General features: G+C 45.6%; 2 protein-coding genes and 1 pseudogene across 14 annotated transcripts; 1 reads left to right on the top strand and 2 right to left on the bottom strand.

The window, feature by feature from the left end:
• Positions 1-3,352: 3,352 nt before the first annotated feature.
• Positions 3,353-39,102, bottom strand: GALNT6 (polypeptide N-acetylgalactosaminyltransferase 6). 5 transcript variants are annotated; one of them, XM_053894706.1, is made up of 12 exons: positions 38,871-39,102; positions 30,978-31,100; positions 25,634-26,227; positions 23,893-24,065; positions 12,798-12,947; positions 11,496-11,730; positions 9,190-9,307; positions 7,588-7,788; positions 6,950-7,081; positions 5,783-5,884; positions 4,619-4,771; positions 3,353-3,595 (listed from the first exon to the last, which is right to left on the bottom strand). In XM_053894706.1, the coding sequence occupies exons 3-12, from the start codon at positions 26,122-26,124 to the stop codon at positions 3,482-3,484; spliced, it is 1,869 nt and encodes a 622-aa protein (XP_053750681.1). In that variant the 5' UTR covers positions 26,125-26,227; positions 30,978-31,100; positions 38,871-39,102; the 3' UTR covers positions 3,353-3,481. The 5 variants fall into 5 exon arrangements, with proteins under 5 accessions (XP_053750681.1, XP_053750685.1, XP_053750682.1 ...); XM_053894710.1 differs by lacking the exon at positions 38,871-39,102 and adding an exon at positions 34,947-35,042; XM_053894707.1 differs by lacking the exon at positions 38,871-39,102 and adding an exon at positions 34,345-34,883.
• Positions 38,650-56,745, bottom strand: LOC109249289 (actin-related protein 2/3 complex subunit 3-like; annotated as a pseudogene).
• A 9,793-nt stretch (positions 56,746-66,538) lies between these two features.
• Positions 66,539-142,363, top strand: SLC4A8 (solute carrier family 4 member 8). 9 transcript variants are annotated; one of them, XM_019419395.2, is made up of 25 exons: positions 66,539-66,756; positions 81,314-81,395; positions 92,098-92,265; positions 92,764-92,899; positions 94,638-94,798; positions 98,124-98,312; positions 99,191-99,282; positions 100,243-100,400; positions 101,333-101,420; positions 102,588-102,734; positions 103,573-103,673; positions 109,803-109,977; positions 110,576-110,709; positions 111,740-111,985; positions 115,740-115,845; positions 116,454-116,615; positions 119,505-119,618; positions 121,996-122,157; positions 123,049-123,300; positions 126,880-126,948; positions 128,235-128,408; positions 131,429-131,566; positions 137,560-137,651; positions 139,788-139,895; positions 141,063-142,363. In XM_019419395.2, the coding sequence occupies exons 1-25, from the start codon at positions 66,712-66,714 to the stop codon at positions 141,073-141,075; spliced, it is 3,312 nt and encodes a 1,103-aa protein (XP_019274940.1). In that variant the 5' UTR covers positions 66,539-66,711; the 3' UTR covers positions 141,076-142,363. The 9 variants fall into 9 exon arrangements, with proteins under 9 accessions (XP_019274940.1, XP_053750836.1, XP_053750835.1 ...); XM_053894861.1 differs by having other exon boundaries at positions 92,079-92,244; positions 139,800-139,895; XM_053894860.1 differs by having other exon boundaries at positions 92,079-92,265.
• Positions 142,364-142,773: the final 410 nt, after the last annotated feature.

The raw sequence follows: 142,773 nt of genomic DNA, 5'->3' as shown, positions 1-142,773 counted from the left end.
CTTTAGAGGTTCAGGGGCTGCTGGGCATTGCCCTCACCTGCCCTCAACTTCACCCATTGCCACTTGGCTTTTCATCTACAGTATAGATGGGGCACTGGAACAAGGCTTCTAGGACTTAGACCTGAGAATCCCAGGCTCCATGAGCTGGCTTTCAACATGAACATCCCAGGATCCCCAAATATGGCCTCCTTCATGGCTACCTGGCTCCACCGTTCTAGGCTTTACAGAGACCCGCCAGTCAGAAGTGATCGGCATGGAGGGAAGAGAGAATGGGAAGGCTGATGGCTAGGTGTCTAGCGTTCCTGTGGTGTGGCGGAAGGAGCGCTGGCTCAGCCGGCATTCCAAATCAAGTCTCAGTCTCAGCTCCCGCCATCCACTAGCTGTGGGACTACAGACAAGCCCCTTTATCTCTCCCTGCCTCTACTTTCTTATCTGTAAAATGGGCAAGGTGGCTCCCCTCCTGTCTTTCTCACAGGGTTACTATGCAGATGAAGTAAGCTAAAGGATTCTTGTTAGGGTGCTTTCTGTAAATTACTCAGCTCCAATATTAGCAGGGAGACTGCTGTAGACCTCTGTACTATTTCACTAGTTCTGTGGCTGCTCTACATGACCAGGGACCCAGGACGTGGACTCAGAGGTACTTTTCTTGAACTCAGCATTGCTGCCCTGGGCCCTACCCAGCCCGCCTTCCCTGCTTGGAAGTATGTTTCTAGGACAGAAGGCAAGCTCTAAGCCAAGTATCACAGGTTCTGACTGTTTCTTCCATCAATGTGGAGCAAAGAGAAGGGGCTCTGTGATGTTGCAAGGAATAGGAAGGTCCTGCCTTGATATCCACTGGGTTTACAAATCCATCTTTATACTCGACATGGAAAACCCGAAAGACTCCACCAAAAAACTGCTAGAACTGATACATGAATTCAGCAAAGTCGCAGGGTATAAAATGAACATACAGAAATCGGTTGCATTTTTATACACCGATAATGAAGCAACAGAAATCAAGCAATCGATCCCATTTACAATTGCACCGAAAACCATAACATACCTAGGAATAAACCTAACCAAAGAGGTAAAAGATGTATACACTGAAAACTATCTAAAGCTTATGAAAGAAATTGAAGAAGACACAAAGCAATGGAAAAACATTTCATGCTCATGGACTAGAAGAACAAATATTGTTAAAATGTCGATACTACCCAAAGCAATCTACACATTCAATGCAATCTCTATCAAAAGAACACCAGGATTCTTCACAGAGCTAGGACATACAATCCTAAAATTTGTATGGAACCAGAAAAGACCCCAAATACCCAAAGTAATGTTGAAAACAAAACCAAAGCTGGAGGCATCACAATTCTGGACTTCAAGCTGTATCACAAGGCTGTAATCATCGAGATAGTATGGTCCTGGCACAAAGACAGACACATAGATCAATGGAACAGAATAGAGAACCCAGAAATGGACCCACACATGTATGGCCAACTAATCTTCAACAAAGAAGAACAGCCAATGGAAAAAAGACAGTCTCTTTAGCAAATGGTGTTGGGAAAACTGGACAGTGACATGCAGAAGAATGAATCCGGACCACTGTCTTACACCATACACAAAAATAAATTCAAAAAGGATGCAAGATCTAAATGTAAGACAGGAAACCATCAAAATCCTAGAGGAGAGAACAGGCAACAACCTCTTTGGCCTCGGCCACAGCAACTCCTTACTAGACACGTCTCCTGAGGCAAGGGAAACAAAAGCAAAAATGAACTATGGGACCTCATCAAGATAAAAACGTTCTGTAAAGCGAAGGAAGCAATCAACAAAACTAAAAGGCTACCGATGGAATGGGAGAAGATATTTGCAAATGACATATCGGTTAAAGGGTTAGTATCCAAAATCTACAAAGAACTTACCAAACTCAACACCCAAAAATCAAACAATCCAGTGAAAAAATGGGCAAAAGACATGAACAGACACTTTTCCAAAGAAGACATCCAGATGGCTAACACACACATGAAAAGATGCTCAACATCACTCATCATCAGGGAAATACAAATCAAAACCACAATGAGGTACCACCTCACACCTGTCTGAATGGCTAAAATTAACAACTCAGGAAAAAACAGATGTTGACGAGGGTGCAGAGAAAGGGGATCTCTTGCATTGCTGGTGGGAATGCAAGCTGGTGCAGCCACTCTGGAAAACAGTATGAAAGTTCCTCAAAAAACTAAAAATAGAACTACCCTACGGCCCAGCAATTGCACTACTAGGCATTTATCCATGGGATAAATGTCCATCAACTGACGAATGGATAAAGAAGATGTGGTGTGTATATATATATATATATATATATACACAATGGACTATTACTCGGCGGTCAAAAAGAATAAAATCTTGCCATTTGCAACAATGTGGATGAAACTAGAAACGTATTATGTTAAGTAAAATAGTAAGTCAGTCAGAGAAAGATAAATATCATATGATTTCACTCATATGTGGAATTTAAGAAACAAAACAGATGAAAATAGGGGAAGGGAAGGAAAAATTAGATAAAAACAGAAAGGGAGACAAACCATAAGAGACTCTTAAATACATAGAACCTGAGGGTTGCTGGAGGGGAGGTGGATGGGGGGGGGGATGGGCTAAATGGGTGATGGGCATTAAGGAAGAAACTTGTTGGGGTGCACCTGGCTCAGGTGGTTGGGCATCCAACTTTGGCTCAGGTCGTGATCTCACAGCCGGTGAGTTCGAGCCCTGCATCGGGCTCTGTGCTGACAGCTCAGAGCCGAGAGCCTGCTTTGGATTTTGTGTCTCCCCCTCTTTGCTCCTCCCCTGCTCGCACTCTGTCTCTCTCCTCTCTGTTTCTCAAAAATAAACATTAAAAAAGAGAAAAGGATGGCATTTGTTGGGGTGAGTACTAGGTATTATAGTTTAAGTGATGAAATCATTAAATTCTCCTGAAACCATTATTACACTATATGTTAACTAACTGGGATTTATTTATTTTATCTTATTTTATTTTATTTTATTTTATATTTATTTTATTTTATTTTAATGTTTACTTGTTTTTGAGAGAGAGAGACACACACAGAGCACAAGCAGAGAGGGGCAGAGAGAGGAGACAGAATCTGAAGCAGGCTCCAAGCTCTGAGCTGTCAACACAGAGACCGATGCAGGGATCGAACTCATGAACTGTGAGATCATGACCTGAGCTGCAGTTGGATGTGGCTAAGCCAACCAGGCACCCATTAACTTGGATTTAAATAAAAATTTTAAAAAATTATACAAAACTTGTGGAAAAAGTGTTTAATCACCAAGAAATGCACATTAAAACAATAATAAAATACCTTATTTTACTTAAAAAAAAAAAAAAAAAAGAAACCCATCTTTAAGGCCTACTGAGCTGATAATCAGGTTCTCAAACATCAGGTTCCCCAAAGTCCTGTTTCCTGAGAGGCTTGTGGGAACTCCTGTGGGGGTGATGAGGAGCTTAGACGAAGAGCCAGTGCTGGTGGGGGTCACTGGGATTGCAGGAGGCCATGGCTGGCTTTTTGTTCTCAGATGTCAAGCAGGTACCAGATCCTGAGTTCCTGATTAACTGGTCCTAAAAGATGACACAGTAAAGGGTCAGCCTGGGCCTCAGATCTCTAACGGTGCTACTAGGCGGGGAATTTGACAGGGGGCAATAAATAAAAAGCAAGGGAAATGCAGCAAGGCCCAAAGAGGACATTTCCACATTTCTTTCTTTGGATGCCAGATACCCTGACGGGATGCATTCCTGAGTTTCCACCTGTAGCCAGTGTCAATTCCCCACTGCTGGCTTCAGCCTGAGCGGCTGGACTAGAGGAAGGCAGGACCGTGGGGCTAATGCTTTCGAGAACCCCTCCTCTGGACGGCCAGGCTCAGAGCCCTGAGCCGCTGCTGCATACCCCCACTTTCTGCCTTTGATCATATTTTGACTCTTCCCTTCCAGGCAGGCCCAAAATTAGGTTCCTTTTCCCCTAAGCCAAGGCCTAAAGATTGGGGTAGGGTGGGGTATGGAGGCTCACTGGCGGTGCTAGTCTGGGACCAGTATTGTAGAGATGACATTCGGTACCCTGAGGCAGTGTGGTGTACTAGAAAGAACCTGTGCTTTTAAGCCAGAAGGATCTTGGTCCGAATCCCAGGCCAGCTATTTACTAGTGATGGGGCTCGGGCCAGTCACAAACTTGCTGAGCTCCAGCTGGCTCATCTAGACACGTGGGGGCACCACCCACTTGGGAAGAGGGTCTGCAAGATTACCCACACCCAGTGTATGTACCGGCACACGGAGGCCAGGCGGGAACCATAAGTGACTTCACCTTCATCTAGTTGGGTTCGGCCTAAAAATACTGGAGCCACGACAGAGATGGCCATGGACCACAACTCCTAACCCCAGCTCTCTATCAGCCGGAACTAAGACTTCACCGGACGCTACCGGGGCCCTGAGGACCCTGCCTGTGACCGAGCCCGCTTTCTCCACACTCCCTCCGTCGTTTTGATCCACCACACGGCATCTCAGGCACAAGGTGCAGAAAACGAGGAGGGGGTGGGGGGCAGTCGCGGCCTCAGATTCTAGATTCTGAGCCTCCCGGGGCTGCTGACTCACCTGGGTCAATTCCCACTCCTCATCCTTGGGGACTTGGCTGTTTTGGCCAGTGAAGTGACAGCTCCGCAGGCCCAGAGTGCCGGCACTGGCGTGCAGACACAGCTGCTTCGCGATGTTATGGCGCAGGTCCCTCTGGGTTGTGTACTCAAAGTACTAGGAGTCAAGACAAGGGGAGGCGGAGAGTTTGCCCACTACCTTCCGGGGCCAACCGCCCTAAGATTCCAGCCAGAGATGGCCTTTGAGGGAAGAGAGTGACTGAGTGCCAAGACTGCCGCGATCCCCGCACCACCTTCGGGTCTCTTACCGTATCGAGGCTTTACCGGAATAATCATGGCTTAAGATTTTTTCTTTAAAATCATTAAAAACTGAACTCCATTTTACATGCGATCTGTGAGATCGTGGGCTTGATATGCTAGTTCCTTGGTTTAAAATTAAAAAAAAAAAATGCTCGCCAACGTACCACCTCAAATCATCACGCAGGCCAGCGGTACAGGAAATGGCTTATAATGATTTTGTTTGGATTGCGTATGTTGGCAGCCTGTTCCGTGTCCCTTGCCTTGCTTTGGCTCCGTGTCAGGTGCCTCTTGCTTACCAAACACTGAGGGACTGGGGGTGGGGGAGGACTGAGGACTAGTTATTGCTCAGGGAAGCTCTGGGCACTGGAAAGCACGGGGTACATTCCCAGGATGCCAGGTTATTGTGACATGTCGGTAGATGGTTGTTTTGGGGTCACTGCTGGGTGACAGAATCAGAGCGGTAGCTTCTGGGCAGGGGAGGCTTTGAAGCAGAGTGCGGGGGAGAGCAAGTGCTCAGAAAGTTTCCACAGTTCCTCTCAAACTTCGCTCGGTAGCTGACACCCTCCAGAAAGCCTTCCTGATTGACAATTGTCCCCTCCCACTCCCTCTCTAGCACCTACCACTGATGCCCAGTGCTCCTCAGATGTCCCTGCTTCATCCTTCAGACCTTGTCTGCCTGTATCATATATTCCCCCTCGGACTGGGAGCTTTCTGAGGGCAGGGGTGGTATCTCCTCCTTTCCCTGGATCTCCCCGACCCCACTCCTCCGGAAAGGATGATTCTGAGTGGAGAAAGGGGTCTGTGAAAAGAGGAGTTGTTCAAGAAGCAGGCTTCTCTGGGGCCTGCCCGGTAAGGTGCGGCTGCGTACCTGGTTGCCACCAAGGCCGTGGCAGGTGTACATGATGAGGGGTTTCCCCCCATGGTTGTTCTCACCCACATCCAGGCACTGATCGACGCCAAGATTCCTGATCTGCAGAATGGTGAGGACAGAGGGGAACAAGGATAACACAGTTAGGAATTTTCTGGTGTGCGGTGTGGGGCTCAACTAGAATAAATTTGCAGGGCTGGATTTCCCCTCTGTGATTTTCCTCCTCTGCTCATCAACCCAGATGCCAGGAGTTCATAGCGAAGTGAGGTGCTTCGCCTAAAGGCTGGGCACAGTCAGGCTGGGCAAGCTCCCAGGCTGCCAGGTCCCTGGAAGAAGCCCCTCAGCACGTGCGAATTTCCTTATGAGCAATGGTTCTCAAAGTGGGATCCCCAGACTGTCAGTGCCACCTGAGGACTTGTTAGAAACAGAAACTCGGGGCGCCTGGGTGGCTCAGTCGGTTAAGCATCCGACTTGGGCTCAGGTCGTGATCTCGCGATTCGTGAGTTCAAGCCCCGCGTCGGGCTCTGTGCTGACAGCTCAGAGCCTGGAGCCTGTTTCAGATTCTGTGTCTCCCTCTCTCTCTCTGACCCTCCCCCATTCATGCTCTGTCTCTCTGTCTCAAAAATAAATAAACGTTAAAAAAAAAAAAAAAAGAAAAGAAACGGAAACTCTCAGGCCCCATACCAGTCCTACTGAATCAGCATTCTGTGTGTGTGTGTGTGTGTTTGGGGGGGGGGGGGGGTGGACAGAGGGAGAGAGAGAGAGAGACTGAGGGAGAGAATCCCAAACAGGCTTCGTGCTCAGCGTGGAGCCCGATGTGGGGCTTGATCCCGCAACCCTGGGATCACAGCATGAGCCAAAATCAAGAGTTGGATGCTCAACTGACTAAGCCACACAGATGTCCCAGCAATCTGTGTTGTAACATGCCTTCCAGGTGATTCTGATGCAGGTGAATGTTTGAGAACCACTGCTTATGGGCTGTTTTCCCCTTGCAAGGTTTGAGCTATCTCTAGAAGCCCCAAAGTGGCCTTCCAGTACTCCTTTGGATAAAGGAGTGTAGAGAATAAAATCAATTCTTGTTTGCCATCCGTCTGTGGGGTAAGTGGTCTTGGACCACTCCCGGGGCTTCTGTGATGATGGGTGGGCAAGCTGGTTTTTAAGACTTACAGCTCCGTAGAAGGTGGGCTTAAGGTCGGGAACAAACATCTCTGGGTAGATGTTGTGCAGGAACCAGGAAAAGTTGCGACAATGTAGTCGTTCCTTCAGCTGCAGTCGTTCCGAAATGTCACCGAAGGATTTCTGTCAACCGAGCCAGCCCCCAAAGGGTGAGTACCACCAGCCTTGGCCTTCTTGTATGGTTGAAGTAGGCAAGAGTTTCTGGGGCCACTTTCTCCCAGAATGGGTCTCCTGCTCATCCCTGCTCAGATCCTGTTGGGGCTACTGGCTTAGCCCCACATCTAAACCCAAGCTCCCTGTCTTGGCTTTCGGATGCCCACCCATAGCTCCCTTCCTCCTGCATCTCCTGACTTTCCTATCAGTTTTCTCCCAGACCTCAGTACCAAGCCTCTCAGAGCAAAGCCCTTCTTAAAATGCCAAGACTCTCTAGGCGGGACCAACAAAAGCTCCTCCCATTCACTAGCCTTCAAAATCTGGCCTCTCTGGGCTCTAGCTCACAGGGTCTGAGGGGTAAAGGGATGCACCAGATGGTAGCGATGGGTGGGCCTCCACCACTCAGCCCTTGACTATGGTCTGGGATTCTGCACTTCTCTTCACCCAAACACATCCCGAGCACCATTTCCTCTCACCTCTTGGGCCATCTTTGCTGCCTGCAGATTTCTCCGATAGAAGATCTCCTTGTAGCTATCCATCCAGACCTCAGCCAGGCGCACTTGGTTGCGAGCAATGACACTGATGCCCTTGGGGAAGGTGTGAGGGCTCTTGGTGCGGAACACGTGGCCTACCACAGAGCAGGGGATGATCTCCATTTGGCCCCCACACTGCCACACCTGCCACAAGAGGACACAAGATCGGGCCTTCAGGGGAGTAGTGGGTCACTGTCCCCTCCCCCAAGTAGCTCTGTTCTATTCCCAGGGTACTAGGGTCCCAGGTCTAAGAACTCAGGGCAATGTTGCTCTCTCTCCTAAGGGGGGGGGGGGGGGCGGAAAGGACATTGACCAGGATTCTTCCTAGGCCGTGACTATGCAATTCCTAGCTCTAGTGTTAGTTCAACTCCGATTTAAGCAAATGGAGATTTGTGGGGTCCTGAGGGTTGTCAGGGCCCACTTTAGAGAAAGGACAGTCGCCTGACTTTGTGTCTGAATACCTCCTCTAAGCTCTAGGCACTTGGCGTGTTGACCTGGGAATGCTGAGTTTATCCGCTCACCCAGGCGTTACTGAAAACTCAAGCTCCCTCAAACCAAGAGGCTTGTGACCCCATCAGAGCCCTGGCGCATCAATCATAGCAAGGGTAGTCAACTCCCGGGTGCACTGTGGTAGTCGCCCGGACTTCTAGCACATTAGCTGCCTAGGGAAGAGACTGAACAGAGATCTGAGGCTCATGGATGAACCTGCAATCAGAATCTTCTGATGCTGGTGACTGACCTGGCGACCCTTCTCTATGCCAGTGGGCTGGTTTAAGACATCCCTCCCACCCGTGTCCTCTCTTTTTTAGGTTTTAGATTAGTAAGCATGTTGTTATTCGTTTTAGTATAGCAGCGACAGAGCTCCATGCCCACAGTCACAGTCACACAGGCATCAATGATGTGATTAATCTGTGCAGGCACGGCGAGAGGTGACTTCATGAACGAGCTCATCTACTTGCTAATTACCTCTCCCCCAGTGCGGGGATCTGTGTGGATTTCACGGAGAGGAAATTCTTTCTTCCTAACCTAGTCCTGAGTTGCCTTATTCCTGGAATCCCTCAGAGTTCTGGGGTCCACGAGAGTTTGGGCCATCACCTTCAGTAACACAGAGCTTGCTGAGCAGAGGGTAGGAAACTTCCAAGGCTACCAGGGCCTGTGCCCTCTAACCTGGAAAGGGAAACCCGACTTTTCCTGAGAAAGGACAGCGACTGCTGACTGCCCTGTTCCACCTTCATGCTCACACTTTTCCCACAGACCTCACAAAAGATGTCTCCAGTCCCCAGGTGTCCAGGTTCTTTACCACTAGTATCCCTTCTCTCTGAGGAGGTCTGCCCAGTAATTTGGCCCACGTTGTCCAATCTGATTGCCACGGACGGGGGTGGGGGAACCGAGGAAAGGGGACGGACACCAGGACAGGAAACAGCCACCCTTCTAAGTCCACCTCCAGATGTGATATCCCCGTGGCTGCCGCTGCCTGAGAGACAGGGCCTCAGGCTGTTCCCCCGGGACACCGTGGCTCCCCCATGAAGCCCTCTTCACTCTCACCCGGAAGGACATTTCCACGTTCTCCCCTCCCCAGATCTCCATCTGATTATCATAGGTACCGATGTGCTCAAAGTAGGACTTGGAGATGGAGAAGAGGCCGCCAGCAAACGTCGGGGATCTGGGGAGACAGAGGGAGAAGCATCTTTTGGCGGGGACGACGCGTAGAAGCCTGGTGCGGAAAGCTGAGGACCCGGTGTTAGCTAAAGCCCGGCCACTCCCCGCCTCCTTTCTTCCTTCCTGGGATATGCAGCCCCTCTTCCATGGACTCATTCCTTCAGCAAATATTTACAGAGCTCTGTTGTGTTCTCTCCACCTTCTGGGACCAGGTCAAGGAGAGATGTGATTATCATCACTCCTTCTGAAAGGCACTGATGCGTTCGTTCAAGGTAGGATCTATTAAGCACCGGCCACCAGGGCCCAAGTGCACGTTAGTCACGCAGCCTAGAAAGCTCTGTCTGAGAGCTCAGTCTAGAAGCAGATGGCAGAAGCACCATTGTCTGCTTTGGGGCAGCAAAGTTCCTAGAGCACAGTAGTAACTCCGTTATCAGAAGCTGGGTGAAATGGTCTTTGGAAATAGGATTCAAACCACGAATGAACGAATATGACCTGGATGGACCCTCTTCTGTTTCAGAATCCCCGGTCCTTTCTAGGGATTAGAAAGGCGTGCTAGTAGGGCCTAGTCCTTCCGCACCAGAAATTTTAGCTTTCGGGAAAGCTGCCAGCTGCTTTGAACAAAGGAAACCGGTAACAGGTGCTCCTGGAAGCAGAGTAGGAAGTGAGGTGAAATTAAGCTCAATTTGGACTAACGGGAGCATTTGGAGGTTCCAAGGAGCTTCTGGCTTTCAGACAAAGGCAGGGAGGTACAGATCCACTGTAGGGGAAATTGGTAGAAACGTCCCATTTCTAGAATTCAGATACCACGTTGCTCATAAGACAGGCGGGGCCAAGAGTTGAAGGCAGGGTCGGAGCCTGAGGAAGACAAGGGCAGGAGTCTATATATAATCACTAGCTGTTGGCATCTGCACCGTGGCCAGCCTGGCTTGGATAGGGCTTTGCTGTCCTCAGTGGGTGGCTCCATGTGCTACAATCAAGCAGAAAGATCCTAAAACCTTCTCTATCCACCTAGAACCTATCAACATGCTTTATATGCAGCAGGGGCTCAGTCAGTGCTCACTGGACTGATTGGTCAAGGAGCCTGACCTTAGTGTTACCCTATGGATGCTCTTGCCACCCTGAAGTAGGAGTTGGCTCCCAGAGCCACTTTCTGGAAGGACTTGCAATCAGGAGTCATGCTCAGGCAGGCCTTCTGTCACTGCTTCTGACCTCTCCCAGGCATCCTAAGCCATCCCAAGTAAGGCCCAGAAAGCCTCAGAAAGCCCTGGGATTCAGGTGAGCACTTCAGAGCTAACCTACTTCTTCTTGAGGGTCTCCCTCAATTTATTTATTAAAATAAAATAAACTTGTGGTCTCTAGCAACACAACCAGCAATCCGGAGAGGGAAGGACAGGAGGTGAATGAGGGGCAGACCCAGCTGGGCATTAAACAGAGGGTAAACTTTTAAGCATCCACCCTATAGCTCAGGGGTGGGCAAACTATGGCCTATGGGCCAGAGCTGGCCTGGCTTCACAAAGCTCTGGGCAAAGAAAGGTTTCTACATTTTTAAATGGCTGTTAAACGAAAGCAAACGAACAACAACAAAAAAACCCCAAACCAACAGAGAGTAACGTGCAACAGACTGCATGTAGCTGGAAGGTCCTAAACTATACGCTATCTGGCCCTTTACCAAGAAAGCTCAGGGCAACTGTACCCAACTGCAGAACACTTGTCCATTTTCTTTTAATACGTTTTCAGTCTTTTCAAAGGTAGTGACCTACAAGGGCTATTCAACAGTGACCTCTACCCACCATCTCTCAGCACCTCTGCAGGCGCCAGTCACAGCCTTCCATGTGTGAGGAGGAATAAACAGAGGACCTACAGAAAGCCTTCGGTCAGCGCCTGGCACACACTAAGTGGTGAGGAAGAGCAAGCAGCTACGGCGTGAGGCAGCGCGCGGTGTTGCAGTTAGCAGCATGGGCTTTGGGTCAGGCCGGCCCCGATGGCTTTCCTATTCCACCAACTGCTAGCTGCCTAATCTGAGGCTGATTGCTCACCACTAGGAGCCTGTACAACAGCCCGTACCCACCTCAGAGGGGGTGAGGATTAAGGAAAATATGTCAAGTGCTTCCTAGAGTGCCTGATAAATGTGGACGTAAGACGGTCCAGGTCCCCCGGGGCCGGCGTGGGGCTCAGCAGGCCGTGGTCCTTACTTGATGGGGTAGGTCTCATCTTTGCGCCTCTGCTTCTCATGTGCGGGCAGAGCCTCCCAGCCAAAGGTCAGACTCCAGTCAAAGTTGCCACGGCTGTGGACCCTGCCCCTCGGGACGGGCTTGGAGAACTCGAAAGTGTTCAGGTCGATGGTGACGATGTCTGGGCTCACCACCACCGTCTCGTCCTCAGCAATGCGAGCCAGGAGGGGCTCCAGCCAGCCATGGAAGCACTCGCCTGCAAGCCGGGGACCGGAAGACAGCAGTCAGGGTCACACCCAGCCACGCCCAGGCCCCACGCCCGCAGGGAGACTCGGGAGGACGAGAGAACCTTCCACACACTCCCTAGTGTTAGAGAAACGTAGGCAAGCTCCACAGCTATAGGAAGCAGAGAGAGGTCTTCCGAGACCCTCCTCTCCGGCCCCCGCCCCCAACCAAAAGGCGAAGGTAACTCTGAAGAGAAGGATGGAGGGCTGGCGGGGAGTAACATGGTCAACTCAAACGATCCAAAGCACAGGGAAGGCCCCAGATGGGTGACTTCAGGGTTTCTAACTATCCACTGTGTGGATTTCAGAAGGGGGTGTCTCCTGTCCCAGAGGGACCACACCCCAAGCTCCAGATCCACTTGTGGAATAATAATCCCTTTCACTTGTCTGGCCCTTTGAGATCTTCAGGGAACTGCATAGATTACTTTATTTGGACTTTGGAGTAGTAAATCTGTTGGTGAGTAAGGTCGACATCCTCGTTCCCACTTTACAGATGAGGAAACTGAGGCGGTTAGTGACAGAGTCAGAAGGCAAGCCCAGGTGTCCTGACTCCCAGTCTAGAGCTTTCCCTAATACATATCACCACTTCTAGGGAACAATTTCTTTCCAGACAACGGCAGGGAGGTGTTTGGGTTTGGGGCAATGGGGGGGGGGGACCTTTTTGTCCCCATGTGGCCCTGCGGGAAAGCTCCACACAAACCGCTTCCCAGGGGTGACGGGAGGCCTGAGGGGCTGAGCTCAGAATGAGGTACAGAGCAAGCAAGGGAGGGAGAGAGGAGTCTGGGGCTCCAGAGCACAATGCCAGCAATTGTGGGGTCACCGTTGTTTTAAGGCCATGGGTGCCTGCTGATTAAACATCCTTGGGATTGGGACGAGAAGAGGGCACGAGAAGCCGAAGTGAATCCCAAGCCACCTCCAGTCCCAGAACGGCAGGGGCCTCGGGGATGCCCCGGCCCTGGCTCCTCGGTCCACCAGGGGGCGGGGGAGGGGAGCAGACACTCCCCCACCCCCACCCCCTACCAGGTCCCCCCATACTCACAGTGGGCGTCCAGGAAGGTGAGCACCTCCGCCTGCGCCACGCTGGCGCCCAGCAGTCGGGCAGTGATCAAGCCCTTCCGCTCCTCCTGCCGCACCACCCTCACGATCTGCAGCTTCTTTACGTACTGCTCCAGTTGTTCCTTCAAGTAGTCTGGAAGGGACGGGGGCATCGGTGCCAGCTCACTGCCGTGTGGCAAACCTAACCCCCCTGTGAGCGCCAAGCCGGGCGCTTTCGGGCCCCCAGCAGGCCTGAACCCCTATCGACCTAAGCAATTCCACGGGCGCCGAGGATGGGAGGGGGTGGAAGGAGGAAGTCCCGCGTGTGGCCAAGCAAACCCTGCTACCCCGAGCCCACCGTGCCAGGAGACTGGCCATGCCTGTGCTTGTTGACCTAGGAACCTTCCCTAACCTCCGAGCCGGGGCCTCCGAGCTGTGTTTCTTTGGTCTCAAATCAAGTTTAAACTTCCGACAGAGGCTCCCAGCTGCCCCTTGGTCTCTGCATCCTCTGGGTCAGCCTCTCTGGGAACCGTGATTCCGGTCTCCTTTCCACACCTGGAGGTTGTGGCAGTCATGTCTCAGTATCTAGGACTCCCCGTCTCCCAGGCTCCTCTGAGCGAGCCGACAGGTAGAGCACACACCAATGTTGATTTCTGGCTTGCTGGATCAGCAGCCAGAATCGTACTCGAATCCTCCCTATTACCTCCTCTGCATGGAGGAATCTTTAAGAAGATGAAAAGACACTGAGCCGCTTTTCAATCAAATTTAAAAACCAGGTACCAAGGGCCGGCCCTGTGCTGGGCACAACGGTGAGCCTGTTACCCAGGGAAGTGGCGATTACAGGGCAGGTAATCAGTGACCTGCCGGAGGTAGTGCAGGGCTGGGGGGAGCCTGCAGCAGACGCAATCATCCTGGATTTGGGGAGAGGTGGGGAAGGCTCTCTGAAGGGAGGGAGGGACGGCTCTGCTGAGATCTCCAGTTCCTTCTGAGTGCGGGCTTACTTCACGACCCTGTTATCCATTCTGAAATCCTCAGGGCTTTAAAAATAGCTCTATTCTGAAACCTATTCCAGGTCCTCCTTATGTCTTATTAACTGCTATACTGCAGTGGCCTACAGTTTCAGAAGAGGAGGTTGAAGGCAGATGTGACAGATGAGTGTGTCCTTTCTGTTTTGGGCTGTGGGATCAGCCCAGGGCTTAGGCCTTGCTTTACATGCAGTGTTATACAAATTGTGGGGCCCCAAATCAATTTTGGGGGTGTGTGATTGATATCTCTCTCTCTCTCTCACACACACACGCGCGCTATGCCCAAATACCTGAGCGCCTACTATGTGCCAGTCATTGAACTAGGTGCTTGCACGCTGACTTTCTTACTTAATCTTTTCTACGAAGATTAAAATGTTCTGAAATATGGAGTACTGTCCCTGATGTTTATAAGTCAAAATTAGCCTCATTCGGCAGCTTGGGTCTAGCACTCACTCAGCAAACACATGCTAACACACTGCCCAGGTGTCAGACATTATCCAGGGCAAAGTCGGGCCTGGTGCGGCTCTTGCCCTCAAGGGGCTCCTAGACTCATCATCTAACCATAGCCCCAAGGGTCGGCTCTAACAGGAAGGAGGAGGGAGGAACCCCAACCAGGAGCCTCACCTTCTCAGCATGGCTGATGTTTCCCCTTAGAGCTTAACTGCGCTCAGAGGAAGTTCATGGTGGTGGAGATAACCCAAGGACAAAACATCACAGGAAGTGGGTTTTGTGGTAAGAGACTGCAAAGTGCTGAGCTGTGAACCCCACGGGGTGCTGAGCTCTACAAAACCCTGCGCCCACGCCTTCCTTCCAGTCTCAGGTGGCTAGGCTGGACCTGGGGAGTCTGAGCATCACCCTCAGACCCTTCTAGGGGTGGGAGACAACTCCCCTCCTTCCTGTCATACCCTTGGACCCACTGGACACATGCCCCAGAGATGAGTATAGCAGAGCTGAAGGTGGAGACGCAGCTGAGCCCATCCATACTCTCTTACGTCCCCTAGACGTTATCCTCCTAATTCAGGTTCAAAACCCCAGCACCCCAACCCAGCTCCGTTCCTCATGGCTGGAGTCTATGAGACCCCTGTGACCTCTAACACACCTGCCTGACCCAGTCCCATGGTTTGAAATACCATCTCTCTGCAGATGGCTCCTAGGTCTTTTTCTCCTGGCCCTGCCATCTTCACTTGGGTGTCTAACAGAACCACAAACCTAACACGCCCAAAATGAAACTCCAGATTTCCTCCCCTCTCTAGTCTCCCCATGTCAGCATGTGGTAGCGGCATCTCTCCAGCTGCTTTAACCTAGGAGTCATGCTGGACTCTTCCCTCCTCTCACCCACCACAATCAGTGCATCAGCCAGTGCTGCCAGTTCTTTCTCTCCACCCCCACGGTCACCCCAGCAATGATGTCTTAGCTGGTCTCCTGGCCTCTGCTCTACACCACTCTTTCCAGTCATTCTTGACATAACAGCCGCAGTGAGCAGCAGAGTTATCTCTTCAAACTATAAATCAGATCATCGCACTGCCGGGGCTTAAAATTGCACTTAAAGGGGTGCCTGGCTGGCTCAGTTGGTGAAGTGTGCAACTCCTGATCTTGGGGTTGTGAGTTTGAGCCCCATGTTGGGTGTAGTGCTTACTTAAGAAAAAAAAATGCACTTAAAAACAAATCTGAACAGTATGGGGGCTCCTCAAAAAATTAAACACAGAATTACACAAGATCTAGCAAACGGTGGATGAATCAATAAACAAATGTGGTATATACAAGCAATGAAACATTCAGCCTTTAAAAGGAAGGAAATTCTACCATAATCAATTGAGATTTACCCCAGGGATGCAAGGATGGTTCAATATATGCAAGTCAATCAACAAGATACACCACATTAACAAAAAGATGGTTAAAAATCATACAGTCATCTCAATAGATTCAGAAAAAACACTTGACAACATTTAATGTCTACTCATGATAAAAATTCTCAACATTAAGTCAGTAGAGAGGGAATATACCCCAACACGATAAAGACAATACATGACAAACAGACAGCTGACATTACACTCAATGATGAAAAGCTAAAAGCTTTTCCCCTAAGATCAGGAATAAGACAAGGGCACTCTCACCACTTTTACTGCACACAGTACTGGGAATCCTAGCTGCAGCAATTAGACAAGAAAGAGAAATACAAGACATCTAGATTGGTAAGGAAGAAATAAATCTGTCACTGTTTGCAGGCACGATATTGCATATAGAAAACCCTAAAGACTTCACCGAAAATCTATCAGAACTGATAAGGGAATTCAGTAAAATTGTGGCACACCGAATCAATAAACAGAAATCTGTTCTGTTTCTATACACTAATAATGAAATAGCAGAAAGGAAAATCGAGAAGACAACCCCAGTTAACACTGCAACAAAAAGAACAAAATGCCCAGGAATAAATTTAACAAAAGAGGTGAAAGACGTGTATTCTGGAAACTATCAGACATTGTTGAAAGAAATCAAAGATGACACAAATAAATGGAAAGATCTACCATGCTTATGGGTTGGAAGAACTAATACTGTTAAAAATGTCCCTACTACCCAATGCAATCTTCATTAAAATACCAAAAGCATTTTTTTCACAGAACTAGGACATATAATTCTAAAATCTGCATGGAACCGCAAAAGATCTCAAATAGCCAAACCAATATTGAAAAGAATAACAAAGATAGAGGTACCACAATTCTAGATTTCAAACTATACTGCAAGCGATCGTGTGCAAAGCACAAAAACAGACACATAGATCAATGAAACTGAACACAGAGCCCAGAAATAAACCCATGCTTATATGGTAAATCTGTGACAAAGGAGGCAAAAATATACAGTGCAAATCAAATAGTCTCTTCAATAAATGGTGTTGGGAAAGCTGGACAGCTACATGCAAGAGAATGAAACTGGATCGCTTTCTTACACGTTACACAAAAATAAAATCAAAATGGATTAAAGACCTAAATGTGAGACCTGAAACTATAAAACTCCTAAAAAAAAAGACACAGACAGTAATCTTTTGGACATCAACTTTAGCAATATTTTTCTGGATATGTCTCCCCAAGCAAGGGGAACAAAAGCAAAAATAAACAAGTGGGGCTACATGAAACTACAAAGCTTTTGCACAGAGAAGGAAACCATCAACAAAATGAAAAGGCAACCCACCGAAAGGGAGGAGATATTTGCAAATGATATATCCAATAAGGAGCTAATATCCAAAATATATAAAGAATTCCTATACCTCAACACCAAAAAACCAAATAATCTGATTGATTAAAAAGTGGGCAGAGGACCTGAATAGACATTTTTTCCAAAGACAGACGGCCAACAGACATATGAAAAGATACTTAACATCGCTACTCATCAGGGAAATGCAAATCAAAACCACAATGAGATATCAACTCACACCAGTCAAAATGGCTAGTATTAAGAAGACAAGAAGTAAGTGTTGGTGAGGATGTGGAGAAAAGGGAGCCCTTAAACACTGTTGGTGGGAATGTGCACTGGTGTAGCCACAATGGAAAACAGTCTGGAGATTCTTCAAAGAACTAAAAATACAAGTACCAAATAATCCATTAATTCTACTTCTGGGTATTTACTTGAGGAAAACAAAAACACGAATGCACCATTATTTGCGGCATTATTTACAATAGCCAACATATATATGGAAGAAACCTAAATGTCCACTGAATGATGAATGGATAAAGATGTGGTATATATACACAATGGAATGTTGCTCAGCCATAAACAATCATGAAATCTTGCCATTCGTGATAACCCAGATGGACCTAGAGGGTATCATGCTAAGTGAAATAAGTCAGTAATAGAATGCTAAGTGAAACACTGATTTCACTCATGGAGAATCTCAAAATCAAAACAAACAAACAAACAAACAAAACAACAGTAACAAAAAAGAGAAAGACTCATAGACACAGAGAACAAACTAGCGATTGCCAAGGGGAGAGGGGTGGAGGAACAGGTGAATAGGTCAAGAGGATTAAGAGGTATAAACTTTCAGTTATAAAACAAGTCACAGAGATGAAATATAGCATAAGGAATATAGTCAATAATATTGTAATAAATTTGTGTGGTGATAGATCGTAACTATGCTTATTGTGGTGAGCATTTCATAATGTGTATAATTGTCAAATCACTATGTTATAAACCTGAAACTAACAAAATATTCTATGTCAACTATACTACAATTAAAAACTTAACAAGGAAGGAAATACTGACACATGCTTAAACACGGATGAATCCTGAAGACACTATGCTAAGTGGAATAAGCCAGAAACAAAAGAAGAGATAGTGAATAATTTCACTTACGTGAGGTACTTAGAGTAGTCAAATTCATAAAGAAACAAATGTAGAATACTGGTTGACAGCGGTTGGGGGAGGAGGGAATAGGGAGTCACTGTCTCATGGGTACAGAGTTTCAGTTTGGGAAGACGAGGGAGTTCTGGTGATGGACGGTGGTGATGGTTTCACAATAATATGAAGGTATTAAATGCCACTGAATGGAGGGGCTCCTGGGTGGCTCATTCAGTTAAGTGTCTGACTTCGGCTCAGGTCACGATCTCATGGTTCGTGAGTTCGAGCCCCGTGTCGAGCTCTGTGCTGACAGCTCAGAGCCTGGAACCTGCTTTGGATTCTGTGTCTCCCTCTCTCTCTGCCCCTTCCCCACTTGCACTCTGTTTCTCTCTGTCAAAAGCAAATAAACATTAAAAAATATTTTTTAAATGCCATTGAATGGCACACTTAAAAATGGTTAAGATGACAAATTTTATGTTATGCATATTTTACCACACATACACGCATGAAAAATCCAAACACTGACCACTGTTTACAAAGGTCTTGGGATTCAGTTTTGCTCATCTTTTGAGCTCACTTCGTACCGCTGTTCTTTTTGTCTCCTTGCTCACTTCTCTTCAGCCATGCTTGTCGTATTTCTGCCCTATTAACACACCTAGGCTGAAGGCCTTTCGACTGGCTGTTCCCTTTGCACGGGACCAGAGTAGCCTTTCCTGGCTACCTTGACTAAAAGAGCTCTGTGATTATTCACGAGCTCATTATCCTGCATCTTTTCTTTTTTTTCCCCTCTAATTTCCTCATAGCCCTTATTACCCGAAATTATTTACTTTCTGTCTTTCCCATTAAAAAAGCAAGCTCTAGGGGCGCCTGGGTGGCTCAGTCGGTTGAGCAGCCGACTTCGGCTCAGGTCATGATCTCGCGGTCTATTAGTTCGAGTCCCGCGTCGGGCTCTGTGCTGGCAGCTCAGAAGCCTGGAGCCTGTTTCAGATTCTGTGTCTCCCTCTCTCTGACCCTCCCCCGTTCATGCTCTGTCTCTCTCTGTCTCAAAAATAAATAAACGTTAAAAAAAAAAATTAAAAAAAAAAAAAAAAAAAAGCAAGCTCAAGGGGCACCAGGGTGGCTCAGTCGGTTAAGTGTCTGACTTCAGCTCAAGTCGATCTCATGGTTCGTGGGTTCGAGCCCCACATCAAGCTCTGCACTGACAGCACAGAGCCCACTTTAGATCTTCTGTCTTCCTCTCTCTCTGCACCTCCCTCACTCATGCACACACACGCGCTCTCTCTCTCAAAAAAATAAAATAAAATAAAATAAAATAAAATAAAATAAAATAAAGGGTGCCTGGGTAGCTAAGTCAGTTAAGCTGTGGACTCTTGGTTTCAACTGGGGTCGTGATCTTGCGGTTCCTGAGTTCAAGCCCCACGTTGGGCTCTGTGCACATAACACAGAGCTTGCTTCAGATCCTGTCTCCCTCTCTCTGCCCCTCCCCCACTTGTGCTCTCTCCCTCAAAAATAAAATGTTAAAAAAATTAAAAAAAAAGAAAAAGTGAGCTCCAAGAAGATAGAGACCTTGCCAACCTGTTCACTGCTGTACCCCCATGGCCTGGTACAGGGTCTGGTGCCTGGTAGATAACTAAAAAAAATACTTATTAAGCAAATCAGTGAATGCCGCCTTTATTTACTGTTTTCTTGTGGGCTGTCCCCCTCTTCCTTGGCTTCTGAAAAATCTAGAAAAGAACAAGAGAAAGCCTTTCTTGTAGGGAGGACTTCCTCACTAATTTTTCCTGTTTTGTTTTTATTCTGTGTTCATGCCTATCTGTGTTTTATTCAGCCTTGAATCTAACTGCAACTGGGAGGTTTTTCTTGATGAATCCATTTGGAAGGATAAAAGGAGAAGTAAACGAGTATGACACCCCATGGGAATATCCTACAATTCACGGGTCCAGATAGAACATGTGGACACAGGGTCGTACCTTCAAACCTAAATCAAGATTCGCTGTCGGCCGCTTTCCGTTTCCAGGTGTAAGGAGTAGACTGGCAGATGAAATTAACATGTGGAAACAGAATTTCTTTATGGGCAGAAATGGAAGAAAATATGGAAATGGAAACCTTCCCAGAAAATCCAGGACATAGAGTTACTACGAAGTCTTCTTATATTATAAAACAAGGACAGAGGTAGGAGATAAAGGTGATAAAGCAACTTTACCTGTTGAAATACACACCTGAAGTTGTAATTCAACTAAAATCAGAGGCTTTGAATAGTTTCTGACTTGCATTGCTTAGGAGTTTAGGAGGCCACGAGACGACCTGCTACTTCAGTTCTGAGAGGCAAGTGGAAGTGAGGGAACTCTTGGGCTAAACCAAAGTGCTCCCCAAATGTCTCCTTCCCTGGGCTTCGCAGTGTATTTCCTGACTTCAGGGCTGCCCTTCACCTGCTTCCCTTCCTACAGCACCCCCTGCTGCCCAATGGCACCTCCTAACTCCTCTCTCCGTGAGCAACTTGCTGAGAGTCCTGTTCACTTCCTGACTCTCTGGGTCCTAAGTGTGTCTGATTTCCTCCCATCCATCTAGCAAATTCCCACAGGATGGAGGTGGGGGTTCTCTCCCCCTCCCCCTCCCCGAGGGGCAGGGCAGGACTTTCAATATAGGGATGCCCGGTTGGGGGCACAGTAGACCCATGGGCCTCGAGGGCCAGTTTCGAGAAGCTTGTAGAGCGTGCCAGACTGGGAGTGGACCTGGCCGCTGACCTGGCCATGCAGGAATGAAATATGTGCCTGGGCTTCAGACTCCAAAGTGGGAAAGAAAAAGTTCCCCAGCCTGGCACCAGGCCTCATCTCCCGCACCCTAGTATCAAATGCCTGTATAGTCATGGCCATAAATCTGCTGCCAGGTGCCTGGGTAGAAGGGCAGGAGAGCATGGACATTGTGTTTCAGCAGAGACACAGCCCTTGTTTGTGCGTGTGTAATGAGAGCCAGTTAATCTGATCAAACGGTCAAACACGGGAAATTGTATCCCACGGTGGACTGTGGAGATTTCTGACCACGGATCTGAGTTTCTTCCTCTTCCCCGCTGATCTGAACGTTGAAAGTATGTCTAAGAGTCCGAAAGCCCTCAGGGTGGAGTTGTTTATCGTAGGGTCCACAAATTCCCTGGAATCCCCTGCAAAAATGTGGGTGTGTGCACACTGATGTAGCAATTGTACACTATTCTAGGGAGGGGGCATAGTTTTAACAGATTCTCAAAGAGGCCAGGACGTAGAAAAATAAGAATGACTGCCTTAGTTTTTCAGGCAGGTGATTCTGAGATACTGGACCAGGCTCTGAGACAACCAGAGAGAATGGGAGCACGCGTCTGGTGGCCGGCGAGGGGCAGGCCCTTTGGAGGAGCCAAGGGGGTTACTGCAAAGTCCATCCTACCAGGCATAGGCTGCTGTGCCATTCATGCATTCATTCATTCATTCATTCATTCATTCTTCATCAGAGAGATTCATCAGAGAGAGCACAGGCAGTAGAGGGACAGAGAATCTTAAGCAGGCTCCGAACTCCACACCCAGTGCAGAGCCTGGCAAAGGGCTCAATCTCACAACCAGGAGATCATGACCTGAGCCGAAATCAACGGTCAGATGCTCAACCAACTGAGCCACCCGGGCACCCCTGCTGTGCCCTTTAGACACCACCGATGCCAGGCTGGCCTGATGTTACTTGTCTTGCCTGGTCGGAAGGGTTGTCCTTTACGGATGCCCAACATTCTGGGTGGCAAGGTGAAACAGTTTGGAACTGCCACCACATGTGAGTCAAGCTCAGCAGCTTCTGCGGGAGGGGCAGCACAGGGTTGGGGGGAGAAGGGTTTCCTGTTCGAGAGGAAGGGCAGCTGGTCCACCTGCTCTCGCTCCAACCATTCCATTGCTACCGAGTTTCCCTGCAGGAATCTATTGAGATGCCCCTTCCATCTCTGCTAAACTCTTTGTTCCTCCCTTCTGGAAGACCGATCTCTAGCTCCTTGTCCACTAGACCCTCCCGTTGCATCCCTGAAACGGGCTCGGTCCTTGCTTTGTAAGTGCTGCTGCCAGGTGTCTGTTCTCCCCGGGGAAATGTGAACACCCTGACTCAGTGGGGCTCACACTCAGTTCCTTCTGCTGCCTTCCCTGGCCCTATTCCATTTTTTGGCATCAGTCCTACTCGAAGGCAGGAAGGAGACTGGGGAAGGTAAGGGGACAGCGGCTCTACTGGAATGGCCCCCGGGCACACACCGGGAAGTGTGGAATCAGTTCCTGCCCTTGAGAAGGGAGTGCGGGCCCTGGAGGCCAAGCTGGGAGAGCCACAGATGGCTGTGTGCCGCAGAAGGAGGAGGAGAAGATGCCCAGTGCCACAGTCCCTGTCCTCTTCTGGCCCATCATCCCACTCTCGGGTGACTCTAAGAACTTCCTCCCCGGAGTTGGGGTCCTCTGCCTCCCTTCCTGACACTTTCCCTCCCCCCAGAACGGCCACCCTTCTAAGACAAGGTCATTCTCCAGCTTAAACACCTTCACTGAGTCCTCTTTTTTTCCTAAATACTTTTAGCATGGTACCAACTTCAATGCAGCATCGTTTATAGTCATTTCCTACAACAAACCTAAGCTTCGGCCAAGGCAGACCTCTCAATTTTTCACAAACACACCTATGCCTCTAGAACATTCTGCTACGCTATTCTGTCTTCTAGAAATACCCTTCAGTGCCTCTTCTCTGCCTAGACACTCCTGCCTAAGGGCCCAGCTTCAATCTGGTCTCCGTTGTGGACGGTCCTCGGCATGCCATGCAGAGATAACATCTGGCTAGGTGCTCCCACAGCGCAGCGTTCCCATACAAAGGGTGAACCAAAACTAATGCTTACGGAGCCCTTCCTCGACACTAAGCACTCTTTGGCACACGGATTGTCTCATTTCTTTCCCATCTCTGATTCCTCGCCCAACATGTGAGGGAGTCAGCTGTCTTCATTTTCAGAAGAGGAAACGGAGGTTCGGAGAGGGTAAGTAAGTATCTTGCCCAAGGTCACAGAGCTAGGAAGAGTCAGGGCTAGGATCTGATTTCCTGGGTGTCAGACCCTCAAGTCCATGCTCTTTCATGTGTGTTAAGGCCGTGTTATGGGCCGTATGCCGCCGTGACTGCTGTTATAAGAGGCCATCTGACCTGTGGGGGTTGTTGGCCTTCTCACGGCAAGATATGTCCCATGTCATTCGCCACTGCAGCCCCTCTGCCTAGGTCAGTGCCGGGCAGCGTATTCAGTGGCTGTCTGCGGAACTGCTTTGAAGGGTGCAAGTTTGGAGAGCAACCTCACCTACCTCTTACCAACTACCGCAAAGAGAGCTTCAGAGGTAGATTCTCCCAAGAGTAGAAGAGGAGTTTAGCAGGTAGGAGACAGCGGGGAAGGCCCATCCCCACCGTCTGCCCCGACTTCTCCCCGCATTTCTGACTGGGGGTTGGGCCTGGCAGCTCCAAGGGAGTCTTAGAAGCCAGAACTGCAAAGCTCTTGGAGCTCTTTGGCTGAAGTGGGAATAAAGTCCAGGCTCTAGGAATGTGGTCTACCTGCTCCCTGTCCCCTACCTTCCTGTCCCTCACCTGCCTTCTCCCTGCTCCTGGACTTCATGGTGAGCAGTGACGCCAGGCAACAGGTGGTGAGGGTGTCTGCTCCCTGGAGAGAACCTGCCCTCCTTCCCCGAGGACCAGGGGAGGCACTGGCCCCCTCCCCAGGGCCCCCTCCGGCCTTACCATCGGTGCTGGCATCATCCACCAGTATGATCTCCTTCAGCAGGATGGCGGGGCTGGTGTGCAGGACGCTGTACACGGTTCGCAGCAGCGTGGACCAGGCCTCGTTATGGAACACAATGATGACGCTGGTGGTGGGCAGTGGAGGGCAGCGGCGGAACTTCTGGTCGACACACCTGGACAGACGGAAGCATACAGATAGAGCTCTCCAGGTCCCCGGGAGTTCCAGGGGCGGGAGGGCTCTGTCCGTAGGTTTCCGTGAGCATCCTCTGCTCTCTGCTGCGCTTGGGCATGGCTGTTCCCTGTTCCTGGCTTACTCTGGTTTTCTACCTGCTCTGAGCCTCTGCACAGGTCCTAGCTGACCCACTCCAAAACCTGTCTGCACCACAGCTGGCTCCGTGCACCAGCCGCGATGCGGAGGGGCTCCCCTGCCCGCCCCCCCCCCCCCCAACACCCGGGTTCTCTCATCTGCTCTAGGACATCCCAGGGCTGACTCTCTCTTCCTCGGTAATGAGCGTACTGCATAGAGTGTAATCCAATCCAGAGGTCCCAGAGGGGAAGTAACAGAGCGCGAGTTTAACATCCGAGAAAGGCGACTACAATTTCCACACTCAAGGAGAGAATAAGGCTCTTCTCTTTGCAATGTACGGTTCTTCTCTAACCCATTTCCTCGTTAATTACCTGTCATCTGATGCTACTATCACACATGATTTCCTGTGGCCTCTTCTCCGCCTTCATCTACTCCAGCTACGCTGGGCACGTGGCCACACCGCTGCCCTCCTGACATTCCGCCTTGGGTGGGAGTGGGAATGGGTGAATCCTGGATTATCAAGGAATCACGTGGCCTGACGGCCTCTCTTATCCCCCTCTGCGGGTCACAGAGATTTCTCATGGACCCTCCAGAAGAGCCTCCCCAACTTCCTCCACTGGCTGCCCTCATGCCCGACGCCCCTCCCTGCTGAGGAGCTCCCGATAACTCTGAGTGGCTTCACCTTCTAGGACTAGAATAGCTGGTCCAAGTCCGAGGAACCCTAGGTTCACAGCCCGGAGGAACCCTGAACCTGAGGATGGGAGCTGCCACATGAGAAAAGTCCAAAAGGGTGTATAACTCTTGCGTTGGGAAAAAAACAACATCTTTGACTTAAGGGCGGTGTGAACACGGCCACGGCAGCCTCAGTGTGAGGTGGCCGAGCAGGGATCCAAGTGCTGGTTCACTGCCCAGGACTGGAAGTATAAATGGCTTCCTATAAAGGTTGGAATGAATTCATGGCCCCGTGGGCCTTCATGGCAGGAAACCAGGAGGTGCTGGGACAGTCCTGACCATCTGGGCTGCCGTCAGGAAATGTCCTTTTCTCAGCAGCTCAGCGGCAGAGTGCTCCAGGCTCAGGCAGGCCTCAGCAGAGGGCAAGGCCACCGACTCCGCAGCCTGGAACCAGCCCTCCCAGATACCCTTGTGTCAGGCCCTGAGTCCCTCCTTCTGTAACCTGTCACTTTCATAACTGTAACTTCATAATTCATCATTTTACTCGCACAGTATCCCTGGGCTTCCGGCCTGACCACAATACCAACCACCAGCATAAGGGCACTGGCCAGGAAAAGAAGGGAGGGCTTAGAGGAAATCCTTGCCCACATGATAAGATCACCATCAGCTCTTTAACCTGGCATTTGGCCCGTGGCCATGACCATACCAGCCACGCTTTTGGCAGAGCCCTGGCCTCACCCCAGGACTTTGGGTGCTACTTACTCAGGGGGTCGGGTGTCCGGCCCCAGGGCCCTCTGCAGGGAGATCCGGTCACTGGCAAACGCATTGAAACAGTGTTTCTTATAGCCTTCTTCCTTCTCCTGGGTCTCCAGACTGGTCCACTTGTCCTTCTGAAATGCTTTTCCGTCTGCCCCAGGGCTATTGGGATCCTGTGGTGGCCGTTCCCAGAAGGGCCTCAGCTCTGCTGGGGTATAGAGCCCAGGTAGGCAGGACCGGTTTATGGAGACCGGTGTCTCCTGGGGCTCTGGGGCCCGGATCTGGAGCTTAGGCATCGAATCTCGAAGGTTGTTCACGGCCCCCAGCATGAGGTCCAGAACATGGTCCTTCTGGCTCACCAAAGACTTCAGCCACGGTTTCTCTGTGGCCTGTTCCGTGCTGCTGACATCCCTGTGCAGGATGAAGAGAAAGAGCACGAAGGCACTGCCCACCATGGCCAGGCGCATGGGCATGTGGCGTCTACGGAGGAGACGCATCCTCGGGGACCGATGCGGACCCCGGCTGGGTCAGCTCTGAGTGCCGGGCCCGACCCTGGAAATAGCTTGATCTGTTGCGGTGGCCACACCTTGGGGCCTCAGCCTGAGAAGGGAAGGGATAAGAGAGAGAAATGAGCCAAGGCACAGGTGTGGAAGGGGCTCGAGGTTTGAGGCCAGGCTCTGTTGCTCAATGCTGACAACAACCTGGCCCAGTCACTTCACTTTTCTGTGCCTGACTTTACTCTCTCCATAGAATGAGGAGGCCAGACTCAGTGTCTCTTTCCTGCTCTAAGACTGTGCCATTCATGGGTCTAGGACACCGAGACTTTGCATGAAGAGGTTTAATCGACGTAACCACCTTGGGAAACAATGTGACATTATCAAGCAAAATCGGAAGTACACATCTATGACCCCGCAATTCTACTCCTGGTTTTACATCCCAGATAACCTCCTGCACACGAGCCAGGAGGCACGCGCAGGAAAGCGTCTAGCAGCGTTGCCTCAGATGGCAAAAAGGAGAAACAATCCAAGTGTCCATCCACAGAACGAATAAGTGTGAAATACCCATAGAACAGAGGATTCTACGGCAGTGACACAGGACGAGCTGCTTCCACAAGCAGCTACATGGTGTAATTGGTGAGTCTAGACAGCAGGTTGCAGAAAGATACATACGGTATGAATCCACTTACAGAAAATTCAAACACCTAAAACTAAACAATATACTGTTTATGAATACAAAAATGAACATGTAGCGGGGCGCCTGGGTGGCTCAGTCGGTTAAGCGTCCGACTTTGGCTCAGGTCATGATCTCGTAGTTTGTGAGTTTGAGCCCCACATCGGGCTCTGTGCTGACAGCTCGGAGCCTGGAACCTACTTCCAATTCTGTCTTCCTCTCTTTCACCTTGCCTACTCACACTGTCTCTCTCTCTCTCTCGAAAATAAACATTAAAAAAAAAATTTTTTTTAAATGAACATGTGGTAAAGCTATAAAGAAAAATGAGGGGGGAGAAAAACCCTGAAGGAATAACAAAACCAAAATTTCTGGAGACGGAGGAAAATGTATGGGTACAGAGGCGCACAGTGGACTTTTTTTAATTTTTTTTTTTTTAATTTTTAAAAAAATCTTTATTTATTTTTGAGAGAGAGAGACAGAGTGTGAGCAGGGGAGGAGCAGAAAGGGAGACACAGAATCTGAAACAAGCTCCAGGCTCCGAGCTGTCAGCACAGAGCCAGACGCGGGGCTCAAACTCACCGTGAGATCATGACCTGAGCCAAAGTCGGATGCTCAACCAACTGAGCCACCCAGGCACCCCACAAAGCATTTTTTCTTAAGTGGATGGTGGCTGCTGGCTGCTGGTAGAACTGTTATTCTTTATACCCTTACATATGTTTTATAAATATTCTTTTCTATCTACTCATTTAATTTTTTAATGTTAAGTTTTGAGAGAGAGAGAGAGAGAGAGAGAGAGAGAAAGTGGGTAGGAGGGTAGGGGAGTAGGGGAGGAGCAGAGAGAGGGGGACAAAGGATCTGAAGAGGGCTCCACGCTGAGAGCAGAGAGCCTGATGTGGGACTTGAACTCACGAACCACGAGATCAAGTCCTGAGCCGAAGTAGGATGCGTAACCGACTGAGCCACCCAGGCACACCTATCTACTTATATTTAGTTAAAAACAAACAAACAAACAAACCCAGGGGCGCCTGGGTGGCTCAGCTGGCTAAGCGTCTGACTTTGGCTCAGGTCATGATCTCACGGTTCATGGGTTCGAGCCCCGCGTTGGGCTCTGTGCTGACAGCTCACAGCCTGGAGCCTGCTTCGGATTCTGTGTCTCCCTCTCTCTGCCCCTCCCCCGCTCACGCTCTGTCTCTCTGTCTCTCTGAAAAATAAATAAACATTAAAAAAAAACAAACAAACCACAAAAAAAGCCCCGAAGGTTCTATAACATCTTCCAGACAGAGTTGGGCTTATGGGTTTACCAGCTTCTGTCCTCAGGCACGTGGTCCCATGGCTCAGGGGATGAGTGTTTGCCAAACTTTCTGTGGAGAACTCTAGATATTGGTGACAGTAGACCTGGGTACAAATTCTGTTCTGCCTCTTCTAGTAATAATAACACCTACCTTCTACGGTCGTTGTAAGGATTAAAGTACCATGTGATAATTCATGGAAAAAGTTTAGCAGTCTCTGCACATAGCAAGTTCTCAAAAAGTGTTAGTTTCTGTTATTAGCATCTTGTGTGACCCTTGGACAAATTCATCTCTCTAAGGCTCAATTTCCTCATCTGTAAAGTGGGAGGTAACTAATACCTAATGCACAGGGTCACCATGAAGATTAAATCAGCGATAATGTAGGTACAGTGCTCGGCAGAGTGCCTGGCACGTACTAAGCCCTCACTAAATGCTATCAATTATTTCTATTATTATAATTAATAAATCCCTGCTCAGCTTCCCAGCAATTATCCTTGAGTACCTGGTCCTTGGCCAAAGCCACACTCATTACCCGTAGCATGTCTTGTTGAAAAGTAATTCCAGTTGAGCTACTTAATGCTGTTATTTAAACACACAAGCTCCTTCCTGCCTGTGGAGAAAAGCCTCGTGTCTGGAGTCACTGGGATCTGTGGAATATGCATCCATCATGATCTCCAGAGGGAGCGGGGCTACACAGGTGGTTTTCTTTTACAACGTCAGATTCGACACCATCAGCAAAAGTCACATAAAACGAAACCTCTTTGAGCAACTGTTTTGTATCAGGAGTTGTCTAGGAGACAGGAGAGGAAATGTGTTAATTCCGCCAGCAGTGATTGAATAGGGCAGGTACTCAGCCAGCCAGATTGGGGATGGTGAGAAGTGGGAGCTGATGCACTGAAATAAGAATATGCGGATTATGACCTGAGGAATGAGGTGGCCCAGGCCACCCACATGGCGTCTGTAGGTAGCTCCCTCAGCATCTGAGGTCCCACTTGGGGGAAGTGAAACCCGTGGGGTTATTCTGATTGAAGGCTGAGTTTCTACACACCCACACAAAGGAAGCAGAGGCACAAGATTTGTTATTACTTACAGGTCCCAGAAGCGAGGGGGCGCAATGAGCCAGAGGGAAGGGCTGTCCTCTGTCTAGGGTCACCAGGAAGCAGGAGACAGACATAGCTAGCTAGCACCTATACTTAAAGGCGACCAGGGCAGAGGTCACTATCTTATCCCAGGCTTAACTCTAAGTAGTTATTATTTTTTTTAATGTTTATTTTTGGAAGAGAGTGGGAGCAGGGGAGAGGCAGAGAGAAAGGGGGACAGAGGATCCCAACTGGGCTCCACGCTGACAGCAGAGAGCCCGAGGTGGGGCTCGAACCCAGGAACCGTGAGATCATGACCTGAGCTGAAGTCGGATGCTCAATGGACTGAGCCGCCTAAGTGGTCATTTTAAAAGGTGCCCTGCTAAAAGCAAAGTGGGAACTTTTGGCAGGCATCCTAAAGTCGAGTCCTTATCTAAATGTCCAGGCTGTGGATGTGAGTAGGGTTATCATACTGTAAAATGCCAAGGCAGCAACTCAGAAAAACAAAGCCTTCTTTCTCCAAAGTTGTTTTTCGCATCACTGTGGGGAGGCAGAGATGGGCAAGTCCAGCCTTCAAGGAGCATACAGTCAATTGGGGAAGTCAGATTTTTTTTTAATTGAAGTACAGTTGACCTGGGAAGTCAGATTTTCAATGGAGATCAGCCAATGAGACAGGCATCCTTGGTGCCCAGAGAGAGTGGATGCAGGAAACTCAGCAAGTGGGGGAAGGTGACGTCTGTGAAGAGGTCTCACGGGGGGAGGAGCTTGGGCTGAGCACTGACTCACAAGTAGGAGCTGGCCAGGCCAGGTGAGTACCTTTCAGGCAGAGGGAACAGCACCAACTACGGCCTGGAGGTGGGAGAGAGCATGGCCAAGCAGAAAACTGCCAGTAGTTCGGTATGGTGGGAGCACGAAAATAGCCGAGGATGGGCCTGGAGAGGTGGCTGCAGGTAGGTCCCCATGCCAAGGAGTTTGCCCTTGACCTGAGGTATGGGAGCAACAAAAGATTAGCCAGGGCCCAGCATTACAGGAAAACAGTATGACAGCTGTGGAGGGTGTCTAGGAGATTGATCTGATTGGCAGGTGGATGGACAACAGAGAGGTGCGTCGGTGGCGGTGAGGGTCTGACCCAAGACAGCAGGAGTGTGGATGAGGAGGCAGGACCCAGTGCTAGGAAAACTCCCTTGGGTGATGGGACGGGACAATTTGCTCCAGTTGGGACACAGAGGGGTACAGAGCGGTATGAGAGAATTCCTCTCTCCAAGAGATTTTAAAATCTAGTTGGAGAATAAGAATTGCCAGCACTGGGTCCAGGTAGCACCTGTCCAGGGAAGACATGGGAACAGGAAAAAAAAAAAAAGGTCTTTCACTGAACACCCTTCTGCACTTTGAACCCTGACTACATTATCTATTCAAAAATTAATAAAATTAAAACTTAATAATAACAGCACAGGCAGTAAGGGCTAAGCTGGGAGACAGATCTCTCTGTGGGCTTGAAGGAGGCTTCAAGGAGGGAATGGGGATTCAGCGCAGACGCAGGTTTCTGCCCTAGAGGTTGAGCCGTGCTGGACCAGCACAAGGGGTTGAGCTAGACACCTCCTCAATTCTGGAACTGCCCCAGCTAAACACAAACAACAGGGCCCGTAAGTGGGGAAGTGTTTGCCATGACAGTGTTGCCCCATCCTGCAGGCTGCATCTTCCCTGATATTTTCTGTGTACCTTCCGACTCCAGCAAGAAAGAGGGCACACAGTTAGGAACAAAGGCTTGGCAACAGCTTAGTTACCAGCTGCTGCCAAGTGCTCAAGACTCACCTCCTCCAGGAAGGCCTCCCTGACTGATTCACTCAGAATCACCCAGGTCACTCCAACTCCCTCGTCCTGGCATTGCGTCGTGGTCCTTTGCAGTGGGGTTCACCTTTGCTCCTTTTATTTCCCCTGGAGAAAGAGACCTAGGGTTAAATTGAGTACTTCCCAGGCATCTGCTCTCTCTCAATCCAGTCTGCCTGTCTAAGCCTTGCTCTCCGAAGTCTGCAGTTCCTCAAGGTACCAACCACATCCTGAAATGAAACGAGACACCTGTGATTAGCCATGGCAGGAAGGGACTAGGTCTCTAGCTTGTTTGCTCAGCATGTGGGCAATAGGAAAGAGTCCCTTAGAAGAGACACACAATCGGATGGAAACCAGAAGACTTTGGGATGAAGGATTCCTGGCCTCTGCGTAGGAGATTCCCAGAAGTGTCGTTAGCAGGACTGGGGAGTCAGCCCTCCACCAGCCTGGTGAAGGAGTCGTCCCTATTGTATGTAGTACTTGGTGAAGTTCAGGGCTTCCCGGGATCCTCACCCCAGTGTCTTCTATTGCCCCTCACCTTGAGGCTCCCACGCCTGACCTTGAGGCTCCCACGCCTGACCTACAGGACCACTGGGCAAGGGTGCCCATAGCCCTCATCCACTCATTCCCCTCCTGCTACTGCTGCACATTCATTCCCAACTCTTTTCCCTCCAGCCACCCTTGGTATTGCCACACATAGAACCATCTTGGTTTCAGTACTGAGATGACGCCGGAAATCCTCTTCTTCCAGGAAGCTTTCCTAGATCGAACAAATGCAACCTGCATCTCTGGCCCCACCAGCCAGAACACGAACTCACCTTCTGTCACTGGTATAAGGGATTTGAGGTTTTACCCATGCGAGTGCCTGTCTAAGCACTGATTACAACCCATCATAGGATTGTGGAATAAATTTCAGGTGTTGCAAATCGGCATGAAAAACATTCTTTAAAAGATCAGAATAAGGTAGAACAAAAAAGAAAGTCTCAAAGTGCCTCATATGCAATAGGGGTGAGTATTGTTTTGTTAAAATTTCATGTCAGTTATTACATATACATACATAGAGTACAGCGAGTGTCTTAGCAGTTTGAAGCTTTAACAACTTCAGAAGGATTACTACAAACTTAACATCATTTGAAAATTTTTTACCTGATTTTTATGAATTTTGAATAACACATTTTTATTTTCATGCTGTTCTCCACCCATTGGAGACGATAAACATATCCCAACACAAAGTTAAAATGAAAAATGTGTTATTAAAAATTCATAAAACTTTGGGGCACCTGGTGGGTGGCTCAGTCAGTTAAGTGTCTGACTTCAGCTCAGGTCATGATCTTGCGGTGAGTTTGGGCCCCACCTCGGGCTCTGTGCTGACAGCTCAGAGCCTGGAGCCTGCTTCAGGTTCTGTCTCCCTCTCTCTCTGCCCCTCCCCCACTCACTCTGTCTCTCTCCCTCTCTCAAAAATAAATAAACATTAAAAATTTTTTTTAATTCATAAAACTTAAAGGTTAAGGAGATTTAAATTATTACCTTTTATTTTTTTTTTTTAACGTTTATTTATTTTTGAGACAGAGAGAGACAGAGCACGAACAGGGGAGGGGCAGAGAGACAGGAAGACACAGAATCTGAAACGGGCTCCAGGCTCTGGGCTGTCAGTACAGAGCCGGACGCGGGGCTCGAACTCACGGACCGTGAGATCATGACCTGAGCCGAAGTCGGACGCTCAACCGACTGAGCCACCCAGGCACCCCTAAATTATTACATTTTAAATGAGGCTTTTTCTAGGGGTGCCTGGGTGGCTCAGTCGCTTAAGCGTCCGACTTTGGCTCAAGTCATGATCTCGCAGTTTGTGAATTCGAGTTCTGCATCGGGCTCTGTGCTGACAGCTCAGAGCCTAGAGCCTGCTTCGGATTCTGTGTCTGCCTTGCTCTCTGCCCCTCCCCCGCTCAAGCTCTGTCTCTCTCTCTCAAAAATAAATAAACATTAAAAAAATGTTTAAATGATGCTTTCCTGTTAGTTTGTAGAATTCATACCTCTGACGTGATTACAGTGTAAAGGTGAGACTTTGGGGATACGCTGTCACATGGAAGCGGGCACTAGGTCTTGTAAAATGTCTTTCTTAGGGGTGCCTGGGTGGCTCAGTTGGTTAAGCGTTGGACCCTTGATTTGGGCTCAGGTCATGATCTCATGGTTTGTGAGTTCGAGCCCCATGACTAACAGTGTGGGGCCTGCTTGGGATTCTCTGTCTCCCCCTCTCTCTGCCCCTTCCCACTTGTGTGTGCGTGCTCTCTCTCTCTCTCAAAATAAATAAATAAACTTAGGGGCACCTGGGTGGCTCAGTCGGTTAAGTGCCCGACTTTGGCTCAGGTCATGATCTCATGGTTCATGGGTTGGAGCCCCGCATCCGGCTCTGTGCTGACAGCTCAGAGCCTGGAGCCTGCTTCGGATTCTGGGTCTTCTCTCTCCCTGCCCCTCCCCCACTTGTGCTCTGTCTCTCTCTCTCTCAAAAATAAATAAACATTAAAAATTTTTTTTTAAATAAACTTAAAAAAAAATGTCTTTCTTATTTTGGCCCAGTCATAGAAGTTTGAAAGCAGGGCTGCAAGATCTGTTCTGTCACACCTTTGTGAACTCCTGGGCCAGACAGGCAGGTTGTTTTCACCTTTGTTCTCACTTGCAAAGCCTAGCACAGGGTTTTTTCTGGAGTAGATGTTCCATAAACTCTTGTTACATGAGATGATGCCTGAGGGGTTAAAGTGAGCTGTTCAAAGCTCCGAGGGAACGCACTGCACTGGCTTCACCAAAAGATATTTTGGATGCGTTTACCACAGCAAGCATGTGAGTTACAGGATATTCTGTGGTCACACATCAGCGTGCTGCTTTGGCTAGGTCTGTCCGCGAGCCCAGCACCCTCATTTTACAGGAGAGGCCAGAGTGGCCAGGTGACTTCTGTAGTATCACACAGCCTGTGGCTCCCGGGGGCCAATGCCAGTCTCCCAGCTCCCAGGCCACTGCTCCGTTCCCACACTCTTACCTCCCGGTTGCAGGTCGCCTGGGGGAACTGGAGATGGTTAAGCTCTTGCGCCCCAGGGGCCAGGCTGTTCCCCCCACCCCCCCAGCCTCCCCACCACCCACTGCTCCGCTCTTACACTGCCCCTCCCCTCCCTGGCACCTGCCCTCCCCCAGATCCTACCTAGGACTACCGACAGATGCTTTAAAGATGCCAAAATTCTAAATCCCAGGCAAAGTCTCAGCTTTTGTGAAAACCAGCGGCAGCCACCCAGAACACGCCCTTGCCGGCCAGGTGGCCTTTTTGTAACAAAGTTTCTTTCTGTTTATCAGCAAAGCTGCTCACCTCCGGGAGACGTGGCAGCCAGGAAGTAGGCAGTCGACACCACCACGGGGATGTTTGCTCAGGTTACTCACCCTACAGCTCAATTACAGGTTCTTCGACAAGTGCCGACTGTTGCCATTCTCTCACCGAGGGCACAGGTGTGTGGAGCTAGACATCACGCTGGGGAGGGGACAGGTCAGGCTACTGGCGAGGGGGAGGGGGACCCGAGAGGCTGTTTGGGGCCAGAGGATTCTTTTTTGCCAACAGCACTTCTTGCCATCAAACACAGCACGCATTTCACTTCCTCTGTTCTCATGAGTAGCAAATTCTCTCCTCCAACCCGCCCCCCTGACCCTTCAGATTACAGAAGGCTGGGAGGTTTTCACTTTCCCCATAATTACACCTTCAGGACATTTCAGTTGTTCCTGAAGACTCAGGCGGCAGTCCTGTGGCTTATTTTCCCAGAAAGATGCCCCGAAAGTTATTTCTGTAGCTAGTCTATCAAGTTTTTTTCCCCATGGTGTCTAGGTTCGTTTTATGTTTGCATAAAATGTTAAGCCTAAGTTACCCAAACACGGATATTCCATTGAAAAACCCACCCCAAACTGGCTCACAAGGTATACCTCGAACGGTGCTCAGCGAATGTTCGCTAATTTACTCCGAGGCTGTAAAAGCCACTGCAAATCAAAATAATACGTGACCGTAGTTGAGCAGCTCACAGGTTTTTCACAGGAGGACCTCCAGGCCTGTCGGGTGGGGGCAGGGATGTGCAACTGTTCTCACACTGAGCCTGGAGACTGCTGGCTCCTTCGAGGGGTGGGGGGAAGGGAGGATGGAAGGGGGGGGAGGGGTGGGGGAGGGGTTAACCGGAAGGGTACTCCCGAGGGCTTGGGCTGGTCCCCAGATTTGAGGAGGGGGTGGTGAGGGGAGAGGGCAGAACGGAGGTTTTTCCTTCTCTCCTCACCGCACGCTTTGCTCCAGGCTGTAGGACTGCAGTCCAGGACCACCTATCCTCACACACACCACACCCTGAACTCAGGGTCTATACCCTGCCCCCTCGGTGGGCCGGCCTTCCCAATTTCCCCAAGGCTGCCAGGAGCATCGAAATCTTTGAAACAGCCCCTGCCCTTGCCCCGCTCCCAGGCAGGTACAAGGGCTTTCAGTGCCTTCTCAACGTCAGGTTCACTCCACGCCCACTCCCCGGTCCTGCTGATTCATTCCCTGCCTCCTGGATCCTCCTCTTCCTCTCTCTCACTCAAAACCGTCTTCGGAGACTGAATCCTTATCTCCCAACATCTGGAGGATAAGCAGAAGCTGCCGGCGGCCTCCTTTGCCTCAGGCCTCTCTCCCTCTCACAATTTGAACAGCTGTATTCTTATTCCTTTAGTGACATTTGATTGTAGCAGAGACAGGGCCTGGGCAGTCAGCTTCCTGCTTGCCACTCACCCTCATTGGCCTACCTTTTCCTCCTCACAGCCTTTTCCTTATATTCTTTTTTTTTTTTTTAATTAATTTTTAAAAATTTTTAAATTTTTTAATATTTATTTTTGAGAGAGAGAGCACGTGCGTGAGTGGGGGAGGGGCAGAGAGAGAGAGAGACACAGAATCTGAAGCAGGCTCCAGGCTCTGAGCTGTTAGCAGAGACCATGACGTGAGCCCAAGTCGGATGTTTAACCGACTGAGCCACCCAGGTGCCCTTCCCTTATATTCTTGCTCAACAAGCTGTGTTCTATTCTCTTTCAAATTCTTCCTCAGGCTCCCCTCCTCCAAGAAGCCTTCTTAGACTAAGGTGCCTCTTACCGCCCTCAGGATCCTGGTGCATTTGTTTCCAAATTTCACTGCCCAGGCTTCCCCTTGTGGGACTTCCCCACTAGATTTTGTGAGAGAGGGAGAGCCGGTAGGCCTAGACTCAGGTTACCTACATCCTGTTTGCTTTCTCCTTCCCAGTCCTTAAATCTCCTGGGCCTCGGTCTTCTGCCTCCAGAATGGTTTTCCCCGACAAACCCACCGAGCCTTCTAAGCCCCAACCAACCCACCTAAGCCGTCTAAGCCCCACAGCATCCCACAGCCCTGGGGAATTTGGTTGTGCTATTCTACTGCCTTGTTCTGTCTGTCCTTTGTTCTCTCTTATGGGTAGAGCTGAGGGTGAGGATTGGGTTTCTTCCTTCCTTCAAATCTATCTAGGGCTCAGGACCAGGTTGCCAAGGGTGTAGGAGAATAATGTGACCCCACAGGGCTCTCAGGTGCCACAAAAGAGTCTTCTGACGGTCCCTTTTCTCCCCAGACTGAACCCAACCTTGTTCACTGTGCAAGCCTTTGACACAGCACAATTACAGCATTGAGCACAACACAGAGACAGGCACTGCCCTGCACTTGACCCCTCATTTATTCAAACCCTCACTCTCATTCCCATTGAATGAGAACGGACATTTTGGGCTTTCTCAGAGTGGGCCAGAGGGCTGGATGAAGAGCCAAGTTCACCCAAGTCTTTGGCACGGCCATTCATTGGGTCCCTCTGGTGTACGGACACCCTCTCTGATCCTCAGCTTCACTTCCAGGGCTGGCGAGGTCTGCATGAGCCAGAGGAGGCTAAGGGCAATACCACCACCATTTTAATATCACCGCTTACCACGTCAAGTCAAGGGACAGTTATCTTTTCCATTTTACACAGAACGAAACTGAAGCACAGGGAGGTTAAGTAACTTGACCAAGGTCACACAGCAAGGAAGGGGCAGAGGCAGGGTTTGCACTCAGTCCCATATCTCCAAAGCCCACTGTCTTCACCATGACCCCGCACTGCCTCCCACTTGGCTGGTGCTTGGAGCTTCGCCAAAGCACTTTCACATACACCTTCTCATTTGCTCCCCACCCAGGGAGTGTTTATGTGACTTGGCCAGAGTTAGGCAGCTAAATTAGAGACAGAGCTGAGTCAGCCGCCTGGATCCACGATACCTACTGCCTCCCTGCACAGGGAGACCCCTGGTCCTAGGGTTAGCTGCCCCCTCCCATTCCTGACTTCGGTTCTAGGCAATGGTTAACTGGACTAAGACTGTGGTCATATCTCCTGTTCGTTTATCTCCCACCTGAACGTGGGCTAAGACGTTTCTGATCTCAGAGGGCATCCAGCATGCATCTGTGCCTCCCCTTATCAGCCGTGATGTTCCTCCATGCTGCTGTGGGTGGGTGTCTGCTGTCCTGAGCAGTGATTACCAAGGACCAGGCCATCTTGGGCAGCTCAATATCCTTCACGGTTCTACCGGCTCCAGATGAGCTCTTCTGTCTTTGACAGTCCTGTCCTTTTTGTCCTGATACCCCTGAAAGTAGTCTGCTCTTGTTCTTTCCGTGTGTCTAATGGTTGAAGAACAGGAAGGAACTGTTGAGGAACTAGGGAAGTACCTGCAAGGATACTGGCTTCTGCAGGATAATTTGAACCAAAGTCTATTTCAACCCCCTCACCTTAGCTTGTACTATCCATGGCATGAATTTGCCTGTCTCATCCTTTTTACCCTTCCTAGGAGGGGTAGGGGATGAGGCTCCTGTGTTGGAGAGGTGAATGGGGCCTGTGTAGTGCACACACATCTCTGGTAAAATGAGCCCCAGGTTCTTTGGTGTGTCCAGAGTTATTAACCTCACCCAGTGCCTGTGAACTGCATCTGTGGGTCTGGAGGGGCAGCATTAAAACCTTTCCTGGGACCGTAGCCAATAGAGGGGGGTCTGTTTTAAGCTTTGCTGGTAAAATGAACCCCCCTTCCTCCATAGGCACAGGACAGCCCCATCCTACCCTCCGCAGAAGTCAGGGTCTGGGGTGACTAGCTTTGGGGGCAAGTAACAAACTGTTCCTCCTTTCAGTTAGCCTGGGGCTTGTCGGAACAAGTGACGGGGAAATAGGGAAGTTGGGGACAGTCACAGTCATGAACACCCATCAGACTCCCTTCCCATAAAAACCACACAGCTCCCACTCCCCAAAGGCCCAAGACTCTAGAGAGAGGACATCTGAGACCCCACCTCTACTCAGGAGCAAGGTGGCGCTGGCAGGAGGATGCCTCTCTGAAAGATTTCCGAGGTGGAGCACGTGGGCTGGCCCACTCTGGGAAGAAGGCGGACGGAAAGAATACGGGGACGTGGATGGGTAAAGGGAAAAGGCTGTAGAACCCCGGAGGGGCTGCTGTGGCTCGTCCCTCTCCCACCCCACCCCTTCACGTCCCAAAGGTCTGAACTTTTCATTCCTCTTTAAGCGAGGCGCGGAGGTGGGGGGGGGGGGGGGTCGTACCGAGGGAGGAGCTAGAGGCCGCCACCACGGACGAGGACCCGTCTGGCCCAACCCCTTCATTTCACTACTGGGGGTGGCGAGGAGGAAGTGGTGAAGGAGAAGGTCGGCGGAGGAGGGAGGTGGGGAGCAAGGACCTGGCAGAAGCCAGTCCGACTGGGGGAAAGTCCCGAGCAGCGGGAGAGCTCTGAGTTCCAGGCCCGGCGGAGGGGGCGGGGGGTGGGGGGGAGTCGTCTATCGCGAGGGCCTGCGAGGGTCGCCGGCAGCTTCTGCCACTTACCTGGCGCGCTGAGGGAGAGCCGCAGCCGCTCGGCGGTGTGGCTCGCGGGTTTCCCGACGGGACGTCCTGGAGGGCGGGGCCGGGGCGGGCCCTGCACGGCCGCTGGGGCGCGCACTTCCCGCCGCTCCCGGGCTAGGTGCAGGCGGCCACCCGCAGCGCCCGGAGCTCTGCTGCGGGCGGCCGGGAGGCCGGCGGCCTGCTGGGGCGCGCCCCCTGCCCCAGGCTTCCCCCGCCCCCGCCCCCGCCCCGCCGCTGCTAGAAGCTTCTCCAGCTTCTCCTGGTCTCAGCCCACCCAGGGGTACCGTCCCCGCGGCCAGGCTCTCGGCGCCGAGAAAGATCGGAGGGTCCTAGTGGCTCCGAAGACTCCGAAGACGACAGGCATTAAGCCGAACCGCCGGCGGCGCGGAGCAGTGTGCGCAGGGAACCGCAACGTGCGGCGCGCCGGCTCAGAGCGCTCAGCGCTCTGAGGCGGCGGCGCCGGAGGGCCAGAACGCGGCCGGGCGGCGGGAAGCCCCGGGGCTCCGTCCCAGGTTTGCTTCTCATTGGCGGGGTGGTCTCGGGCACATGACTCCTCCCCTCCATCCCCCGACGACTGCAGGTGTTAACTGTGGGCCGCGAACAGCGCTCGGGGCTTCTGACGCCAGCTCTCGAGTCAACCCCAATCCCAGCGAGCGCGAAGGTTATGAGCCAGAATGTACACGGGACGCGGCTGATCCCACAGCTAGAGTGCTGCCCTAAGTGTGGTTTCCGGAGCTGCAGCATCAGCATCCTCCGATAAGTTGTTAGAGACGTAGATTGTTGGGTCCCACCCCAGACCTAAATAATAGGAAACTCTGGGGGATGGGGCCCGGCAACTTGCGTTTTTAAAAGTCCGCCAGGTAATTTTGGTGCATGCTCAACTTTGAGACCCACTGAGCAAGCAGGGGGAGGGCTAGAATTAGAATCAATACATTCAGTTCCGAAGCACAGGCTCTGAATCCCCCTGCCTTAGCCTGGGGCTGCCCCAGAATTTCCCTCCAGCTGTACGGTCCTGTGATGTCATCTTTTGGGTCCTTTATCTCAGTAATAGAGAAGTAACGTGGATGACCACAAATAGCTAGTAATTTGGAAATTTTCTATGGTAGAAACTTGGACCACTAATTCTGGTTTTCTTTTTGTTCGAGTGTTTGCTTATTTTTTTTTTAATGTTTATTTATCTTTGAGAATGAGAGAGGGAAAGAGGCAGAGTGTAAGCAAGGGAAGGGCAGAGAGAGGGAGACACAGAATCTGAAGCAGGCTCCAGGCTCCAACTGTCCGGACGGAGCCTGATGGGGTGCTCGAACCCACGAACCCCAAGGTCCAGACTTGAGCCGAAGTCGGGTCGCCCAACCAACTGAGCCACCCAGGCGCCCCTTGTCTGAGTGTTTAAATGCATTTGTGTTTCTAAGCCTGTAAGACCTGGGAGCCATCGTGTACACAAGGGGGTAAATCTGAGCACGAAGACTGCTCTCAACAAGAACTGGGAAGGGCAGGGAAGCCCCTTGGGGATCCACAGTGCACCTGAGGGAAGTAATCTTGTTTTCAAATCTGGGACCCCGAGGCACAATTGAGTTATTCAGAAGGAGGCCGGAGGTTTTTGGGTGATGGAGTCTGGAGAGATGAGATGAGGTCAGTGGAGGCTGGAGAAGACCTTGCCCAGGAACACTAGATCAAGGGACCATGAAGGATGGACTTCCCCAAAGGAGGCGAAAAGGGAGGCACCCATTCACTCTTGGCATGGTCCCCTCTCTCCTAACTCCAGGCCCTCCCATCCCCAACTCCCTTGCTTTCACATTAGACCCTGGGGTATAAGCTTCTGAAGACAAATCATCTTTTTTTTTTTTTTTTTAAATTTTTTTTTTTGTTAACATTTATTTATTTTTGAGACAGAGAGAGACAGAGCATGAACGGGGGAGGGTCAGAGAGAGAGGGAGACACAGAATCCGAAGCAGGCTCCAGGATCTGAGCTGTCAGCACAGAGTCCAATGTGGGGCTCGAACCCACCAACCGTGAGATCATGACCTGAGCCAACTTCGGCCCCTCAACCGACTGAGCCACCCAGGCGCCCCTGAAGACAGATCTTCTACAGAATTTACTTTGATCCTTTACAGACCCTCAGGGCTGGAAGTCCCACCCCTCCAGCGGCTACCATTCTTGTCACTTACCTTATTCGACAGGTGTCTTACTCAGACGAATGGCGTCTCCTGTGAAAGACTGTGGGCTGTCGTCCCTCATTTGTGCTTTCTGGGGCTAGACAGTCCTGTACCATCTGACCCTTCGGTCTTTGGGGTTCCTCTAACTCTGCTCTGGGACCCTTGGGGTTGTGTGATCCTGGCCCGGCCCTTGGGCTTTAGTCGGGACTCAACTTGACCTGAGGGTGATAGGCTCGGCTGGACTCACAGCCTCCGTTCTTCCCCCAAGTCATGGCAGAGTCACAACCACTAACCCTAACCAGGAGTTCCCGAGAGGGTGGTGTCGGGCTTCTCAAGGAAGCCTCATCAGTCTGCGTCGTGTGCACCGCATTCCAGAAGCAAATTACTCATCCCATTTTACTTCAGCTGACTCAAATTTCAGATATGACTTTGAGTCCTTAGAATAATTAGCTGCCTAATTTGGAGGTGCATGTAGTCTGCAGGATACGTGACCCACCCCTGATGTGTCATACACTGAGCTATTCTCTCCTAGCTGGAAGGATGGTGTGGAGGTCAGGAAGGTCTGGAGGTGAGCCGCTGCAGAATGGTGACCGTGACCTCAGCCAGCCACTGGTTGCAGCCGCTTAAGAAAACAGTGTTCTTTTTTCTTTTTTAAAAATGCTCATTTATTTATTTTGTGTGTGTGTGTGTGTGAGAGAGAGAGAGAACACAAGCAGGGGAGGGGCAGAGAGAGGGGGAGACAGAGAATCCCAAGCCGATTCCACACTGTCAGCACAGAGTCCAACGCGGGGCTCCCATTCACAACCGTGAAATCATGACCTGAGCCAAAGTCAAGAGTCTGACGCTTAACCAACCGAGCCACCCAGGCGCCCCAAGAAAACAAGTTTTCTTTAATTGAACTTACATAGGCATGTGGTTAAAAATTTTTTTTCAAGCACTATAAAAAGGTATGCGGTGCAAGCGACATTTTTTCCCCTCCTTAGACCTTTAGTCCTCTCCAGAAATCACCTCTGCATAGTCATCCACTCTTCCCCATCACTAAGCTCTTCTGTAGAACAGGTCTGAATTCCTTGCTCCTCAAGAAATCCTGTGAATTTCATTATTTTCTCACAGTCTTGTTTTTATTTCTCGGTCATTTTAGATTCTGTTTCTGGGCATTCTGAGTTTTGCTTTTTACATTATTGTGCTTTGGGGATTCCCCCCAGAAGGCAGGAAATGTGGTGGAGAGCAGATCAGTTGAAGCAAGCGAGACAAGGGCAGCTGACAGGACATCGGCTCTGGCCCTTATCAGGTGTCTTCCTTCCACATGTAGTCCTCGGTGAGGGGGATGCCCACCTCTAGGTGGGGCAGAATGACCGAGACTTGCCCATTAGGGCAGGTGCTGGCTGCACTTTGCAGGCCAGGGTTACAGAGGAAGCTGCCATGACTTTGCCAGGCAGGTAGAAGTGGGGTTAATGATGCCCAACATTGCTGTAAAGCTTGAGCAGATAACTGATGTGAAAGCATGATAATTTGGTTCTTCTGTTACATCTGTTTCTTTATCTTCTCTCCCCATATTCCCCTTCCTCCTTCTCATCTCATTTCCACGCCCCAAAGAGAAACACACAAGGCCAGAAACGTTCTAGGATCCCAGGCAGAGCTGTCCCAAGTTCTGCCACAATCCCTCATGTGGTATAGTTCACTCACCTCTGGGTACCTCAATTTCCTTATCTGTAAAATGGGTACTAGGGTAAGGTGAGTGAGGTATTTGCCTTAGGTGCAAAGTTGAAGGGGACATCAAACCTCAGTTAATCGAGTAATATTTAATATGATATTTTAATACACCCAAATTAGTGCAGAAAACTTATCTTGAACAAAGTATCAACAATGGTTTTTTGAAATGTTAGAAAGTTTCTATTTTTTCTGTTTATTTATTTTAAGAGAGAGAGCGAGTGGGGGAGGGGTAGAGAACGAGAGGGAAAGAGAGAATCCCAAGCACTGTCAGCGTGGAGCCCAGTGCGGGGCTCAAACTCATGAACCGCGAGATCGTGACCTGAGCCGATGTCAGACACTTAACCGACTGAGCCACCCAGACGCCCCTGGAAATTTTTTGTAATTATGTTTTTTTTTTTTTAATTTTTAAATGTTTATTTTATTTTTGAGAGAGAGAGAGAGACAAAGTGTGAGTGGGGGAGGGACAGAGAGAGAGGGAGGGACAGAATCTGCAGCAGGCTCCGGGCTCTGAGCCATCAGCACACAGCCCAACACGGTGCTCAAATCCACAAACCATGAGATCCTGACCTGAGCGGAAGTCAGGTGCTTAACCGACTGAGCCACCCGGGCGCCCCTAATTATATATTCTTATTAAGCACCAGCTTAATATTGCAGAACACTTCAAATTATCTTTCAACAGCCCATTCTTCCCTCCCTCACCCAAATTCTTTATAATAAAGAGCTCTTGAGGTAAAGACACACTCCCTTGTCTCTGTATAACCCTTTATCAAATAAAGGCCAAGAGCCGTGTACATCTGCCCTCAAATGCTGCCCCCGGCTGTGGAGGCAGCGTCTGCCCAGACTCAAGAGCCTGAAAGACTCTTTGTTTAGGAGCTGTGTCTTTACAAAGCAGGTCCACCACTTGCCGGGTTTATCATCCTGAAGGTCAAAACCTTTCTCAGCGTCTCAGAGCCAGAGTCCAGTCTCTTGCCTTAGCTGCTATACGTGGGCCCTCATCACTTCCCCTTCCCCTTTGTTGACAAGTTTGGCATAAGCTGCATTAAGTGGAAGACCGGGTTTCCAGGCATGGGAAGACTAGAGATTCCCAGGGTGTGCGTTTCTCTCTCACCGTGGCTTTTGGAATCGCATTTTTCGGGTTCCTTGCGACACCAAGATGCTCCAAAATGTAGAGTTCTGTATACCAAGTTTCTGTCAGCCTCATTCTAATCTCACGGTTTCTGAAGAAGACATGGCCTCCAAGCAATAGATGGCTTCGTCCGTCATATCTATATCCTTTTGTCTCTCTAGCGGTGGGTTGTTTGAACTGACTTCTGATAGGCAGCAGCACCATGATTCCAATGAGTTTGGTGCAGGGCTCGCGACAGAAGAGTGATCAGCTGACATCTTGGGGGTGCCCCGAAGTATCAATTTAAAATAAACGATAGTGACCTGCTGGGCCGTATAGAAGCCTGAGGCAAAAAGAAAAGGTGTACCTCATATACATTTAAAAAGATATTTTTTTGGATGCCCAGGTGGCTCAATCCGGGAAGCATCTGACTTTGGGTCATGATCTTGAGTTTCATGAGTTCGAGCCCCACATCAGGCTCCTGCTTGGGAGTCTCTCTCTCTCTTTCTCTCTCGCTCTCTCTCCGCCTCTCCCCCATTTGCATTTTCCCTCTCTCAAAATAAATAAATAAACTTAAAAAAAAAACAACTTTGAAGTCTACAGCATAGAAAATTTGCCTGAGTCTCCAGCCTGCTGGCCTGCCCTGCCAGTTTCTGACTTGCCAGTCCCCACAACTACGTGAGCCAATTCCTTAAAAGAAATCTCTCTCTCTCTCTGTATATCTTGTGTCTCCAGAGAACCTAATATAGTGGTTATGCATGAGGTGAGACTGCGGACATCGGGTGAGTATGGAGAATCCACTGGAAAGTACGGCTGGTCACAGGTTTAGGCCCAGCCTTCTAGGCCTCTGCCCCGTTTATGGCAGAACTGGCTGGCATCTTCTTCCTCTGTGGAACCTGGTTTAAAAAAGTTTTTTTTTTAAACATTTATTTATTTTTGAGAGACAGAGAGAGACAGAGCAGGAGCAGGGGAGGGGCAGAGAGAGAGAGAGAGAGAGAGAGAGAGAGAGAGAGAATTCCAAGCAGGCTCCTTGCTGTCAGTGCAGAGCCCGACCTGGGGCTCAGTCTCATGAACCGTGAGATCATGACCCGAGCCAAAATCAAGAGTCAGATGCTCAACTGACTTAGCCACCCAGGTGCCCCAATCTCTTGGTATTTTATATTTTGGGTGCTGTTGTAAATATTACCTACTGCAGGAAACGCTTGGTCAGTTTGTCTGCTGTATAACAGAAGCCTCCTTCTATCATTCAATGAGTAATTTTTCCTCTCTTGGAAAATCACATGGGATTGGTGAAGGGTGACTGTGGACTCTTCTGGTTACATCACACAAGGGCTTCTCCTTAAAAGCACTAAATGTTCTATGGAAACCAATCTGACAATAAATTATATTAAAACAAAAAAAGCACTCAAGATGCCCAGGATCTATCTTATGTGGACCTTTGGCAAAAGAGAACTTTAATAATTGCAAAGAATAAAGCATCTAAATGCTCACAAGGTTTTGCTGTGAGAACATTTTCTGCCCCAAGTTAATGATATCTTATTGTTTAATAGCTTTCCTAAAAAAAAAAAAAAAAGAGAGAGAGATGCGCATTGAACCTTCTGAGACAGGGGTAATTGGATCTTAGCCTGACAGTCATTTTACCCAGAGGGAAATAATAAAAGGAATAATAAACTGTCCCCCAGGTGACAGCAAAATCTTTGTTAATCTATTCCGAAAAGATAGAAGAGGTTCCTATCTTCTTAAACATTTGAAAAAACAGTAAATTTCATTGGAGAGGGTTGAAATGCTATCTGATATCATCTGAATGTTGTTTAATATTGTTTTAGGTTGAAAATGATTGAGAGGTGATAGAATAACTCAACAGTAGTTTTTTTAAATGTTTATTTATTTATTTTGTGTGTGTGTGTGTGTGTGTGTGTGTGTGTGTGAGAGAGAGAGAGAGAGAGAGAGAGACAAGGAGAGAGGGAGAGAGAGAATCTCAAGCAGGCTCCACGCTGTCAGAAAAGAGCCCGATGTGACCTGAGCCGAAATCAAGAGTCTGATGCTCAACTGACTGAGCCACTCAGGTGCCCCAATTCAACAGTAGTTCTAATGTCCTTTTATTTTTATTTTTAAAAAAATAAAAGGACATGATATATATTTTTTATTATTTTATTTGAGAGAGAGAGAGAGAGAGAGAGAGAGAGAGAGAGAATGAATCTCAAGCAGGCTCCACACTCAGTGCAGAGCCCTGGATGCAGGTCTCGATCTCACCATGGTAAGATCATGATCTGAGCCAAAATCAAGAATCCGGCGCTTAACCGACTGAGTCACCTGGGTGCCCCCTAGTGTCTTTTTAATATCCTGAACTTTTAAAAAAGTTTTTTTTAAATTATTATTATTATTATTATTATTATTTTTTTTTTTTTAGTAATCTTTACACCCAATGTGCAGCTCGAACTTACTACCCTGAGATCAAGAGTCATATGCGCTTCTGACTGAGCCAGCCAGGTGCCCTGCACTTTTTGGCTCACTGCTTATTAATCCTGTGGAATTTTGATTTTCAATAGGTTACATATTCATATGGCACAACAATCAGACATTGAATAGTGAGGTGTGAGTTTCCCTCCTACTCCATTCCTGGTCGCTTAGGTTTGCTCCCCAGAGGCAGCCACCGTTACCAGTTCCTTTTGATTCCTTCCAGAGATGTAGCCCAGAGAGGGAGTCACCTTGATTGTAGCAGTTACCTTAACTAGTAAATTGTTTCACTATATTGTCTGAAATGGTTAAAGTTGTTATTAAAAGAAGTCAGCTTACTGAGCTCTCTTTGTGGCTCTGCTTTTTAACGGATTCTCTGGGGGTTTCTATTAGACAGACATATCAACAGCATATAAGATCGGCAAGGTGGAAACAGTTTTGGAGCGAGAACTGGGTTGAATTCTGGCTCTCCCAGCTACCAGATGTCTGATTTTTAAATCCAGCCTTCATAAAATGTAGCGCTCTCCAAAGGCAGTGTGTAGGTACAAAGTGGTCCTTCCTTCCCAGGTGTGGTAAATAGAGTAGGCAGAGGCCACAGAGGGCCAGGTCCCACCCCTCCACCCCCTTCTGGGTTTGGACCTGTGGATAAATCCGGAGGGCTTTGATCTCAGTGATTTCTAAACACCCCGAGATCAAGAGCGGAGCCTGAAAAGGCAGCCCTAAACTAGAATAACCTTTTCTTTCTCCATGAAAGAGTGGCGGTCATGTTTGCTGAGAGCAGGTGAAAGTAGATTTTATTGTTTAAAATTAAAGATTTACAGAAACTCGTTGAAGAGCTACTGATTATCAGTGAGGCCCTATGAACTCCCCACAGTGGTAAGTGGGTAGAACAGTTGGACACAGTGGGAATGTGCATGGGTTTTCTTAGAGGTGGGACCTATTGCCAGAGAGGGGGTTGGTATTTAGTGGGGAATGGTATAAGAAAAATCCATGCTTAGTGAGGGGGGAAAAAACCCACATATTCTTACTGGTCCGTGGTGTTTTATCAACTTGAAGGGATGCTCCAGAACATCTCAGGGACTCCTGATCCCTTTAACCACTCCGTGGTAAAAAATGATCTGGGATGTAGATTAGCTCGTTTACCTACACGACACGATTATTCTTGCAGAACCTCAGAGAGGAACAGGAATGCACTTCTTCATATCTTCTACTAAAGAAGACGGGCCTGAAGAGGTGCCTTGATATATGCGCATTCTGCCAGACTACAGTAAGAGGTGACAGGCGTTTTGCCACAATAAGGGGTGAACTCAAACTTTGAAAAGGTACTGGCTCCACTTATGAATGATCAAGACTTAAAATAGCCTGGGGTTCAGCTGTTCTAAGAGGTTCATGGAAAACTATTCCAGGCTTAACCAAACCCAGTGACTTAGCAGGTACAAAACAAGGATGCCTCAAGCATAGAGGCAGCGGGCCCCCTGCAGGGAGCTGGGGAGGGAGTTTTAGGGCCCTGATGGACTCTGTGACGTTTTATCCTGTCTTGGCATTTGATATCTTGCTGAACCCACAGGTGCTAAGTTTCAAGGTAAATTAAGTTCTTGGCCCCACTTCCAACATACGCTCGTACCTGCATGGGCGTGCGTGCGTGTGTGTGTCCGTGCGTGCGTGTGTGTGCGTGTGTGTAGGCTTCCTCCCACCAACAAGTTGTTCTCAGACACCTGCTGGGTATCCTACAATTCAAGTCAGTTCTGAAGACAGTGACAGTATCAGATTCGCAGGTTAGTGGTTCCATCTTATAAGACTGCCCCCCTCCTCCACGTCAGAAGCCAGTTGCAAGCCTGTGTTGTTACCTGTGCTTCTGATGGACTGGTTATAAATCAGAGTTCCCAAGACCCCCTTCCTGGCTTTGATTAACTTGCTAGAATGGCTCACAGAACTCAGAAACATTTCACTTGCTAGATTACTTGATTATTGTAAAAGGATATAACTTAGGGATAGCCAGAAGGAAGAGTTGCATAGGGCAAGGGATGTGGGAAGAGGTGTGGAACTTCCAAGCCCTTTCCAGGCACACACTCTTCCCAAATTGTGTGTTCACCAACCTGGAAGCTCTATGAACCTTGTCCTTCCGGGATTTTATGGAGGCTTCATGATACAGGCAGGGTTGATTAAATCATTGACCATTGGCGAAATGATTCAACCTCCAGCCCATCCCACCTCCCTGGAGGTCACAAGGTAGGACCAAAAGTTCCAACCCTCTGATCACATGGTTGGCTCCCCTGGCAACTAGCCCCCATCTTTAGGTGCAGTGCAAAAGTCACCTCATTAGCATTACACAAGAGACACCTTTAAGCTCTCAACACTTCCCGAAATGGCAAGGGTTTTAGGAGCTGTGAGCCAGGAACCATGGGTGAAGACCAAATATATCTATTTTTTCTTTCTTTTTTTTTAAACTTTATTTATTTATTTATTTATCTATCTATTTATTTATTTATTTAGAGAGCATGCTCACGAGTGGGGGAGGGGGGAGAGAGAGAGAGAGAGAGAGAGAGAGAGAGAATTCCAAGCAGGCTCCACACCATCAGCGCCGAGCCCAATGTGGGGTTCGAACTCATGAACTGTGAGATCATGACCTGAGCTGAAATCAAGAGTCAGACACTTAACCGACTGAGCCATCCAGGTGCCCCCCCCCATATATATTTCTTATCAATCATAATACCTAGAGTGGTCTGGGCAGTTTACCCCTTGGCATTTATTGGTCCCTTGGTGATTAATCTAAGCTCAACCCTGTGGTCCCATTTTCCTTGCCAGGGATGGGCAAAGAAGAGTATCTGCTGGGGACCTCTGAGAAAGCTCTCATTCCTTTTGAAAAAACAGATTCAAGAATAAGACAGCCCCTCAGAAGCCTACCTGAGACTAAAGGCCACACAATGTCAGGGTGGAGCAGAGGGACAACAGAACCGGGGTCCCTGTTGACACTGTTGAGCTGGAGCTGATGCTGTTCACGGGGTCCATCCCTCCCTGGTGTCTCTGATATGAGAGAACCCAGTGGGCTGACTGGATCAAAGGGAAAACTGGGGGCACCAGCCCCAGGACCTCCTCTGTGGGCTAGACCTAGACAACCTCTGTGGGCTTTAAGATTTTGCCTTGAGTCTACGAAAACTAGAATTATCTACAGAACCCATAATGCAACAGGGGAAACAATCCTACTTGGGGAGTCAAAGGACCTCAGAGCCCCAATGGCTCACAAAGTCATGTCTGAATGGGAACTGTAGCCTGCTGCCCGTGTGAGCGGCTTCTCTGAGACCTTGTAGAGGAGTCCATTCTGGAACTGTGGCTCAGGCACTTCTCGCCTTTGGAAGCAGAGAGTTCGAGTCCAGGGAATGATCTAGAGGAGCCAAGTCACTTCACCTGGGTTATCCCATGGCTAGATGCTATGGGAGAGGCACAGCTCAGTATATGGGGCTGGGTGGGGGGGAGGGGCTGATAGAACTACCCCCAATTCAAGGAGACAGAGAGTGACTGCATGAAGTCCCTCAGTTGCTGGTGGTTCTGTAATGTGAGCAAGTTGTTTAACCTCAGAGATGATAAGGGTCTGCTGTGAAATTTAGATGAGATAATATTTACAAATCGCTTACTTGCTCAGAGATGATAAACACTCTGTGTTCAACAACAACAACAACAACAACAACAACAACAACAACAACACAGGCACGCCAGGCCACTCCTCTCTCCCCACCGAAGGAGAGCCATTGAACTCTACTAAATCTGCTGGGGCCACTCAAGCCTGAGTAGGACAGTCAGTGGAGCCAAGGTGTGGCTTTCTCGGTAGGTGACTATAACTCCACCTGAAAGTTTTATTTACTCATTTTCAGAGTTTCAGTAGGAGCCTTGCAGCTCCATGAGCTTGACTGACCCATGAAGTTTGGTCTGGGATTGAGAGTGGGCAAGAATGACCACTTGGATCCTGCTCAAAGTTCTTTCATTTTGGTTTACTCCTAAAGCAGCTGAAAGCAGTGCACAGGAGGGAAATGAGACAAAGGTACATCCAGCTGGGTGGCTGCCACTCCCCACGGCCTCTTGTGTCAATTCCCAGAGAAACACCTCACTCCAGAGTTTGGAGGTGTCAGCAGTCAATGGGGAGCAAGATGTTGGCCAGGCCAGACAGCACAGGACTGTGAGTTTGTTACCTTTCTACCTCTGCCACGTCATACCCAGGAACAACAAAGATATCTCATAAAGCAATCATTCTGATACTTGAGCCATGTCGCTCGGGTCTAAGTCCAAGCCTTGAAATTCTTCCTGTATCACCCTTGGTGCAAGCACTCCTTATCTGTACCTATGTTGTATACAGGTGCTTATTAGCCTGGAAGGAGCCTGGTGAATTCTTAAAAGCTGTATGAATTGTGAAAAATTCCCCCTTCCTCTGGGCCCGTGCAGAACTGTGTCAGGACACAAGCTGTACAACCACATGTTGGACAGAGTTCCCATTTCTGTCCAGGGCCTGCCATCGTGGACTCTGTCTCCGGGTAGACAAGGGAAGCGGGCTTCACTCAGGGTGAAGCCTGACTTACGGGCAAACTCTAGGAATCCCACTGCTTAGTCAGTGTTGCTGTTTCCCTAAGAATACACCCAAATCTGATGTCAGGAGCTGCATGGAGCCTGATGAGAGCTTTGGAACCCGGGGCTGCCTGCTGAGCACAAAAATGTTAGTCTGTGGAAGTTGACTCCTAACCAAACTCAGGAGAGATTGGGAAGCTTGACTAAGCACAAAGACACACAGGGATTGGGACAGTCAAGTGTAAAGGACCACACCTTCTTTGTCTAGCATATCATCAGGGGACTACCTCCCTTTGATTCTTAGTCCATAAAATTCAAATGAGGCCCAACTCACTCCCCAGCACCAACAGTGAACCTGTGATCCTTTGGCCACAGTGTTTGGGTTAGGGTTAGGCATAGTACCCAAACCAGACTACTCAGAGCCTCCTCTGAGATATTTCCTGAAACCAGCATAAAAAACAAAACAAAACAAAACAAAAAACCCTTCCCTCCTGCCCATACTTCCTACCCTCCACCCACGTGACCACTGTGGAATCATTAGCTGAGAAGAGGATTAAGTTGAGAGCTGCTAAGCTAGCTATCATGGCCGTAGCAGGAGAAGGAGAGTCAGCCTGAACATGAAGCCAATGCTGAGAAAGCAGACAATAAAGGAAAGAGTGAGAGGAAGTGTGTCTGAAGTCATTTATTCCCAGACTTCTCCCTTTTCAACTTTGTTTTCTTTCTTTCTTTCTTTCTTTCTTTCTTTCTTTCTTTCTTTCTTTCTTTCTCTTCCTTTTTCTCCTTCCCTCCCTCCCTTCCTTTCTTTCTCCATCTCTCCCTCCCACTCTCCCACTCTCCCTTCCTCCCTCCCTCCCTTCCTTCTTTTCTTTCTTTCTTTTTAGAGAGAGAAAGCACTCACAGAGGGGCAGAGGGAGAGAGAGAGAATCCTAAACAGGGTCCATGCTCAGCTCAGAGCCCAATGCAGGCTTGATCCCATGACCCTGGAATCATGACCTGAGCTGAAATTGAGAGTTGGATGCTCAACCAACTGAGCCATCCAGGCACCCCTTCAACTTTCTTTTCTTTCCTTTTTCTTCTTTCCTCCTTTCCTTTTCTTTTTTTTTTCCTTGTTTTGGTTGAAATTTTTTTGAGTGTGTTTTTGTTACTTGCAACCCAAATAAAGAATCTGACCAATAAATAGTGTGTGCACTGAATTAATGTATTGCTAGGGCGGGGAGCTATGTTCACTTAAAACCAGGCCTGGCAGGGAGGAAGCAAAGAGAAACTCCCAAGAAAAACTTAGAAAATGATGCTTTTGCATCTCTAGGGAGCAGAGATAGGGAGCTGAGTGGTGACTCATAGTGGAGAAGGTGAGGACATATTGGATTGGGAGGGATGGACCACCCATCCTTCTAGGCTTTATCCTATGAGATGCCCTTGAACCAGCCAATCTCCCTGGTAGAACTTGGAGATACATGGGAAGCCAGGAGAACTGGTTGACTTTCCCTTGGGAGGTGAGATGACCCCAAGACTAGAGAGGCAAGAGCCTGGTCAGGTGTCTGGCCTATCTCCAAGCCTCTCAGGGCATGCTGCACCTCAGTCCCTGTTAGTGCTGGCCAACCTAGGGACATCACCATTTCTCTACTTCATTACAACCTTGGGCTCAAGCCTGTTGATGTTCTATGGCCAAATATGTCCCTCATGTTTGCTTTGGAAAGGTTATACCCAAATTCCCCTCTAGAATCTCCTCTGTTGCACGTAAATAGTGCTGCTGTAAACCCCCTGGGTTCATGGGTCTGGTCATTTTCCTGGGGTAAACTTCTAGAAGTGGAACTTGTTGGGTCAAAGGCTATGAACATTACCAAGGTTTTTGATTCTTATACCAGCAGAAAATATTATCCATTACTAGAACACAGGCATACAGATTTCCACCCTTGTCAACTAGGAGAAGGCTGATGGCCAAATAAGTAATGTAAGAGGTGACCTGTTTTTCAGAAATACAGACTCATGTCACAATGTCTATAATAAATTAAATTAAGACCATAATATGTGCTGTGGATACAGCAGATCACATGGCATTAAACAAATTGGACTGCCTGGTTCCCTGGAGACAAGGGCTAGAAAGCACCGGAGAGAAGTAACGGGGTTCTCAGGGTGCCTCCTTGGAAGTAGGAAGTGTTGCAGACGGCAGCTGCATTTCCTGAGGGTAACTTCAGTGTAAGTGGGGGTAGCACCAGAGGAAGGCAAAGGACATTTCTCTCAGGGAACTCTTTGTTTGATGAGGGAGATCACCAGCTACAAACAAAATGATCTCAGGAGAGAGATTTTGTCCTGGAACAGGCGAGAATGTTCTACCATTCTGTCCACAGTTGGAAAGATTAATGTATTTGACAATGTCTTCAGAATGTGGGAAGAGCTGTAACAGAAGAACGTATGTAGGGGATCCGGGGGTGGCACAAAGGAGGGAGCCATTAACTTTGCCTGTTGGAGAAAGAGGGGCCATGACCTGGTTTGTGAAGAATGAGTAAAAGTTTGCCAGGTGGGTGAGTGGGAGAGACGCAGGTAGAGTGAGGGGCGTATGTGTCACCTGGGTGGCCCTTCCAATTTGGGCTACAAAAAACATGCCCCGGCGAGTCCACAGATTTTAGTGCTCCAGGCACCATATGCAATGATGTCAGATCCCAAAGTACAGTCTGGGGTCCTCTGAGGCCCACTCTCTCCCCAAGACCCTTGGGTTACCAATGTTGAGTAACCACAGGGCCAGTGTGGTGCTGGCCCAGCAGCCTTGCTGCAGCACAGGGCTGGTAGTCAGCCAGGGACTGACTTCCACCAGTCAGTCCTTAGGTGGAAGCTAGGTGAACTGGAGGCATTTGAAAGGACAAAGGCACTGGGGTGATGTCATGCCCTGAGGGTGTGCCTCTCAAGCTTGGGCTCCTTGCTTAGGAAAGCACACTCTTAGCTGAACTGGTCAGCATTCCCTGTTTAAAACCCTCTGTTTTTCCACCAGGAGCTCGGTTTCCTGCCCCGGTGGGAGAGAGTGCACAGCTTCTGATCATAGACATGTGTGTTAATTTCCAGGGCTGCTATGAGACAAAGTACCACAAACGAGGTGACTCCAAACAGAAATGTATTGTCACACAGCCCTGGGGAAATCTGCAGGGCCACGCTCCTTCTAAAATCTGTAGTTGGTGGGGGGTTGGTGCCTGTGTGGCTCAGTAGGCTGTGTCCGCCTCTTGACTTCGGCTCAGGTCATGAATCCAGGGTCCTGGGATCAAGCCCTGAGTTGGGCTCTGCGTTGAGCGTGTAGCCTCTCTCTCTCTCTCTCTTTCTCTCTCTCTCCCTCAGCTCCTCTCCCCTGCTCACATGTGCCCTCACTCTCTAAAATAAAATAAAATAAAATAAAATAAAATAAAATAAAATAAAATATAAAGCTTGTAGGAGAATGTTTCCTTCTTTGTGGTTCCTAGGACTGTAGACACAACCCTCTAATCCTCAGTGTTCACGTGACTCTGTGTCTTCATATGGCTGTCTTTTTATAAGGACACCAGTCATATTGGATCAGGGGCCCACTCTACTGTGATACGACCTCATCTTAAATAATCACACCTGCAGTGACTCTATTTCCAAGTAAAATCCCATTCTGAAGGTACTGGGAGTTAGGACTTAAACATATTTGGGGGAGGGTGTGGAGGGCACAATTAAACCCCTGACAGCGTCTCTCAGACACAAGGCAGAGCTTTCCGATGGTAAGGACTGGAGCTCCCTGTGCTCTGAAGTGTCGCTCAGAGGTGGCAGCTCGGGACATGGTGTTCCAAGGCTGTTACAAGATCCAAGGCTGTCCAGCATTGTGGCCACAGGAAGGTGTGGGCCACAGGGAGCTGGGGCTCCCAGAGCCAGACCTCGGTGCTGTGGGTCTGGAGGGAGAGGGTAGAGTTGAATTCCCGTCAAGGGACCCATCGCGGGGCCCTTTCTCAGGTGTTCTTCGAGGAAAGAGGCTCCCAGTGTAAAGCTCATTCTGGAGCATATTCCTTCCAGAACTGGTAAGGAGTGAGGAAGGGATCTCACTAGATACTTGGGTTTTTTTGTTTTGTTTTTGTTTTTCTGAGTTTCCTTGGATGTTTTTCCCTTAAAAGAAATAGAGAGTATTAGTATGGGGTACAGTGCTATGTGCTAGGGAGCACATATCAACCCAGCTTATAAGTTTATTGTGTTCTAAAATTTATAGATGAGTAAAAGGAGAATTAACATCTTTAATAAAATAAAAGTTTTTCCTACCAAACAGGGTGTGCCTTTTGGTTTAGTCAAGACTTTTGTGCCACTCGGCAGTACTTGATTTTTTCCCTATAGTTCTTGCATATTACTTGTTCGATAAGACCTTTGATCTCTTTGCTTATTACCGTAACAAGAATCTTCTCTTGTTCTAATCAGTTGTGCTTTGTGTTAATAGGAAAGCTATTGAGTTTTGTATAATAATCTTGTGCCCAGCCACTTTTCTGAATTGCCTTATTGTCTGTGGCAGTTTTCAGTTGATTCTTGTAGGTTTTCCAGGTTTACGATCACATAGTGTATTCCTTTATGATTTTTTATATGTTTTATGTTTTTCTGTTATTAATGTCCATTGGCTAATCCCTCCTACCCATTAAGTAATGAAGGCGACTGTGATCATCCTTAACTAGTTTCTGACTTTCCTGGGAATACTTGTAGTGTTTTCCTGCTAAGAATAATGTGGCTTTGTTGTTCTGGTTAGAGTCACACATGAATGCATCTGGGCTTGAGTTCATTTATCTTTTTTTTTTAATGTTTATTTTTGAGAGAGAGAGTGTGTTGCATGAGCGGGGGGAGGGGCCCAGAGAGACAGAGAATCCGAGGCAGGCTCCAGGCTCTGAGCTGTCAGCACGAAGCCGATGCAGGGCTTGAACCCATGAGCTGTGAGATCATAACTTGAGCCAAAGTCAGACGCTTAACCGACTGAGCCACCCAGGTGCACCCCCCCCCCCTTTTTTTTTATGTTTATTTTTGAGAGAGAGAGAGAGACAGAGTGTGAGCAGGGAGGGGCAGAGAGAGAGGGATACACAGAATCTGAAGCAGGCTCCAGCTCTGAACTGTCTTCACAGGGCACGACTTGAGACTCAAGCTCACGAACCATGAGATCATGACCTGAGCCAAATGTGGACACTTAACCGACTGAGCCACCCAGGTGCCCCTCATTCATCTTTTCAGTGGAGAGTATTTGAAACTTTCTTGTCTCTCCCTCTCCCCACTGCCATCCACTGGATTTTCTTTTTCTTCTAACAGTCTTCCTTTTTATAGAGCATTTGCCATTTAATTGATATTTTTCCTTACACAGAGTTGAGCAAAATTTCTTCGCATCAAAGAAATAGTCTCATTTACATATTCTTGTTTACTATTTTTTGCATTTATGTTTTCCCCTTTACCTAGCCTTCCCCCATGCTATGATTTGGTTCGCTGATGGGTTTTTTTCCCCCTAAAGAATTAGTTTTGAGGGGCACCTGGCTGGCTCAGTCAGAAGAGCATGTGATTCTTGAGCTGGGGGTTATGAGTTCGAGCCCCACGTTGGATGTAGAGATTACTCAAAGGAAAAGAATTAGTCTTGAGTATATATTTTCCCAGATTTATTGAGATATAATTGACATAAAACTTTGTGCAAGTTTCAGGTGTACAATGTGATGATTTGATACATGTATATATTTACAAAATGATTACCACAATAAGGTTAGTAATGCATCCATTACTTCACCTAACTTTGAGGTATATAGTACAGTCACCATGCTGTACCTTAGATCCCCAGAACTTATGTATCTTATGACTGGAAGTTTGTGCACTTTGGCCGACACTTCCCCATTTTCCTTACCCTCCAGCCCTTGGCAACCACCATGGTACTCTCTTTCTATGAATTTGACATTTTTAGATTCCACATATAAGCGATACTCTACAGTAGTTGTCTTTCTCTGTCTGACTTATTTCACTCACTGTAATGCCCTCAAGGTCCATTTATATTGTTACAAATGGCAGAATTTCCTTCTCTCTTTTTAATGGTTATATAAGCTAACTAATATTCCAGTGTGTGTGTGTGTGTGTGTGTGTGTGTGTGTGTGTGTACATGACATTGTCTTTACCCATTCATCTGTCTATGGATACTTAGATTGTTTCCATGTCTTGGCTATTGTGAATAATGCTGCAATAAACATGGGGATGCAGGTATTTCTTAAACATAGTGATTTCATTTCCACTGGGTATATATCCAGAAATGGGATTGCTGGATTATATGGTAGTTCTATTTCTAATTCTTTCCTTTTGAGGAAATATCATGACTCTTTTCCATAGTGGCTGCACCAATATATATTCCCACAAACGGTACACAAGAGTCCCCTTTTCTCCACATCTTCACCAACACTTGTTACTTGTCTTTTTGATAATAGCCATTCTAACAGGTGTGAAGTGATAGCTCATTGTGGTTTTGTTTTGCATTTCCCTGTTGATTAGTGATGTTGAGCATCTTGTCATATTCCTGTCGACCATATGCATGTCTTCTTTGGAAAAAATGTCTGTTTATATCCTTTGCCCATTTTTAATTGGATTTATTTTTTTTTGACATTGAGTTGCATGGATTCCTTATACCTTTTGGATATTAACCCCTTTACCAGATATATGGTGTGCAAATATTTTTTCCCATTCCCTTAGATTCTACTTTTAATTTTTTGAGATTTTTCTCCCATTGGCTGCCTTTTCCTTTTGTTGATAATTTGTTTTCATGGGCAGAAGCTTTTAAGTTTAATATAGTCCTACCTATTCATTCTTACTTTTGTTGCTTGTGCTTTTGGTGTCATATCCAAAATAATCATTGCCAAGACCAATGTCAAGGACCTTTTCTCTATGTTTTCTTCCAGGAGTTTTATGGTTTTAGGTCTTACATTGAAGTCTTTAATGCATTTGGAGTTAAGTTTCGTGAATGAAGACTTTCATTCTTTTGCATGTGAATATCCAACTTTCCCAACTGCATTTGTTGAAGAGACTATTTTCCCCACTGAGTATTCTTGGCTTTCTTGTCAAACGTTAGTTGACTGAATATGCATGAGTTTATTTCTGGGTTCTTGATTCCGTTCCATTGGTCTATGTGTCTGATTTTATGCCAGTACCATACTGTTTTGATCGCTATAGCTTTGTAGTATAGTTTGAAAAGTTCCCAAATACATTTATAAGCTCTATTGTTTTTCTGTTTTCTCATTTAAGTTTCTAGTTTTATCTTTAGGAAGTCTTTAGTTTTTCTGTGGCTCCTTTTTTAACTTTGTGAATGGGATGTTTAATTCATTTATTTTCATTTTCACATTTATGTGTTTTACTATTTAAATCAATAAAATATTTTTGTCTCCAGTCTTCTGCAATTTCGGTTTTAATTTCTCTTCTTATGAATTACTTAAGACTTTTTAAAATTCCATTTAGTAGAGTTTAAAAAACTTTGTGTTACCTATTTCAAGTTTAATTACATTATCATAATAGAATGTCTATTAAGCTATAGAATTTATTCAGTTTTCTTTTGGTCTAATAGTCGATTCTGGTGAATTTTCCATAAGCCCTTCAAAAGATGTATTTTTTGTTTTCAAAGTATAGAGTTCAATATATATCAATTAGATCAATCATATCAATTTTGTTACTCAAATGTACGTCTTTATTTTTTTTGTATTGTTCTGTCACAGGCTAAGAGGGGTAAAATAAACTCTTACAATGATAATATGTGTGTTGATTCCTTCTTGTTTTTTCAGTAAACTTTGTTGCTATGTTATTTGGTTGCACAGGAATTTGTTAAATCCTCCTGGTAAAGTAAATCTTTATTGTTATAAAGTGCCTATAATTTTTACCTTAAACCAGTATTAGCAAGGTAGGATCTTGCTTTCCTGCTTTTCATTCCTTCCATTATTCCTTCCCCCCACCCCCCGCCTTCCCCCACATCTTTCTTTATTTTGTCTATGTGGTATATTTTTTAATGCTTTAAAAAAATGTTTATTTATTTTGAGAGGTGGGAGGGAGGGGCAGAGAACGAGAGGAAGACAGAACCCCAAGCAGGCTCCTCACTGTCAGCACAGAGCCCAAAGAAGGGCTCGAACCCACAAACTGTGAGATCACGACCTGAGCCAAAATCAAGAATCGGACTCTTAACTGACTGAGCCACCCAGGTGCCCCTATGTGGCATACTTTTGCCCATCCTTTATCTTTAAAACGTACTGAGTCATCTTGCTTTGGGCGAGACTCTTCTATTTCGGTGGCAATCTGTACTTTTGTCCTTTGGCCAACTCAGGGCAGCGATGTCCTGAAGTAGTGCCCACTGGCCTAGGGATTTGCCTGTTTGATGGAAGCCTTTTTTTGTTTGATTATTTGTGTTTTTGAAAATGTCTTTATTTCACTTTCACCCCCTGCCTTTTTTTGCTATTTCCCGACATTTTTTTTCCCAGGAGAAAATTGTGTTTTGTTTTAAGAGCTAACGGTGTGATTTTAATATTTAAAAAAATTGCAGTATAGTGGATATAAAATATTACATTAGTTTCAGGTGTACAATATATAATTAGATCCAACAATTATATACATTACTTTACAACTTTTAATTATGAAAATTTCAAACATAGTGGGGAGATGAAAAACAAGGACAATGGACATCGGTAAAGCCTCCTCTGGATTCCAGAATTGTTAACATCTTGCCATATTTACTTTATTCCTCTCTCTCTCTCTCTCTAGGCATATCTGTTTCTATATCTATATTGATCTATCATTCATTTTTAAAAGTTTATTTACTGAGAGACAGAGGCAGAGAGAGGAGAATGAGAGAGAAGAGAGAGAATCCTAAGCAGGCTCTCCACTGTCAGCGGGGAGCCCGATATGGGGCTTGAATTCATGAACCGTGAGATCATGACCTGAGCCGAAATCAAGCATTAGACACTTAACCGACTGAGCCACCTAGGCGCCCCTATATTGGTTTATCATTTAAAAGTAATTTGTATAAAATTTACATACATATATTTTGTAAGTCCCTTCCAACAATTTTTAGGGGACAGGGACCAGAAGTTCTGGAGAGACCCAAACTAATAGGTTAGAATTAAGTTGTGCTGGCATTAGTTCATTTTGCTTATGCCAAACAAAGTTGATTGTTTCTATATCTGTTTTAAGGCTGGATTTTTTTTTTTCTCAGCTCTTCATTGGCTGGCCATCTCATAGCTCTGGGTGTCCTTGGTAAATCTAGCAAACACTCTTTCTTATATTTTATGAGAAAAGACCAGAGAACCTCTGCCTTCTTTAAAGAGGAAGCTGACCTTTTCAATGTGGCACAAGATTAGGGGTAGAAAAAGATATATCAGGGAAATACGTTCAAATTCTGTGTCTGTTCCCTTTTGCCCCAACCCAAATGTCTGAATGGGTCTCTTTTTTATTAACTGCAAAATAAAAGGCCTCAAGGGATGTTACCCTAGGAGTAAGAGTAGCTTGGCTTGAATTTATATCTATGTCAGATAATGCGATTCTAGAGATAAGTAGTTAAGAGTTATTTTGAGAACTTCGTGAGAGTTTGTTCAGTGAGCTAATGAATGGGTATCCCTGGCAAGCTTTCCAAAGTGGAAATGATATGAAACGGTCATCTGCTGGGAAAGGGTAACAGAGGAGGAGCTCTGGGCTTTTGCTATGGGGAGTTCATGTTAATTCTAAAGGAGATTCACATTGTCGCAGTTCAATTGAAACCAATTCAATTTTATGCAGGAAGTGGCTGAGTGAAGTTATATTTCTAGGAAGCCACACAATGAAGTGCAAAGCATTAGTAGTTCTTGACCCAGCTCTGCTATTAACTGGCGTGGGCAAGTCCCTATTCCAGCCACACTTCAGCTTTAGAATCTGTCAAATGTTCTGTGTACATTTACAGATCTAAATAAATAAATAAATAAATAAATAAATAAAACTACCATATAATCCAGCAATCTCATTTCTGGATATATACCCAGTGGAAATGAAATCACTATGTTTAAGAAATACCTGCATCCCCACGTTTATTGTAGCATTATTCACGATAGCCAAGACATGGAAACAACCTGAGTATCCATAGACAGATGAATGGGTGAAGACAATGTCAGACAGATCCGGATAAGGGGATACAAAAAAGTTAAGAGTATATAGAATTCTAGGAGTGTGAGCTGTTGAATGTGCTGCCACCTTAAGGATATCCTAGGCATACTGGCTAAAAGGGAAGGGAAGAACTTCCCTGCTTAGTATAATAACAAGCTCGAGAGGTCTTATTCCCAAGCAGATAAGATGTGGAATGAAACTGCCTGATTTCTAAGCATCTGCGTTTGACTAGAAACGGATAAGCCAGATGTATTTCATTAATACAGATGTGTTTGGATCTGATATCAAGGACTTGGCAAATGGATCTTGGTTAACACCCACTTCTCCTAAATTCCTGAATGCTTGCCCACCTGGATCTGGAAATCTCAAGGCTTCTTTCCTCAAAGGCCTGCTTTTCGCTTGTGGTCTGCTCCCTCCTACCTCTGCCTCTCTGCAAATATCTTACTCGTGATTCCACATGAGGCAGAGTGTTGGTTTTTGCCATCTTATGGGGGTTCCCTCTACTTGGTCTGGAGCAAGGTGTGAATGAGTACAGTCTGGGGAATTTCTGTGGACCACGTTGATGATGACGAATGAAGGGGGAGGGATTTTCCCAGTCAGGAGTCCACTTTCGTGGCGTTTCATTGTTCTTCCCTTATGATGTGTAGTGTTTCAGGCTGGCAGCAGGCTGTGAACAAAGAAATTGTATGCAGTGGTCTCTTCCGATATGCTGTGACTTGGCAAAGGGCTGAAGGCAAAACCATGCACCTGCATGACCTTTTTAGCTAGACAAAGAATCCTCTCTCCCCCCAGCCCCCCAGGAAATGCTCCCAGACCACAGCGCAAACAAGCCCTAATTAAGTCTTTCCTTGGATCCTGATGTCTTTTCCTCTAACCTTTCCTTGGGTTTAGATGTGTAATTAAGAAGAAAGAGTGGGGGAGAACAGAATCAGGTATAAGACACAGCTGGGAATTGGGAGCTACTTAATAGCAAGTGAAGTCTGGAATCTGTTCTGGTGGCTCTTTTGATGGTTTGAACACAGCAAGGGATATGGTAAAATGATGGGAAAATTAAGATGCTTTTGATGAAAAAATTGGTTGCAGTTATGTGACTGAGCAATTTGCTCAGACATTTTGAGTTTCTTGTGTTTTTGCCTTTTTGTTTCTGAATAAAAGAATTTCAATGTTTTTCAGCCAATATTTAAAGATAATATAGGTACTTGGTGCTTCCCTGGGAAGGCTGTGAACACACCCTTACAATTATATGCAAAATTTGAGGCTTTGTGTAGTTATCTGAAAAGAGAGTCCCATAGATTTTAATCATGTCCCCAGTGGGTTCAAGACCTATTCTCTTCCCCCAAAGTTTAAGAACTACTGGAATTAGGGGCACCTGGATGGCGCAGTCGTTTAAGCGTCCAACTTCCGCTCAGGTCATGATCTTGAGGTTTGTGAGTTCGAGCCCCACGTCGGGCTGTGCGCTGGCAGTGCGGAGTCTTCTTGGGATTCTCTTTCCCTCTCTCTCCGCCCCTCCCTGCTCGTGTGATCTCTCTCTCTCTCTCAAAATAAATAAAGAAAAGCTTGAAAAGAAACCCCGCTGGTATTAGAGAAGGCTCTGGAGACAAAATCTGGAAGGGTAGCCATATTTGGAAGCCATGGAGACATGATGGAGCCTATAAAAGTTGGGGAAGGAAGGAAGCCCCGGACAGACCCATGGGAGGCAGTGAGTGGTTAAGCCTGTGTACCCTGGAATCAGATACACCTGAGCTCAGAGCTTAGCATCCTCTTCACTTATTAACCGTGCTGGCTGTATGATGGGGCAAGTTGTATCTCTAAGCTTCAGTCTTCAGTTTTCTCATCTAGAGAATGGGATGATAGAACCTACCTCGCAGAGTGATTGCAAGGATTGAGGTCATCCATGCAGCAGGCCTCCTTGCTTCCCTGTGGACGTGTGTGTGCACGTGTGTGTGTGTGTCTTTGTCTCTACTCGTACTTTGCTTTTTCCTGTGCATCGTATGCCTCCTTCTGGGCCAAGCACCTGTATAGGCCTCAAGAGGCCCTGCATTCGATCCCACTGTTTTTTCTGCTTTCTTTGGAAAAGTGATCATTGCGACGTGGTGTCCTTGGCTGAATATCCTCGTTCCAGCTCCTCTAGAGACCGCTTGCCGGCCGGGTTGAGAGCTGCATATTTGCACTTTTCCAAGCAGTTTAGGGAGAATTAGAGCCTAGGAACCTAGAGCCTGGAGCGTGGAGCCAAGTGAGCCAGCCTCCTCTGGGAAGGAGAGACCAAAATAGTGCTGCTAGGGGAGAGCCTGTCTTCTGCAGCGCCTCAGATAGTGGCTGCCTCAGGCAGCCTCAGAGGCAGGTTCTGTGGCCCAATTCCTTTTGTAATTTGCACAATAGACCAGAAGATGGGGCTCTTGACCTTGGAGTCAAGGGCCAGAGGCTCTGACTTTTTCCACATTTGAACTGCAAGAAAATAGACCCACCAGAGCTCCCAGGAATGGTCTACCTCCTTAGGCCTCTCCCTACTCTACACACTCATGCCCACTCCCATGGCTGGGAGCCGTATTTCTGGGGAGTGGGCAATTTGGGGCACATCTTCCCTTTGAACACCGTTCTTGGCCCCTCCTTAATTACCATGTTGCCAGAGTCCTTCCATCTGACCTCCTGCCCCAGGTTTTCCCCTGCAACCCACCTTGCCCCTGTGGTGGATCCCAGCCGTGTTGCGTAGTGGCCAAGAACTCCAGAGTCAGACAGGCTCATCCGTGACTCACGTCCTCAGAGGAGCTCACCCTACCCCCCCTTGCCAATTACCATCTATCACATAGCCTTGCTATTGAGTTCCTAGCAGCCCTCATAATCTGTGAGTACTGTTTGTTTACTTGCTTACTGTCTCCCCACTAGATCCTAAGGCTCAAGAGGGCATGACCCTGTTTTCTTATTCTTTCTCTGCCGTGTAACACAGGCCTGAATACACAGGTTCTCGGTAAATGTATTTTGAATTAATAAATGACCAAAGCCCAGCTTCACACCTGCCCGACCTTAAGAAAGCTGCTGAACTTCTCTAAGCCCCAGTTTTCTTACCAGTGAAACGGAGAAATAATGGAGATATTGGAACTATTACATAACACGATGCATGTATACCACAAAGCCTGGGGCCTGGTACACGGAAGCACGTTCCAAAACCTTTAGCAGTGTCTTAGTTGCTATCATATGAGAAAAATAAAGTCTGAATTAATTAGCTAGTTCTCCATAATTTGGCCATAGGTTTTATTTATTATTATTATTATTTATTTATTTTTTAACCACAATTGGTACTTCACTACTACTCTTCTCTATAACTTTTTGCTTTGGCTCAAATCATGGCTACTCTGAATGGGCCACGTACATTCCTGTTATTAAGCCTTTGCCCAGTAGCTAAGATGCTTGCTCTCCTTACCTTGGCTCAATTATTTGCAGATTTAGCTGTAACCCATGTCCTCTGTGTCATGTTCCTGAAGTGTCCCAAGTCATAAAGATCATTTCCTTTTCTGACTGTTTATTACCTTTGTTGTCGACATTACTCCTATCACTCTTATTTTTGTGAAAATTTTTTAACATTTATTTATTTTTGAGAGAGAGAGACAGAGCGTGAGCAGGGGAGGGGCAGAGAGAGAGGGAGGCACAGAATCCGAAACAGGCTCCAGGCTCCGAGCTGCCAGCACGGAGCCCGATGCGGAGCTCGAACTCACAGACTTTGAGATCATGACCTGAGCTGAAGTCAGTTGCTGAACTGACTGAACCACCCAGGCGCCTCACTCCTATCACTCATATTTTATGTCTTATTATCTTGTCATTATGTTCACATGTCTTCTGTTCCCCTGATTAGATTGTAAGTCTTTTGGAGACAGTATTATATTTTAAATTTGTCTGCATCTTTGGTGCCATTTGGGCTTGTAAATAGCAGGCATTCAAAATATTTTCAATTGAATTAAAAGCACGTATATTTGTTAACTACTTTCTGTATGTTTAGCCTTCTTTGAGACTCTGTGGAGTATAGAAGGACATAAAAATAATTACTATCTTCAAAATACTTACAATATTATTATAAGTTAAAGTCAACATATACTAAAGTACTTAACTAGGGGCACCTGGGTGGCTCAGTCGGTTAAGCGTCCAACTTCAGCTCAGGTCATGATCTCACAGTTGGTGGGTTCGAGCCCCGCATCAGGCTCTGTACTGACAGCTCAGAGCCTGGAGCCGGCTTCAGATTCTGTGTCTCCCCTCTCTCTGTGCCCCTCCCTCACTCACACTCTGTCTCTGTCTCTCTCTCTCAAAAATAAATTAAAAAATAAAGTACTTAACTAACCACAGCATGGTAACTGATAGAAGAAATGTATGGAATGCTATGAGGATTCATAGAAGGGAGAGATGACATCTCTAAGAAGTGTTGGAGAGAGTGGGATAAAGAAAGGTTTCTTGGAAGAGGTGGCCTTTGAGATTGACTTTGAAGGATGGTTAAGATTTTGATGGGCAAAAATGGGCGGAGAGGGGGGTGAATTCCAAATTCAAGACAGGATTAGTGAAGAGATAGAGACTGTGGCAATGAATGCTAAGGCTCAGAAACAGGACCAGGGGCTTATACAGGAGATCAGAAATATGGTTCTGCCCCAGGGACACTGAAGCACAACCTTGTTTCGAATTTTAGGGCCAATGCAAGGTGTGGTGTGCAGGGGTTGAAACTTTAACATGGACCCGACTATGTTCTCCAGATGGAGTTTCTTTCGGGGCTAAGGATTATTTGCAACCTTTTTTTCCCCTCTCTGATAATATGGATTCACCTACAGTCTGATGTTATAGTGCGTGTAAAGCAGGGACTCCTTTCCTCCTCTTGGGGACAGAGGGTTGGTCGGATTATAGCCAGCCTCTTTTCTTTCAAGCCCAAATCAAATTGAATGCATTACTTACGGTTTTCTAACCTTGCCTTAGATCAGTAGTTCTGTTGTTAAATCATAATTTGTCTTACATCATTTCTCGGAAAAGTTGGAAGCGTTTTTGTGGAATTATTTCAACCATCAGCCTGAGCTCAACTCTGTGCTTTTTTCCTTGCCAACCTAAGACCCACGGAGAAGACCTAGGTCGTACGGAGTCTGTGGAGGGGGGTCGGATCACACTGCCTGCCCGCTTCTCTTTAATGCTCTTTCGTCTATCTGGACACTAGTTCAGAGATTGACAAGTAATTTGAGAAGGGCCTTTCCCCTCATCGTCAGTTACTTCCTTCTTCAATTCCAAGGGATGTTTCCCCAGAATTTAAGAACCCTTACCTAAGGAATAACATCAGAATTAGACAGAAACTTTCTCCGTTTTCAAGGGTCAGGTGCAGCCGCAAACAGAAGCATGAGATTTTCGATTTCTAGCAAGCGGTTGGAAGGACCTTTAAGCCCAGAGGCCCCTGAAGGGAGGGAGGCGGTTTCCAAGGCAACCGGGCCGGGAGCGGTAGCCTCCCTGGGCTCCCTCCCTCCTCCTCCTCCTCGCGGTAGCCCAGGGTACCGCCGGACAGCGTCCTCCCGTGCTCCGCGCGCTGATTGGCCGCACAGGCCGCACGCTGATTGGCTGCGGCGAGGCCTCGCGGGCCGGTGGCAATGGAGGCGGCGGCGGTTGATGGTTGACCGTTGGCTCCGGGGTAGGGGTCGCCGCTCGGGCGATCGGCTCAGAGCCGAGCGGAGCGCGCGGGCTGCTGACGCTCGGCCTGGAGCCCGCGGGCGAGACCTAGCTGGGTTCCGCCATGCCGGCCGGGAGTAACGAGCCGGACGGCGTCCTCAGCTATCAGGTAGGGCCCCGCCTCCCGCCCCTCCCCGGGGCTCAGCCTCCTCATCCTCTGCCCACCCTCCTGCCTCTGCCCCCGAGCCGGGCTCCGCAGGCCACTCCCTGAGGGCGAGGGGAGGCCGGCCCGGGACACCAGGGGGCGCTCCGGGCGTTTGGGGATCGGGCCGGGGCTGCGAGAGGGTGACCTTGGGCCGAACCTGGGAGCCGGCGGATCACTGCCGCATCCCTTGCGAGGCCGGCAGAGGAACCCTGACGGCGGCGGGCGGTGACCTCTGTTCTCGGGTACTCCTTCTTGGGAGAGAGGCTGGCTTCTGGCCTGGCGGTGTCCTGTTGGAACGTGGGAGAAAGGGTGGCCAGGGACCTCGCTCCGGTGGGGCAGGTCTCCTCTTTGTGTTGTTTCTGGAGACTTCTGGTTCCTCAGCGGCTCAGAGAAAGAGCTGGAAAGGCTGGAGGCTGGGGCCAGACCCCATTAGTGTGGCCAGCTTTATGAGTCTCGCCATCCCATTGGGCAGACAGCTGACAACTTCTGGCAAGGGAAGGGGGAATGGGCTGGGGAAGTGTTGAGAGGTCAGGAACAGGTGTTTATTTAAGGGAATGAGGAAACCAGGCTTAAGTAAGCCACAGCTCAACTGTTGGGGTGGCAAATGTAAGGAAAATCATCGGGCTAGGTGTCAGAGACTGCAGGCTCAAATCCTACATCTGCCTTGCGCTGGCTTTGTGACCTTGAGTAAGTCACTTGCCTCCTTGAACCTCAGTATCTCCGTCTAGTAAAATGCGAATGAGAATACCTGCTTTGCTTTCACAGTGTCGTTTTGAGGACTGAATGAGGTGCTATTTGTCAAATGTCTATTGTGTGACAACCAGTAAGAGAGTGGTAGCTCACTGAATTCTCACTCCCCCCTTTCCTGTACCGTCAGGTGGTTGTTACTGCTCTGGAAAGAGAGATTGAAGGGGGGGGGGGCAAGTCTGAAGTGGGGGGCTGTGGCGATGATGATGGGCCTTCTTAGGAAGGATGATAAGTCTTGGAAACAAGTGCCATGTTGATGTCAGGGATGGTTTCTGTAAGGAGGCAGGGGAAACATTCTGAGTTTGTAGCAAAACAGGCATGGACTCTCTCCTCTTCTTCCTGGTACTAGTTTGCCTCTAGATGATCCATGATTCCCTCTTTGCTTGTTCCATCAAAAAAGGAACCACATCTAAGATTTTGGAAAATCTTTCCATATCTGATCCCCCTAAGGCCTAAAAGCGTATTCAATCTATGTGGTGGGGATACAGTGATGAGCAAAACTATGCAATGTTCTTGTCCCCTTGGAGCTTCCTGTCTTGGAGGGTGGGGAGAAATAACCATGTTTAAATCAAATAACCACACAAGTGTATTATTATGAACTGTGATAAGTGTTTTCGAAGAAAGAGAGGCAGTCTCTCAGTGTTTCCAGCCTTGGTCTCAGACGAGAGAAGATTTTGCTAAGGAAGAAAATTAGAGATCTAAAGAATAAGTATCAACTGAGGGAAGAGGGAGATCAAAGGACCTTGGAGACAAAGAGAATAGCAGAAAGGGAACACATCTAGTTAGAGGGCCTGAAAGAAGGTCAGCGTGGCTGGAGCCACAGAGCAATGAGGGGAATGGTGTGAGATATACTCTGGGGTCGAAACACAGAGCCATTATAGCCCGTCCTGAGAAAGTTGGTATTTATTTAAGCAGCGAGGGGAAGCCACTGAAGGGGTTTAAGCAGGGAGGGGAAGGAGAAAGCGAGAGCGAGAGCGAGAGCGAGAGAGAGAGAGAGAGAGAGAGAGAAAGAACGCTCGAGCAAGTGCATAGAGTGAGTGGGGAGGGGTGAGAGAGCAAGCTCCAATGAAATCATGATCAGATTTTCCTGTTGAAAGATTTCTCTGGCTGCAGTGGGGAGAATAGAATAGGCTGGAAAGAGTGTGAGGAGACAGTGTGCTTAACATGCAGAATGTGTACCAGTCGTATTGTCGAGATCATAATAACCCATAAGCTTCTGTTAGTGCTTTGTGAAATTGATAATTCCTGAGTGCTTCTGGGGTCACATAGAAAATAATTATCTCCTTTACATCTAGTTCATGTAACTTTCTTGATCAGTGGGGTGAGGAGACAAAAAGGAATAGAGTAGGAACAGTAGGACCTCATGAAGGCTGGGTCAGGTGATGGGCAAATGGATACTTGAGATATAGGGAGGAAAAGAAAGGAGGACAGGAGGAGGAAAGGAAGTAGGGGTGATTTGGGGGACAAAAAGTCAACCGATTGAAAATTGCCAACGAAGCCTCCTATGTGCCAACTAGGCTGTGGGGGGTGGGGTGGGCGGAATGGACCTTGCAAAGAGAGGGGATTGTGCAACTTGCTGTAAAGAGATTCTAGGCATCACATCTAAATATCACAAGTCTAGGCTGTTTTTTCTGGCTTGGACTATTGCACTAGCCTCCTACACTTCCCTCTGCTTTTTCTCTTGCCCTTCTATAGTCCACTTTCCACATGGCAGCCAGAGAGAGCTTTCAAAAACACAAACCATGCCTGATCCCATCTTGAAACCCTTCAGTGGCTCCCCAGTGCATTTTAGAGTAAAATCCAATCTCCTTATCATGGCCTACCAAACTTTAATGTGCTCAGGGACTTGTCCACCCTTTCTGACTGCCTCTCCCCCATTCTCTCACCATGCACCCCTGCACTGGCTTTCTTTCTGTTTCTTCGATATGGCAAGCTCCTTCATACTTTAGGACTTCTGCTCTTGTTGTTTTCTCTGCCTAGGACATGATTCTATCCAGGGTTTTATGGGACTTAATTCTAATATTACCCCCTCAGAGCGGCTTTCCCTGACCCCCACAGTCACTGTCTTTCATATGATCCTGTTTTATGTTCTTAATAGCACTTATGACTTATCTGACGTGTTCTTGTTTGATTTCTATATTTTCTTTTTTGGAGAGAAGCTTGACGGGGGCAAGGACTAGGAGGAAAATCTTGCCATATAGCACAGTTCCTGGTATAAGATAGGCGCTCAGTTGCATGAGTGAATGAATGCCTTTCCTGTATCCAAAGTCAATGTGCTTCTCCTTCAGGAGCTCACGGTCTTGGGGTTAGCACAGAACATCAGGTGCCCATGCTTGCTTACACAAAAGCTGTCCCTTGTGTGCAGCTGTGCCTTTACTCAGGTATTCCAGCTGGGAAATCCTTCCCCTCCTCTTCACCTAGAATATCCCATTTAGCTTTCAGGGTCTGGCTCTTTATCACTCTCAGAATTCATCACTCAGTGTTCTCTGCTCACAGCACCCACCAAGGGCTATTACTGTCTCCAAAGTATGTGCCTTTAATCACTCTGCATTACTGTAGCTTGGTCTTTGACACCTACACCAATGCCTGGCTTGCAGCGAGCACTTAACTGTTTGGGAAGATATATGTGGCAAGGTATACAAAGGTTACATTGGAGTGGGAAGAGACTGCACTGAGGGAGGCCAGCTAGGAGGCTGTAATTTAGGATGAGTTAATGAAGGCCTGCCTTTCTGAATTTTGATGGGATCTCTGGAGGTGGTTATCGAAATTTTAGGAGTCAGTGAACTCTTAAAGGGGTGAGGTAGTAAGGGAGGAAGAAGGGCAGGGGCGCCTGAGTGGCTCAGTCAGTTGAGCGTCTGACTTCAGCTCAGGTCATGGTCTCACAGTTTGTGAGTTCGAGCCCCGCGTCGGGCTCTGTGCTGACAGCTCTGAGCCCGGAGCTTGCTTCAGATTCTGTGTCTCCTCCTCTCTCTGTGCCTCCCGTGCTCATGCTCTATATCTGTCTGTCTCTCAATAATAAATAAACGTTAAAAAAAAAAAAAGAGCAGAAAGCTCTAGGGAGAGCCCCTAGTTTGGACTGGAACTGAGGACATCTTGTATCTTGTGAGTCCTCCTGATCAGCACTTTCAGAACTGAGCAGAAAGGAGCACTGGAGGAGAAGGCCGGAGTGGTTGGAACCATCAGCACTCCAGCCAAGTGGTTCTGGGAACTGCAGGGAGGTTCAGGGACGGTGTCAGCGACGGAGCGGGGAGCAAGTGAGTTTGGGTATTCACCAAGGTTTTTATGTGAATCAGGCCTGCTCAGAATGGAAAGCTTTGCAGAAATCTTCAGAATAGTGAGCCCTGGGAAATGGGTGATGATTGGGAAGGGTGGCCGATGAGAAGACAGTCACATTCCGTACCTTATGGTAGACCTGAAAAAACTCCTCTAAGCCAAGAGTTCGTGACAGAGACGGAATGCTAGTGCCCAATGGCTGGCACGTGTCGGAGCCCAGTCAACACCAGCTGAATGTTGTTGAATAAAAACATCAGCCATAGCGGTTTCGCCTCTCACTACATCGCAGTGTACAAATCCATATGGCCCCGCCCCCTCCCGACAGCCGGGAGGTGTTCCTTTCCTATGAGGGAGTGGGGAAAACCGAACATTCTCTGTACCTGGCTTTCCCAGCTCTGCTGGGGAGCTTTGGTAGGGGAGGGGTGGGCGGTCCTGACAAACAGAGAACTGAGGTAGTGTGGGGGACAATGCAGGCTGCAAATTTACTTCCTTCAAAATTTGTGGATAATTGCCTTAGCTCATAGTTTGCCTTGGCAGGGTAGCCGGGGCTCTCAGTCAAGACTGCCCTAGTAGTTAGTAATCATTAGGACACAGAAAGCAACCGTGTTTATTCTGGATCTGCTGCCAGGTTACGGCAACAAATCTTAGATAATGGGGAGGTTGTTGTTCCCTGTAAGATAGTAAGTAATAAGTTTACTCTGGTCTTGGTAGTTAGGGAACCCTAATGTGTGTATTAGTTTCTATTGCTGCCATAGCAAATTACCACAAATTTAGTGGCTTAAAACAACACAAATTGATTATCTTTCAGTTCTCTACTTCACAAGTCCAATGCAGCTCTCACTGGGCTAAAATCGAAGTGTTGGCAAGGCTGTGTTTCTTTCTGGAGGCTCTGAGGAAGAATCTGTTTCCTTGATTTCTTCAGCTTTTAAAGGCTACCTTGTTTCCTTGGCTTCTCGTTCCTTTCCTCAACTCCAAGCCGCCAGCATAGGGTGTCTCAAACCCTACTTTTGGTATCACATCTCTTTCTCTGACTCAAGTCTTCTGCCGCCATTCCCCCCCCCCCCCCAACTCTTTAGGGATTCTTGTGATTGCATAGAGCCCACCAGATAATCCAGGATAATCTCCTTATTTTAAGTTCATCTGATTAGCAACATTACTTCCGTCAGTAACCTTAACTGGGGGGCCATTATTCTGCCTACCACAATGTACTAACTAGCAATCTTAATACAGAACAGGAGTTACTCTAGGTGGGGCTCAATAAAAGAATCACTTAGAAACCATAGCTACTTTGGAATTTGAGGCCCTAGCAGGTTGCTGAATAGTCAGAATAGGAAGCTCATGGGTATTTAGGAGCTCATGGCCACTGAGAGGAGGTCCGGAACAGCTGCACGAGTCCTTGCGGAACCTTTTTTTTTTCCCCCCCTCGCTATAGCAGTCTGAATTCAGCGAGGAAGTCAAATTCATGGGCATTTGTGGGCCAGATTCACTGACAGGGTGTCTGAGGGACCAGAATTCAGAGACTTTGCTGGCTGAAGAGAAAGGAAATGAGATGGAGAACTCTTGGAAGTCTGGTCAGTAAAAGGGCAAAGTACAAGTTTGAAGTACAAGGTTCTGGCACACTATGGGTTTAAGGTGGCAATAATGTAGATCTTGAACTGTGGACATGAATGCATGATTGGGTGACTTGAGCTCTCTGAAATGACCGGGTTCTTTGCTTTTGGCAATAATAGCGTGTAATGTTAATTGTAAGAATACAGAGAGGCTTGAGTTTGAGTTCCTCCTATCCCACTTACCTCTTGTGTGATCTTACTTAGCCTTGATTTTAAGACTGTTGTGAGGATGAAGTGGGGCAATATACATATGTAAGGCACAATGCTAGGCGTATAGGAAGTGCTCAATAAATATTTGTTCCTGATACTCCCTGTGTCAACTCAATTTGCTGATCAGAAACCCTGGAAGTCACTTCTGTATTTGCTGTTTTAAAAATGGTTAAATGTGTCAGAACTCAATAATTGCTTGACTCTTTTTTGTTGGGGGTAAGGATGGGAGGGTGGAAGGGTGGAAGGATGTCATACGCCATGTCTGAAAACATCGGATCTTTAGGAAAAAAGATGACAGGGGTCTCTGGAAGTGAAAAGTCTGAGACTGACTGCAGGCATGGAGGGGCAGTTGAGTTGGGCAGGTCCACCACCCCACAGGTCCGGAGTGGCGCTGCAGGGGGCACGAGTCAGGGAGAGGGCTCCAAATGGACTCCACTGCCTGCCACCTTCCCCTTCCCCTGCAGCCTCCGAGGCTGCTTCCAGGAGCTGGAGCCATTATGTAAGACTCAGCCCTGACCCTGCCTTTTAATTTGTCCATTAACTGTAAGTAAGAATCTGGTCTGTTACTCAGGTATGGTTCATTCATTTTTCAAGGCTCATAACAAGATGTGCCTTGAAATTTCAATGTTTTAATGTGTATTTAACCCCCTTAGTTCTTTTTATCTTATCTAGTCCTTGAGGTAGGCACCCAAATCAATTCACATTTACATAGTGGGTCATTGTCAGTGAGCTAGGAGGAAGGACAGAAAAGAGGAGACTTAGAAACATTGCCTTTTCTCTAGTTCACTCTCCTTTCCCTCCTCCCTTCTTTCCTTTTTCTCCCACACTTATATAACGTGGTTCTCATGATTTTAATCTTTTCTGAGTCACAAGCTTCCCTGAGAATCTGGTGAACGTTATGGACCCTCTTAAGAAAAATGTACACTTACACATAATCCTCTGAAGTTCATTCATGGGAACCCTGGAAATCTATGGATAAGAAATCCTCTCTGCCACAAATAATGGTGGTATCAGAGGACATAATAGCCAACTGGTGAGGAATCTGTAACAAGCACAGACCAATGAGACTTGATATTCTTTACTTTTTTTTATGATTTTAAACAAACTTTGTATACACAGTACTTGAAATTTATGGAACATTTCGAGCAGACAACGAAGTAGAAAGACTTGTAAAAGTGACTTGCTATGTACCCATGACCTGGCTTCAGCAATGAACACTCACCTATGTTGTTTCATTATATCCCCACACACTCTCCAAATCCCAGACATCATATTATTTCATCAGTAAAAACTTCAGTATGGGGCGCGTGGGTGGCTCAGTCGGGTAAGTGTCTGACTCTTGGTTTCGACTCAGGTCATGATCTCATGGTTCATGGGATAGAGCCCTGCAACAGGCTCTGTGCTGACAGCATGGAGCCTGCTTGGGATTCTCTCTCTCCCTCTCTCTCTGCCCCTCCCATGTTTGCTCTCTCTCTCAAAATAAATAAGCTTAAAAAAAACCTTTAGTATGTATCACTAAAGATTAAGGACTTTCTTTTTATGATATCACTACCATGTCACAATATTGTTATTATTTTTTTTAACTAACAGTTAACTCCTTAATACAATCAAATGTCCATGTAGTTGTTTAAATTTATGAGTGCCAGGGGTGCCTGGGTGGCTCGGTCAGTTAAGCATCTGACTTCGGCTCAGGCATGATCTTGCGGTTCGTGGGTTCGAGCCCTGTGTTGGGCACTGTGCTGACAGCTCAGAGCCTGGAGCCTGCTTCTGATTCTGTGTCTCCCTCTCTCTCTGTCCCTCCCCCACCGCCCCACACTCTATCTCTGTCTCTCTCTGTCTCTCAAAAATAAATAAACATTAAAAAACAAAAGATAAAAAAAATTAATTTAGGAGTGACTTTTAATTTTTTAAATAGTTGGTTTACTTGAACCAGGATCCAAATGAGGTCCACACATTCACATTCAAGCCTGACATTTCAAATGCTTTGGCTAATGGTGTTTGACAGTGGCTCTGTTTTCTTTGGCAAGACAAAGAAAGTGGATGAACAATTATTCAGTGAATGTAGGCTGTGGTTAACCAATCAAAATTACGGAAACAAGTCGATTTTTCAACCTGAATATTTCAGGTGATTGACCTTGCTCTCCATATTTTGCTTTTATAGTTCTTAGAGTCATAAAATCAATTATGCCACCCTCCCCTCCTTCCTCTAGATTCCTGCTGTGTTCTATGTAATGCCAGGTATCTGTGGACAGTGCTAAGCATTGTAACCAATTGGTCCCTGTCCTTTGGATATTACAAACCTGCGGGGAAGCCAATACGAAAAATTATTCATATATATGAAGTTTTATGAGAAAATATATGATCATATGATAAAGAGTTCAGAAAACTAGTATTTATTCATCACAATTTTTATTTTATTTATTTATTTATATATTTTTTTAACGTTTATTTATTTTTGAGACAGAGAGAGACAGAGCATGAATGGGGGAGGGTCAGAGAGAGGGAGACACAGAATCTGAAACAGGCTCCAGGCTCCGAGCTGTCAGCACAGAGCCCCACGCGGGGCTTGAACTCACGCACCGCGAGATCACGACCTGAGCCGAAGTTGGCCGCTCAACCGACTGAGCCACCCAGGCGCCCCTCATCACAATTTTTAGATACTTACCATGTACCGGACATTATACTAGCTTCTAGGTACATAGTGGTGGACATAGGGACAGCACCCCCACTTCTGGAACTTACAAGCGTGCAAACTACTTACAGTGGTAAGCTATTGTATTGGGCTCTAAGAATATAAAGATGGCAAATTGTGGCTGGTACCATCAAGAAATCCGTGATCTAAAAGGTGAGCTAGATAAACAAAGGACAAATCTAAAATAAAGGCAAGTTTATCCACCTAAAAGTTATTCCTTAGAAAGATCTTTACATGAGAGTTTTTAGAGCTTAGATAGAAGTGAAACTGACAAGCCTTGGAAAATTGACCCAAAGTGCCTATGGTGGTGGGGAAGACATTGATGTTAAAGATGTATTAGAAGGTTTTTTTTTTAAATAATTTTAACTAATTATAAAATGTGAAAAATTAATATTTCTAAGTTAATATATTATTTTACATATCTGTAATCTTTCAGTTTTATTGGTAAATATTTATGTATCACTCAAAGGTAAGAGTTATTTTTTCAATTAAATTTTTAAAATTATTTTAATTTCCGTATAGTTAGTTTCAGGTGTACAATATAGCAATTCAACACTTCCATAAAAAAAGATAAAAATTCTTTAGGGGCGCCTGGGTGGCGCAGTCGGTTAAGCGTCCGACTTCAGCCAGGTCACGATCTCACGGTCCGTGAGTTCGAGCCCCGCGTCAGGCTCTGAGCCCCGCGTCAGGCGCTGGGCTGATGGCTCGGAGCCTGGAGCCTGTTTCCGATTCTGTGTCTCCCTCTCTCTCTCTGCCCCTCCCCCGTTCATGCTCTGTCTCTCTCTGTCCCAAAAATAAATAAAAAACGTTGGAAAAAAAAAATTAAAAAAAAAAAAAGATAAAAATTCTTTAAAAAATAAGCATAGTATCACCTAAAGAAAAAAATAGCAATTGCTTTACTATCATAAAAGATCTCGTCAATATTCAAATTGGCAATTGTCTCAAAAAATCATTTAAAAAATAGCTAAAAAATTATTTGTTTGTTTGAATCAGGATTCAAATAAAGTCTGCACATTGAGATTGGTTTTTAAACCAATCTCTTTTAAACTACTGGTTTACTTTCTTTCTCTGTCTCTGTCTTTCTCTTCTTGCAATTGTTTGTTTTAAAAAAGGGGTAGGAGGAGGGAGAGGATTTGTTCTATAGCTTTATAATTTTGCTGATTGTATTCTCATGCTGGTGTTTTTCCGTGGAACTCTGTTTCACTGTATTTTCAGTAAATTGGTATTTCGATTTAGAGGCTTGATCAGATTCAGGGACAATTTATTTGTTAAGATTACCTAATGGGTGGTGATATAGTCTCCCATTAGGAGGCATATAATATCTGGTTGTCTCTCCTTGTGATGTTAGTGGCTGTTGAAAATCAATGCAATCCATTAGGGATTGTGAAATGGTGATGTCCTAATTCTAACACTCCTTTTTCATTTATTCTTTTCTATAATAGGAAACTTCTCTCATCTCTTCTATGGTACTACTCTATGGCACAATTTATATAGGAAAGCTAGGATACATTTTTAACAGTTTCGAAAATAATGGGTTGGTTTGTTAGCATTCTTCTCCAATGGTGACCAATTAATTTTTATTTTTTATGTATTTTTTAACGTTTATCCATTTTTGAGACAGAGAGAGACAGAGCATGAGTGGGGAACGGTCAGAGAGAGAGGGAGACACAGAATCTGAAACAGGCTCCAGGTTCTGAGCTGTCAGCACACAGCCTGACGCGGGGCTCGAACCCATGGACTGCGAGATCATGACCTGAGCCAAAGTCTGACGCTCAACCGACTGACCCACCCAGGTGCCCCACCAATTAATTTTTAAAGTGACATTGTGAACTCATAGATTTTAACATATCTGATCTATTCAATCTGTTGCAGTTACTACTCTTACTGATGCTCAAAGTATCCTAAAAGGCAAGGGATCTCTTTAAGTTGACTCCCTAGTGGTCTGTGAGTGCCTTTTAGTAGACAATGGTATTTTAAGAGACCACAGTCTGGGTGCTAAGGATACTCATTGCTACTGGCTGATCATTTTTTCTAGGGCTTTTGAGTGGACGGAGCTAGAAAATGTAAATTTATAAATTTAAAAACACTTAAAGATAAAAATGTATTCTATATTCTTGTTGACCCATCCAATTCAAAATCAGGACTGAATGGTTTTTACTTAACTTCTGTCCTAAGACTGTATTTCCTTTTACCCCTGCTGAGAATGCCAGTTCTCAATGACATTGAGAGTGACAGAACAAGTTGACATGATCACGAATATGTTTATCTCACAATGCACAACAGCATCAGAGTGATAGCACCAACACTCCCACCAACAGATAACTAAACGGTAGTTTAAGATATTCTTAAACTCTTTTTGTCTTAGGGTATATACCACTGAGGATGTTCAGGCAGCTTATTGTATTTTACAGTTACTTGGAATAATATCTCTTGGAATAGTTATGCCATCAATTTGGCATTTGCTTTCATTTGATTTTTCATTTCTGGGAATTGCTTTTAAAATTTTTAGTTGTTTTAAAATTATGTGAGATATTGGGGCACCTGGGTGGCTCAGTCGGTTGAGTGTCAGACTTTGGCTCAGGTCATGATCTTGTGGTTGGCGAGTTCAAGCCCTGCATCTGGCTTGCTGCTGTCAGCCTGTCAATGCAGAGCCTGCTTGGGATCTTCTGTCCCCCTCTCTCTGCCCCTCCCCCATGTGCACGCTCCCAAAAAGTAAATATTAAAAAAATAAAATAAAATTATGTTAAGATATTTACAAAATAAGGTATTTTCAAAGAAGTCTAATTTTCTGTCCTTTTCTCCTCTAACCTATTCCCTCACTCCTCTATGGGTAACTCTTTAAAAATTTTTTTCATGGTGGGGCAGCTGGGTGGCTCTGTTGGTTAAGCATCCAACTTCAGCTCAGGTTATGGTCTCATGGGTTCGTGAGTTCAAGCCCCACATCAGATGAGCTTGTGCCCCACTTCAGGATTCTCTCTCTTTTGCCTTTCTCTGCCCCTCATTGGATTCTCTCTCTCTCCCTCTCTCTCTGCCCCTTGCTCACTCATGCTCTTTCTCTCTCAAAAAATAAAAAAAGAATAAATAAACAACAGGAATTTATTTCCTAAAATTTTTTTCATGACTTATTCTTCCTTTATAGGTTTTTAAGTATAAGCATATGCTTATGTTCTAACACCCTTTCTTTTTTATATGTAATTTTTTTTAAGTAAGCTCTATGCCCAATGTGGGGTTTGAACTCACAACCCTGAGATCAAGAATCTCATGCTCCACTGACTGAGCCATCCCAACAACCTTTCTCTGATAAAAGTTAGCAAACAGCAAACAGTTTTCTCTACGTTGCTTTTTAAACTTAATATTATATCTTGGAGATTATTCCATGATAGTAATAATATGAAATTTTAAATGTCTATAAACTAAATTCATAAGTAAAACACTATAAGTGTTGGAAGCAATCCAAGTGTCCATTGATAGATGAATGGATAAAGAAGACATGGTGTACACACACACACACACACACACACACACACACACACAGAGGAATATTATGTAGTCATAAAAAAGAATGAAATCTTGCTGTTTGCAACAACGTGGATAGATCTAGGAAGTATAGTGCTGAGTGAAATACATCAGTCAGAGAAAAGAATACCATATAATCTCATTCATCTGTGGAATTTAAGAAACAAATGAATAAACAAAAAACCCAGACTCTCTCTCTCTCTTTTTTTTAAGTTTATTTATTTTTGAGAGAGAGAGGGTACAAGTGAGTGAGAGGCTGAGAGAAAGGGAAAGAGAGAATCCTATGAGGCGCAGGCAGGGTGGGGTGGGTGGGGTGGGGGGCAGTGAAAAAAATACATATATATGTAGACATTTGACTTTCATCTACTTCCCTAGAAGTTAGTCTATTCAAGTTGTCCTCAAGAACTTTTTTGAATCTTCTTATCGGGGAAATGGATTGCTTTATATTCAGAGTTGCCTCGTTTGAGGACATAGATGATAACTTGAAAAAGTGTTGGAACAGTAAGCTGGAAATTTGTTTTTTTTTTTTTTTTTAATGTTTATTTATTTTTGAGACAGAGAGAGACAGAGCATGAACGGGGGAGGGTCAGAGAGAGAGGGAGACACAGAATCCGAAGCAGGCTCCAGGCTCTGAGCTGTCAGCACAGAGCCCGATGCGGTGCTCGAACTCACGGACCGTGAGATCATGACCTGAGCCGAAGTCGGATGCTTAACCGACCGAGCCACCCAGGCGCCCCTAGTAAGCTGGAAATTTGAGCAGGATCTGGAAGATGATAAGGATTTGATGGAGAGTTGGGGGGGGGGGGGAACGTTAGATGCAGGACATGTGAGCAAAGGCGTGAAAGTGGGAACATGCAGAGTGCCCATGGGATCAGTGAACTTGGCTGGAGCTGCAGGTTTGATCAGAGAAATAGACTGACAGGAAAATCAGTTAAGATTAAAAAAAAAATAGTTCAGGGTCTTGATAAGGTAGGTGCCATTATAGTCATGATTTTAACAAAGAATTATTGAGCACCTACTCTGTGAAAAGTCTGTGTAGGGTGTTGGAGGAACAGTGGTGAGGAAGGCAGACAGGGTTCCTCCCTCAAGGAGCAGAGACATGTCATTACAGAGAAGCGCAGTGTGCAATAAGGGCTTATAAATGGGAGGACCTCACTTAGTTCAGATGAGGGAAGCCTTCCAAGGAAGTGCATTGAGGCTGAGATCTGTGGGATGATGAGTAAGTATTGGCCGCTGGTGGTAGGAGGTGGGGCTAGCAGGGAGAGGATGATAGTTCTAGACCGAGGGAGCAACACTTAAGGAAGAAAGTGAGTCTGGTTCCAGAACTGAAAACATGTCCAGTATGACTGAAAGGGCACGGGAGTGTGGCATAGAGTAGATGAGAGATGAGAGTAGATTTGAGAGCAATCGCACAGGAGGACCTGATAAGAAAAGGAAGCTATCTCCCTGAAGGCATATAATAGGCACTTAATACACGTGGAATGGATAAATAAATGCATTTGAAATTTCAAATGTGGACTAAGAAACAGTCCTGCCATGGGTAAGTGTAAGTAAATGAGCACAGGGTGCTTGTTTTGGAAAGAAGATCAGTTTGGTTTTAGACAACGTGGGTCTTGTGGTCAACATCCCAGTGGTTTGTCAAATACTGAGTCAACAGTCTCAGGCTGTAGTTGAAATTGGAAGACTCAAGTGAGGGAAACCAAAGGTAGAGCGCTCTTGCTTGGGATTTATGGTTAGAGGAAGAAGACAAGCCTTAGAATGAGACAGGGGAGACTTGATCAAAGGAGCAGGATGGAGAATTTCAAGGACAACAGGCTCAAATACTGAAGGGAGATCAAGGAGATCAGTCGACACTAAAAAAAAAAACAAAAAAAACATGTGGTTGACACCGCTTGCAAAATGCAGACATGCTATGCACTTGCACTTGTGGGGAGGTAGAAAAGGCGTGATATCTGCAGTCACAAGACCAGAGTTCATCCCACCTCTGCCTTTTACCACATTTGTGCCCTTGGGCAATAATTACTTAATCCTCTCTAAGTCTCGGGCTGTTCATTTATAAAATGAGAAAGAGAATGGCTGTCATTAAAAATATTTTTTTTAACTATTTATTTTTGAGAGAGACAGAGCAAGAGCGGAGGAGGGGCAGAGAGAGAGGGAGACACGGAATCTGAAGCAGGCTCCAGGCTCTGAGCTGTCAGCACAGAGCCCGATGTGGGGCTCGAACTCACAAACTGTGAGATCATGACCTGAGCTGAAGTTGGTTACTTAATCGACTGAGCCGCCCAGGCACCCCTGAGAATGGCTGTCATTTTTGCATCTCAAAGTTATTGTGAGGTTCAAATGAAAAACGTATGTAAACCATTGTTTTCTCCCCCAAGGGTTGCAAAAAGGGTCTGGCATACATGTGGTACTTCAGTGGATGTCTGAATGAACGTATGCTTATTACTATGGCTACTTATTTATATTTCAACAGAGACCAGATGAAGAAGCCGTGGTGGATCAGGGTGGGACCAGTACAATTCTTAACATTCACTATGAGAAAGAAGAGTTGGAAGGTAAGAACTGCCGTTTTTTGTGGTGGGGAAAATAAATGAGAGGCAGCCTGGTGTGGGAGGAGAATTTTGCCATCAGGAGATCTGCGTTTGAGCCCGCTGACTCTTTTCTCACTACCTGTCAGACCTGGGGGGAAAACCACTCAATTTCCCTTAGCCTCAGTGTCCTCATCTGTTAAATAAAAGTAGGGATATTAATACAGAGAACAAACTGGTGGTTGCCAGAGGGGAGGTGGGTGGAGTGGGGATGGATGAAATAGATAAAGGGGACTAAGAGGTACAAACTTCCAGTTATAAAATAAGTAAGTCATGGAGATGAAAAGTACGGGGATGTAGTCAATAATATTGTAAGTGACAATTGACAATAAATATTGTAATAATGTTGTTTGGTGACAGATGGTGACTGCGCTTACCATGATGAGCACGGAGTAATGCACAGAATCGCTAAATCGTCATGTTGTGCACCTGTATGTTAACTGTATAATTAACTGTATGTTAATTATAATTCCATTTTAAAAGTAGGGATATTAATACCTTACTAGTAGGTTCTAATAACATGTGAGACAGCGCTTTGAGCACTGTTAAGTCCGATAGAAATATTAACAAATGATCTCTTCTTGAGACTGTGAAGGACTCGGGTCAGCTTGTCAATTCCTGGCAATTGCCCACAAATATAAATGTAAACATGTACACAGTTTGTACAAGAGAATAAAATAAGGGTAGTTTAAAAAATTCAGCTTGGTTATAAAACCCTGTTTTTGCCCCATCTCCAGTGTTTCCCATTCTAATGATACCCATTTCTGCCTGGTGTTTTTATCTAACTAAGACAAGAGAAGACATACACCCCTATTCTCTAATTCACAGCACAGAACTGTATTTAAAAAAACCCAGGTGGGGACGCCTGGGTGGCTCAGTCAAGGAAGTGTCCCGTTCGGTTTTGGCTCAGGTCATGATCTCATGGTTTGCGGGTTCGAGCCCTGCATCGGGCTTTGTACTGACAATGCAGAGTCTGCTTGGGATTCTCTCTCTGCCTCTCTCTCTGCCCCTCCCCTCCCCCCCCTCTCTCTGAAAATAAACAGGCATTAAAAAAAAGCCAAGTTGAGGGGCGCCTGGGTGGCTCAGGCAGTTAAGCGTAGGGCTCTTGATTTTGGCTCAGGTCACGATCTCACAGTTCATGAGATGGAGCCCCACATCTGACAGCACAGAGCCTGCTTGGGATTCTCTCTCTCCCTCTCTCACTGCCCCTCCCCAGCTCACATGCACGCTGGCTCGAGAACACACACATTCTCTCTCTCTCTCTCACTCAAAATAAATAAATAAACTTAAAAAAAAAAACCCCAACTCAAGTGCAAGGGAAAGGAGAGGGGTTTTTATTGATCTGCTCTGTCTAGTTTACCTTATTAAGGCTCTTTTTTTTTTCCTGTCCCACCCCTAGATCCCCACATGACCATTGGTAGTGCCCTTCCATTTTTCTTTTTCCCATAGGACCTGGTTTCCTGATAAGTGGTGATGTTCGGTTTTATTAGAGAAAGGCTTGTGTCCAGTATAGCTTTAATGAGAACCCACATTTGGCTCAAAAACCTTTGTTAAGTCTCTGCAGCGTCCCCTGCAATGTGGAAGACTATGATACAGCAACTTTCTAATGACTGAGACAGCATGTAAAATGTTCTCTCTGTACTGCTTGTTCCCGTGACTTTTTTTTTTTTTTTTTCATCAAAGTTGTGTAATCCTCAGAGAAAACTTGTCCTCTGGATGGGGAGAGTGAGAGCTGTAGAGGCTGACTCAGCCTCTGGGTTTGTTACCATGAGAACTTATGTGGGTGGCTCCTGGAGGTCAGTGGAGGTTGGACATATCAAGGTCAAGTTTTCTAAGTTATTTTTGACCAGATGGAAGAAGAGCCAATGTGGGTTTCAGCGACCGGGAGAAAGTGGAGAAGGGGAGGGTGTGGAGGTGAGAGGCTGACATGTGTTGAATGGCCCTCATGTGTTAGGCATTTGATGAGGCACTTCGTACCCGTTGTCTTTTTCATCTTCACAGCAGCCCCGGTGGGTAGGTATCATCCCTATTTTACAGGTGGAGAAACTGCTCAGGGTCATTTAGCCTCATGGCGGGTGAGACTGGGCTGGAATTCTGCCCTTTCTATTCCAGCACACGGCCTGCGAGGGAGGCCAGCACTCAGCATTAACGCAAGGAAGGACAGTACTCAGCACGAGCCCCCCAGCCTCAACGTCTTGTTCCGTCACATACACATTTTTATATGGTATAAACATCATAGGGAATCTCTCTCGTTGCCTCACCCCTCCCTCAGCCCTGATAATCCTGTTGCCTCTCTACCCTCTCACTGCACCGTGAGAGCGCTGTTGTTCTCCGTTCAGCTGTCTGCGCTCACCAGACCTTTGCCCTCAGCAAGGAGGTAACCGTTGATGAACACTCTTGTCTGCCTGGGAGTAGAATAATAAACATGAGCAAATCCTCTTGGATCCTGAGGACCGGGTTCCACTCACAGAGGTCAGCTGAGTAATTGGCAGTGGGAGCATCTTCTCCAGACGATATCATCTATTCCTTATGCACTCACCATTTTGCTCTAGAAGAAAGCTATCTATCATGTCATTTCTAAGGGATAGTGTCTTGGGAAATGGTCCTTTATACATAGAGCTTTTTGAAAACTAGAATCTTATCTTAGCACTTTTTTAAAAAGTTTATTTGTTTTTATTTTGAGAGAGAGAGTGTGCGTGCATGCGGGGGAGGTGCAGGGAGAGAGAGGGAGAGAAGGGATCCCAGGCAGGCTCCGCAGTGCAGAGCCCAACACGGGGCCTGAACTCACGAACTGTGAGACCATGAGCTGAGCTGAAACCAAGAGTTGGACACTCAGCCGACTGAGCCAGCCGGGTGCCCCGTTAGCACTTTTTAAATCAAACACTGTTGGCAAATGGAGGACAAATGGTGCCCACTTCTCAGGCTCTCGAGCAGCTCGGGAGAGGGAGCCGGGGTCTGCTATAGGCTTGCTCATGCTGTAGGCTCTGCCCTGACTGACTGTGACGGAGGCCCTAGGACTCGGGCTGCACTTGAGTGCTGTCATCTCGAAGGCATGAAATAAAGTCAGTCCCACTTTGATAGAAGACAGAAGTAAATTGTGTTCCACTTCAATGTGTATGCCGTGATACAGGCTTCTGTGGCTGCAGATTAATCTCTGGGTCTTCTTTCCCCTTAATTTTCTACCTTCTGCTCCACATCACATAAATCATTCCCTCACCCTTTTTCAGAATTACTTCAGAGATTTAGTCTTGGGATGTCGCTACAGACTTTGGATGTGTGCGTCTTTTGGCGTAAGCTAATTCCATTAGTAGGAGAAGGCACATTAAACCATGACATTGATTCTTTTTATATACGAGAAGAGTCCAAACCAAATATTGGAACGGATTTCCAAAGATAAACTCAATAAAGAGCAGTAGTCGTCCATGATGTGCTCCAGTGGACTGTCCCGCCCCCAGAGGGACACGGAACATTGCTTTAGTTACAGGAATAATGGCTTTTTCCATTTTTCCTGACGGATCATTATTCCTGATTCACTACTAGACTTAAGGATCCTAGAACAGGTTTAGTGTCCTCTAATAAGTTTGTAACAGAGGTAGGAGCCTTTTGATCCTATTTATAAGTTAAAAAAAAAAAAAGGCTTGCATCTGCTTCGCATGTTAGATTCCCCCCTCTGGTTATTGACTTTGAGTCATCCTCTAGCCCAGGGGGTGGAACAGTCTTCTGTATGTGCTAATGAGTTCTGCGTGGGCACTGGCCAAACAGTGTGTATGACATGCCCTCTGTGTTGGTAGGCCTGGTCTCCATCCGCAAGGTAGGTCACAGCTGTGACTTCTGTCCTGCTCCACACGATGCAGCACCAGTCCACTGATGGTTACTCTCTGTACGTGTATACATACTTATTTTGGGGTTGTTGGAGGGGAGGTGGGTTAAGTGGGTGACGGGCATTACTCTTGAAGCCAAGACTACACTGTACGTTAACTAACTTGAAAATAAACAAATAAAATAAAAAATAAACACACTAACGTCACACCTTTCCCATAAGTCTTTCAAACGAATACTTGTATTTGCATACAGATAGCCCCCTTTGCACCTGGGTGGCTCAGTCAGTTGAGCATGTGACTTCGGCTCGGGTCATGATCTCGCGGTTTGTGGGTTTGAGCCCCGCATCAGGCTCTGTGCTGACAGCTCAGAGCCTGGAGCCTGCTTCGGATTCTGTGTGTGTGTGTGTGTGTGTGTGTGTGTGTGTGTGTGTGTGTGTCTCTCTCTCTCTCAAAAATAAATTTAAACCACCATAAAAAAAAAAAAGTAGCCCCCAAAGAGTAGATTTAGAAGGTGGAGTCTGGGTGAGTTGGTCGGTAGGTAGCAGGAAGAAGACTGTGGATGGGAAAGCAGTTGAATGGCCAGCAAACTGACCATAGGATTCGTTTAGTGAAGTCACCAGACTGCCAGAGTCCAGTTAAATGGACTAGATTTTATTGACTCTGTGTTCATTTCCTAGTGTCCATTTGTTTGTCTTCACCTCTGCTGATCTCATCCAGAAAATCCAAGCCCCTGTTTCAGAGTCCTCAGCCTAGAAACTGAGGCCTGATTTTCTGACAGCCGCTTGGCCCTTCTTAGCTCTGACCCCTGCTGGGGCTTGTTTTCATTTCCACCTGTCTCTGGCATTTTCAAAAGGTAGGCACTGTGGTTGGTTAGTGTTTGTGAGAACTGATCGGACCAAAAAAATTCTTAGAGAAAGAAGAGTCTTCCTTCCCTAAGATTTAAGCTTTACCTTCCTACAGAGGCACCAAAGGCATCTGAAGGGTGTCTTCCCCACTATCCTCAGACTTGCCTAGTGGGAATTTTGGATACCAAGCAAAACCATGCATCACTCGCTCAACATTTACTGAGACTCTGCTGGAGTGCCTTTTTGCAGCAACAAGTAAGAAGAGTGGGAACAAGTGAACCATCTTGGCTTCTCCAAAAACGACCTTGCCTGAGCCTTTCCTAGTTTGGACGTAGAACCTGGACTGGACATGAGAAGTCATTTGATCCGACCTCTTTGTTTTACTTTAATAATGACAGCAAATTCACCGAGAAAATGAGATCTGATAAAACAGGTTCTAATACCTAACCACTGCCCCTCAATTCCTATTTAGAATGTACTTAAAATTACATAATACTAGCAATACACCAACAAAAGCCCCCAGTGGAAGTATTTAGAATGTGCTTAAGGAGAAGTGGGGGTCCTAGCCTGCCCAATAATCCTCTGGGGGAATTACTGGGAAAGGAAGCTAATGGTTGGGATGCCTCTGTTGAAGGACTGAGAGTCACCCCTCGGTGAGGCTTTTCTTCACGCAAGCCAAGCTCGACCTGGACACAGTTTTACAACACGTAGGTCACTATTTTATTTTTTATTCTTGTTAAAACATTTTTTTTGAAGATTTTATTTTTAAGCACTCTCAACACCCAACATGAGGCTGAAGCTCACGACCCTGCGATTAAGAGTTGCACACTCTACTGACGGAGCCAGCCAGGCAACCCCCTAGGTCACTATTTTAGGGGCTGGTTGAAGTGGTTCTCTGGGATCTAATTATGCTTTTCACTGCCCATGGGTTCTTCATGATCTGTCCCTGCCTGCCTCTCTGTACCTTTTCCTCCTCCTCTTCTTTCCTCTTTCATCTTGCTCTGGCCCTACTGGCCCTACTTTGGCTTTGGAATTTGCACATTCCCACTGTAAAGCCTATGCACTTGATCTTGCCTTGCCCTGGACTGCTCTTCTCATGGCCTCTCCTCATCACTCAGATGTCGCCTGTGATCATCTTAGCTACAATCTCTCTTCTTCATCCTACCCTCTACCCCAAACCCTTCAGCATGTTTTTACTTGGGATAATTATCAATACTTGAAATAATATGTTGTTTTCATGGTGTCTGTCTCCCCTAACTAGAATCTGTGTCTTGAGGACAGGGACCTTGTACTTTTTGCTGTTGTATCCCCAGCCCTTGGGACAGGACCTGGAACAGTTAGGTGACTCCAGCCCAGGTCGGTCTCAGCGGTATACTACGGGGAACTAATTAACATACTATAGTGGAACATTATTAGTTAACAGATGGTATTTTATTGAGATGGCATTCAACTTAGTCATTTTCACATTTTATAGTTTTCACTGACAATGTCAGAGGTTTGGAATCCCACATCTTAGCAGACGACTTCTTCTGGCTCTGTATTTTTATTTCAATAAAGTTACGAGGTGACTACACTATGTTCGGAGATCTGCCTGTCAGAAATGTCCTGAGATGTGCATGAGTCAACACAGGATTGCCCTGAGACAGGATGAGGATGGGAGGTGTGATTCCACTAGATACTAAATATTTTATCCTCCTGCCTCTCAGCATTCAAATAAATCTCTCATCAGCTTTCCCTCCAGTACTGTTCCTTTTTTTCTTGAAGTATAGTTAACATACAGTGTTACATTAGTTTCAGGTACACAATGTAATGATTCAACAGTTCTGTACAGTACTCAGTGCTCATCATGATAGGTGTGCTCCTTAATCTCCATCATCTCCTTCACCTGCACCACCACCTCCCCTTTGGCAAACACTAGTTTGTTCTCTGTATTTAAGAGAGTGTGTGTTTGGTCTCTTTCTTCTTTGTTCGTTTGTTCTGTTTCTTATATTCCGTACAGGAGTGAAATCATACGGTGTTTCCCTTGCTCTGTCTGATTTACTTCACTTAGCGTTATATACCCTTTAGGTCCATCCATGTTGTTGCAAATGGCAAGATTTCATTCTTTTTTATGACTGAGGAATATTCCATCGTTTGTATGTAAATCGGTATAGCCACTGTGGAAAACAGTATGGAGGTTTCTTCCCCCCAAAATTAAAAATAGGATTACCGTATGATCCGGTAATTCCACTACTGGGTATTTACCCAAAGAAAATGCAAACACTAATTCAAAAAGATACATGCACCCCTATGCTTATTATAGCATTATTTACAAGAACTAAGATATGGAAGCAATCCAAGTGTCCATCCAGAGATGAATGGATAGAGAAGATGTATATATAATCCTGTTTCTTTTTATTTTTCTTTATCGCTTTGGAATTTGGAAGGCAGGAGAGGTTAAAGAAAAGGAGGGAGACATAGAGAAAGGACTGTTAGAGCTGCACTCAAAGGCATGTTAACTCCACTTGGAAGTGGAGAGCACTTACTGAGGAACCCCTAAAGAAGTTGAGCACAGTCTTAGGAAACCCCATTGCTATGGAACGAAGATGAAGAGTTGGTAACTCTTTCCATAAAGTTCCCCTATCCAGGAAGTCTTCCTGGATTAAGCTTTACATTCTCAGGTTGGCTTGGACCTTCTCAATCCTCTCATGCTTTGGTGAGTTTTTCTTCTACCCTAAACACATTCACTTTGGTGACACATACCTTTTGTAGCTCCTTTCAGATTAGAGGCCCTCTTAGGTTAGATTTTGGACTCCTGAGAAGTTATCTTCCCGAGAGAGGCTCTTAAGAGACGTTCCGTTTTCTGTACATTTGTGCAGCAATGGCCATCTGTAAAACACTGTGCTTTGTTATGTGAGGGATTCCAAGAGGAAGAAAGTCTGACCTGGGACCTTGAGAAGCCTGCAGATGAATAGTGGGCGGTATTAATTCTAGTTCAAGGCATAAAATAAGTGCATGAGAGAATGTTAGCCAAGGGCTCTGGGGATTTAGAAGGAGACAGCACATCTGATTGAGGAGATCAGGAATAATAGCAGGAAGGAAGGAAGGTGCGTTTGCTGTGAATCTTGTGGAGGTGAGCCAAGTCCGTGTCTGGAAGGCATTGGCACATTTGTGGAATAGCAGGTTGGTTCAGGTAAAGAACGTGAGATGGTGGCAGGTGTAAGCATCTGAGGCTGTGGAGAGGAGACAGGGTGTCTGGGGTGGATGCAGAAGGGGTACATCTCTAGACCTGCACCCCCCACCTCCAGAATGTTTAAATGAGGTGACCGTGTGTGGGATTTCCACTTGAGTCTCTCTTGAGCCGATCACTCAGTTCTTTTAGAAGCCCCTTCCCTTTCTTTTCCTAGTGAATGCACGATTTGTCCTAGTAAAGAAACGACTAGAAAGGAGACTGGGGCCTGAGGGTCCTGGCTGCACAGAAGTGAGCTGTGATCAGAGCAGTGCTTCAGGAAGACTCATTTGTAGGAATGAATCGATGTGGGAGGCAGGAAGGAGACTCCTGCTGTTGTCAAAGTGGGAGGAGAGAAAGCCTTGACATCCCTAATCTGGAGGATGTAACACTGAGGGGCATGGGGAATAGCTCTGAGGTTTCAGGCCTGGAAAGTGGAGAGAATGGTGATGCCATGAACAGAAACATGGAAGAAATGGGTATGAGCCTGACTTGAAGTGGAGGATCATGGGTTTGCTTTGGGCTGTATTGAATTGCCATAGATAAAGATTTGGGTGTTGTTTGAAGAAGTAAACTTTCAAATCGTGAGAGTAGATGCCAATAGAAAAAGGGAAGGGCCCAAGACCAAAACCTAGGGATTTTTCCTTTGGGGGATTGTGGAAGGGATGGAGAAGCATAGTCAGAGGAGTGCAAATGAGCAAGGGAGGGCAGGGGTACAGGAGCTAAGGGACCCTGGACCATCCAGGAGAGGAAGTAGTCTAGGGATTTGGATACCAGGATAGCCTGGCACATGGTGGGCTCTCAAGAAAGGCTTTTGAGAGAGACATAAGATGATAGAGATTTGGTGATTAAGTGGTCCCTAATGAGGACACTTTCAGTGGAAAGTAGCCACATGTAGATGCTATGGAATAAGGAGATGGTGAGGAAAGGGAGCTAGGTGGGTAGACTGCTCCCGACAGTGGTTTGATGGAGAAGGGAAAAGGACAGGTAGAAGCTTAGAGGGTAGCACCATATTGGGAAACTTTCTTTTTAAGATAGGAGAGACTTGGGGTACCTGGCTGGCTCAGTTGGTAGAGCATGCAACTCTTGTTCTGAGGGTCATGAGGTCGAGTCCCACGTCGGGCCTTGAGTTTACTTAAAAAAAAAAAGAGAGAGAGAGACTTGTAATCAAGAGAAAGCTGTGGAAGGGGTAGATAGAAAGGAGAGACTGGGGATAGCTGATGGAGTAGGACTCCGGATGCATGGGAGGCCACGCTCATTAGCCTGGCAAAGAGGAGAAGCTGGGGGAGAAAGCAAGCCAGGCTGAGATGGACAGAGGTCACATGAGACAGCCTAAGTCTTCTTAGTAACATATGAAGTGAGGTCACCTGCTCAGAGGGAGGAAGTGTCAATCAGGCTTGTGGAATTGACGACAGTGACTGAAGATTGGAATGCTTCTGTAATGGAAGAAGCAGGGGATCAGTCCGGGATCTAGAGTGCCAGTGGCAGTAACTGGGCAGCACTGGGGGGAAGACTAAGGCTCTGCGTGTCAGGGGTGGTAGCATCCCAGGAGCTACTGATTTTGCGCTTCAGGCCTGGCAGGAAAGCAGGGAAAGCCAGTGGAGGTGAGAGAGGCCTAGAAGTCACGAGCAGAAAAAAATATTGCCTATAGAAGGAACAAGTGAGTAGAAAAGGAGGACCTATGCAGGTATGCTGCGGGATCACTTGTTTTCTCACCTTCTTCTCTTTTTGTACAATATTTACTCTCTCTCCCTACAACCCCAGACTCGTGCTTCTTATGATTTGTAACTAGTGTCTCACTTCTATTTGAGCTTGTTTATTCTACAACGAAGGAGAAAAAAAGTAATGGAACCTGGTTCTAGAATGTATTGACATCGTGTTAAGCATTGTACATACATTATCTTATTTACTGCTCATAAAAACCCTCTGAGTTTATTTTTTTTTTTTAACGTTTATTTATTTTTGAGACAGAGAGAGACAGAGCATGAACGGGGCAGGGGCAGAGAGAGAGGGAGACACAGAACCGGAAGCAGGCTCCAGGCTCTGAGCCATCAGCCCAGAGCCGGATGCGGGGCTCGAACTCACGGACCGTGAGATTGTGACCTGAGCTGAAGTCGGACGCTTAACCGACTGAGCCACCCAGGTGCCCCATAAACCCTCTGAGTTTAAATAATAAGCTTTTAGTATTATTTTTTTAAAAGCAGAGAGAGATTAAATAACTTGTTCCAGGTTACATGGTTAGTGAATGATGTCGTCAAGTGTAGGACCCAGGCAGGTTAACTTGGGCATTTAACCACTTTTCTAAACTACCTCCCTTCCAAGACTTGCTGCGGTTGTCAGAGTGACTGTATTGCTTTTTTCCAATTGCTCAAATTGTCATAACAACGACTAGCATCTGTGTTGACCTTTATGGTTTGCAAATCAGGTTGATGCAAGTTACTTCCTTTGATCTTAACACTCCTGTGAGGCTTGCAGCCACTGTAGGGTGAAGGAGTCCGTCAACTCCAAGGTCTCTATACATCTTTAGTCCTGGAAGTCTTTGAAGTTTTGCCACTAGCGTTGTGACCAGGCCAGAGAACTATGATTTTCTTTCTCTCTTAAATATGCTCAATTCCTTTTACTAATGGCATTCTCTGGGGTGCCTGGCTGGCTCAGTCAGAGGAGCGTGAGACTCTTGATCTTGGGATTGTGAGTTTGAGCCCCGTGTAGGGTATAGAGATTACCAAAAATAAATAAATAAAAACCTAAAAAAAAGAAAAAGGCATTCTTTGCACAGACCTTCTTCTTTGTTCTAGGTCATAGAACTCTGTATGTGGGGGTTCGGATGCCTCTGGGCCGACAGAGCCATCGTCATCACCGAACCCATGGCCAGAAGCACCGGAGACGTGGGCGGGGCAAAGGAGCCAGCCAGGGGGAGGAAGGCCCAGAGGCCCTGGCCCACGGTAACACTCTCGGGACAGAGGGTGGGTGTCCATGGCTGGGACCTCGGTGAGGCTGAGGGAATGTGTGATGGACGTCAAGTAGGTGGTCTTGCTTCTCTAATCCTTTTGTAGAGTTTTCAGAGCTTGCTTCCAAGAAGAAATGCCTCTAAGAATCAAAAATACCTTCCTGAAAAATTCATAGTTCAGGTCCCCCCAAATCAATGACTATATAGATGAAATCATTTGCCGGAAAATTATCCATGTTTTTTGATCAAATTAATCAGATTTCCAGTTTGTTGTGGGTTTTCTTCAAGTGGTCTTAGCTCATAATTTTTCCCTCCCTTCAACTGCTTGCATAGAATAGCATTTTGGGGGTGAGGGGTGGTAGGTGGTAAAGAAATGTTTTTGATCTACATTCAGAATTGTCTTCTCTATGTTCCTGAAGTTATAAGGCCCCCAGATGTGCTAAGTATAGCAGAATGCTATTTCTGCTCTAAGTTGAGGCTGGGAGCAGACCTTTCTCTGTGGTTGATTTTCCAGACACACCATCTCAGCGTGTTCAGTTCATTCTGGGCACTGAGGAAGATGAAGAGCATGTACCTCACGAGCTGTTCACAGAGCTGGATGAGATCTGTATGAAAGAGGGAGAAGATGCTGAATGGAAGGAGACAGCCAGGTAAGGCCCTAAAATAACCTGGGTCAAGATTTGCTTGGGTAGACCAACTTGGACCTTTCAGCAAGTGACAGGTCTGCTTTTCGTTTATTTCTTCATGGGAGAAGTAATGATTGACATGGGGATTAATGTTCCAGAGTCTTCTATGCGAAGTCTTGATGTCGGCCTCTTTGTGATGTCTCTGGTGACGTCTGTACCAATTGACCTTGAGCCTGGGATTGGTGGCAGAAACAACAGAACCTTTAGGGGGTCCTCAAACTTATTTAGGGCCCAGAGTTGTTCCTGGGCTATCTTGATATTATAGGTCTAGCTTAGAAGATGTTTCATGGGACCGCCTTGGTTTGGACCCAGCCCAGAAAATATAGCATAGGTGAAGACTTTTCTGCAGGTGAACCATAGAATTTTAATTCGTTTGGGTTTTAATTTACTGGGAGTTTCAGAATTTTTGAGACAGCCCAACCTCACGGAGACCCCTGGGGTTATAGCTAACCTGACAGTAGGCTTCTGGGGGTAGCTGCAGAGTGACCAGGCTTGCTTGAGGCTCAAACCCCAAAAGAGCCCTCCGATTAACCAGGGCCATGTCTGGGGCTCCTCTGTAATTGACCAGTGAGCCTCACGGACAATACAAAGCCAGCATGCCTGAGCCTCAGGGAAGAAGGCAAATTGGGTAACTAGCAAAGTGTGGCTCTAGCTCTTATTGGAACAGCTCTTCCTGGAACCCTGCTATATCCTTGGACGTTTGCCATGGCTGGAGAGGATTAGACAAGCCAATCAACCTGATACCAAGTGAAAAGGCAATTCGTCTTGTTATTCTGTCTTTGCCAACTTCTAAAGGTCACACAGAGCTTTTTAAAAAGAAAAATATGATCATTTTATTAATATACCGAAATGATACCGATGAGATCTATCTTTTTTTTTTTTTTAATGTTTATTTTTGAGAGACAGAGAGAGACAGACCACAAGCAGGGGAGGGGCAGAGAGAGAGGGAGACACAGAATCCCAAGCAGGCTCCAGGCCCTGAGCTGTCAGCACAGAGCTCAATGCGGGGTCTCAAACCCACAAACCACAAGATCATGACCTGAGCTGAAGTCGGACACTTAACTGACCGAACCACCCAGGCGCCCTGAGATCTATCTGTTACACAAGTAATATGTGCTCATTATACAAAATTGGAAAATAAAGATAAGCAAAAAGGAGAAGATGAAAATTATGTATAATTTTACTACCCCAGGTATTATGAGGGATACAGCATTTGGTGTCTTATACATGTGTGTTTGTATTTTTAAATCTTTCTTTAAATAGAAATGGGATCAAACTGTACTCAATTTTGCACTGTTTTATAACCTGCTTTTTTTTCACTTACCAATGTACCCTGAACATATAGATTAAATTACAACGTTCAGTATGATTATTCAGATGTCTTTCTTTGTGGCTTACATTAAAAATTCTCTCGTAAGGGGCGCCCGGGTGGCTCAGTTAGTTAAGCGTCTGACTCTTGATTTTAGCTCAGGTCATGATCTTACGGTTCGTGAGTTTGAGCCCCGCATCGGGCTCCACGCTGACAGCTCAGAGCTTGGAGCCTGATTAGGATTCTGTCTCCCTCTCTCTCTTCCCCTCCCCTGCTTGCTCTCTGTCTGTCCCTCTCTCAAAACAAACAAATAAACATTAAAAAAAATTAAAAGAAAATTCTCTTGTGAAAATCCTTCATTTTCTACCTCTGGCACCTTTGTCACGCTTTCAGGTGGCTGAAGTTTGAAGAAGATGTCGAGGATGGGGGAGAGCGCTGGAGCAAGCCTTATGTGGCAACCCTTTCACTGCATAGTCTCTTTGAGCTAAGGAGCTGCCTTATAAATGGAACAGTCCTTCTGGATATGCGTGCAAATAGCATAGAAGAAATTTCAGGTAAGCGTAGGTGAGAGAAAACAGAGGAATGTTTGTTTAAATTAAGAAGTGTGGTGTGGAGGGGCGTCCGGGTGGCTCAGTCAGCTAAGTGTCCGACTTCAGCTCAGGTCATGATCTCGGGGTCCATGAGTTCGAGCCCTGTGTTGGGCTCTGTGCTGACCGCTCAGAGCCTGGAGCCTGCTTCGGATTCTGTGTCTCCCTCTCTCTCTGCCCCTCCCCTGCTCACCCCCTCTCTCTCTTTCTCTTTTAAAAAAACGAATAATCATTAAAAAAAAGAAGTGTGGAGGAAAGAATAAAGTAGCTTTGTGTCATTATGCCAGTCACTGAACCTTCTCGACCTCAATGTCTTTAGCTGTGGGATGGGTTTTTAATTTAATTTTTTTATTTTTTTAAACTTATTTATTTTGAGAGAGAGAGAGTGGGGGGGGGGAGGGAAAGAGAGAGAAAGAGAGAGAGAGAGAGAGAGAGAGAGAGAGAGAGAACAGCAGGCTCTGTGTTGTCAGCGTGGAGCTCAATGCGGAGCTTGATCCCATGACCCTGGGATCCTGACTTACGCCGAAATCAAGAGTTGGGATGCTCAACCGACTGAGCCACCCAGGTGCCCTGTGGGATGGGTTTTAAACTAAGAAACCACTCTACCTATTTCACAGCCTATTTCAAATGACAGGGTGTTCGGTGCCTATTCATTTAGCACACATTTATTTTGTATCTATTTACACTTGGTAATATGCTAGGCACAGGGAAATAAGATATAGTTCCTACTCTCAAGGGACTCACCTTCTAACGGGGGAAATTACCGTGGAACAATTTAAGTAAGTGCAACAACAGAGATATGTCTTGGTAATAATTAGAGGAAGGGGCAACTGGGAGTTGTGCAGAGAAAAAGGTGTTAAGGAAAGATTTGTAAACATGGCAGCTAGGGAAGACATGTAAGAAACTGAGCCACAGTACCCCCATTTTTTCAGCAAGATGTAATGGGAGATGTCTGATGGGGTTTCCTGATGTTGAGTGTTGTTACCATGTTTTAGGAATGGCGTTTGGGAAACACCTGGGTGCATGTGAAGGTTTTTCCCTCAGCTTGGCTCTGTTTGGCTAGACAGTGAAATAAAGTTTTCTTCAAGCTTTTCTGCAAGTGTACCAAGAGATTCTGCCTCTCTGGGATCACTTGGGGAAACAGGGGAGGGGTCAGCACTGATGAGACCCTGTGTCCCCTCTGAAGGCTCTAGGGGAAAGTTATTCCTTGCTTCTTCCAGCTTCTAGTGGCTCAAGGTGTTCCTTCTCAGGAATGCATAACTCCAGTCTGCCTCTGTCTTCGCATGGACTTCTCATTTGTGTCTCTCTTGTGAGAATATTTGTCAATATCATCCACGATGATCTTGAGATCCTTAACTTAGTTACATGCGCAAAGACCCTTTTTACAAATAAGATCACAGTCACAGGTTCTGGGCGATTAGTACATAGAAGTCTCGAGGGGGCCACCATTCAGCTCGTTACAAAAGCTAAGAAGGGAGAGAGTTTCAACTCCTCAGTGTCAAATGCTGCAGAGAGGTCACGTAAACATCCACTGAATTTAGCAACTGGAAGGCCATTGATTTTATCAAAAGCAATTTCATTGAGAGAGCCAAATTGCAGGGGACTGAGAAATTTTTGAGAACTTTATTTTGTGATTTAAATTTTATTTTTTTAAGATTTTAAAATTTATTTTTATTATTTTTTACGTTTATTTATTTTTGAGAGAGAGAGAGAAAATGTGCACGTGCATGTGCTCACAAGCATGTGGGGGAGGGGTAGAGAGAGCGGGAGTGGGCAGAGGATCCCAAGTAAGCTCTGTTCTGCCAGAGCAGAGCCTGACAGGGGACTCCAACTCACGAACCGTGAGATCATGACCTGAGCTGAAGTTGGATGCTAACAACCTTAGCCACCCAGGTGCCCCTCTTTTGAAAACTGTAAATGATAGGAGAGAGAGAGAGAGAGTGAGACAGACAGAGTGCCAGAGTTAAAGGAGGGTCTGGGTTGGACATTCTTCTTCTTTTAAATTTTTTTCAAGATGAAGGATCTTGGGACACCTGGCTGGCTCAGTCAGTGGGGCGTGTGAACTCTTGAATTCGGGGTTGTGGGTTCAAGTCCCACGTCGGGTGTAGAGATTTCTTAAAAATAAAATCTTAAAAAAAAAAAAAAGATGAAAGATCCTGAAGGATGTTTATAATATGGGAGCAATAAACCCATCAATATAAAGGTTAAATATAGAGAAACCATGGATCTTCAGCTTGAATATTCAAGATAGATTTTCTTCTAGACTTGGATAGTCATGGAAGGAGTTGGGGTTGAGAATAGGTTGAAGTTTTGGGGAGGCTTGGGGATAGGGATGTAGGACTGAAGTGTAATTGCTATAGTTCTTTACATTAGGTACCTGATGTATTCATGTTGGTGATAAGAATAGGTAAACTGTATCAAGTATTTACTGATACAGCACTTTGTATTTATGATCTCATTAATTTTCTGTAACAACTTTTGAAGATGGTTAATAATATTAGCGCCATATTACAGATGAGGAAATTGAGGTACGGAAAGGTTATGTAACTTGCCCAAGATCACACAGAAAGTGATAGAAGTGGGACAGAATGTGGGCCTCTAGAACTCATACTCATTATTGGGATTTTTTAACCCCCCTCAACTGTGCTGGTCTGACAGGTTAAAGGTTGATGGTAATTGCCTGGGGCACTTAGTTAACTGAATCATACACGTCGGTTCCACCTTCAAATTGTCATTTGGAGCGTTCTACAGTTGTCGTTCCTCTTGACGAGTATAGCGATGTTGAAATGTTGGAGGAAGGGAATATAGAGGAACTTTGGCAGATAACAGAACAAAGTGGGTAACGGTGTGGGCTTTTGAGTCAGATAGTCTTGGGATTGAATCCCAGCTCTGCGACTTACTAGATGTGAGATCTTGGGAAATTTTGTAACGTTTGGGCCTCAGTTTTCTGGATCTGTACAAATTGTTACAATACCACCTCCTTCTCAGAGGTTTCATTAGGATTTGATTGGATAATCTGTGTAAAGTTCATAGCATAGTTCTGGCACCTATTAAATGCTTGATTGTTTCTAATAATAATGATCTGTTATATGCATAAAGTATAACTTGTCACAGCTGCTGTCGTCAAATAGATCTTTCAGGCCCTGAGGTATGATTGTACCTTATACTTTAATGACCCTCGTGGAACTGTTTCTCCCACTCCTCGCCCCTCACCCCTCATACCACTCAACGCGGGCCTCTTTGAGTTCACTGACTGTCAGTTTGAGTGTTCATGTTAGCACCTGCTTTCCAGACCTGATCCTGGACCAGCAAGAACTGTTCAGTGACCTGAATGACAGCATGAGGGTTAAAGTACGGGAAGCCCTTCTCAAAAAGCATCATCATCAGAATGAAAAAAAGAGAAATAACCTCATTCCCATTGTCCGCTCCTTCGCTGAGGTTGGCAAGAAGCAGTCAGATCCACATTCGATGGATAAAAATGGTAAGATTATTAGGAGTGACTGTCCTTTTATTAATAAGACACTTAGGAACTAGTTGAAGATGCTGAGTTACCAGAGGGTACAGGCTATATTTGTCTAATATGTTTCCATGCTCACTTACACACAATATGGTTTGGTTACAGGCAAGATGGGGGGCTGGGACTGATGACCATCTATCTCTGTGGCACTAGGGATGTTGCCTCAGATTGATTTTAGATTAGGGACACAACATACAGTAGTATAGGCTCTTGAGTCCGACTTCGAGGCTTGAGATTCAGGCTCCACTATTTGCAAAGTGTGTGACCTCGGGCAGCCTCCTAAACCTCTTAAAGTCTCACTTTCTCCTCTGTGAAATAAGGATGATAATAGCATCTGCCCCATCAGTTTAACGTGAGGTTTTGATACGTGATTCTACGTAAATCCCTTAATCAGCTGCGTGACGGGTTGTAGACATTCCATGGATCTCAGCTGCTGTTTGGTTTCCTTTTCTGTGGCCAGGCAATGTCTAATCTCTATGTCTCCCTGTCCCCACATTTACTGAATCACAACGTGCAGGGGATATGCCTGGGAATCTACGTATTTGAAACGTTATCCAAAGGAGTCTCTGATATGCACTCCTGGTTAAGAATTCCTGCTTTAATAGAGGAAGAAAAGAGGACCACAAATATGTTCAGGAAGAAGGTGCGGAAGTAGTAAGACTTCGGCCCTCCCTTTACTAGTCCGTAAGGAGACATGTATGTGTGGGTCTTATCTGCACAGTCTTCTTAGCTCTTCTCCATGGGCCTTGCAGGACAGAGAGCCATAGCCAACGGGTGACGGATGGGGTGTGTCAAAGGGGGGACAGGGCAGAGGCTCAGAGGATTCTGTCTTCTCTGAATAGGTCAAACTGTGTCTCCTCAGTCTGCTCCAACTACGAGTCTTGAAGTAAAAAATGGCGTGAATTGTGAACACAGTCCCGTGGATTTAAGCAAGGTGAGCAGAGACACGGGAGCTTGGCTTGTAGGCCTAAGAGTATTCCTAGTGGAACCGAGAGTCCAATCGCTGGAAGCCGGGTAAGCTTTGGTAGTTCAACACCTTTTGTCTAAGACCAGAACCCTTTCTGCAGAAAAGGAGGCCCCTCTGCCTGGGTCTTCTCCCTTTCACTCCAGCCTGCATGGGGCGGACTCAAGTTTATTCCACCAGGTTCGATGCCGGAACTGAGAGGAGCCCCTGATAAGCCTCCCTGACACAGACCTCCCGGTTTTTCCAAAGTTGTTTTTGGTGCTTACTCTTCAGCAGCCCCTTCTCACCTCCCAGGGTTTTGCGGAAACAATATTTTTGCTCTTGTCTCCTAAAACTACTTTGTGGTCGAGGCTCTTCTTGGGGACTGTGACTTGGGCATCCTAAGATTTCTGCAGTAGCAGTGCCTCGCTGCAGCTTCTGGCTCAAGCCTCGATCTCCCTGCCTCCAGCCTCTCATTGCCCTGGTCTGTCCTCGACACTAGCCAGAACACAGATGGGGTCGCATCACTTCTCTGCTGGGAAGTCTCCCTGTTTTATTTAGAAAAGCTGAAACCTCTGACAAAGCAGTCAAGTGTTTTAAAATGGAAAAAATTTGACCGAGAGCTTCAAAAACAGTCGGTGAGAAAGCGTGGTGTAATGAAATTCAAATCAGAGGACCTGGATTTAAATTCTCTCTCTTAAAGGCTCCACTGGGCAAGTCAACTTCACCTCTCTGGGTTTCAATCATTTCGTTTTTTTTGTAAATAAAAAATGAGGCTAATAAGACCTATTTTATCCACTTTACAGAGGTATTGCAAAGGTCAAATGAAAGGGTGTGAGCAAACATTTGTTAAATCATGAGACAACAGGTGAATGTAAGGTAAGGGAGGGTAAGGGTTGATGTGTGAGGTGACAGCTCCTAGGTTGTCAGAAGGTTCTTTTGGACTTTCAGGTGGATCTTCATTTCATGAAAAAAATTCCCACTGGGGCCGAGGCCTCAAATGTCCTGGTTGGTGAGGTGGATTCTCTGGACCGCCCCATCGTTGCCTTTGTAAGGCTCTCTCCAGCCGTTCTTCTCTCGGGTCTGACAGAAGTGCCCATCCCAACAAGGTAAAGACAAGGGCAGCAAAACTCAGTGCATCCTGTCTAAAGCACAGATTTGTGTGAGCTCTGGTAGAAGAAACCAGCTAGTGCCAAAATTTGGGATTAACTGGGGAATGCTGTTTAAAATTCAGCAGCGATCTCACTGTGGGTATGTTGGATTAACCTCCACGCAGAAGAATTCTAAGACTTTTAAGGCTATGACTTTTAAGTAACTATAGCCTTGGGAGTGGAGAACTGAAGAGCATCCCAAGGGCGTATCACAGGCTAATCACTTGTTATGGTGGGAAGCCTGAGTCTTACCCTCTCAGTTCCACAGAGCCGTGTTTCAGGGAAATATGTCTGAGCAAAAGTACTGATGTCTCTTTCCACGGTTCTGGCAGGATTTGTATGGTTTGCAAATATGTCTACATTTGTTCAAAAGGCTATTCGTGCACTCTGAAGGTGGTGATTCAGGTGATTCAGAGCCCCATTAATTACAGAGTATTCAGATGTCCAGAACACAATTTCGACTCCTCTACAGGGCTTGATCATGTCAACTTCCTTATCCCTCTCCTCTCCCCATCATTTGCTTATTAGAGCAATGAATGAGATTCAGAAAACCTTGAATTTGCACAACAATGGCATGTTTTAAAAAAAAGAATTAAAAAAAAGGAATTTTTTTTTCCTATAGCAAGGAATTGTGTCTATGGAAACCCTAACAATTATAACCACATTATTGAATGGAGTCATACAAATATGTCCAATGCTCAGAGTGGAGCTGTTAGGTCAAGGTCACTTATATTGCTCCATCATTAGTCTGTCTCCTTTTATTGAAGTTACCACAGTGATTTCTGGTTGATAGGAGAGAGAAATGTTTCGTTGTTTGGAGAGGAATAAGATGCCACTTCTTTATGTCTTCTTACATAGTTTATAATTTCATCCTCTGTGTGTGTTGCCAGATTTTTGTTTATCCTGTTGGGTCCAGTAGGGAAAGGTCAGCAGTACCATGAGATTGGCAGATCCATGGCCACCATCATGACAGATGAGGTATGCACCATTCTGCTTTTCGTTCATGCTGTAAATATGTATTGAGTATTTACTCTGTGCTAGACCCTGAGTTATCTGTTGGGGATAAAATAATCACCCTTGCAGTGTCTTCTGGGAAGCAGGTCAGGTCACGTCTCTGAATGCTTTTTGTGGGAAGACCAAACCTTCTGGGGTTATTTCTTCCTATATCATCTCTCCCAAGGATGCAGAGAAATCTTTTTCTGGGAAAATTATCCTTGGCTCTTAGGATGCCTAGAGAGAAAGGTGTTAAGGCTGACAACCTTCTAGAGAGGATGGCTAATTGCATACATAAAAGCTATTTACATAAAGAACCCTCACTCTTATTCCACGTGAGGGTCAGGGGTATGAGCTAGGGTACTGAGATGTGAATGTCCCAAACAACCAGACATTGTGGCTGCCATGGTGCTGAATCCCCACTACATGCCCTAGTGAGGACTGTACTGCTCTTGTAAGCTGCAGGGTCGGGTTTTTAAGGCATATGTGTTAGCAGGCAGAGGGAGATGGGGGTTGTGTTTTGTCATCTGTCTTTTATTGGGAAGCTTATTTCATGGGGGACCTTCATTAGGAATTTCATCCACTTTTTCCAACCATTATGACAGGAAAATTTTCCCATGTATCTTGCCTTTTGTCCCACTCTTTGGGGGGATAACAATTATACAACTTTAGAGTCTCATCTTTTCTTGTACTAGCATACAGATATCTAGTTCTTTTTTGACCCATCTCATCTTTAGTTTCATTTTTTTATGCTTTTATCCTTGCACTTTTTTAAATGCTGAAGTTTTCCACATTGTCATGTCATTCCCCATGACAGAGATAAAAATCATGAGGTTGTATCTGTCCTTCACCACATTCATTGGTGATTGTTGTTGTTGTTTTTAAGTTTATTTATTTATTTTGAGAGCAAGGGCATGAGTTGGGGAGGGGGAGAGGAGAGGGAAAGAGGGAATCCCATGCAGGCTCTGTGCTGTTAGCGTGGAGGCTGATGCAAGGGCTCGAACTCATGAACCATGAGATCATGACCTGAGCCAAAATCAAGAGTTGGACGCTCAACTGCACAACCGACTGAGCCACCCAGGTGCCCTTCATTGGGGATTGTTTTAAGTAAAGTTATTTTCAACTTTCCTAAGGGTTTTTTCTTCTCTGTAGATTTTTCATGATGTGGCGTATAAGGCAAAAGAGCGAGACGATCTCCTGGCGGGGATTGATGAGTTCCTAGACCAGGTTACAGTGCTCCCTCCAGGGGAGTGGGACCCCTCCATTAGAATCGAGCCACCCAAAAATGTCCCTTCCCAGGTAATGTATGCACATTAGCCAATGGTGGCTTAAGTGTCACTTACTGAGTACCCACCATGGACAAAGCAAAGACCATGTGGGTAGATACTAAATAACTCAAGCTATAGCCCTGTTTTGGGCACGTAGAATGAACAGAGCAGTTATAAAAAATGAGTATACAGTAACATAGATTGGCTCAGGTGTGATGCAATCAGTCAGGATTACTCTAGGATAATTTTAAAGCCAGCTTTTGGAGGTTTGATGTGGGATGGGATAGGAGAGGAAAGCACATTTCTTGGGAGTATATTGTGAATGAAGCCATGCGATGAAAAGAGCAAGTTGTGTAGAGAGAACAGGTGGAATCCCGCATACTTTGGGACAGATCAAAGGTGGCCAAGGAGCCCTTGTACACGAGACACCAGGCCTGGTGCTTTACAGATGCGAACTCAGCCCTCCCGGCAACATCCCCACGCAGGTATTTTTATCCTTAATATTACAAATAAATAAAACTATCTTCAATGAAACTATCTTCAGAGTTTTAAGGTGAAGTGAGATTATACAGAGGCAGATTTGAAACTGGAACTTAGGTCCCACCTGATGTCCAGGCCTCCATATTTCTGTCTCTGAGCAATGCAGGGTTAGGAGTTAGGCACTAGTAGAGAGGGCGAGAAATTATATGTTGTTATTGTTTTTCAGGAAAGTCAATAAACTGCCCCAAATCAGTAAATGCCTTTGAAAACTACAAACACATGGGTATTTGGGGGCTGTTTTTGGATGATCTCATTATCACTCCCCGCTGTTAACAGGAAGGACAGGATAGATGGCTGACTTTACTAATTTTGTGTTCCTCTGTTGAAAGGAGAAGCGGAAAATGCCTGGAGTTCCAAATGGAAATGTTTGCCACATAGAACCGGAACCACATGGGGGCCACAGCGGGCCAGAACTTCAGCGCACCGGGCGGTAAGTTCTGAGACGTTTCACAGCTCATGCTGCTTACTGGGCTGAAGTTGTGTAAAGGAATGAGTCATAGTCTTCACTTTCAGCCTTCTTCTCTCTAGTATTTTGGCTGGGAATGACTTTTCAAATGGAACCACTGACTGTAATAAGTATTGTGAATTTATCAGATCTTGTATTTATTCATTCAAGTTTCTCAAACCACTGACCACAGTCTGTCTCACCTCCAGTCCTTTCTACATGTTGTTCCTTCTGATTTGAACACTCGTCCCCTCCCTCATCTCCTGGCTAACTGCTACTTACCTTTTTGTCTCAGCTTAGGGGTCACTTCCTTTGAGAAGCCTTCTAACACTCTCTCTAGATGAGGTTAGGTATTCCTACTGTGTGGTGTCACAACTTTGAGCTTTGTCCCTCACCTGTCTGCCACCTTCCTCCTACCCCTTGGTTTACAGCCCTTCCCATACTTTATTATTATTGCTTCATTTGTTATTATTATTGCTTCAATAGCATTATTGCTATTATTGCTTCCCATACTTTATGATTATTGCTTCATTGTTCATTATTGCTTCATTATTGCTTCATTCCTTCCTGCTAGAATGTTTGCTCCGTAAGGGCAGGGTGCCCATTATAATCCTAGCACCCAGCATGGTGCCCTGCACAGAGTGGGCACTGAGTATCTGATGAACAAATGAATGAATACTTTTAGAGTGATCCCTGTTCTGTAGCATGAGTGGACTAAATATAGATAAATATTTAGTGGTTATTTATTTATTTATTTATTTATTTTTAATGTTTATTTTTGAGAGAGAGAGGCAGAGAGAGAGAGAGAGAAAGAGAGAGAAAGAGAGCATGAGTGGGGAAAGGTAGAGAGAGAGGGAAACACAGAATACGAAGCAGGTTCCAGGCTCCGAGCTGTCAGCACGGAGCCCGATGTGGGGCTTGAACTCACGAGCCATGAGATCATAACCTGAGCCAAAGTCGGATGCTTAACCGACTGAGCCACCCAGGTGCCCCTTGAGTGATTATTTTAAGTAAAGAAACTCCCTTAGGGTAGGAAAATAAGTAGTATTTTAGGGATGTGGGTGTGTCTCAGTATAGTCCATCTACTCTTCTAGGCCCAGACTCTAAAGACAGATGTCCAAGGAGGAGGTTCTCTATGGAAGTTTAGGGAAGCAGGTTCCCAGACTAACTTTGATTTGCCAGGTAAGAAGGTGGTGAAAGAGGATGGTGTTTTGGGTTGGAGTGACATCTAGGGTTTCCCCAGGTGGTGGGAGATGGTTGAGACCATAGTTCTGGTTCCATAAGTTGTACTTGTTTCTGAGGATCTGCTGGGTGGAGAGTCTCAGGACAGGACTCAGATCATGGAGTGAAGCTTTGTAACGTCCTCTACTTCCTAGCTTTCACCTTAGTTTTTTTCTTCTTTGCTTGAAGTTGCTTTCCTTATTTTTCTATCCTCAGTACCCAGTGGAAACTCAGGGTTTTCTAGAATTGTAGACAGTCATCTATTTTTCTACTCTTAGAAATTCAGGGAGAAGCTAGGAAAGGGGGCTTAGAAGCAGGAGAGATGGCACTTAGCTAGCAGTGTCCAGAATGGGGGTGTGTTTCCTGGCTGGAGGAATGTATTTGAGGGTGGGGAAAGATAATTGGGTTCTGGGGAGTGATCATGGAGGAACAGAATAGCTCTTTGATGGAAGGGATCACTGAAATGAGGGAGCAACCTCCAAGAGTAAATTTAACATTTTCTTTAAAGTTGGGAGAGGTCTGCATTGGGTGGGGAGGCCTGGTATTGAGAAGCAGTTCAAGGGAAGCATCTGTCCCTAGAATAGGTTCCAGGATTGAGACGGTCCTAGAGGAGGTGGTGTTTTTTAAGGAAAGGGTCTTGGGTGTTTGATGGTATTTCAGGGTGGTGATATATCTTTTGAATATAAATGGTGTTCACACCCTAGGACTTAGAGTTTGAAGGTAGTGGAAATGAGGGCAACAGGGTTTCCTCCAAATGATTTGAGATTTCAGGTTTCTTTTGGTGTTAGAGGAGAATAAACTAAAGTCCCAGGCCTTTCGAGGGGGTCATTTAAAAAAATTTTTTTTTTAACGTTTATTTATTTTTGAGACAGAGAGAGACAGAGCATGAACGGGGAGGGTCAGAGAGAGGGAGACACAGAATCTGAAACAGGCTCCAGGCTCTGAGCTGTCAGCACAGAGCCCGACACGGGGCTCGAACTCATGGACCACGAGATCATGACCTGAGCCGAAGTCGGCCGCTTAACCGACTGAGCCACCCAGGCGCCCCTCGAGGGGGTCATTTATAATCCAGTCCACGTGGGAGTTTGGGAGACCATTAGATTAGATCTCAAGAATTGTTGATTCTCAGAAATGGTGCCTGACATCCCAAAAGAAGATCTCATGTGGCCAGGATCATCACATGCTTACTCACAGTGTCAAAGTACCTTTACTCACAAACTTATCTAGGGTTTGAGGAAGTTCTCCCTTCATGTCTTGTCAGGAAGTTAATGGAGTTGATAAAGCTGAAAGGAAGGGTTATCTAGGTTCAGGGCCTAGGGCTGCTTGGTATGGGAGATACCTCCTCTTCCTGAGTTCCCAAAATTTTCCTCAGAGCCCTTAGTAAAAGACCTCAAGACACATGGCCTTTCTCCTATTATAGCCTTGTAGGTCAGGTGACTTCATGCCTGCATCAGAGATTATGCTTCTGTGCCAACCCTTTTCTCTTTCCAAATCTCAAAGTTTGTAGGGAGTCAAAGCAAACCCTCCCCCATAGATGAACATCCTAGAACTTTCTGGACCCGCCTGGACTACACAGACAAAAAATAGTTCTTCATACCATTAGTTGTGTTTCTCTGAGGTGGAAAACCTGCCTTGTGTGTACAATGTTGCAAGGCCTGGGGCAAAACCTGGAGACTTAGGGGATGTTCTATTTGTTGGACGGGGAGGTATATGAAGATGGGGGCGTGTAGACTCTTAAGGCAGGAAAGGAGGCAAGTTGAAAACAGTCCTGTATTAACCTGAGGCCGGGCTGGAGCACAGTGTGTTGGACCTCCGTGATGCTGATGCATTCCCGTACATAACAAAGACAAAAGTCTGACTAGAGTGTTCCTAGGTCACAAGTGTCACCGCAGGGAAGAGAAGGGTTTTCCAAGAAAGGGCTTTTCCAAGGCATATTTATGTACCTCATTGGGGATGCTGCTTTTGGGAAGGGTTAATGAAAAAAAGAACCAGGAGCTGCTATCTCGATGATTCCCCGCCCCCCCAACACACACACTTCAAACAGGTTTCTTCTAAAGCACACCAGACAAATGGATGGCTGGCCTGTCCTTAAAGCCCTCCAGAGAAGGTCTCCCTAAGTCAGTGCTCCAGAGCCTAGTGACCCTCTACACGGGTAAGTCCTTTCTTGCATCAAGCTGAAATTCGTATCCCTGTGTGCCTCCTACCCCCCAAAAAACTTGAACATCAAAGGTAGTGTTGAAAGGGAAAGGAAGTCTCAAATGTGGAGAGAAGCATCCATGCCTGATCTTGTGGTAGCTGTGCAATTATGGTCTGATTCTATGCATGAGTGAGGGATAAGGCTGACTCCATAAATAGTAGTCAGAAATCATTTTATTAATTTATAGTTACATTATCCATAAGAGCCTCAGATCTTTTCTTTCCCCTTTTAATCACTGTTAGGCATGCAGATGCCCCCCCTTTCTATGGCTTCTTATAAATCCATTTCGCATACATCTTTTGTCTGTGACTCACAGACGTTTCTCCCTGGAGGGGCCTCCTGCATCCAGGGGCTGAGCAATCGTGGCAGCATCTCAGGTTGCCAAGTGGGGTGAGGCTCATTATTACAGAAGGAGAGTCTTCTCCCAGAATAATACCCTTCAGAGGAAGGTCATCGGTGATTAAGAGGTGATATTCACATGGTACTAGTTCTGTCTTGGTAAAGACCCAGAAACACTTGTGTCTTGCCCCAGACCAATCAAAACTGCCTATCAGGTCCTATTTGCACAGAGGAGAAAGCAAGGCGTAGTGACACTTTATTACAAACTGGAGCCTTGGTTCCAAACTCTGAGGTGGAACTCTCACACTCTAGGTTAGACCCTATAGATAGCTCCTTACCTAAGCTAGGTTTGCCAGATAGACTAAAAACAAAACGAGCTTTGCCTCTCTTCTCTAAGCCAAGAACCAGATTGTGATGTTACCGCTATAAACTGACAACGGTGAATCCCAACTATACCCACCCAAACCAGAGGAAAAGAACAAATAGGTAGAATAGAACAGTGTCCGCCCTGTGTCTACGAACACACTCATTGCACCTGGCTAGGGAGAGGAAGCATTCAAATGGAAAGAGAGAGCTGCCTGGGCCTTTCCCCCTAGCGTACAGGCCCCAGGTCGCATGGTTCTCCTCCAGGCTCCCAGGCAGAGAGATGGAAAGAGCTGGCCAAGCCTCCTTTCATGAAAGAGTAGCTCATTTTTTGTTTTTGGCTTATTATAGAAAGTTTCAAACACATAAGAAGAGAGAACAGTATAATGAACCCCCATGTGCCCATCAACGGTGATTAACATTTTGCCAGTCATGTTTTGTCTATTTCTCCCCACGTAATTGTTTTATTTTTATGTTTTCTAGATTATTTTAAACCAAATCACTGGTATCATGTCATTTTACCTGTAACTACTTCAGTATGTATCTCTGTTTGATAAGGACATTTTAAAAAACAACGGTCATGCCATTATGAAATCTAACAAAATTAACAATAATTCTTTAAATTGTCTAATGCTTAGTTCACATTTAACTTTTTGTGATTGTCTTAGCCACATCTTTTTAGAGGTTTTTTTTTCTTCACATAGCATCCAGTCAGGGATTGCATTTGGTTATTATGATCCCATTCTGTACTAGCTCTCCTTCCTTTTTCTCTATGCCATTGGTTTGTAGAAGAGACCAGGTGATCTGTCCTGTAATGCTGAGTGGCATTTTTTGTGACTCCCCTATCAACTTTCACTCTGGTGCAAAGACCTCACTCTAGAAAAAGTGACCCAGTTTGAGAACACTCTTTCTTGGTGTGGGATATCTTGCTCTTGATCTGTCTCATCCTTGGGAACTGGAGAGGGGTCCAGAAGTCCTGCCACCACGTCCTGTGGACTCTACTTCCTGATTCAGCCCTTGAGTCCTTCCACTTCTCCTCCTCCCAATCCCCTGCCTCCAGTCTTGCCCCGCGTTCCATTCATTACACCCCCTCCAGAGTGATCCTTCCAGAATGCACATTTAATTATGTTGTTCTCCTGTTTACAATCCTTCGGTGACTTGACATGCCATCAGGATAAAGTTCTAATTCCTTAAAACAGTTTGCAAAGCGCTCTGTGACTTGGCTTCTCCAGCTTCACCGTTCCTGTCTGCTGGTATTTGCCCCTCACACTGTCTTATCGAGCTGTGTCTGCGTTAGCACTTGGACCCCGCCATGCACTCTCACCTCCAGGTGTCACCCACGCTAGCCCCTCTGCCCCATCTGGCTAGCTCCTGATCGGTTCTCTGAGTCCCCGTTGAAATCTCCCTCCTGTTCTATGCTGCCGTGGCACCCTCACAGCACTGCCTATCGCCTGTGCTAGAGAAGGGCTGCGTTGTCTTGTTCCCTGCTGCATCTCCGGTCCCTGGCACAATATCTGCTAGTACTTGTCGACCACATGAACGAATTCTTATGCTAATTTCTCAACAGTAAGGTGGGTAGCTGTTCAGCGTAGGGAAGTGCATGTGATGGGGCTCTTTGGCTAGAATACATATATAATAAAACTAACGATTTTAATACCTTGAATGGATTTTGCACATTTCCTCCGAACAGCTCAGAATTTGCGATTTGAAGCGATTACTTAATTTCATGTTAATTTTTTTTGGAACTCTTTATTGAATGGGCAATATGCACTCCCAAAGCAATTCTCTTTATGCTCGGGATAATCATTCAAATTCATGCCCTTGTTTGCAAATGGAATGTGTGCTGACCCCGGAGAGATTTCTTGTACTGGGGCTCACATCGAAGCCAAAGCATGTCTACAGAGCACATTTGAAGTGGCTTTCAAATGTGCGCTGTTCAAATACTTCCGTGGAAGAGGGACCGCGTTAGAGGCCTGTTTGCCATGTTTCCACAGGCTGTTTGGGGGCTTGGTGTTGGACATCAAGCGGAAGGCCCCCTGGTACTGGAGCGACTACCGGGATGCACTCAGTTTACAGTGTTTGGCCTCCTTTCTGTTCCTGTACTGTGCCTGCATGTCACCTGTCATCACCTTTGGGGGATTGCTCGGAGAAGCCACTGAGGGACGCATAGTAAGGACTTTTTACCACTTCTCTTGGCCCCAACAGGAGTTAAAACATTGTGCTGGCAGGGAAGTCTGCTGAGAGGAAAATCCCCCGGGCTAGGGCTGAGGAGATTGGATTCTTTCTACTGAATACTGCGGTCTTCTGATTTCATACCAAGCAACAACCTAGTTTTCCCTTTAGAACCGACTCTCGTCTGCTTGCACATCAATGTCACTAGTTGACTGCCCGGTTGAATTGCCTGGTGCTCAAAAGGGTGGAAAATGATAGATCAATGTCATTTGAAATTTAATGTGATTCTGAATGACGGCTCATCATACAAATGGTATCACTGTGCTTTCTGTGTATATTTAAGTACTGAATTGAGTCACTGAAGAACAGGACTTAGTTAAGGAATCCTATGTGGTTGGATTTGGGCACCTGGATTATCAAGACGGTATCCTTTACAGGAGTATTAGACCGTGTGTATACTTCACTCTTGCTAAAATGAAATACAAGCAAAAGGCTTGTCAGGGCACACACGAGAGCTAAGTCAGGAATGTGCATAAGCCCACGCTACTGGTTACAGATGGGCTATGGACTCTGATGATTTTTTTTCCCCCCTCAGAGTGCAATTGAATCCTTGTTTGGAGCCTCCATGACTGGGATTGCCTATTCCTTGTTTGCGGGACAGGCTCTCACCATCCTGGGAAGTACTGGGCCAGTGCTTGTATTTGAAAAGATTTTGTTCAAATTCTGCAAGTAAGACATTTGGTTTTCTGAAAACTCTAACTGGATGTGTTATTGTGCCGTTAGGGTTGAATGCCAGGATCCTGGGCGAACATAATCAGGCAAATATTACTCTGGATTGTAAAAACCTAATGAAAGAACATCATTTGGTCTGTTGTCCTGCCCCCAGGTAGTACTGTATCTAAAATAGTAGATCTCCTAATCTTAAAGAGCTTTATTAATGTCCCTCAGCCATGACTGAAGTCTTGACTTTTTATCTTTTTTTAAAATTTATTTATTTAAATTCAAGTTAGTTAACACACAGTGTAGTACTGGAGTTTTCTTTCTCTAGCTAAGTCAAATTCCTTCATTTTCATTTCAAATCAGGTTTTTAAAAGTTTATTTATTTATTTTGAGAGAGAGAGAGAGAGAGCGCGCACACAGAGGGGACAGAGAGAGGGAGGGAGGGAGAATCCCAAGCATGCTCCCCACCATCAGCACAGAGCCCATGTGGGGTTCAAACTCATGAACCGTGGGATCATGACCCAAGCCGAAGTTGGACGCTCAACCGACTGAGCCACCCAGGCGCCCCTTTCAAGTCAATTTTTAATTTGGCCCAAGACACCCCCTTCATATTGTGGGGTAGGGGCTGATGGTAGGGGCTTAGCAGTGCCTCCTTTCCCTATCAAATTTTTTCTTCATTTTGGATTGGACGTAGGAGCATGTGGAACATGGGCCAGCCCCTTTTTCCTAACTGTAAGAATAAGATCTGAATCAAGTTGGGCAGTAATGGCAGAAATGCGTGTGGCCGATTCCTTCCTTCTCCACTTTCCGTGTCCTTGCTGTCGCAGATACTACCTGTGGGGCAAATACTACCCGTGGAGCAAATCTTTGGTCACAGCTGTCCCTGGGCAGCATTTAGGAGTAAAGTACAGTCAGAATTAGGGGTAAACTGGGTTGCGGTACTGGAATGGATGAGATGAGATGAATTAACCACATTTCTGACCCTTTGTCTTGTAATTCACCCATCCATGCTTTTTGATGAACTTTGGTTTTGTTTCAGAGATTACGCTCTTTCGTACCTCTCCCTGCGAGCCTGTATCGGACTGTGGACTGCCTTCCTGTGTATTGTCCTTGTGGCAACTGATGCCAGTTCCCTTGTCTGTTACATTACCCGCTTCACTGAAGAGGCATTTGCCTCCCTGATTTGCATTATTTTCATCTATGAAGCAATAGAAAAGCTCATTCACCTGGCAGAGACCTACCCCATCCACATGCACAGCCAGCTGGACCACCTTAGCCTGTATTAGTAAGTATGCTTTATGCTTGTCTTTTTTTTTTTTTTTTAATGTTTATTTATTTTTGAGACAGAGAGAGACAGAGCATGAACGGGGGAGGGGCAGAGAGAGAGGGAGACACAGAATGGGAAGCAGGCTCCAGGCTCTGAGCCATCAGCCCAGGGCCTGACGCGGGGCTGGAACTCACTGGACCGTGAGATCGTGACCTGAGCTGAAGTCAGACGCTTAACCGACTGAGCCACCCAGGGCCCCCCCCCTTTTTTTTTTTTTTAAATTGAGCAGTGGGCCTGGGTTTACTGGCTGATGCAGTGTACCTGGCAGTACTTGCGCCTTTTCTTAAGGAAGTGTCTTGGCCCTCTGGGAAATAAGGCTTAGATAGGGATGTGGAGACCCCAGGGGGCCTGCCAGAGAACAGCCAGAAGTGATGACCTCTGTCATCACTTAGTCAGGATGGACTAAGAACAAAACTCAGAGGGAACATGAGGAATGCTTTCCAGAGCACGGGCTTTTGGTTCCAGGCACGAGACGAAAGTAGGCTGCAAAGGTAGCAGGGAGAATTCAAGTGAGTTATTGGGAGGACCTTCTTTTTACAAGGATTTGTGAGTCCCTGAAGCATGTTATCAAGATCGTCTGAATGTATGTACAGGCTCCTCTTAGGAATCGTTAGGTAGAGATATACTAACAATTCTTTGCAGATCCACAGGTCTCTTACTCTGTTTCCTAAGGATCTAATAATCTATTTACTTACATAGATTTCTTTTTTTTTTCAATATATGAAGTTTATTGTCAAATTGGTTTCCATACAACACCCAGTGCTCATCCCAAAAGGTGCCCTCCTCAATACCCATCACCCACCCTCCCCTCCCTCCCACCCCCCATCAACCCTCAGTTTGTTCTCAGTTTTTAATAGTCTCTTATGCTTTGGCTCTCTCCCACTCTAACCTCCTTTTTTTTTTTCTTCCCCTCCCCCATGGGTTTCTGTTAAGTTTCTCAGGATCCACATACTTTGGTTTCTCTTCAGATCGTATAAATCTTTCACCTTTTACTTACATAGATTTCAACGCAAGAGACTCTTTTCTTCCCATGCCTGATACAGTTTGGATCAGGGGGAGAAGAAACATGGTATTTCGCCATGTCGTCAACCATCCAGGAGAGTCTGGTCCTAGAAACACTTCTTCTCTGGAATAGTATTCTCCAAATTATGACTAAAGATCCTCAACCTTTAGCTCCGTACATCAAATTCCTTGCCTTCTGGCTGTACATTTCTGACGTGGAGGGCCTGGTTGTAAAGCGAACAATTTCAACCCGAAACTGTCTGAGCAGAGAGCACACTGTATGGAGGGGTCTGCCAACTAGTCACGGATACATTTTCGTAGGTTCTGCATATTCATTTATTCCCCTTTTTAAGGTCAGAATTCATAAAAAACTTTTGTTAGAATTTTGAAACTATTTTATTACAAAATAACAACCATTAGAGGAATATAATCTTTGAAGCCTAGTGGATTGCTGATTGGCATTGGAGTAAGGTTCATTCTTCGACCTTTTTCTCAATCATTCATTTATTTGTTTAACAAACATTTGTTGAACACTTACTATATGCCGGGCATGGTTTTAGGCCCTGGAGACAGCAGTGAACATGGCAGACAAAGGATCTGCCCTCAGAGACCTAGTGGGGGAAGATTGACAAAAGTGACCAGCCTTGGACTGAGTAGACTTTGGATCTGGACACTGTAATTCTGTGTTAATACAGCTCAAGGTGGGATTTTTCTTAGTTGCATTCTACCGTTGGAGCTGTGAAGCTAGAACTCTCCAGCTCTTTAAATCATTTTATGTTAGTATGTGGAACTGATTTTTTTAAAAATATATTTTATTGTCAAATTGGCTTCCATACAACACCCGGTGCTCATCCCAACAAGTGCCCTCCTCAATGCCCATCACCCATCTTCCCATCTCCCCCACCCCCCATCCACCCTTGGTTCTCTGTATTTAAGAGTCTCTTGTGGTTTGCCTCCCTCCCTCTCTGTTTGTAACTATTTTTTTTTTCCTCTTCCCTTCCCCCATGGTCTTCTGTTAGGTTTCTCAAGATCCACATATGAGTGAAGATATATGATACCTGTCCTCTGACTGACTTATTTCACTCAGCATAATACGTTCCAAGTATGTGGAACTGATTTTTTAAGAGCAGTTTTAGGTTCACAGCAAAGTTGAGCAGAGGATACAGAGTTTCCATCCACCCCCTGCTCCCACACATGTGCAGTCTCCCCCAGTATCAACATCCCGTACACCAGAGTGCTAAGTTTGTTGCAAACAATGAATTTACATGGAGACATCATTATCACCCAAAGCCTATAGTTTACATTAGGGTTCACTCTTGGTGTTGTACATTCTATGAGTTTTGATTGATCTATAAATAATATATCCACTATTATAGTATCATACAGAATAGTTCACTGCCTTAAAGATCTGTGCTCTGAGGGCACCTGGGGGGGCTCATTCGGTTAAGCCTCCTACTCTTGGTTTCAGCTCAGGTCATGATCTCACAGTTCATGAAATGGAGCCCCGCACTGGGCTCCACACTGAGAGTGTGGAGCCTGCTTAGGATTCTTTCTCTCTCCCTCTCTCTCTGCACCTCCCCTGCTCATGCTCTCTCTCTCTCTCTCTCTCTCTCTCTCTCTCTCTGTCTCTCTCTCTCTCAAAAAAAAATATTTGGTGCTCTGCCTACCCATCCCTCGGTACCACTCCAAACCCTGGCAAGCATTGATCTTTTTACTGTTGTCATCATTTTGCCTTTTCGGCAATGTCATATAGTTGTAATCCTGCAGTATGTAGGCTTTTCTGATTGGCTTTGTGTACTTAGTGTTATTGCCTTAAAGGTCTTTAATGCCTTTTAATGGCTTGATAGTTCTTTTTAGTGCTGAATAATAGTCCATTGTGTAGTTATAGATATAGTGCATCCATTCACCTACTGGAGGACATCTTCATTGCTTCCAAGTTTGGGATTGATTTTGTAGACCTAAATGTAGGACTTTATGGCTTTCCCTATTACATTTTATTTTGTTGATTTCCTCCTATTACAATCTACTGAGATCTTTTTGTATTTTAATTCTGTTGTACTATATCCTTAGAAGGTATGCTCATTAAATCCACAGAGGATGCAAAGTTAGTGGCAATGGCTATGTTCATTGTGGGACTGGGAGGCTGCATGTTGGCCAGAGGGACAAATCTGATCTGGTCTGGTTAGGTACAAGAGGAGTCCATGGTGGTGGGATATTACCAGGAATAATGCAGTGTCGGGACAAGCTTGCATCACAATTCCAGGAGCCTCTGATATTGAGAGCATATTGAGAATCTGGCAGGGTATAGAGAGCAGGAGATATCCAGGCTCGGAGAAGACTGTTGAGAGCCAAATGGGGTAGCAGGTCCTCCTTGCTTTATAGATTGAATTTCACGGGAAGGGCCTAAGCAAAAGAAACTAAGCAAGGAGACTACCAAGAACCATTCTGTGCCAAGCTTGGTGGTCGGCACAATTTAATTCAAGACCCATGTGCCGATTTGTGTCTGTGTTTATAATGGCTGACTGAAAAATAAGGATGTGGTTGGGCTTACCCATGGGCCTCAAGCAACAGGACCAATCTCAGGGACCTGAGATGGGCAAAGGAGAAACGAGGCAGGCTCTGACAGGGGCTTTAGTCCAGTCATGGCTAAAACTATTTAATCAAATACTTGGCTGCTTTCCTCAGGAATCCTTTTTTCTTGTTCCCTCAGCTGCAGGTGTACTCTCCCAGAAAATCCAAACAACCATACCCTGCAGTACTGGAAGGACCACAATATTGTGACAACAGAAGTCCACTGGGCCAACCTGACTGTTAGCGTAAGTCTGGGAGTTGTATTGTACCATTGTGACTGCCAAGTTTAAGTGTGGTAGCCCTTCAGCGTGGTCTAGCGTTTTCAAAAATAAAGGTTGTTTGTTTGTTTGTTTGTTTATTTATTTATTTATTTAAACTATTCTTGCTGACCCTTTTCCCCAGCAAAAGTTCCCTTGTACATAAAGGGAAAAGAAGATTGCCTTTCTCTTCTCTCCCACGTACATCCTACCCAGGGTCCCTGCACTAGGGATATGTGGGGATGAAACCAGGCAGGGCGGGGGCACACCCAGGTTTCTGAGGCTGGCAGAACATTCCGATTTGGAAGTCCTCTGTAAGATAAACAGTACAAATTGCCAGAGCCCTCCCAGAGCTTCATGCTTGCTTGGGACCATCCTGGTTTCATTTTCCAAGCGTCTAAGGACTCTAAGTAGTCACCGTACTCAGAAGGGGCCTGTGCAAGCGAGAGCGCCACAAGCACACGGGTCAATGGACACTGCCGGCAGCCTGCGCTCCCCAGCAACCGTGGGATGACAGGGAGGGGTGGGCTCAGAAGGCCAGAGCTATTTATTCCCTCGTGCCTGCCTTTCATCACCCAGAATGCTTGTTCCCACAGGAGTGCCAGGAGATGCACGGAGAGTTCACGGGATCTGCGTGCGGCCATCATGGACCCTATACTCCTGATGTGCTCTTTTGGTCCTGCATTCTCTTCTTCACCACCTTCATCCTCTCGAGCACCTTAAAGACATTTAAGACAAGTCGCTATTTCCCAACCAGAGTAGGTAGCACCCTCATACATTTCTTCCGCGTTAGAATTCTAATATAACAGAGTCTATTCTCAGCTTCCATGCCACTTGCTGAGTAGAGTGGCAGGTGGCAAGTTCCAGATGTCCCGGCAAGCCCCACTGTGGCATTCTCTTCTAGTGTCTGGCAGCCTTTCGTAAACATGTGGTATGGGCTGAGGGGTTAATACTCAGGATTTTTTTGATTAAAAGTGTCGGGCGATGGGTGCCTTGCTGGCTCATTCAGTAGAGCACACAACTCTTGATCTTGGGCTCGTAAGTTCAAGCCCCACATTGGTGGGTAGAGATTGCTTTAAAAAAAGAAAAAAGTGTCAGGGGAGTTTAAGGTGGTTCTGCAAAGGCTCTTAACCCTCAATTTCCGGAGTGCTGTGAAGTGTCCTTTCCAGGATGCTGGGAGATGGAGTATGCAATAACTGGAGCTGGCTGCTAAATATAGTAAAGCGGGATGATCGCTTTGGATACATAGGGGACCCCAAAGTCTCTTCCCAGGGATGTCTCTTGTGGCAGTTTGTGAAATCACCAGACACATTGACTGCAGCAGCCAGAATACTCCTGACTTGGTTTGCTTGACTCTTTGAAGCCTCAGTAATCTGATACAAATGGTGCTGTTTGATCATGACCAGTTTTAGTAGAGCGGAATCAGAGGCTGGGTGTAGAACGGCGAAAAGGGGCCACTTTTGCTTTGAAAAGGAGTTCAAAGCATGAGAAATGGTGGGTTTTCTGGAAGTGAGGGTTCGGTCAGGTACATTTGCAGGGCAGAAAGTCCGAATGGGTGGGGAGCTCAGTTGATTAGCTGTCTATGGTACACTCATGCAGGAAAAACACATTCTTAGACTTCCGGGATGCTACATGGTAGTTAAGGGAAACACATATTGAATTAGTTCTGGGTCATTGTTTCTGATGTGGACAAATAGTTAATAAGGGCAGTTCTCTACTAGCTACTTGCTGAGGCCTGGGTTAAGTGCTATCAGGGATATAGAAGTTTAAAACACGGTCTCTGCCATCATATAGGAAGGAGAAACATACGAAATGTACAGGTCCATATGATACAGTGTAAAGGGTTGGGCGCCAACCTGGGATGCAAGGGGTCATAGGAGTTCAGAGGAGAGAAGGGCCACTGGGCCCCAGGATGGTCAGATGGACCAAGATGGCTCATGATGGAGGGGGCAGGTACAGGTTCAGAGAATTGTGTAACATTCAGAAGAGAACTGACAAAACCAGGGCCAGGAAGCTGCAAACCTCAGGTTTCAAAGGAAAGCAAAGTCAGGTTAAGATATATTTTGGCTAAGATATATTTTGCTCTGTCTCTGTTGGAAGTTCAGATTAAGGCAGACACTGGGCGTTTTAGAGGCATTGTATTTTATTAAAGCTGAACTAAACTATAACGTCCTCCTAGGCACAAAATGGTGATGAGTGCTATGGAGAAATTTTTTTCAAATTTATTTTTAAATTTACATCCAAGTTAGTTAGCATAGAGTGCAACAATGATTTCAGGAGTAGATTCCTTAATGCCCCTTGCCCATATAGCCCATCCCCCCTCCCACAACCCCTCCAGTAACCATCTGTTCTCCAAATTTAAGAGTCTTTTATGTTTTGTCCCCCTCCCTGTTTTTATATTAGTTTTGCTTCCTTCCCTTATGTTCATCTGTTTTGCTATGGAGAAAATTAAGCAGAAAAGGAGCATAGGCGGTGCTGGAGTAGAGAATGGTGACCAATTGCAAGTAGGGTCATCAGAGAAGATCTCATAGGGAAGGTGATCTTTGTATGAACATAGGGAGGTAAGGGAGCTACCCAAGAAGTTACTTGGAGAAAAAGCATTCTAGACAAGAGGGATAAGCAAGTACAAAGACCCTAAGGTGGGATGTTTAAGAAACAATAGAGTTGGGGGGGGGTGCCTGGGTGGCTCAGTCGGTTGAGCGTCCGACTTCGGCTCAGGTCATGATCTCGCAGTTTGTGAGTTCGAGCCCCGCATCGGGCTCTGTGCTGACAGCTCAGAGCCTGGAGCCTGCTTCCCATTCTGTGTCTCCCTCTCTCTCTGCCCCTCCTCTGCTCATGCTCTGTCTCTGTCTCTCTCTCTCTGTCAAAAATAAACATTTAAAAAAATTTTTTTAAAAAAAGAAAAGAAAATACACAACGGAGTGGTCTGTATGGCTGGAGCAGAGTGAACGAGTGGGAGAGCGTTAGAAGCTGGGCTTCTAATGATTTCAATGTGTGGGCCTCATAGGCCGAGGCCTTTTGGGTTTTTATCTCAGTGAAATAAGGAACCATTTCAGGGTTTTTGTGGATTGACATAATCCAACTTGTATAGTCAGTCCAATGGCTTTAAAGGGGGGCTGAAGCAAGTGTCTGCTGTACTTAAGAGAGACAAGAGCTGATGGTGACCTTGGTCTGGGTAGGAACAGTGGAGGTGGTGAGAAGTGCTCAGATCCGGGATTTGTTCTGGAGGTAGAGCCAACAGGGCTTGGATGCAGGTAGATGAGGTGTCGGGCATGAGGGAGAAGAGTCGATGCTGTCACCAAGGCCCTTGGCTGGTACAAATGGACCTTAACTGGCCCCAGAAAATCTTATTCCAAGTTCTCAGAACTATTGCCCAGACCTGGGCACAAATGCTCCAAATAGAGCTCTTCCCAGTCAGGGTGGTTACATTAGAGTTTGCCAAATTGTTCATTCTCCCTCATCATATCCACCCTTTGGGAGTATTAACTTGGGCATATTAACATATTCCTGTTGTTTACATGTGGTTGTATTAATTCAATTATAACATTAAAGCATTCTTCTGAGGACTTTTAAACCTTTACAATGCAAAATTCTCTTCTACTGCATTGAGCCTAATAAAACACTTTTCCAATCCTTTCTCATGCCAGGTACGCTCCATGGTGAGTGACTTTGCTGTTTTCCTCACTATCTTCACAATGGTGATTATTGATTTCTTGATTGGAATCCCATCACCAAAACTTCAAGTTCCCAGTGTGTTCAAGGTAAACAGCTTTCAGGGTACTTGGTGCCCTCATGTGGTTTCCTAGAATCTGGTCCCAAGTGAATTTCAAAGGCCTTTCCATATCCTAATCCTGCGTCTGCAGTCCCTGAAATCTAAACTTTGTCCCTCATGCCTTACCTTTCAGAAGAGCAAACTCTTAAGGCTTGGCTGAGTTCCAGCCACAAAACTCCAAGAACAGAACATCTAAGGTGGTTTAATGAATGAAAAGTTAAGATTTACAATAGTGGAATGTGCATGTTTACTTAAATACATACCTCATACAGTGGAAATGTGGGTCCTTGGAACAAGTCTGATTAATAGCACTTTCCTTGAGCTTCAGCTGTGCATGGGCACTGGGAAGGGGTAAGAAGTTAAATTAGGGTTGACCCCTCTCCTTCAGGATCTTGCCTTGTGAAGAGGTGAGCCGGCCTGGGGGCTTCACCTACGGTCTAATGCTCCTACCAGAGTAACCGGGACAGCTCTTTAACCCTATTTCATCGTTTCTTTATATAACTCTCTACAATCTACAATATTTTGCTGAAAATGTATACATAAAAGAAATAAAACAAATGATCTGTATGTGGGGACTCCAGATCTGGTTCAGTGCAGCGGCACCGAGTAACAGAGAAGATGGGAAGGCTGAGCTGGGTTCCATAGAGCCCCACAGACCAGAGGGGAGGGAAAGCCTAGGCATACTCAGTGACTGGAGAAGAATCATAAGATGAGAAGAACAGGAGAGGCTGGGGAAGAGAAAGAAGACAGGAAGAAAGGCAGTCCTTGACTTGTAAACATCCCTGTACCCTGTGCCTTTGTCTTCCCTTTCTCCCTCCCTCCCTCCCTGAAATAGGCCCGGTTAAAAATATCTCTTTCCATATTGCCTGAAGATTTTTTATTTTATTTCGTTAAATGCACTGAAATGCCATCAGCTAGAAATTTGTGGATTGAAAAACACCCTTCTTAAAAATATAATTCTTCTGAGAATATGTCATTCTCACCTTTGTGTGAATGAGCGCAATTAGCTTTCTTTCTAATACCTAGCTGAGGTCAGCCCTCCAGGAGGAATGGATTTTGTGTAAAAATAAGTAATTTGAGAACCTTAAGCAGTCCTTGGAAAGGTTCCCTGATGGGTAGGCTTAGATAGTCAGAAAGTGCTGAATTTCTGGGACATCTGGGAAGAAGGCCCCGGGAGGTAGGGGAGAGATGGGAAGGAAAAATGGGAGAATGTCAAAGACAATGCTGCTTGTTGGCAGGCCTTGCTTTCAGGAAGCAGAGGAGAAATTTTCTTCCTTCTTTCCTTCCCTGTTATACCACATGGCCCCCAGTGATGAAAACCCAGTCTGAAGGCTAGTACTATTACTAATGTGTTAATGTCAGTCAGAGTTTAGTAAATTTTTGTGTTGGCCTAAGAACTTAACTGTCACATAGAACATTGTTACTAAGGAGACATAGATCCTATAAACTTTCAGAACTTAGCCCATTCATGATTTGGGATCTGGTGACATTGTTGAAGAGTCTTTGAATCCTAGAGTCACGACCAATGGGGAACCAAGTACTTTGGATGCAACAGTCTTTGCTTTGTTCATTGAATTTGGTTCAATTCTGAGCCAGTTTGTATGCCCAGCCTTTCATCTTCCATTACTACTTGCCAAACAAGGGGAACTTTTCTTCCCCAGAGTACCTGGGGGAGTTTGAGGATGTCAAAAGTACCCTAAGAGAGTTTAGGTATGTCATGAACACCCAAATAAGGTTTATGAACAGTAGTGGTCTTATAGGAGCATTGGAGAGGGTCCTAGATTAAATAAGCCCCAAGTTCAGTAGTCTTGGGCTCCTCTCTCAAATCTCTAGTACCTGGGCTCCTGTTTTACTGCTGATGGGAGAAGGCCCCTGGGCCAACGCAATCTAAGCCCACGAGATTCCATGCAACTGGCTGTACTTTGCCTTTATTTGTGCTGTAGACATGCATTATATGGCTTCTGGAGGGGAGCAACGAGGAGGATATTCTAAATTATTTATATTTGCTTTAATTATAATTGTGTTAAATTCTTTTTTGGCAATAGACTTGTTATTTTACTTGGGCTAATGTTAAGTTAAAGGTGGTGGCGGGTTTGGAGAGTAGGGGCAGGAAGTGAAATATTAATGAGTGTTTCACAGGAAGTTGATAATCGAGGATTGACTCAAAGAGGATTTGGAACAAGGTCATAGATTTCCTAAGAAGTTGCTACTAAGGAGTTACTTTCTTGACTTTTTGTTGTTGTTGTTGTTGTTAGGATTCTCATTTAGGAGTAAAAACAATGTGGATATTGTGATTCAGTTTAATCTCTTTTGCCCTAATGACTATAGTTAAAGTACAAAACAAAACTTTATTTTTTCCCCTTTAGCCAACAAGAGATGATCGAGGGTGGATTATTAGTCCCATTGGCCCCAATCCCTGGTGGACTGTGATAGCTGCAATTATCCCAGCTCTTCTCTGTACTATCTTAATATTCATGGACCAGCAGATCACAGCTGTCATCATTAACAGGAAGGAACACAAGCTCAAGGTAACAAAAAGTTCTGACCTCGAGGACGAATGGTAGCCAGTTACTTTTTTTTTTTTTTTTTTAGGGTAAGCCCCTTTAGACAAGGAACTATAGAACCTGGATAAAAGCAGTCATAGAAGGAGCTCATAAAATGTTTCCAGAGGTTTCTGATTCCTCAATTAGTGACAAAGATTGGTTTGGAGATGAAACCAGAGTAGAGCATGATGAAATGGTGTGAAAGGAGCTTGGACTCTGTTAGTTTCCTCTCAAACCTGTGCGGAAGGTGGGTGGGCACAGTTCCTTGTGGTCCCTATACAGGCTTGTCTTTCTGAGGTTCAGGTCAGGGCTTGGGCCACTGTTTCCGAGAGTCAAGTATTCTCCCATTGGTGTCCGTTACTGGAGTTTCCAGACTGAACCTTGAGTCCAAGGATTCCAAGGAGGTAGGTTTGAGTCCAGCACATTTATCGGTGAGAGGCTTCATGCCTTCATCTCTGTTCTTTCCTTACTTAGAGTAGGCAAATCCATATTTGGCAAGGATCTGGGGGTGTTTGTGTGGAGCCATTTACCTCCAACTCCTATATTGTATACCACTAGAATGGTCAAGGTGTGCCTTGGCCTCTTGTTACTCTGCCAAGAAAGGATGAATCTTTGAATGCATGAGACTCAGGGTGAAATCTGGAGGCACTTGAATGAAAAATGGATATGGCATGTATACGACAGGGTAAGGTTTCTCTTTTTCTTCTCTGTTCCCTCCAAACCAGGAGGGGCTGGAAGACTCATCTGGGATCTCTGGACCCCTTCTTCCTTACCCATACACTCCCTCCTGCTTTGGGCCTGAGGCTCTTAGCTCACTGTTCTGTGCCCCACTACAGCCAGCCCATTGGTGGTGACAGAGACTCTGTTTCCCCACAGAAAGGCTGTGGCTACCACTTGGACCTGCTGATGGTGGCCATCATGCTGGGTGTCTGCTCCATCATGGGCTTGCCCTGGTTTGTGGCGGCAACTGTCCTGTCCATCACACATGTGAACAGCCTCAAACTAGAATCTGAGTGCTCTGCTCCTGGAGAACAACCCAAGTTCTTGGGCATCCGAGAACAAAGAGTGACGGGCCTTATGATCTTTGTGCTGATGGGCTGCTCAGTCTTCATGACGGCCATATTAAAGGTAATTATTCATTCACTCGTTAGATAGATATTGACTGCCTGATTTGTGTCAGGAATTCTGGGAATACAGTGATAGTCAAACAGATACATGTACAAATATCTGTCCTGAAAGAGCTAACTCTAGCAGAGTAAAGCAGATAAGATGTAGTTAAGGAAGTTAGTTAAGAGGGGCACCTGGGTGGCTCAGTTAAGCATCCAACTTTGGCTCAGGTCATGATCTCACGGTTGGTGGGTTCGAGCCCCACATTGGACTCTGTGCTGACAGCTCAGATCCTGGAGCCTGCTTCGGATTCTGTGTCTCCCTCTCTCTCTGCCCCACCCCCACTCATGCTCTGTTTTTCTCTGTCTCAAAAATAAATAAACATTAAAAAAAATTTAAAAAAAAAAGGAATTTAGTTAAGAACACAAAAATGAGGGGCGCCTGGCCGGCTCAGTCAGTGGAGGGTGTGACTCTTGATCTTGGGGTGGTGGGTTCGAGCCCCATGTTGGGTGTAGAGATTACTTAAAAATAAAATCTTTAAAAAAAAAAAAGAGGAGGGGGAGGATAAGAAAAGAAAGAAAACAAACATAGTAATTATAGAATATGATAAATGATTAATGGAAATATTTGGTGCTCTCTGGTGCTATAGAGAATTAAGGGAGTGCTGTTTTAGTCCGTGTGGTCGGAGAAGGCCTCTCTGCAGAGATAGTATTTAAGATGAGATGGAACTGGTCATGCCATGGATGGTGGGAGATGGCATAGGGGAAGGGAGAGAAGCAGTCTAGGCAGGCCCTGAGATGGGAAGAAGTGATATGTATACTAAGAAATATCAGGGCTGGGGCGCCTGGGTGACTCAGTCAGTTAAGCGTCCGACTTCAGCTCAGGTCATGATCTCGTGGTCCGTGAGTTCGAGCCCCACATCGGACTCTGTCTGACAGCTCAGAGCCTAGAGTCTGCTTCCGATTCTATGTCTCCCTCTCTCTCTGCCCCTCCCCTGCTCATGCTCTGTCTCTCTCTGTCTCAAAAATAAATAAAAACATTAAAAAAATTAAAAAAAAGAAATATCAGGGCCATGTGGCTCAAGGCAGGAACACAATGAGATGAGAGTGAAGACTAGGTGGGGGCAGATCATGCAGGGCCTTGTTGAGTCTGGTAAAGGTAACCTTTGAAGAGTTTTAGCAGGCAAGGGACATGATCTATTTAGTATTTTTATTTATTACTTTTTTTTTCTTTTTAAAAAACATTTATTATTATTTATTTTGAGCATGCGTGCAAGCCGGGGAGGGGCAGAGAGAGAGGGAGAAAGAGAATCCCAAGCAGGTTCCACATTGTCAGTGCGGACCCCGATGTGGCACTCAGTCCCATGAACTGTGAGATCATGACCTGAGCCGAAATCAAGAGTTGGACACCCAACCGATTTAGCCACCCAGGCACCCCCCTCCCCCATTTAGTATTTTTAAAAGATCACTCTGGCGATGTCTAGAGAATAAGTTTTTAGGGTTGGGAAAAATAGAAACAGAGAGACTAGTGAGGCTATATTATAGGTGGGAGATGATGGTGACCTGGCTAAAGAAGGTGGTAGTAGGGATGGATAAAAGGCACGTCTTCTGTGTATCTTGGAGGCAGATCCAAGGATCTTGCTGGTTGACTGGATGTGGAATGGAGTGTGGAAAATGGAAAGATCAAAATGCCTTCCAGGTTTTGGACTTGACCATCTGGATGGAGAGTAGTGATATTTAAGATGGAGAAGACTGCCTGAAGGAGGAAATGATTTTGTGAGAGGTGGTGGGGCTATGGACAGATTTTGGGTGAGATATCCAGGAAGCAACTGAGTGAAAAAGCTAGAGGGAGGCTCTGGATTAAAAATATAAATGTGGAAGTCAACAGCAGTTAGTGGTATTGAAAGCCATGAGTGTATAGGACCAGAAAGAAGAGCAGAGTCTAAGGAGCTCCAACATTTAGAAGTTGGGTAGAGGAGGAGACGGCAACAGAGACTCAGAAGGAGCTGCCAGAAAGGTAGAAGGGAAACCAGGAGGGCGTGGTGTCAGGGAAGCCAAACCAGGGGAATTTTTCCAGAAGGAGGGGTTGGTTAGAAACTGTCTAGAAAGATGAAGACTAAACCAAGCCATTGGATTTGGCAATGAGGAGGCCTAACATGACTTGACAAGAGCAGATTCAGTGGAGTGATAGGGCAGAGGCTGAATTACAGGGGAGTGAAGAGTAAATAGGAGGTGAAAAGTAAAGACAGCGTGGGCAGACAACTCTTTCAAGAGATTTTTCTGTGAAGTGGAATGGAAAATAGGCAGTGGCTGGTGTGAGGTGTGGGGTTAAAAGAGGATTTTTTGAAAGATGGGAGACACCTCAAACATGAGAAAAAAATATTTAGTTTTGTGGGTGGAAGGCTTGTGTCTGGGAAAAATGGGGTGAAAAGGAAAGTTCTGTGGCTGTAACACCAAACCCCAAACATTCTGGAGCACTTACTTGGCTCCCTTGCCTCCTTTCCCCTTCTTTTTTGGTGAATCTTCAACCACCCCAGCCTGCACTGCAAGTGCTATTTAGGGGTGACAACTGAGAGAAATGGGAAAGGATTTGGAACCATCTTCCTGGCTCCTTACTTTCCACCCAATCTCGCCACCTCTCCTCATACCCCCTGCCCCCTTCTACTCTCTGTCCCCAGCCCAGCCCCTGCTCCCACCTCTGGTCTGCCTGCCATCTGGAGGAGCCCAAAGATTGCCGCTCCTCCAGGAAGGTAACCACGAAGCCATGGGAGTAGGCATTGCCTAGCCTTCCTAGAACTGGCTCAGAAGGATTCTTTCAGAAAACCATTCAATAGTTCCGACAAGCAAGGTTAGCACCAAACTGAGATGTCTACTCACTGTACAGTTGAAACAGCGTAAAATCCAATGGGGACTTTCTAGTTCTGAGAAGAATTATGTTTGAGAATGTTCTTTAGCCTCAGAATAAAAGCAAGTCAAGTTTAGTCTTCAGCTATGAGACTTCCCTTGCCTTAATTCCATAGGCCTCATTTCCCTACCTCCTAGAGTTGCCTTGAAGATTACCTAGATTGCTAGGTGTGATATGATAGGTGCGTATATATATTCAAGTGCAATATAATAATGTTGCTGTTTCTCCCCAAATCATTCTCCCTCTGATACCTCCCCATTTCTACCCTCAAGTCTCTGGTTAGCAAAAAGGAAACTTTTTAGTCCATGTTAAAATACACCAAATCCCTGAGATGATTGCTTGTGTGATTAGAAAAAATTTGAAAGGTATCGGTTCTGTACAAGAGGGATGTGTGTGTGTCTGCCCATCCCCATGGAGGAAAAAGAACCTGACGGATAAAATGTGAGGCCTAGGATTTAACTAGGGCTGGATTACACATATGGGTAATCATTTCATTTCAGAACAAAATAATTTTTATCATTGTCAGCTTCTGGTTTTGCTTCTACTTCTAAATCATGCAAAGGCAGCAGAAACTAATGCAATGTTTACGTGGTGATTTTGTGACTTTGTTTCCTTGGAGATTTAAAAATTTATGTAGTCTTGAGTGCATTATGGTACCAAATTTAATTTCTGGTCTTTCTGCCCTTTTGTCTTCAGTTTATCCCAATGCCAGTACTCTATGGAGTTTTCCTCTACATGGGAGTTTCTTCTCTACAAGGAATTCAGGTACGGCATGCTTCTGCCAGGGCAGTGTTTTTGCACTGGGAGCTCATCTGTCCTGACCAGGGAGGGAGAGCTCTCCCAGAAAAGCACAAATCCATTCTTGAGAAACTATTTCCTAGTCTTACTGGAATTTTAGATATTTCTTTGGACATTCACTAAGTCATTTGGACAGTCAAGTTGGCATGATGATGGTACAGAGACTTATAGGATGACCTGGCTTGATTTCAGGGTACCCGTCATCCATTAATTATTCAACAGACAATTATTGGGCATGTATTATTAACTGCTAGGTGCTTTGTCAGATGCTAGTAACTTAGATCTGAAAGGCTTGTCAAGAGCCAAACTGGCTTCCACACATGGACCACACTAGTGTTAGCGCTAGGCTACAGTGTGAGAGAGGGAGCTCAACTGGGGGTCTGCTGGTGAAGAGATTGGCAGTAGTGGGGGCTGCTCCAGGTAAGCAGACATTACTTCCTGCCCTACTCTGCCTTTTCCCATCCATCAACTCATTCCTCTGAGTCCTCTGCATGGAAAATCAGGACTGGGCACCGATCATTTGGGTACCCCAGATGATATGATAACTTAGTTTCTTCTTCTATTGGTGGCTGGTTCCTCTTTGTTTTTATGGAATATCCAGTGGTCACTCTTACCCCCTGAGTTTTAATGTGACCTTCGGCAGGTTATTCAATCCCTTTAGCTCTCTGTTTTCCTATTGCTAATATAACGCTGGTCATATATTCTATCTCCAGAATGTTATAAAGTTTTATTTTATTTTCTTACTATAAATAATCAATGAAAAGCTCCAGACTCCTCAAAGAACAAGTAGGAGATTTGGTTTTGATACTAAGCAGAAATATGGAACTGGCTTATTTTGTATTCAGCACTCCCTGAGAAAGATCTCTCAGGAGCCAGTGTGGGATAGAAGAAAGACATTTTCTGATTCTAGAATTAGAAAGGATGGATTTAGGGGTGCCTGGCTGGCTTAGTAGGTAAAACACGTGACTCTCGATCACAGGGTTGTGTGTTCAAGCCCCAGATTGGGTGTAGAGATTACTTTAAAAAAAAAAAATCTTAAAAAAAAAAAAAAGATGGATTTAAATTTTGATTCTGTCATTTACCAACCCTTAGCCAAATTACCTGTCCTCTCTGAGACTCAGTTTCCATTCTGTCCAGTGGAAACTGTATTACCTACCTTTCAGAGCAGGTGATATAAGAGATGAGAATGGGCCTGACAAGGCTTCTGACCCAGAGAAACCTCCTGAAAATACATGCCGGTTCCCTCCTTTCAGTTCTTTGACCGTCTGAAGCTCTTTGGGATGCCTGCAAAGCACCAGCCAGATTTTATCTATCTTCGGCACGTGCCCCTGCGCAAAGTGCACCTCTTCACCCTCATTCAGCTGACCTGCCTTGTCCTACTCTGGGTCATCAAGGCCTCTCCGGCTGCCATTGTCTTCCCAATGATGGTGAGTGAGTTTTAAAAAAATTATTATTATTTATTTTTTAAAATAGTGGTGAAACCCACACCACATAAAATTTACCATCTTAACCATTTTCAAGCGTATAGTTCAGTGGCATTAGGTACTTACATTGCTGTGCAACCGTTGCCACTATACGTTTTCGGAACATTCTTATCTGGCACAACTGAAACTCTGTGCCTATTGAACGATGACTCCCCATTCCCCCTCCCCTAGTCCCCAGCAACCACCATTTTGTTTTCTGTCTCTATGACTCTGACTACTGTAGGTACCTCGTATGGGTGGAACCATAAAGCATTTGTGTTTTTGTAGCTGGCTTATTTCACTTAGCATAATGCCTCCAGGGGGCTCATCCATGTTGTAACATGCGTCGGATTTCTCTTTGAAAGGCTGACTGATATTCCTCTGTGTGTACCTATGTATATATACGTATTTATATATGTATATATGTGTATATGTATATGCCACATTTTGTTTATCTGTTTGTTCATTGATAGACTCTTGGATTGCTCCCGATTTTTGGCAATTGGGAATAATGCTCCTGTAAACGTGAATTGTACAAATATCTGTGTTCCCACTTTCAGTTCTTTGAGGTATATACCTAAAAGTGGACTGCTGGATCATATGGTAATTCCATTTTTACTTGTTTGAGGGACAATCGCATCATTTTATATTCCTGCCAGCAGTACACAGGTTTCCTATTTGCCAATGTTTGTTTTCTGTTTGAGAGGTTTTTGTTTGGTTTGTTTGTTCATTCGGTTGTTGTTGTTGTCGTTGTTGTTGTTTGATAACAGCCATCCTAACCGGTGTGAAGTGCTATCTCATTGTGGTTTTGATCTGCATTTCCTAGTGGGGCTGAGCATCTTTTCATGTGCTTATTGATTCTTTGTATATTTTCTTTGGAGAACTATCTTTTCAAGTCCTTTGCCCATTTTTAATTTTAATTTTTTAATGTTTTTATTTATTTTTGAGAGAGAGACAGACAGTCAGAGAGACAGTGCATGAGCAGGGGAGGGACAGAGAGAGAGGGAGACACAGAATCCGAAGCAGGCTCCAGGCTCCGAGTTGTCAGCACAGAGCCCGATGCGGGGCGTGAACTCGTGAACCACCAAGATCATGACCCGAGCTGAAGTCAGACTCTCAACCAACTGAGCCACCCAGGCGCCCCCTTTTGCCCATTTTTAAATCAGATTTTTTGTTGTTGTTGAGTTTTAGGAGTTCTCTGTATATTCTGGATATGAATCCCTTATTAATAGTGAGTTTTTTGTTTGTCTTTTGCAGGAGCAGTATTATTTGGGGACTTTGAGGTGTGAATACATGTGTGTAGCAGGTTGCCATGTTTACTTTCAAGTCTGTCAGCCTGCCTTCCTCCCTCCCTTCCTTCCTTCTTCCTTTTTTCCTTCCTTCCTTCCTTCCTTCCTTCCTTCCTTCCTTCCTCTCTCTCTCTTTCTTTCTCTCTGTCTTCTCTCTCATGAATCTGACATGGAGAGGATTCTTCATGTTTATAATAATTTGCATATTATAGTTCCAGTTTAGAATTTATTACAGTCAGAAGTGTCTAAAGTGGTGGAAATGCACTGTTTTAAGCCACTGGAAGAGAGGAAGAGGTTGGTCCATCACTGATAAGTGACTGGGACATCTGTACCTTCTTTCGAACTGAGGCAGAGGCTTTGGAAAAGGGACCAGGGAACCTGAACTGTGTATGGTGTAACAGGTGATAGGCTGCTTCCTGCCACTGGGATGGTGATGAAATTCTTGCCACCTGACCAGCACACTGTCTCATCTTCTCCTCCTGTTGCCTCCTCTCTCTGGCTCACCCTGTGTCACGGGAACGCTGAGAATTGTGGGCTGTTTGAAAACTACCCAAAGGGTGGGCCTCTAGAGAGAAAAGTCAATGAGGCTAATGTTTGGTATTTGTTTAGGGACTTTTGAGCTCTGTCTTACTGGGAGAATATTCAAAGGTGAAGAAACTAGGGTCAGGGAATTCTTTTTCTCTAATCTTCTGCATATATACCTCCTGATGGGTTTCTCAATTTTGTCAGAGTACACATAGGTTTCTGCATTTAAGTGTTATATTCAGGGGTTGACCATTTGGTTAAAGAAACAGCAAATTCCTGACAACTTCTTGGGAGGGATACCATCAATTTTGGATTTGTTGAGGAAATAGTTATGGAAATGAGGGAGAAATATGATTGAAGGTAGTAAGCCTGATTTGCCTCATTCCTTCCCTAAGCCACCAGATGTAGCTAGTGAGCACCTGTCAATCCAGGCAGGTCATTCTGGGTTATTATGAATTCCCCTTTGGCAAAAATGGCCTTTTATGGGGGAAAAAAAGTGGAACAGCAGTTGATACACCCTGTCCTGTAAAATTGAGGAAATTAGCTGTCAGATATTAGAGGCAAGTCACTTTCTATTCCCTGAGCCTCAGTATCCTCATTTATAAAATGAGTGTCAGGCCAGACCAGAGGGAGGAGACAAAAAACACTAGTGATTCATGATGCAGGCATAAAGCAAGGAGTTTGCCCAGAAATGTATAGGCAGAGGATCAGAGGGAATTGAGATGATCCTTCAAGGTCCCTTCATCCCACGGTGAGGCATGCTTGGGCTGGGTGCAGCTGGCCTCACCATAGCTGTGCTCCCGCAAAGGCTTTCCAGCCCACTGCTGCCCAGCAACCCTTCCTGCTCATCCCATGACAGGGAAGGGCAACTCTTAGGGCCATCTGAGGATGAAGGGTTTCTCTTTTCAAGGAGGGAATTAAGTTGGTTGCTTTCTAAGTTGTAGGGTTGTTATGATGATAGTTTAATAAAATATTGTATATAAAACACGAAGGTGACTATTTAGTATCTGGTACAAAGAAGGCACTCAATAACAGGCAATTATTATTATTATTATTATTATTAGTTTGATTTTCCTTGACATGTCCTAGTGTGCTGTGAAGATAAGACTTTGCTTTTAACTCTGGGAAGAAAATGAGCTCTTTTCATCCCCTGTCTTTATTTTTCTTCAGGTTTTGGCATTGGTCTTTGTCAGGAAAGTCATGGATCTCTGTTTCTCTAAACGAGAGCTGAGCTGGTTAGATGATCTCATGCCTGAAAGTAAAAAGAAGAAGCTGGACGATGCCAAAAAGAAGGCCAAGGAGGAAGAGGTCGTAGTTCTTGGACCAACTGTACACTTGGGGGCAGCTTCAAATTACAGAACATAGGAAGGGCCACATGAGAAGTCAGCATGTCTAGAATCCCAGGGGTTATATTTAGGAGTTAGGAAGATTACTCCAAAGATGTTTTTAGCCGAGAATGGAGCAAGGATTCTTGTCCCTATCTGTCCTTTATTTTTAGACACGATAACCCGTTGTGTTTCCCTTTGTCTACAGTCTACTCACCAGGTTCATGCTTACAATATGAACATAGAGTCTGTTCTTATTATCAGATCTAAGGGTTCGTGTTCTCCTAAAAGGCCTAATTTGACAACTATACAAAACCTATTATCTGTCATGTACCTAATGGCAGATGGTATTGTGGTTGGCACCATGCAAAGACAACTTGCATAGGACTTTCTGTCCTTCCTCATTTCCCTCAGCGCTTGGCATCTGCTGTCCATACAATGGACCCTCAATCAATGGCCTGTACGTGCCAAGAATGGATGTGTAGCAAAACGAAAATCCCAGACCAAGAAATGAATGAGCCGGAAAGTGTTTCCAAATACAGTTAGTGCCTGAAATAGGGTCCTTTGAAATGCATTTTAAATGACATTTTTTCTAATATCTTGAGTTTTTGAAATCTTGTATTATTTTTTCCAGCTTTATTGAGATATGATAAACACATAGCCCTGTGTACGTTTAAGGTATATAGCATAACGACTTGATATAGCTATATATTGTGAAATGATCACCACAGTAGGGTTCGCTAACACATCTGTCACCTCACATAGTCACATTTTTTGTGTGTGTGGTGAGAACTTTTAAAATTTACTCTCTCGGCAATTTTCAAATACACAATACAGCCTTGTTAACTATAGTCACCATGCTGTACGTTACATCCCCAGAACTTACTCGTCCTATGACTGAAAGTTTGTCCCCTTCAACCACCTTCACCCTTTTCCCCCACCCCAGCAACAACCAGTCTGTTCTCTGTCTCTATGACTTCAGTTTTGTTTTTGTTTTGTTTTGTTTTTTAGATTTCACATGTAAGTGAGATCATATAGTATGTGTCTTTCTCTGACTTATTTTACTTAGCATGATACCCTCAAGTTTCATTCATGTTGTTGCAAATGGCAGGAGTTCCTTCTTTTTTTATGGCTGAATGATATTCAATTGTATATATATACCTTTTCTTTGTCCATTCATCCACTGATGGACACTTAAGTTGTTTCCATGCCTTGGCTATTATGAATCATGCTGCAGTGAACATGGGCTGTAGATATCTCTTCAGGATAGTAATTTCATTTCCATTGGATGTATACCCAGAAGTGGGATTGCTGGATCATATGGTAGTTCTATTTTTAATTTTTTGAAAAACGTTTATAGTGGCTGCACCAATTTACATTGCCACCAACAGTGCATAAGAGATCCCTTTTTTCCATATCCTCACCAGCACTTATCTCTCGTCTTTGTGATAATAGCCATTCTGGCAGGTGTAGGGTGATACCACATTGTGGTTTTGATTTAAATTTCACTAATTATTAATGATGTTGAGTACCTTTTCATGTGCTTTCTGGCCATTTGTATATCTTCTTTGGAAAAATGTCTATTTCGGTCCTTTGCCTATTTTTAAATTGGGTTATTATTATTATTGCTATTGAGTTGTATGTATTCCTTATATATTTTGGATATTAATTCCTTACCAGGAGTTAACTCCTTACCATCTATGGTATTAACTCCTTACCATCTATGGTTTACAAATATTTCCTCCCATTCCATAGGTTGCCTTTTCATTTTATCGACTATTTCTTTTGCTGCACAGAAGCTTTTAATTTGATGTCATTCCACTTATTTATTTTTGCTTTTGTTGCTCGTACTTTTGGTGTCCTATCCACAAAATCATTGCCAAGAACAATGTCAGAGTCTTTTCCCTATCTTTTCCCTATCTTCAAGGAGTTTTACTGCTTCAGGTTTTACATTTAAGTGTTTAATAACATTTTGAGTTGATTTTTGTGAATGGTGTAGCTTATGAATATCCAGTTTTCCCAGCAACATTTATTAAAGAGACTGTCCTTTCTCCACCAAAGGCTCTTGGCTCCCTTGTTGAATATTAGTTGACTGCATATGCATGGGTTTATTTCTGGACACTTAATTCTGTTACATTGTTCTATGTGTTTTCTATTATTAAATTTTTTTAATGTTTTTATTTATTTTTGAGACAGAGAGAAACAGAGCATGAGCAGGGGAGAGGCAGAGAAAGAGAGGGAGACACAGAATCTGAAGCAGGCTCCAGGCTCCGAGCTGTCAGCACAGAGCCTGATGCGGGGCTCGAACTCATGGAGTGTGAGATCATGACCTGAGCCGAAGTCGGACACTCAACCGACTGAGCCACCCAGGCGCCCTGTGTTTTCTATTATTAAATAAGCTTTAACAATTCGATGCACAAAAGCAATGGAGGAAAACTTTAAAGATTGCTGAAAATCACTACACAAAATGTTTGGCCGTCAAGCATCCCAAAACTCTATAAACAAAATTTAAAAATTACACACTCACACACACACAGGCTTACCTTGTTTTATTATGCTTCACTTTATTGCATTTCATAAATATTGTGTTTTGTACAAATTGGAGGTTTGTGGAAACCCTGCATCAAGTGAATCCATCAGCATCATTGTCCCAACAACATTTGCTCACTCTGTGTCTCTGTCTCATACTTTGGCAGCTCTTGCAGTATTTGAAACTTTTTCATTATTATTATATTTTTATGGTGATATGTGAGTAGTATTTATGATTCACTGAAGGCTTAGATGGTGGTTAGCATTTTCTAGCGATAAGGTATTTTTTCATTAAGGCATGTACGTTGTTTTTAGACCTCATGTCTTTTAGACACTTAATAAATTATAGTATAGCACAAACGTAACTTTTACATGCAGTGGGAAGCAAAAAATTGCTTTGCTTTGCTTTATAGTGGTAGTCTGGAACCAAACCTACAATATCCCTGAGGTATGCTTGTACATACATACGTATGTACATACATACATTTATTTCCTGATTTATATAAAATTTTAAGTAGTGATGTGTTTTTTTAAATTTTTTTAAACTTTATTTTTTATTTTTTAAAATTTACATCCAAATTAGTTAGCATATAGTGCAACAATGATTTCAGGAGTAGATTCCTTAGTGCCCCTTACCCATTTAGCCCATCCCCCCTCCCACAACCCCTCCCATAACCCTCAGTTTGTTCTCCATATTTATGAGTCTCTTCTGTTTTGCCCCCTCCCTGTTTTTGTTATTTTTGTTTCCCTTCCCTTATGTTCATCTGTTTTGTCTCTTAAAGTCCTCATATGAGTGAAGTCATATGATTTTTGTTTTTCTCTGACTAATTTCACTCAGCATAATACCCTCCAGTTCCATCCATGTAGTTGCAAATGGCAAGATTTTATTCTTTTTGATTGCCGAGTAATACTCCATTGTGCATATATATATATATATATATATATATATACACACACACACACACACCACATTTTATTTATCCATTCATCCCTTGATGGACATTTGGGCTCTTTCCATACTTTGGCTATTGTTGATAGTGCTGCTATAAACATGGGGGTGCATGTGTCCCTTCGAAACAGCACACCTGTATCCCTTGGATAAATGCCTAGTAGTGCAATTGCTGGGTCGTAGGGTAGTTCTATTTTTAGCTTTTTGAGGAAACTCCATACTGTTTTCCAGAGTGGCTGCACCAGCTTGCATTCCCATACTTTTTTTTTTAACATTTATTTATTTATTAAAAAAAAATTTTTTTTAACGTTTATTTATTTTTGAGACAGAGAGAGACAGAGCATGAACAGGGAAGGGGCAGAGAGAGAGGGAGACACAGAATCGGAAGCAGGCTCCAGGCTCTGAGCCGTCAGCCCAGAGCCCGACGCGGGGCTCGAACTCACGGACCGCGAGATCGTGACCTGAGCCGAAGTCGGACGCTTAACCGACTGAGCCACCCAAGCGCCCCTAACATTTATTTTTTTGAGAGACAGAGACGGAGCATGAGTGGCGGAGGGGCAGAGAGAGAGGGAGTCACGGATTCCAAAGCAGGCTCTAGGCTCTGAGCTGTCAGCACAGAGCCCAACACAGGGCTCGAGATCATGACCTGAGCCAAAGGCAGATTCTTAGCCAACTGAGCCACCCAGGTGCCCCAGTAGTGATATGTTTTAAGAAGAAAGTAAGGGGTGAGGGAGTTACTCTATTTAGGGTGATCAGGGAGGACTCTAAGGACACATCCTAGCTGAAATCTGAATAAAGTGAGGGCAAGTCGTGAGACTATCTGGGAGTAGGAACATTCTAGGCCAGGGGCATGGCAAATGCCAAGGTTTTGAAGCAAGAATGAGCTCAGTGTGCTTAAGGAATACAAGAAAGCCAGGGAGCCTGTAAGGGAGAGAGGTAGCAGGACACTAGTTAGAAGTCTGTGACAATAGCTCAAGCAAGAGGTGAAGGTGCCCTACGTTAGGGGAGAAGTGGTGAAGTGGCTGGTTTGGGACTTATTTGGAAGACAGAGCTGACAGGCTTTGCTAATGGATAGTAAGCATGAGAGGAATCAAGGACAACTCTAAGATTTTTGGCATGAACAGTTGGTTGAGCGGTCATGCTACTTATGAAGCAGGTTTGGGAGAAAAACCAAGGCATCTCTTTGGGATGTTAAGTTTGAAGTGGCTGGTAAACATTGTACTCCATATTTTTCCAAAGTTTCTGAAGTAAACATGTATTTTTTTAAATTATTTTTTCACATTTAATGTTTACTCATTTTTGAGAGACAGAGAGAGACAGAGCATGAGTGGGGAAAGGGCAGAGAGAGAGAAAAGGAGAGACAGAATCTGAAGCAGGCTCCAGGCTCCGAGCTGTCAGCTCAGAGCTGACGCAAGGCTCGAACTCACAAACTGGGAAATCACGACCCGAGCCGAAGTTGGACGCTTAACCAACTGAGCCACCCAGGCGCCCCAATATGTATTTGTTAATACATGTTTTACTTTATAAAGTTATTTTGAAAATGAAATGAAAGAAAAATAATGAAGACTTCACCCCAAAATTGCACATCAGCATCCAATATTTATGTTCATTTCTTTATGTTCTCTTTACGTCCTCAACATAGTTTTCATGTAACTGTAATAATTGTTTATTTGTGTGGGGGAGGTATTTTTTTCTGATTTTTTCTTCTCATCTTGATTTCATGACACTTTCATGTTTCTATGTGTCTATATAATAGATAATCATATTTATTGTTTTAATGGCTGCATAATATTCTATAGTGTTTTCTCATAATTAATTTAAACTTTCTTCCCTTGTGAAAATTTACAGTTGTTTTAGGATATATTATTAAATATACTACTTCAAACATCTTTGTATGTATTTTTTTCTCTGTAATTATTTTCTTTAAATTAGTGGGATTCTTTTTTAAGACAACATTTTGTTATAGAACATTCAAATAAATGCAAAAGTAGAAAGAACAGTCAGTATTCATATTTCCCAATTGCCTTATTATTTTTTTTAATAATCTGTTTGACTCAGGATTCAAATAAGGCCTAAATATTGCAGCAGTTGATATGTTCCTCAAATTTCTTTAAGGGTCCCTTTCTATCTTTTTTTCTTTTTGTTGAAGAAACTAGGCCTCTGACCTGTAGGATTTCCCATCATTTAGATTTTACTACCTATGTCCCTTGGTGTCATTTAACATGTTCTTCTGTCCCCTATGTTTCTAGTAAATTGGTAGTTGGATCTAGAGGCTTATTCAAATTCATTTTCTTTCTTCTTTTAAAAAACACTATTCCCCAGGTACAAATATCTGGTTGTCTTTTTTTTGTGATGAGTCAGATCTATGAAAGAACATAATTACACTCTTTCATAATAAACGTGAGAGAAATTAGGTAGAAATTATGGTAAGAGAAAAATGGGTGGTGTAGACTCATGGTTTTCCTTGGTCTCAGATATAATGTCATCTTCTCTTGCAGGAGGCTGAGAAGATGTTAGAAATGGGGGGAGACAAGTTCCCCTTAGAGAGCAGGAAGTTACTAAGTAGTCCTGGAAAGAACAACAGTTTCAGGTAAAACTCCCCAAAATCCACAAGGAGTTGACTGTTTTTTTGGTTGTTCTAGAAACAATCTGGCTTTGTGGTGGGGGTGGTCACAAATGCGATAACTGGTATAAAGAGCTAACGTTCAGCCTCTCCATTCCAACCTGGGAAAACACCTTTTCCTTCCATGCTTTACTGAGCACCTGCTAGACGCCAGGTACCACCCCAGATGCTGGGAAAGGAGAACAGAGGTAAGGGAGCCCACATACTGAGCGTCTCTCTGTGCTAGGACTGTGCTGGAAGCTTTACTTATGTATTCTCATTTGATCTTTGCAGCAGCTCTCTGATAAAAGCCTCATTACCCACCTTTGTCCAGTGAGGAAACTGAGGCTTGGATGGCTTTAGGTAATTTCCCCAAGGTCACAATGCTGCTAAGTAGAAAGCTTAAGAGACAAACCCTAGTCTTTGTATTCATCAGATCAGTGCTCCCTCTGCCTTTCTCTGCCATTTTCCGGAGATGAATAGGATATGGCCTTTGTTTCCAGAGAGTCCTCAGCCTGTGGAATTCCCATGCTTGGGCAAGCCTTTGTCGAGGGGCAGAGGCAGCCCCTTCAGTTTGACTCATGGCATCTGTGGTCCTAGGAGCCAAGGGGGAACCAAACTGGGGTCCCCCAAATTCCTTAATTTCTGCCAAGGCTCTTAGCTGCCTTCTCTAGCTAAGCTATTGCTCACCACGGGACGCGGGACACTAAATTGGTCCGTTAGTGGTTTTATTCCCGGCATTTTGTTTCCACTGTGGAAGAGGTACACATAAGCTGAAAGAAGCCCAGAGGCTGAGAGGGGGCAGAAAAGGAAGAGAGAGGGGATCTGGGTCATCTAGATCCTGGATAATTTATTGCCAAATCATTGAATCCATTGTGGTTTATACTGAGGGGAAGATGGGGAAAGTCACGTCGTTGGGATTTTTTTTTTTCAATTTTGACTTATTTACTTTTGACAAATAAAAAAATATATTTAAGGTGCACGACATGGTGTTTTGATATCTGGACACATTGTGAAATGGTTACTGTCATCAAAGTAATAACATATTCATTACCTCTTACAGTTATCATTCCTTATTTTGTGGTGAGAACACTTGACATCTACTTTCTTAGCAGATTTCAAGTATACAGTACATTACTATCAACTATGGTCACCATGCTGTATACAGGTCTTTAAAAATTATTCACCTTATAACTGCAAATTTATACCCTTTGATCACTATCTCCCCTTCCACCCCACCTGCCCAGCCTCTGGTAACCACCAGTCCACTGTCTGTTCCTAGGAGTTTGATTTAAAAAAAAAATTTTTTTTAATGTTTATTTATTTTTGAGAGAGAGAGACAGACAGGCAGAGTGTGAGCAGAGGACAAGTAGAAAGAGAGAGAGAAGGACACACAGAATCCGAAGCAGGCTCCAGGCTCTGAGCTGTCAGCACAGAGCCCGACATGGGGCTCGAACTCAGGAGCTATGAGATCATGACCTGAGCTGAAGTCGGATGCCGAACCAACTGAGGCACCCAGGCGCCCCATCTTTTGGCCCTTTAAAAAGAGACTGGCTTGTAGAAAATTTCCTAGTACTCTGGGCTTCTAGGAGACCAAGGACTCGATTCAAGGCCTTGATTGTCCTCTTACTGACATTTGACCTTGGGTGATCACTTAGTTCTGAGAGCTTTGGTTTCTGTACCTTCAAAATGAGGATGTTAATCATCTCTGATTGATAGTGAAGATATTGTAACGAGTGCTTTGTTAGCTACAAATGGCAAGCATTTGGCCATGTAAGTGAGAAAACCAACGAAGACTGCTTAGCACCATGCCTGGCACACAGCGAGCCTAGCACACAGCGAGCGTTCAGTAGGGGGTAGCTCCTGAGGCTCCTGTTGACATCATAGCACTGTCAGGGCAGGATGGCTGTGGCACGGCTGCCTGCCACATGGCACAGCAGCCCAGCCCTCAGCACCACCTCGTAGGCCACCTTGCCTCTCTACATTCCAACCACCTGGCTCCTGGTGCTGCTGAGAACTGTTAGCTGAGCCCCCTCAGACCTACTCTTTCCTGCCTGGTGGGGTGTGATCACTATAGACCGAGATATGTATTTTATTTGTGTGTCCTATGTTTATTGTCCTAAGCATTGATTTCAGATGTGACCCCTCTGAGATTAATATATCTGATGAAATGCCTAAAACTACGGTCTGGAAAGCTCTCAGTATGAACTCTGGAAATACAAAGGAGAAGAGGTAAAGAGAACTATAGTTGCTGATTTTTATTTATTTTGTGCTTTTAAAAATAGCAATCATGTTGAAAGTAAAATATATCTAAGTTGTAAAATTAAATTTGTCTAAAAAAATATCCCTTCCGGGACTGGTGCCTAACCCCAGGTGAATTGCTATATGCCTCAGAAAAGGAAAAAAATGTTTTTTTAACTATTTGCACAGATGTGCTGTTTTGAGCTGCCCATTTACACAGCCAGCCCCCAAACCAAGGAGTATGTGGATGTGTACATTGCCTTTCTCTAGTCACCTGAATCCTCTTTCCAAAAGTTCCCATTTCAAAATCTCTCTGGTTACCGGAACCACACAAACTGGAAAATGGCCAGAATGTCCAGAGAGTGTCGATCATGCCAATACAGACTCCACCTATTTCAGTCATTCCATAATGAGAACTGTTGCCAAGGAAAGATTTGAAATATTAAACTATAAACAGGTTTCCGATTTTGGAAATGAAAATTCTGTGTATCATTTGCCAATAGCATAGATCAAGTTTAATCAGGTTGCTGAAGAAAATGCAAGGACTTGAGGCATCTTTGCCTGCACCGAGCGAGGGTGGCTATGTACCCAAACTACTTGAATAATTTAGTCCAAACACCGTTTTAAGAAGTCAGCCTTTAATTAAAGGCAAAATCTTAGGTCTTATTAAAGGCAACTTTTCTAGTTAAAAAAAAAAAGCAGTAGGCCAGGAATTAGGGGGCCTGGTCTAACTATTTATTTCCGTGTGTAACCCGGTAGGCTACTGTTTCTGGCACTCAGTTTACTGAGCGGTAAAATGGGGATAATAATAACTAACTGCCTCACTCATAAGAATGCTCTGAGGAGGAGCTGAAGTACTTTGAAAAGTCACAGCCACCAGTGGGTGGTAGTGGGAGGTTATTCCTTCATCGAATGGGTTAAAATAAATCTGTGCTGAATGTGAGTGAAATATAGAATCTTGTTTCCTTCAGAGGAAAATCCAGGCAGCTGTCGAAATGTATAACGCACATGGTTATTTTTAGTTGAGAACTAGTCTACTTGTAAATGAACTTAAAATATAGCCAGATCCAAATTGTGGTGACATCTTCAAAGTGTTGTGTTAAAAGCAGGAATGAATCATGTGTTCCCTTTTTGTCTAATTGTAACACTTTTATTCAGTCTCTTCAACTAAAAGTCTTTGCTGGGAAGGAAGATTTGGGCCGTGAGGTGCCTCAGGGAAGTTCTGGTTACAGAGAAGATGTGAGTCTCTCAGAGAAGAAGCAAGACCGAGTCTGGCCCTGCCCGTGGTCATGTCAAAGCCATGCCGAAGCATTCAGTTACCCGTGCTGTGCACTGGAGGGCACCCAGCTATCCCCATACCAGCAGCCAGTCACCAGATGTGGACGTGAAGCAGAAGACCACCTCCTGTTGGTACTTCTTCCTTTCTCTTTCTCTTCAGAATTGCCACCAGTGAAGACCCAGCTTCCCATTTTCCAGACATTTTCTCTGAAACTCTCTGCTGGTGAACAGAGCCATATGGATCCATGCTGCCGCTGAGGGTTCCTTCGATGAGTTCCCTCTTCCTAAAGGATGGGATGGGGGAGTAGGAGGAGAGCAGAGAGAAAAGGGAAGGCTCTCCCGCCCTGTAGAATCTGCAGGCTCCCAGGCAGCCCTGGGCCTGGGTTTGATGCCTACTCTGGGGGATGCTGGTCAGACCCAGAGGCTGTCAGGAGGGTCTGCCGTTAGGACGGTCGGCAACCTGGGCATCGGCAGGGGCCCACCACCACAGCCAGAAGATGCCTCTGCCTCCGAAGCATCTTTATCGCTCCCTAGCAGCAGCCTGTGTGACTCGGTGAGAGCCTTGGATGATGAAAGGGCCATGAGGGACACCGGAGTTGTTTAGCTCAGACAGGAAGAAGGTCGGGGGAAATAGATAATGATAAGCGAGGATGAGCAGCTTCTCTTGGTTTCGCTAAGGATAGACCAAGAGAACGAGCTTCGATTGCTACAGAAGGAGTTGGTTTAGACACCAGGAAGGACTTCCTAGCCTGAAGAGTTGTCGTGGCGTCTGCTTTCTAGACACCTGCGAAAGGTTTGATGATAGTTGTTTGTGAGCAGAAAGAGAGATAAGGTGTTTTTACTGGCCACGTTGTGGAAACATCCATGTCTTGCCGCTGTCTCTTGAGGACACATTCTGATTCCACTCCTGGAGAGATCCAAGTGCTTATGTAATGTCTCCCTAGCTGCCTTAGTAGCGAACCGTCATCAACTCAATGGACCAAAACCACCTTCAGCCATGTGGTTTCTTCATCATCATGAATTTCTTTCGGTTGACAGATGTATGACTCTCAGATGTAAAAGACCACACTGGGAAATGAACTGTAAGTGGTGAGATTAATTTTGGTATTTGGTTGAAAACTATATTTATAGTTTCTCTCTTCTTTTCTCTGTTGCAATGAATATCAAGGGTTTGGACTCCAGTGTGTATATCTTCCCTTCCTTTGTGCACAGAATGTGACTAGTAAGCGTGTCGGTACCCAGGGAATTCGATCCTATCAGTTTTCCATCCTGGAAGACCTTTGTACAGTGGGATGTTCTTTCAGGTTCCTCTCCTTTCGTAGGTGAAGAGTTGGCTACAAAACTTCATTGAATGTTGCATTCCTTAGCCTCTTAAAACATATCAGTGTATTCTGGCCTTGCTCCTTGGAGTAAGACTCCTTACGCCTTTGAAATTGAAGGAATCCCGCATTTCTTGACCATTTCCACATCTCCTAGGACCACACCTGTTTTAATACACAGATGGTTTTCAAAATATTTAACAACTGGTACAGGATGGACACCAACCACTCAGAACGGATGCCTGCTGTAAGCAAGCAGTGTGCAAGGCGGT

Source organism: Panthera pardus, unplaced genomic scaffold (genome assembly GCF_024362965.1).
Source record: "Panthera pardus isolate Hobbes unplaced genomic scaffold, ASM2436296v1 HiC_scaffold_6, whole genome shotgun sequence".
NCBI lineage: Eukaryota > Metazoa > Chordata > Mammalia > Carnivora > Felidae > Panthera > Panthera pardus.
This window is presented reverse-complemented; position numbering and strand designations above follow the sequence as displayed.

What these genes read in the sequence shown, in the direction of transcription:
- SLC4A8 (XM_019419394.2), top strand. Translation starts at nt 81,139, where the DNA reads ATGGCTGTCATTTTTGCATCTCAAAGTTATTGTGAGGTTCAAATGAAA. An exon ending in GGGCCAACCTGACTGTTAGC is followed by an intron (nt 115,846 to 116,453) that starts GTAAGTCTGGGA and finishes TTGTTCCCACAG; the next exon opens with GAGTGCCAGGAGATGCACGG. An exon ending in GGAAAGAACAACAGTTTCAG is followed by an intron (nt 137,652 to 139,787) that starts GTAAAACTCCCC and finishes TATTGTCCTAAG; the next exon opens with CATTGATTTCAGATGTGACC.
- GALNT6 (XM_053894706.1), bottom strand. Translation starts at nt 26,124, where the DNA reads ATGCGTCTCCTCCGTAGACGCCACATGCCCATGCGCCTGGCCATGGTG. An exon ending in GATGAGACCTACCCCATCAA is followed by an intron (nt 9,308 to 11,495) that starts GTAAGGACCACG and finishes CTGTCTCCCCAG; the next exon opens with ATCCCCGACGTTTGCTGGCG. An exon ending in ACGTGGAAATGTCCTTCCGG is followed by an intron (nt 7,789 to 9,189) that starts GTGAGAGTGAAG and finishes CTCTTGTGGCAG; the next exon opens with GTGTGGCAGTGTGGGGGCCA.